At 46.5% G+C, this 142,580-nt stretch overlaps 1 protein-coding gene across 1 annotated transcript; it reads left to right on the top strand.

Moving 5' to 3' along the window:
• The first annotated feature begins 78,073 nt into the window (after window positions 1–78,073).
• Window positions 78,074–142,103, top strand: LOC146009771 (uncharacterized). The gene is made up of 8 exons (XM_083150232.1): window positions 78,074–78,119; window positions 80,257–80,427; window positions 88,778–88,882; window positions 103,694–103,741; window positions 105,752–105,823; window positions 141,139–141,287; window positions 141,385–141,497; window positions 141,674–142,103. The coding sequence occupies exons 1-8, from the start codon at window positions 78,074–78,076 to the stop codon at window positions 141,789–141,791; spliced, it is 822 nt and encodes a 273-aa protein (XP_083006358.1). The 3' UTR covers window positions 141,792–142,103.
• The last annotated feature ends 477 nt before the right edge of the window (window positions 142,104–142,580 follow it).

Below are 142,580 nucleotides of genomic sequence, written 5' to 3'. Positions count from 1 at the left end.
GTGCCTGTCCTTGTGTTTCCCCCCTATATCCCTATAGATTGTAAGCTTGCATCAGGGCCCTCCTACCTCCAAGTCTGTCTGTTGTTACCCAATTTGTTTTATCACTGTCTACTATTGTAAAGTGCAACGGAATCTGCTGCGCTATATAAGACACTGTAATGGAATTTGCTGCGCTATATAAGATACTGTAACGGAATCTGCTGCGCTATATAAGACACTGTCACGGAATCTGCTGCGCTATATAAGAAACTGTAACGGAATCTGCTGCGCTATAAAGGACACTGTAATGGAATCTGCTGCGCTATATAAGAAACTGTAACGGCATCTGCTGCACTATATAAGACACTGTAACGGAATCTGCTGCGCTATATAAGACACTGTCACGGAATCTGCTGCGCTATATAAGACACTGTCACGGAATCTGCTGTGCTATATAAGACACTGTAACGGAATCTGCTGCGCTATATAAGACACTGTAACGGAATATGCTGCGCTATATAAGACGCTGTAACGGAATATGCTGCTCTATATAAGACACTGTAACGGAATCTGCAGCGCTATATAACACACTGTAACGGAATCTGCTGCGCTATATAAGACACTGTAACTGAATCTACTGCGCTATATAAGACGCTGTAACGGAATCTGCTGCGCTATATAAGACGCTGTAACGGAATCTGCTGCGCTATATAAGACACTGTAACGGAATCTGCTGCGCTATATAAGACGCTGTAACGGAATCTGCTGCGCTATATAAGACACTGTAACGGAATCTGCTGCGCTATATAAGACACTGTAACGGAATCTGCTGCGCTATATAAGACACTAACGGAATCTGCTGCGCTATATAAGACGCTGTAACGGAATCTACTGCGCTATATAAGACGCTGTAACAGAACCTGCTGCGCTATATAAGACACTGTAACGGAACCTGCTGCGCTATATAAGACACTGTAACGGAATCTGCTGCGCTATATAAGACACTGTAACGGAATCTGCAGCGCTATATAACACACTGTAACGGAATCTGCTGCGCTATATAAGACACTGTAACTGAATCTACTGCGCTATATAAGACGCTGTAACGGAATCTGCTGCGCTATATAAGACGCTGTAACGGAATCTGCTGCGCTATATAAGACACTGTAACGGAATCTGCTGCGCTATATAAGACGCTGTAACGGAATCTGCTGCGCTATATAAGACACTGTAACGGAATCTGCTGCGCTATATAAGACACTGTAACGGAATCTGCTGCGCTATATAAGACACTAACGGAATCTGCTGCGCTATATAAGACGCTGTAACGGAATCTACTGCGCTATATAAGACGCTGTAACAGAACCTGCTGCGCTATATAAGACACTGTAACGGAACCTGCTGCGCTATATAAGACACTGTAACGGAATCTGCTGCGCTATATAAGACACTGTAACGGAATCTGCTGCGCTATATAAGACACTGTAACGGAATCTGCTGCGCTATATAAGACACTGTTAATAAATAAAATAAATAATAAATAATAAATCCTGTGTCTGAGGTGTTGGTAATGCACAGACATTTGTGATTCTTTGTGCAAACATGTCCAGAAGATACAGTAATCAAATGATCTCCACCTTTCCTGGAAGTTATATATTCTAAGGATATTGGACTCATCCTTTTTAGTATGTAATCTTGATTCGTTATGCACGGGAAGTAAGATGTCTGATTGATATGCAAATCCTAAAGGTATAAGGAAGGATCTGACCATGCCAGTGTGTTTTCTGGCTATAAAAAGCGGGCCTGTGAGCCCTGGTATTTGTACAACTGCCTGACTTCAATGCTGTAACATCTGTTTGCTGTACCTCCTATGATAGGAGAAGAGATCTTTTAAGATCTATTGGCCAATAAACACCTTTCTGCCTCAAGACATCCACTTTCATCTTGCGACCAACAGAATTACGGCAATAATTCTTTTCTCCAGCTGTCCTGGGTACAAGCATCCAGCATCTCCACTCTGCCAGCTACCGAAGCAGAGGTCATGTCCGTGAACAGTGGGGAGCCAACCGACACCAGTCAGGGGTGTGTCAGCAGCGAGTCGACGCATACACTCCAGCAGGTAGTACTCAGGCCCCAGCATTTTGGCCTGAGGAAGTATCTGTGGTACCAGGCGCCACGTAGGGGGAGTCTGGTGGTGGCAGCGATAACCCCGCCCACTGCATAGTGGGCGGAGTCAGTAACAGGCAGTCACTGACGATAACAGGGAATCCCCTATTGGCCAGGTCCCGCGAGACCAGGAACCGCTATCTGTGGACCCGAAGGGCATAGCCAGAGCGTAAGGGCAGGCGTCCGGTCACACTGCCCTTTTTGTGTAGTACAGTATGTGTACTTACAGTGGGCAGTATTAGTCACTATTATGTGTTGTGTATACAGTGTGTGCAGTATTAGCTATTGCTTATTGTGTGTACATTGTGATTCAGGACCGTTAAGGTCAGCATATTGCAGGGCCACACCCCCTCCCCAAATGACATGCACCCTTTAATGAGGCCACACCTCCTTGAGCACCCTCCAGCAAAAACATAAATCAGCACCACTGTGTGGATATAATCACGTTCAAGAGCTTAGCACATTCGTTATATTCTCATGTTATAAATCTGGGTCATCTGTAGCAAAAAATATGATTAAAAAAATGAAGGGGACCCCCAGTTTTTTTGGCCCCGTATTTTTGAAACAGGACTGGTCCAAGAGTCCGGGGCTGGTTTCAGAAATATGGGGGACACCTACGCTTTTTGTCTCCCTGTATTTTTGGAACCAGGTCCGGCTCAATGAGCCCAGGGCTGGTTGTGTTCAGGAGGGGGGACCCCACGCCATTTTATTTTACTAAATACCGCACACTTATCGCATATTATCATAACTAAAAATCTCACATTTTCTTTACTAAAAATCTCACTTTTTCCTTACTAAAAATCGCACTAAATCGCATGCGAATTCCAACTTTGTCTAAAAAAATGCACCCTGTTACATTTGCGAGTTTTTCAAAATAATGTGCAATTTTCTTGCATTCGATTTAGTGCGATTTTAAAACATGAATAAAAATCGCACCCTATTACATATCACCCTAGGTGTTTCACTTTATTTTTCACCGTCCAATATTTAAATACAAATATATCATTTTAAAGAAGTGAAATAAGAGTAGGAGAAAGTTACTTCAGACCTCCACTGCCCTAAGGTGCCCAAACACAGATCTATTTCGTGTACAATCAAATGTCCATCCAATTTCCCTTGAAATTTAGAACACCCCTGATCGTGTCCAAACACACACAGAACTATTGAGTCAACGATCTAAAGGTGCCCATACACAGTGTGATGATCGCACCCATTCCAGTCGTTTTCATTTTTCGTAAAATGAATTATTAATAAAAGTTACTTTTTATTTTCATTTCATATCATATATATCAAGAGTGCCCCACAAAAAGAGTCTTCTTTTTCTCTTCCGTTTTGTTATATTTTATCCTATATCAGACATAATCTAGTCGGGCGCCAAATGACAACCCATCTTTACCCTTAAGGCCCCCATACACGGAGCGATAGCCACATGCGATGCGATGCTCGCTCCCGTGGGTATCACATCGCACAGTACAAGTATGTGCTGCACATACTTTTTGTACTGCCTGCGGATCGCATCGCACTCAAAATGCATGTGTTGCAAAGCTAATTCTCTCTGCACATTTTACATCTGCCCACCTGCAGTGCACATGGTTTTGTCCATTTAAGAAGGAATTTGCCAGAAGGAGTGAACCAGAATAACCCCCAATATGCTCTTATAGGACACAGGGCACAATATGCCCTTGTAGATATAATATACACCCAGCAAAGGGAAAGCGAGACTTGTAAATGAATGGTGGATCGCCGAATATATATGCCTGTATCCAGGGGCAGATTGGTAACAAAATCCGGCCTGGGAAAATCCTCAAGCAGCCCACGGGGGTGGTGGTGATGGTGGTAATGGTAATGACCCAGCTTGGGGGGGGGGTGTGCTAACGCTAATGACCCGGCTCCCGGCTTTTGGGGGTTTGCGGGTGGGGGATTACCCACCACTTACCCGGCTTTGGTGACTCGGTGCCATGCTGCCTGCGGCCACTTACGCCCACCGCCATTCCCCGGTGATGTCTGCCCATAGCAAAATCCCATATGAAATAACACTCCCATCTTAGTAAATTTCCCCCAATTACTTCAGTTACTTCAGATGTGCTTGTGTCGAGGACCTCCACTTCTGCTGATCCTTGTCATACAATGTATAAGGCTCAGATTGAGAGAGTGGTGGATGAAGACTATGATATGCACAGAGTATAAAGTGTAGAGCCCGTTTTTACTTCCCCAGAGTCAGTGGAGAGACATGAGAAGGGCTGGAGCTACTGGGTAGCTGGATGGGCGCTGGCAAGGGGTGTTTTGTGAAGCAGCTACTGATGGGACTGAGTGGGTCCCAAGAAACAAGGAAGAAAAAATAGGGAAAAAAGGTAGCGCTATACCAATGAGGATTTTGTAGATAAAAGTAACAATTTAATGGTACACATACATATAGATTTCATAAAAATATTAAAAACAATGCTCACTGCCCTCTAGGCCACTTATTTCAATGCTTTGGGGGGGGGGGGGATACACTCCTATTGGTGCTGCCAGTTGGTAAGACAAGGGACCAGTCAATATGCAAGGGATTGTGTGCTTCCCGAATCCAATGGTTGTTAGATGGTAGTGTATATTTACCAGTGCAGTTCTTTGGTGGGTTCGTCTGGGTGATCTTTAAATCCTTTTAGGATAGCGTATTAGCTGTGTCATCCCTTTGTTGATGGAACATGAGGAAAAGTCCACTTGGAAAGCTGGAATAGCAAGACAGCAGCCTCTGACGTGTTTCATTGTCATCCAAGGACAGCTTTTTCAAAGGTTTGAAAAAGCTGTCCTTGGATGACAGCGAAACGCATCAATAGCTGCTACACTCACCTGCCCCCAACTGCCACTTCACGCATTTGCACTTCTGCACTTTATCCTGGGATCCAACCAGCCGCCCTCACCAGTGGACCATGTCTTGCTATTCCAGCTTTCCAAGTGGACTTTTCCTCATGTTCCATCAACAAAGGGATGACACAGCTAATACGCTATCCTAAAATGATTTAAAGATCACCCAGAGGAACCCACCAAAGAACTGCACTGGTAAATATACACTACCATCTAACAACCATTGGATTCGGGAAGCACGTAATCCCTTGCATATTGACTGGTCCCTTGTCTTACCAACTGCGGCACCAATAGGAGCGATCCCCCCCCCCAAAGCATTGAAATAAGTGGCCTAGAGGGCAGTGAGCATTGTTTTTAATATTTTTATGAATTTTTTATGTATGTGTACCATTAAATTGTTACTTTTATCTACAAAATCCTCATTGGCATAGCGCTACCTTTTTTCCCTATTTTTTCTTCAGTGGGGAGACATCCCTGATACCAATCACATCGCAGGGTAACTGTCCACTTTTACAATCAAACTGGTTTTGCAGTGTAAATGATTGTCACTTTAAAAAACCTGGAGATATCTTACCAAATCTCTCACTTTCTGATTCTCTCATCCTATTAGATTTCACGATCTGAGTCAGAAAGGTCAGCAGATAGATGAATGTGTTAATTCCGCTAGCTGGTGTCTTAACTGGTATCGAACACGGGATGAGAGAGCAGACACATAAATACTGCTCATATACAGTAAGTGAAGGGTAGCAATGCGTATCTGCTGCTCCACCACATGATTCCAGTTCCCAGTTATGATTGCATTGCAGAGAGATCAGTGACCAACGTCAGGTAAGAGTACGCAGAAGGTAGGTATAGAGTGGATACTAGTGCTCTAATTGCCTATAAAAATTGATTGGCCCTCTGGCTCCAGGGCGGGAGGTCTGACAGTGTGCATCAGCTACCTACTGTAGGATGGTGGTGCACCCAGATGACGTACGTTTCGCCATCTAGGCTTGATCACATGCCCCTATTCTCTGTGGGCCCTGATGGTTCTTTTAAGCATTAAAAATGTAGCTGCTGGAGAGGTCTAAGCTAAATTGGAGTGATACATAAATATACAGTATGTAGGCGCTAGACACTGATACAAAGTTAAGTGCCCCTGTCCCTACCACGTACACAGCCAGAAACGTGAAAGCTCCCAATGTAACACTACAGTAATAGTAAGTAGGAGAGGTTACAGTGTATCTCCCAGCCCTGGCACAGAGTAGCTTGCTATGGACATCTCATATATTTAGCCAGATCTGTCACTCATCCCCTGTGTGTATAACGCTGGGCGGGGTTACAAGAGTGATTGACAGCATTATACACACATAGTTTCTGACCTAGGCCCCCCCACTATACACACCCGCCCCTAGGGATAGACCAGCGTTATACACATCCGCACCCCCTTGAAAAACACCTCCCCCCGCAGAGCCAGGGCTACAGCACCACCCACCATCCACCATTATACACCACAGCCAACAGGTGAGCAGCGGGTCTGCCCGCACCGAACCTCACCCCCCCCCCACGAACGGGTCAGTCCGCACCCCCACGAGCGGGTCTGCATGCTCAACCCCCCATGAGTGGGTCTGCCCGCTCCCCCTTTCCTGGATCAGCGGGTCTGACCGCACAACCCCCCCCCCCCCCCGGATCAGCGGGTCTGCAAGCACATACCCCCACGCCCAGATCAGCGGGTCTGCCCGCACCTCCCGGGATCACCTCCCTAGATCAGCGGGTCAGAACCACCCACCATCCACCATTATACACCACAGCCAACAGGTGAGCGGCGGGACTGCCCGCACCGAACCTCTCCCCCCCACGAACGGGTCAGTCCGCACCCCTGCGAGCGTGTCTGCATGCTCAAATCCCCATGAGTGGGTCTGCCCGCACCCCCTTCCCCGGATCAGCGGGTCTGACCGCACTAACCCCCCCCCCCCCGGATCAGCGGGTCTGCAAGCACAACCCCCCCATGCCCAGATCAGCGGGTCTGCCCGCACCTCCCCGGATCACCTCCGTAGATCAGCGGGTCTGCACCCCCCCATCGGGGGGTCTGCAAGCACTAACCCCCCCGCGAGAGGGTCAGCCCGCACCACCCCTGCTCTCCCTCAAGCGGGTCTGCGCGCACCACCCCCCACCAGCAGCGGGTCTGCCCACACCCCAGTGTGAGCAGGAGGTCTGACTGCACCCCCCTCCCCCGCGAGCAGCGGGTCTGCACCGCCCCAACCCCCGATCAGCGGGTCTCCCCGCACAACCCCCCCATATCATTGGGTCTGCCCGCAACCCCTCCCCCATCGGCGTGTCTGCAGGTCCCAACTCTAGGATCAGCGGCTCTGTCACGCGAGCTGCGGGTCTTCCCGCACATCCCCCCTACGAGCACCGGGTCTGAGCGCACAACCCCCACCCCCCGCCGAGATCACCGGGTCTGCCCCCCCCCCGGATCAGTGGGTCTGCCCGCAAACCCCCCAATCACGAGTGGGTCAGCCCACACCACCCCGGCCCCCCTTGAGCGGGTCTGCCCGCACCGAACCTCTCCCCCCCACGAACGGGTCAGTCCGCACCCCCACGAGCGGGTCTGCATGCTCAACCCCCTATGAGTGGGTCTGCCCGCACCCCCTCCCCGGATCAGGGGGTCTGACCGCACAAACCCCCCCCCCCCCGGATCAGCGGGTCTGCAAGCACAACCCCCCCACGCCCAGATCAGCGGGTCTGCCCGCACCTCGCTGGATCACCTCCCTAGATCAGCGGGTCAGAACCACCCACCATCCACCATTATACACCACAGCCAACAGGTGAGCGGCGGGTCTGCCCGCACCGAACCTCTCCCCCCCACGAACGGGTCAGTCCGCACCCCCGCGAGCGTGTCTGCATGCTCAACCCCCCATGAGTGGGTCTGCCCGCACCCCCTTCCCCGGATCAGCGGGTCTGACCGCACAACCCCCCCCCCCCCGGATCAGCGGGTCTGCAAGCACAACCCCCCCACGCCCAGATCAACGGGTCTGCCCGCACCTCCCCGGATCACCTCCCTAGATCAGCAGGTCTGCACCCCCCCATCGGGGGGTCTGCACACACTAACCCCCCCCGCGAGAGGGTCAGCCCGCACCACCCCAGCTCTCCCTCAAGCGGGTCTGCCCGCACCACCCCCCACCAGCAGCGGGTCTGCCCACACCTCAGTGTGAGCAGGAGGTCTGACTGCACCCCCCTCCCCCACGAGCAGCGGGTCTACACCGCCCCAACCCCCCGATCAGCGGGTCTCCCCGCACAACCCCCCCATATCAATGGGTCTGCCCGCAACCCCTCCCCCATCGGCGTGTCTGCAGGTCCCAACTCCAGGATCAGCGGCTCTGTCACGCGAGCTGCGGGTCTTCCCGCACATCCCTCCTACGAGCACCGGGTCTGAGCGCACAACCCCCACTCCCCGCCGAGATCACCGGGTCTGCCCGCACCCCCCCGGATCAGCGGGTCTGCCCGCAAACCCCCCCATCGTGAGTGGGTCAGCCCACACCACCCCGGCCCTTCTTGAGCGGGTCTGCCCGCACCGAACCTCTCCCCCCCCACGAACGGGTCAGTCCGCACCCCCACGAGCGGGTCTGCATGCTCAACCCCCCATGAGTGGGTCTGCCCGCACCCCCTTCCCCGGATCAGCGGGTCTGACCGCACAAACACCCCCCCCCCGGATCAGCGGGTCTGCAAGCACAACCCCCCCACGCCCAGATCAGCGGGTCTGCCCGCACCTCCCCGGATCACCTCCCTAGATCAGCGGGTCTGCACCCCCCCATCGGGGGGTCTGCAAGCACTAACCCCCCCGCAAGAGGGTCAGCCCGCACCACCCCTGCTCTCCCTCAAGCGGGTCTGCGCGCACCACCCCCCACCAGCAGCGGGTCTGCCCACACCCCAGTGTGAGCAGGAGGTCTGACTGCACCCCCCTCCCCCGCGAGCAGCGGGTCGGCACCGCCCCAACCCCCCGATCAGCGGGTATCCCCGCACAACCCCCCCATATCATTGGGTCTGCCCGCAACCCCTCCCCCATCGGCGTGTCTGCAGGTCCCAACTCCAGGATCAGCGGCTCTGTCACGCGAGCTGCGGGTCTTCCCGCACATCCCCACTTCGGCGCACAACCCCCACCCACCGCCGAGATCACCGGGTCTGCCCGCACCCCCCCCGGATCAGCGGGTCTGCCCGCAAACCCCCCCATCGCGAGTGGGTCAGCCCACACCACCCCGGCCCCCCTTGAGCGGGTCTGCCCGCACCACCTACCCCCGAGCAGGAGGTCTGCACGCACCGCCCCCCCCTAGGATCGGCTGGTCTGCCCGCACCCCCCACCCCCCGCCAGCACCCCAGAGCGAGCAGCGGGTCTACCCGCACAACCCCCCCCACGCCACGAGCAGCGGGTCTGAGCGCACAACCCCCCGCCCAGATCAGCGGGTCTGCCCACACCCCCCCATCAGCGTGTCTGCATCCCCCATCGGCGGGTCTGCACACACCCCACCCCCACGGATCAGCAGGTCTGCACTGTCCCAACTCCAGGATCAGCGGGTATTCCCGCACAACCCCCCCTGAGAGCAGCGGGTCTAACCGCAGAACCCCCTGAGCAACGGGTCGGCCCGAATCCCCCCCGATCAGAAGGTATGCACGCACAGCACCCCCCCTGGATCAGTGTGTCTGAGTGCACCCCCCTCCGCGCGAGCAGCGGGTCTGCCTGCACCTCCCCCCTGGATCAGCGGGTCTGCCTGCAGCCCCCCACCGGAGCCGCAGGTCTGCCAACAACGATGCCCGCCCCCCTTCCCTCCCTCAAGGCAGCGGGTCTGTGAGCATGCCCCCCACCCGCTGCATCAGTGAGGGGGGGGTGCGTACAGACCCGCCGCTCTGGGGGAGGGGGGTGGGCGGGCATACCTGCTGCTCCGGGGGGTGGAGGGTGTGTGGGCAGACCCGATGCTTCGGGGGTGGGGGTGTGTGGGCGTGAGGGTGCGATGAATCACCTAGTATATTATAACTGGTATTACTGACTTGCAGTGGGCATCACGGATCACCCCTGTCCAACACTGGAATAGTGACTTGGTAACTGGTATCTGTGCTGCTGCAGATGAGGACCTCAGCTGTGAGACTGTATTGTGTAGCTGGATACTGCAGTGTGTAGCTAGAGACTGATGTAACTACTGTATACTGTATGTGGGCGGCGACTTCCTTAAGTTAATATTCCTGACGCAACAGAAACTCAAACTGAAACCTGACTCTTCTCTTGTAAACATCTAGTACAGGGGTGGCCTGACTTTTGCAAACTGGGATCTACTTTTTCTACACTTACTTACCAGTGATCTACTGGCCTCTCCACCCTGTGCAAAATATACCCCTCCCAGTGCAATTACACATTAAATACCTCCCAATTTTTCCATGGGAAGAATAGGAACACTCGCGTGGCAAACCCCCGAAAAGGGGTGTGTGGCTAATGCAAATGAGGGTTAGGTATATGCAAATGAGGGCCGCTCCCCCATTTTCGGCCACTGCACCTCTGAATAGATTCTGTGCGCACAGTGTCTATTCTGTCAGATTGGGGGGGACTCGCAACTGCCCCACCCCACAGCGGGGCACTGCTGGCCGCGGGAGGGACGCGGGAACATCCCCAAAAACCGGGATGTTCCCGCATTTAGCGGGACAGTTGGGAGGTATGCACATAACAGTATGTCCCACGGATTGAGCCAAAATTCACATTACAGTGTGCCACACAGAATGAGGCAAAATTCACATTATTCCACATGGAATGTGCCGAAATTCACATTCTTCCACACAGCATAACCCAAATTTTACATTATGCTACACAGAATAAGCCAAAATCCACATTATACCACACAGAATGAAGCAAAGGGGGAGGTTATCCCAGTTATATATATAATGTGCTAAAAACATAAATGATTTTAAGAGTATTCTTTTAGCATACTCTTTTCATGATTTTGGGTTATATCCTGATGATCCTGATGAAGGGTGCGGACCAATATTTAGACCATACAACAAAACAAAATTTCTGCGTTACAGTGGCGCTGCCAACAGTTATCCCTCCAGCTCTCTATACAGTACTTTCCTTTTTTGCACTGCTTGAGGGATGGTGCACTTTTACTTTCTCTGAAACTCAAAATAAAGCAACATAGTGCAAAATAACATTTGTAAAAGGTACAATAATTATTGTTCCTCTGTATGCACTTACATGCAGTTTGGAAATAACAGGTTTGAGATCCTCTTATTAGGACCGCTAGTATTCATATTCCATCAACTCTGGGGAACTCAAAGAGAAAGGACATAGTGCAATTCCATCTTTACAACATTAAAAATGTATTATACAAAAAATTTGATCACCTGTTTCTCATTCTCGTCTCCAGTTACCGGTACCAAGCAAATTGTCATGTTTCGTGAAGCACCAGCTGGAGAGTAACGGAGGCTGGGTGCTTTGATGTAGGGTTGTTGCATTAACGACAGAAGGGAGTAAAGCAATTGAATAAAATAAACCTTATTTAATGAAGATACTGCGGTACAGAAGATGAATAATGACACATTGATGAAACTGTAGTTATTGGTAAATGATAAAGTCAATAATATACAATGCTTATTGAAGAGCTTGGAGATGATTGGTAATTGAATAATTGAACAACTGAAAGGTTGGATGATTGGTTGAAGAATTGGATGATTGAACAAGGATTGGATGGTTGAATAAAGAATTTGATGTTTGGAAGAAGGATTGGATGATTGAATGAAGGATTGGATGATTGGATGATTGGATGAAGGATTGGATGATGAAGTCCAAATGAAGCTGTGCTGAATAGGATCGTAGCTGGAAACCAGGGATGACCACAGAGAATAACCATCAGGAATAAGGAGAAAGATATTACCGGCAAGTCAGTATTTGAAGGGGAAGCTGCGCCGTGATTGGCTGACACTTGACATCACTTGAATGGAGCCGCGCAGCATAGGCTGAAGGATCCTAAAAGATGGCCGCCGCCAGAGGTGGTGACAGCAACCAGCCAGCGGTGATTGTGCGCGGATGCGCTGCAGCCGGCGTGTCCAGCCAGAGGCCTGACCTGACACGGACCCATCATGGCGGCTCATGTCTCACGCCACCCAAACCCTGCATGGCACAGAAGTACACACCCCTGCTGTCACCTGGCAATGACAGCGCAACAGCATGCACACTACCAGAATGAGGATTGGCAGCGGAGGTGAGCGCCAGGGCAGGAGATAACCTGTCAGTGGTCTTAGGGCTAGGCATAGCACAGAGGGAATGGGTAGCAGACATGATGGTCGTGACAGAAATATAACAGTGATTCCAGGACCTGCAGAGGATTGTCACCTTGTCACCCACTCTCAAAGTCGGAATCGCTCTTCTCTTTCTATCAGCAAATTTCTTATATTTTTGTGAAGCTTTGGTCAATGATTTCCTGACTTTCCTCCAATGTTGCGGAGCTGCTGGAGAGTTAATGCTACCGCTGGCACAGATGTTGAAGGTAGCCACTGGAAGTCAGGAACCCTAGGATGGAAGCCATAATTAATAAAGAAAGGAGTAGAAGAAGATGAATGGTACTGGTTGTTATGACCAAATTCGGCCCATGGCAACACCTCGACCCAGTCATCCTGGGAAGAGGAAACATGCAAACATAAAAAAGTCTCTACATCCTGATTGACTCTCTCTGTCTGGCCATTAGATTGCGGATGGTAGGCTGTACTGAAATTGAGTTGAATTTTGAGGACTTTGCATAGTGCTCGCCAGAATTTTGATACGAACTGTACACCTCGATCTGACACGATTTCTTCAGGCAGCCCATGGGTTCTGAAGATCTCTTTGATAAAAAGGTTCGCTAACTACGGAGCTGAAGGCAACCCCTGAAGAGGTATGAAATGAGCCATTTTAGAAAATCGGTCTATGACAACACATATGGTGGTATAACCATCAGATGATGGAAGGTCTGTAATAAAGTCCATTGACAAATGAGTCCAAGGCCCCTGCGGAATGGAAAGTGGCCTCAATGGACCTACTGGAGCTAAATTGGTGGATTTATGTTGGGCACAATGAAGGCAGGACGCAATATATTCCTGGACATCTTTTCTTAAAGCAGGCCACCAGTACCTTCGAGAAAGAGCCTTGCCAAAAGACACCCCCAGTGTGCTGCTGAGATTTGACTTGATACCCCATATTCCTCTAAATGGGACACATCCAAAATTTGGTCGTTTGAAAAAATCCACTGCTGCTTAAAGGGACACAGCCACCTACCATCTTTACAAGTCCTTCTTGGAGAAAACTGGAGTTCCAGCTCTTGGGATATCTGCATGATCCCTAATCCCAGCCTCCTAAAGGACATCACCATCTGAGGGGAGTGATATACCCCCGCCCGTCATAGGGCCTAATTCAGAACTGTGATCCCGATTCTGGCATACAAAAATCTTCCAGACCGACCAGGATGGTAATATAAAAATTACAGCACTTTATTATTATTCTTCTCAGCTAGCACCTGCTATTTCGCTCTCAGTGAGACAATACCTTCAACAAAAGGACTCTCAGTTTAAAAGATATATATATATAGTGTGATTTTATTCATGTGTATGTTTTAATAAATTGTTTATATATTTTTGAGAAACGTCTGATACAATTATTTGGAAGCAGCCAGCGCAGGCACAATTTCTTTTTTACCTTCGAGAAAGGAATTTGTAGATCTTCTGAATCCCTGGATGACCAGAGAACTTGGAGTCATGAGCCCAACGCAGAATTTGCTTCCTTGAGCTAGGTTTAACAAAGGTTTTACCTGGAGGGACTGACACTTGCACAGTTGTTGTGGCAAAAGCAAGAGGATCAATAATTGGACTTCCTTCATAGGATTTAGACAGAGCATCTGCCTTATGATTTTTTGCTCCAGGAGAAAAAGACAATTTAAAATTAAATCTAGAAAAGAACAACGACCACCTGGCTTGCCGAGGATTGAGACACTGAGCATTTTTTAAATAAAGCAAATTTTTATGATCAGTAATGATATTAATAACATGAACTGCACCCTCGATTAGATACCGCCACTCCTCCAAGGCCATTTTGATAGCTAACAGTTCTTGGTTCCCTATAGCGTAGTTCTGTTCAGCCGGGGAGAATTTCTTAGAAAAGAAACCACATAGATTGAAACTGTCCGTCAGTCTTAGTCTGGGAAAGCAGTGTCCGATACATCTATTATACTCTTCCATTATGAAGCATATTGCTGTGATTAATAGTGATAACCGGTCTCATGGTTATTCTCCACCAGTGTGGTTAATAAGCAAGACAATCAATAACTTATAAAACGTAAATCATCTTAATATATACTTAGTGAAAATTATTATTGTGATAATATATAGAAAATAACCCTTGGTCAGATGTGATAAAATGTACTTATAGTGTGACGGGCAATATATAATCAATATTGTGTTTCTATCAAAAACTTATAAAATGTAAATCATCTTAATCTATGCTTAGTGAAGATTATTATCGTGATAATAAACAGAGGATAACCAGTGATGCCAAATTTAATAAAATGTACTTAAAGTGTTACGGGAAATATATAAGTGTTTTTTCGTGTTTAATATAATTAACTAACTTCTTCCAGAAATTTTAGCTGCCAATATTTTAAATTGAATTAGATAATGTCCCACGTCCTAGAACCTTGACGTAGGCGCAGAATTTCGGTTGCAGCTGAACTGAGTCGACCTGGTTCATCGAAGACGATTTTGAAAGTGGAAATAAAACGAGCATAGGCAGCTAGAAGTGGATCTGCCTTTCCCCACAGGGGAGATGCCCAATTGAGAGCAGAGCCGGTAAGGAGGGATATCTCATAGGCTACCTTGGTTCGATCAGTAGGAAAATATGAAGATTGAAGCTCGAAGAGAATTTCACATTGGTTTATAAAGCCTCTACAATTTTTTGGATTGCCATCCAACTTGGTTGGAGTAGGAAGTTGTCAATGAGCAGTGACTCCTGTTGTTGGGGATATGGGTCTAGGCGATGGCGCCGGTGTAGCTGTTGACCCTTGGCGCTTTTGCAAAGTTGTTTGAATTGTATCCAGTCTTTTTGACAGACCTTGGAGGGCATGAAAAACTTGCTCCTGAGCGGCCTCCTGTTGATCCAGGCGAGCCACCAGCTGTTGTACTGGAGCAGCTACTCGCTCCTGACCTGATGCTGGATCCATGGAGTCAGTACAAACTGTCACGTTTCGTGAAGCACCAGCTGGAGTGTAACGGAGGCTGGGTGCTTTGATGTAGGGTCGTTGAATTAACGACAGAAGGGAGTAAAGCAATTGAATAAAATAAACCTTATTTAATGAAGATACTGTGGTACAGAAGATGAATAATGACACATTGATAAAACTGTAGTTATTGGTAAATGATAAAGTCAATAATATACAATGCTTATTGAAGAGCTTGGAGATGATTGGTAATTGAAAAATTGAACAACTGAAAGGTTGGATGATTGAATAAGGATTGGATGATTGAATAAAGAATTGGATGATTGGAAGAAGGATTGGATGATTGAATGAAGGATTGGATGATTGGATGAAGGATTGGATGAACGATTGCATGATGAAGTCCGAATGAAGCTGTGCTGAATAGGATCGTAGCTGCAAACCAGGGATGACCACAGAGAATAACCGTCAGGAATAAGGAGAAAGATATTACCCCTTTGGGGGGTTAACCTTGTCCAGTCCGTATAGGTGGCAGCGGGTTCCGTGATGTTATGGTACAGGGAGTGAGACGATCAGCAGGATACTGTACTGGAAGAAGACTTCACCAGAGGCGCAAGAACTGCAGTGGTAACTACAGACAGCCAGGAAGAGTCAATGATGCGTGCGGGTAGACATCATTGTACTGACTGCCGGTCTTGCCCGGCAAGTCAGTATTTGAAGGGGAAGCTGCGCCATGATTGGCTGACACTTGACATCACTTGAATGGAGCCGCACAGCATAGGCTGAAGGATCCAAAAAGATGGCCACCGCCAGAGGTGGCGACAGCAACCAGCCGACAGTGATTGTGCGCTGATGCGCTGCAGCCGGCGAGTCCAGCCAGAGGCCTGACCTGACACGGACCCATCATGGCGGCTCATGTCTCATGCAACCCAGACCCCGCATGGCACAGATGTACACACCACCGCTGTCACCTGGCGATGACAGCGCGACAGCATGCACACTACCAGCATGAGGATTGGCAGCGGAAGGTGAGCGCCAGGGCAGGAGATAATCTGTCAGTGGTCTTAGGGCTAGGCATAGCACAGAGGGAACGGGTAGCAGACATGGTGGTCGTGACAGAAATATAACAGTGATTCCAGGACCTGCAGAGGATTCATTAATCAGTGCCAAATACAATTTGAACTGTTACCTCACAACTTTCCCACAGCCAGAATCAAGATTGCATATATTATCTCATTGCTTTCCGGATCTGCCCTCAATTGGGAATCACCACTGTGGGAGAAGTCTGATCCTCTCCTAGCAGACTATGACAAGTTTACCCCAGACTTTTCACCATATATTTGGAGCCCATATTGTCATCAACACTGTACCATTCCAGTGCTGCCAGTCTGTTCCACGAATGCCACACCATTACGTGGTCTGCCTGATGCCTACAGAGACTTTACCGATGTATTCTGTGAGCAATCTGCCGATACCCTGCCACCACATCGTGAGTGGGATTGTCCCATTGACTTGCTCCCAGGGAAAACTCCCCCTAAAGGTTGTACCTACCTGCTGTCGATTCCTGAGACTCAAGCCATGTCATCTTATATTCTAGAGAATCTTAAAAAAAGGATTCATTCGGCCTTCTAATTCGCCTGCTGGTTCGGGTTTTTTCTTTGTGAAGAAAAAAAGATGGTGGTCTCCGACCTTGTATTGATTACAGGGGCTTGAATAATATCACAATCAAAAATAGTTATCCACTCCCATTGATCACTGAATTGTTTGATCGTGTCAAAGGCGCCAAAGTCTTCACCAAATTGGACCTCCGTGGGGCGTATAATCTGATACGAATACGCAAAGGAGACAAATGGAAAACTGCATTCAATACAAGAGATGGCCACTATGAGTATTTAGTCATGCCATTTGGACTCTGTAATACGCCTGCTGTGTTTCAACAATTTGTGAATGAAATTTCAGAACAAACTATACAACAAGGGATAAGGTTGAACTAGATGGACGCAAGTCTTTATTCAGCCTCACCTACTATGTAACTATGTAATGACAAGTGAGAAGGGGCCCCCCTGTCTAAAGTGTCCCGGGACCCCCGAAGGCTTAATCCAGACCTGGAGTAAGTATAACCTTAATCAGGCTGCCTGTTACAGACTGGCTTGCAAGGCCAAGGAAACTGCTTATCGCATCACTGTCCTTGGCTAGGCCACTCTGGAAAATAGGAATGACACACCCCCCTTTCCAGAAACACCAGCCGCTACTGCCCCTTCCCATGAACGCCTCTGCCCATCAATCAGACATTCGCTATGTGATCACGGGACCCATACTGCACATGCACAGAATGGGGCCTGCATTTGCTCAATTCTACAACCATTGGGGAAATGCACAGGGGGGCTCATATATATGTGAATCAGCCCCGATATTGGAGTAAGCTGTGTCCACAGCAGTTTACTTCTAGAACCATTCTCTCATAGTTGCTCTAGAGGACACAATTGGAGCATGTTCTTAGGGTTATAACAGTGGTGGTCGATGTAGAAGCTGACGGCCGAATAATCCACAGCCAGTCTACAGATGTTATCCAGAAACAGCACAAGTTGAAGTAAAGATTTGATTGGCCTCAAACTAATATTCATATAATGCTTCTTTATAGACCTGATGCTTTGCCGTAGATTATACAAATCAGTGGTGTAAGTTAGTCAAAGTTGCCCGGAGGCAAGATATACAGTATATTAATCTCCAACCCCTGCAATATGTGTTTTATACACACACACACACACACACACACACACACACACACACACACACACACACACAGAGAGAGAGAGAGAGATTGAGAGAACACATATATATTTCAGTACTCTACAGAAGGGAGATCAATGGCTAATTTAAACGTGCAGGGGAGGAGAGGTGCCCCCTTGAAAGCAGGAGCCCGGCGGCAGATGACTCCATTGCCTCCCAGACTTCTGCCCCTGATACACATTCTGCAAATGTTTCTATTCCACCTATTGGCTTATCCATTACATTCTGCCAGGAAGGGCCATTTCCGCTGCTCATTTTAAACCTCTTGTGTCTTGTGCCCGATTCAGACCTGATCGCTAGGCCGGACATTATGCCCACCAAACCCTATTACAGACTACACATCAGAGGTTGGGCTTCCTGCTGCCACATACTGGTAAATACATCTACCACCACTGACCACTGGGCCAGTTCTCTGAATGTTCGTGACCAAGTGGAATGTTCCTGTAGTCTGGGTAAACCACACAGGAAGAGAGCGCAGGCTGTGCCGTCATATAACCCTCATACACCAGGCAATGTGCTCTGTATATTGTAGTTACTGTACCAGAGGAACGTGGACATTACCCTGCCAGCTAATGACATGGAGAGGCCAGGTAAGAGTCATGTTGTATATTTACCCTATTACATTATATAGGAGAATGCAACGTAGTTATTAGCTCAGAGAAGAGCTCAACGCAAATCCGGCAAATTGTAACATTGGGGCAGATGTATTAAGCCTTAACAAGAGATAAATGCAAGGGTGATAAAGAGAGATAAACGTCCAGCCAATCAGCTCCTTACTGACTTTTTTCAAACACAGCCTGTAACATGGCAGCTAGGATGTGATTGGCTGGACGTTTATCTCTCTTTATCACCCTTGCATTTATCTCTTGTTAAGGCTTAATACATCTGCCCCAATGTTTGTAGTTTACATCTAATAATCACAGATATGAAAATCATAGAACATTGTTGGTCTCTGAGCGAGGGTTTCCCTTTTTCTGAAAACTGTCTGAAAGATTATAATACTAGGTGATTCATCACGCCCTACGGGCGCTCTTCACACCGTCGTAAGGGGTACCTCAAGGAAAGGACCCGAGTGTCCTGAGTGAACCCCAGTCACGGCCGGCGCTGCTCAGATTGACGTATCGGAGCAGGCGACCGGTGGGTCCGTGACATTTGGCGGCAGCGGTGGGATGGAGAATTCATTTTTCTCTTTAAGAACTTAAGTGAGTGTGGGTAGAATTTTGTGAGAAATACCCACATCACCAGAATCAGAACTCAGAGCTTTACTATAGTTTTAAAAGTCACACAGTGGATGCAATTTCTGTTCCCCTCCCTTCTCTTGTTTTTCTTTCCTATCATTTTATTTGACAAGTGTGAGACTCAGGATGGCTGATTACCAGCAGATGAGGAGAGATGACCTGGCGGTCGTGTGTGTGCAGAGGAATATCCCTTGGTCTGGCCAGAGTAGAAAACGTATGATTCAGGCACTAGTGGATGCCGATCGGACTCTAGCTGCTGGAGGAAACCAGTCCATGGACAATCCTACCCCAGGGGCTCAGTCAGCACTGGACAGTACAAACGATGTCGTGCCAGGGTCAGACACTTCTGCTGGACCCAGCAAGTCTACACTGCAGAGCGACCTTCTAGCTGCTAGCAGGCAATTGAAGAATGTGAACCCCGTATTCGCTTTGCAGCTGGTGCAGTTCTGCCAAGGCATTGTCGACAGAGAGGCTGCGGAGCGCAAAGCCACTGTGGACAGAGAGGCTGCGGAGCGCAAAGCCGTACGAGAGGCTGCAGAGCGTCATGCCGAGCGTGAGTACCAGTTGGAACTGGTGAGGCTCAGGGGGCTGATCGCTGTTGGTGAACCAGTGGAGGATGATACAGGGCATCATGATGGCGAACCTTTACGTGAGACTTTATCTGCCGTGGCTACTGAGTTAGCAGGAGATGGGCTTCGTACTGAACTTTTACTGTCTGCGGAAGTAAATAATGTGTTGGATCATGGTGTGGACTCTGTTATCAATCATGGGGAGCCTAACAAGGGACAGAGGTCCCAAATGACCGCTGACGCGAATTTCACCGGACCGCGTCATGCACAGTTCCCTGTCTTGGAAGCAGACAGAGGAAGCCAAGTGAGTGTCAGCTTGGTTGTGAGTAAGGAGCTGGCCCTGGACACTACAGCCGATGCTCAGAGAGCTGACATCTCTGCTAGCACCAGGGAGACTGTAGGATGTGTGGCAGTCAGGGAGACTGCAGAGTACCAATCCCCTACAGCACCAGAAGAGCCCAGTGGGTATATTGACCCAGTGGAGGATGATGATATGTTTACCCTACTGAGCACAGAGGAACTAACGGAAGAATGCCAGCTGCAAGGTATCTCCTGCCACAACCATACTCGTGGGGAGATGATCATGCAGCTCATCCAGGCCAGTTATGATGAGTGCAATGCCTTCAGCCAGTATCGTGCAGCATTTCGTTTCTGGGGTCCATCCGCGTCTCCTTGGGTGCTGCTGAGAGAACTGGGACAATGTTACAAATTTGCGCAGCAGGAGGTCGATGCTTGGAGAAAGCTGGATACCCCATTTTGGGGGGATCAGTGCCGCCGGATAGGTGTGGAGTGGCGTCGCCTAGAACAGCTGTTGCTACCAGCTCTGGAAGCAGAGTTCCAGTTTAAACGGTTGGGAGAAGCAGAATCTGAGGATGTCAGCAGCTTGCTCTCACCAGGGGTGCCCCACCAGGGCAAGGTGCCTCTGCCTACTACAGCAGTCATGGAACCTGTTCCAGAGACCTCACATCACAAGGCCCAGTTTAAACTGCTGGAAGATGTGAGCAGCATGTTCCCTCCCGTTGCTCCAGATTTGTTGCCGGAAGCGGCTGGCTGCATAGTGAAAGTATGCAGGGGAGAGACTATGTCGGAAATAGGAATGGGACTTTCTGACTGTATGCACACAAGTATGTGTGGGACTACTGATGTGGGACTTTTATTAACTCCACACATATCTGTCACTAACCCTTCTGAACCATATGATGCATCTCAGGTAGTATGCAACCATGCTGAACATTGCAATGTTGTTATTTTGTGTGAAGCCCCTGGGATGATCTGTGATAGTGCCGTACCTTCGGTAGAGGTGGAGGATGAGTTAGAGACAGGTATAGTGGGTAATCCTTGCCAGTTTGTGGGGTTAAATGAATGCCCTAATCTAGTTGGGAATGAGACACCCTCACTCACCAGTGGTAGGAGTGCTGCTGGTGATGTCATTAAGGTTGCTGTGCTAGACGTTAACCCTGTTCCTCCAGTGATGTCTGGTTGTGACATGGTGCCCGGGGACGCTAACTGCACAAATGGGACAGATCTGAGTTGGTTGCAGGCAGCGCATGTACCTGCCAATAAGTTACTGGTGACACCATGCTCAGATAACCCCATTCCTGCTCAGAGACAATGGGACCCAGATATAGAGTTTTTGCCACGGTGCAATTGTAAGCCAGCAGGATGGGCCCCATGTGTTGTGGAAGATGCACAGGCTGCCCCATACCTGGGAAGTGGGAAAGATACCCCTGGGTACAGTGAGAGGGTTGTTTCAGGAATAGAGCCAGTGGCTAGTAGGGAAGCTGCTGTGTGCAACCAGAAGGGTGGGAGGGCCCGAGAAGCACAGGTAAACTCAGCTCCATTAACCTCAGGAAAGCTGAGCTGGGATGTTCCCAAGACAGGGGACAAGGACCTGCTGGTATTCCCCCTTGCAGACACGTGCCCCCCTTCACAATTCACACACACAGACACAGAGGGCGAATCTCCTCACAAAAGGATGAGGTGTGAGGTGTTGAGTGAGTGGACCTTCCCCCCAGTGAAGGGGAGGGGGGGTCAGTCAGCTCAGGAGAGGTGCTGGGAAGACATTTTTCAGTCTGTATATAGTGCTGGGAGAATGCCCCACACCTGTGGTATAGTTAAACGTGCCGAGTTACGAGTCCCAGGGGGATGGCCATTTGGGGTGTGGCGGAATGGTCTGGTACTGATCTCAGTGAGTAAGGCCAAACTGCCAGCTGCAGGGGAGAATCCATGCCCAGGAGTTCGACGCACAGCTGTGGTGGGCTGTGTCAATGCCAGCCAGGATGGAAAAGGGGGACACAGCTTCCACTATATCAGTGTGCTCACAGACTATGGGTCAGGTGGTTTCAAGTATAGGGAAATGTTAGTACAGATCCCGCAGAATCAGTGGCAGTCTGTCTCAGCACAGAGACCACTGCTACCTGTCCAGGTGATGTAGTTAATAGCGCACCGATGAGACGGTGACGTGGGTCACCGCCTCTGTGCGCCATTTTAAAAGGGGGAGGTGTAACGATCAGATCAGGTGATCGATCAAATTAACGTATGCCTCCTGTTATGATTATCTGTGCAATCAATGTATGTCTGGTATGTTTGGTAAAATCATGCCGCCTGTGATTATTATGTGGGAGATCAGAACATGTCATGTATTATGTGTGTGGACTATTGGTGACCCAGGGAGTGTAGCCATCTGTGGACTCCTCTGGAGTTAGGATGTAAGATAAGATCTGAGACCCCTCATAAACCAGATTGGGGGGGAGAGCAATAGTGTCCAGCCAACCGGCCAAAGTGGCTCTGGCCCTGCACTAAATGACCTCTTATCACTTGAGGAATGTATAAGATCTACTTCAAAGCAGGGACAAATTCTTTATGGGAAAGATCTAGGGACCTTCACTAGGCTCAGCAAGGGAATGGTTAAAAATCCCAAGGGTGGGAGGGATGAGGGAGGCTGCAGATAAAACCTCTGTACCTTGGGATAGTCAGTGTCACTACCTGGGGGTCTAGCAAAACAGGCTGTAGGCGACGAGAGATTTCTTGTGGAGGATCCCCCCACGTCAGGATCTGTATTTAAGTGTAAGATAGGTTCTGTCTTTTTTCCCTTTTTATCTTTGAAATTGCATTTAAAACTCGTGTGTACTTTTAAAATCACTGTAAAATCTTGTAACTATTTTTGTCTAAAGCTCTGTAGTATTTCTAGGAATAAATAATACATATTCTCAGTCCTGGTTCTGTGTTCTTAAGACTCATTAGCCTCATAAGAGAAAGGCTGGAAAACGTTACCATTGTTATCTTGTATTGTGTGGTCAGGGGCGAGCCAAGCCGCCCCTTGCGCAGTTTCAGGCGCTAAAATCAGGTTTTGGCTGGTGGCAGTGTACCTCAAGGAAAGGACCCGAGTGTCCTGAGTGAACCCCAGTCACGGCCGGCGCTGCTCAGATTGACGTATCGGAGCAGGCGACCGGTGGGTCCGTGACAGGGTATGTGGGCAACACAGCATCAGCGACTCCCCAGTGGTGGATGTTACGGTTCAGGAGAGCAGGAAGCTGGGTAGTGATAGGGGTGTGTGGGCATACGGGGGACTAAAGAGGAGGGTGGGGGACACTGTGCAGCTTCTGCCAGTGGGTGAAGGTCCAGCGTGGCAGCACAGGAGCACAGGACAGTGCCTCTGAGTCAGTGTCTCCTCCTACTGGGTGGGAGTTAGGGTGCATGAGTGCAGGAGGCTGGGTGGTAAAGCATGATAGGGGAATGTGGGCAACACAGGGTGAGCGGGTCCCCACTATCGGAAGTTACGGGGCAGGAGAACAGGAGGCAGGGCAGTGATAGAGGTGTGTGGGCATGAGGGGTAGTAAAGGTTTTTGGCTGTTGCAGAGTATTGGTGCAGATGCCGTCGATGGTTGGCATTGATGGTGATTTTGCACCCTGCCATCGATAGTAGTAACATATTACTTGGATAACCATCGATTGTTGTAGCGGCAAATCGTGGGAGGGGGGGCGCGGCGAATCACGGGAGGGGGGATCGCAGTGGGCTGCAAATCGCGGGAGGGGGTCCGCAGGGGGTGCCATGAATCGCGGGAGAGGGCTTGGGTCCGCAAATCTCGGGAAGGGGGTCGCGAATCACGCGGGGGGGGTGCAAATCGTAGGAGAAGGGGGTCGCGGGGGGTGCCGCAAATCGCGGGAGGTCGCGGGGGTACCGCGAATCGCGGGAGGTGGGGAGTTGCGGGGGCCCGCGAATCGTGGGAGGTCGCAGGGGGCCCTTGACTTGCGGTAGGGGGGACGCGGGGGTCCCGCGAATTGCGGGAGGGGGGGTCACGGGGGCCCACGAATCGCTGGAAGGGGGGGTCGCGGGTGTCTGGGGGGGGTGCTGGCAGAGGGGGGGGGGGTTCGAGAGTAATGGTGGATGGTGGCTGTGGAGAAATGGTGGATGGTGGGCATGTACTGTAGCCCTGGCTGGGCGGGAGGGGAGGTGATGTCAAGGGGGTGGGGTGAGTAGGACACTGGTCTTTTCCTTAGGGGGCGGGTTTGTGTATAACGCTGGGCGGGAACGTTATACACATAGAACACTGGTCTTTTCCCTAGGGGGGCGGGTTTGTGTATACCGCTGGTTGGGAACGTTATATCCACAGGGGATGAGTGACTGATCTGACTAAATATATAAGAGATAAGGCAAGGACATAGTTTGCACTAGATACATTGGTATCTGTATGGCTCACAGACAATGGGCCTAATTCAAACCTGATCGCTGGGCTGTTAATTTGCAGAGCCCTGCGATCAGGTTTACATCCCGCCCATGCAAACCTGCAAATTGCTTAGCACAGCTTGTGAAAATATCATAGGCCAGCGAATACAGTAGCTGCAAATCCATTAGCAATATCGCTTACCATCGGATGATTTTCCCAGTATGTGCAGTCTGTATGTAGCCCAGGACTTACACTCGGCTGCAATAGAATCAGGCTGATAGAGGCAAATGGAAAATTAGGTTATAAATAACTGTGCAGAAGTGGTATGTCTAAAGTCGAGGGAGATCTTTAAAGGTGCCCACACACTTATCCGATTTGGGCCGATTTCGCCACGATGTGCGGTTCCATGCCCATTAAAAATTGGAGTGGGGAGGTCGGATATGCTGTACATTAAATTTATAGGATCGGACCCATCATTGGCAGATTAAACAATTTGGGACTATTTACACTAGAGAAGAGACATTTAAGGGGGGATATGCTCAACATGTATAAATATATCAGGGGAACTGTCACACACCCTTTTTTCTGCTAGACAGGAATCTAGGGCCTGAGGGCACGAGTTTAGATTAGAAGAAAAAAGATTTTGTTCATCTAGAAGAAAAGATTTCTTTACAGTCAGAGCAGTCAAACTCTGGAACTCTCTTCCTGGAGAAGTGGTGTCGGCAGACACTATAAATATGTTTAAAATAAGGTTGGATAAACATTTATTGGTTAAAAACATCCATGGGTACGAATAAGTAACAAAATCTGTCTTTAAAATATCAGAACATACGATACAACAAGGGATAAGCTACTATAAACATAGGTTGAACTAGATGGACGCAAGTCTTTATTCAGCCTCATCTACTATGTAACTTTGTAACATCACTGGTGGACATTGGGGTCTGTGGGGTGGGCAGTGTGGTCCATGCGGAGGGGGCGGGCAGCAGGATCGGAGCAGTGGCTGGGAGCTAGCAGCAGTATTTAGGTGGGGCAGGAAGTGGCTGGTGAATTTGAACAAAATATTTAGTAAAGACTGGCCGGACGCTGATTAAGCAGGAAAAGGTAGACTGCGCTAAAATGACATCATAAAGATGATATAATTGTAATATATATAAAATGTTATAAGTAAAAATTGCACTAAAAATAAGTGATCAGGTGTGCAGAACTAGATATTAAAAAATTGTATTTATTAAAGATTAAAAATGAAAACGATTGTTAGCAAATAACCAGATCGTTATTAAAACAGTGAAAAATAGTCACCCTTATTCCATTTGCCAGTCCACAGTGGTCCATTAGTGGGAAAGTGAAGGGAATTACTGTAGGAGAATTGTAGTCCTCATCCACTGGTGGTATTCGGGCTTTTAAGGAGGTGGCGTGCCTCCAAGGAAATCCTGTGCCACAGAAAAGGTGGGGACAAAGATTGACTTTCCAAGAAAATTGTATTCCAGGAGTTGAAGGAATGTCCTGTTGGTACAAGGTCTCCCTTTATTCCCTTGGGGTGGAGCGGTGGGTCATGGGAAAGGTCTCCAAGCGAAGGTATGGGTAAACAAATGCTTCTGTCTGGTAGTAAAATGAAACACCTGAGCGGACGCTGATTGGCTGAGAGAATTCCCTCGGACACACGGTCCCCGTTGCCCGCCCCCTGCTGCTTCCAGCTTCCTGGGAGTTTTTACATGCAATAAATCGCATGCAATTTATTGCATGTAAAAATGGCACATCAAGTGCCAAACTGTATGCGAGCCTTCCGGGGAGCACAAGGGCATATTGGTCCTACTTGTCCTTAGGACAAGTCAGACTAATGTATGAGGGCCTTAACACTGGGGGAACAGGACTCACCACTGACCTGTGACAGCCCCACCCTGGAACACATAATATAATATCACATGTGGGGGTGGAACAACCAGCAGTTGAAAGTGGAAAGCTGCCTGGATCCTCTGGATAGCACTACACAATGCAGCAGTACCAACAATTCAAATTGTGCCCCCACCCCATAAGCATGTCATATTTTTTCAAAATGGCGGCTGTTAGGCTGTTAAGAGCCACCTCTGGCGGGTCTATGGTACTGCAGCCTGGCATCTATATGTGCAGTCGGTCTCACCTGTCAAAATCAGGCCATTAGCACTCTACCTGTGTGCTTGGCTGTCCAGCTGTGGTTATTAGAGGGCTTGTCCTTTCTGGTTGTTTTCATTGGGAGTTGCTCCTTATATTACCCAGCCTGCCCTAAGCTCTGTGCTGGTTATACTGCTAGAATCTAGTGCTATTGCTGGTCATACCTAATTACTCCTGTATTCTCAGAATGACCTGTTTCTTTGCTGGTACCCATTATTGTGCATATATGGTGCACTCCATCCTGTATGTACCTGTTCTGATAGAGATCCTGTTTGTGTCTCTGTGGATGCACCTGTGTCCCAAATGTATATACGCTGATAGAGCTTCTGTGTGTGATCTTTTGGATTTGCCTACTGTATGTGCCCGTTTGTGCTGAGCTTCAGTGTATACAGTATCTGTGTTTATTCTGGTGTCCCTAATAGTGACTAATCCACTTGCACTTCCTGTCACTTTGCTTGTCCTTAACCAGCACAACTCTGTGGTCTGGTCCTGTTTTTATGTCTTCCTGTATTGTGTTTAATCACTACCAGGGACTGCACCGCTTACACCTCGACCATAGTGGTTCAGTACCCAGCGGTCCCGTGCCAGTTGCATAGTATAATGCGCTAAAGTTCTGTTTGTCTCATGTGTCTGGTTCTTCCACTTGTGTCCATGCCTGACTCCAGTTCTGTACTTACTGTTAAGTCTGTAACTTATTTTATATCAAACCTTCATGAAGGAGGACACAGGAAGTTCAGCATGCTTCTTTACTCATAAACTGCAGGGCAGGAACTACATACATTACAGGTATTCATACGCCAACTTACACACAAGAAATTAAGATCTGTTATATCCTTCCACGGGATACTTACACAGCAATAGGAACTATATACACCACACTCCTCCCAACTTAGATACAAGCAGACAAATTGTAAATGTAGCACTACACAAAGTATATGTTACCCCAGAAGGCTACAAATCAAGCCTTTGGGGTGCCTTACGAACTCTGTCTGGGTAACGATGTTTAAATTCCCTAGAGACTGGCTGTTCCACTGAAGTCACACCAGAAGGTTCAGGGTCAGTTGTTGTCACTAGGGGAACCTCTTGTTCAGGTGACTCCATTCTTGTACCGTCTCTAATAGCAGCCTTGTCTGTGGAAAGACCAGGTGGCATCCTGGTAATTGGTATACCTAATCCACCGAGGAAAGGTGGCTGTAATTGGCAAAGGCTAAGTTAGCAGTAGGCTAGGAGACCACTGTGCGAGTGTAACAGTGCCACCTAGTACCATCTGGTGGCAATCATAACATAGGGGGATGGAGGGAAATGTCCGTACCTGCCGCTGTGCCGATTGTAAATGCTGGTGTGCTAGCATTACTCCTTTGTAGTGTTGACTAGTAGCTTGGGAGGGAAATTGTATAGCTGCAGCTGTACACTCTACATGAGTATTATAACTGCTGTATAGCTGCAGCTGTACACTCTACATGAGTATTATAACTGCTGTACATACAGTATGGAGTCTTCGGTTCTTGTGATTGATAGGAAATAGATCTGTTTCTAGGCAGATTCCTCCCCTTTAGGGGTTGGTAGTTTGCAGTTCTCACGAGAGTTATGGGAGGGAACTTTAGGGGGTTTTATATAGGTAATTTCCATATTCTTTCACTTCCTTTTAGGAGCTCGGAAGGCTGATAAAGTGGTCTGTTGTGTCTAGATCCACTTCTGTTTCTGAATGAGGCTGTGACGTTAGGTGAGGCGGAAGATGTTAGATACCCTCACAGCATTTACGTAGGTTATTTTCTTTCAGCTGGATTGTACCATCGTGGGCTCGCTTCGCTTGCCACAGATTATATTCCCTCTCCAGGGAATATAATGCATGATGGGAAAACTCAAGAAACAGAAGTGGTTCTAGCCGCAGCTGTGTGTGACCGTGGTGTGTCCCTTCTGCATGTGGCTGGGCGTACTGTGGTTTCTTGCAATGTATGCATCCTGCTGTGACTCCATGGCAGCACTAGACAGGGTCCCAGTACCCACCATAGTTGTCTACCCTCCTGCATTCTGCAGGAGACTCCCCGAAATAGCAGCAATCTCACTCTCTCCCTCATTAGTCTAGCAATCTTCCTCATTTCACCTTGCCCACATTACACTGTTGCATCATTGTTACCTCCCCTCCTGCATTCTGCAGGAGACTCCCTGACATAGCAGCAATCTCCCTCTCTCCCTCATTAGTCTAGCAATCTCCCTCATTTCTCCTAGCCCACATTACACTGTTACATTTTTTTGGGAAAAAAGGAATGAGAGATAGATACATTTACATTGAACCATCAGCGCCATTTCCCAGCACTTTACCAAGTATAGTATCTCTTACTAACTGCTTTGGGGCTCATCTACAATTGTGTATAAGTAATTTTAAAAGATTCCTCTCAGATGTAGCAGTACACACCCACGCTTCTAGGTGCCACGTTCACAATCTCTTTTCACAATAGCTCCATATATGGAACTAGACACGCCCTTTAAGTGGAGCATGACATGCCCCCTCAATGGGGCGCTGTGCAAAATTCTACTACCAACTATAATCTCCCTGAAACTAGTTTTCAAAAGTAGGCAAGTATGACCCCCACTGCCCTGGTTAGTGCAGCGCACCCCCTCACCCCAATCTACTTGTACAGATGTCGGCGTGGTTGGGGCATATGCTTGTCAGACCAGCCTTCTCAGCGGGACAGGCAGTGCTTTCTATGATGCAGTCCACCTTTTATCTGCAGTCACACGCATCTATGGTACTCCAAGGGGGTCCATAACCTTCAGTTTGTCGGGCTAATGCCTGGGCGTCAGGCCCAGGGTCATTGCCTGACTAGACTGTTTTTCAGGTGGCGTTTCCTATGCTCACACAGTCACTACTGCCAGTGCCGCATGTTCTGCTCCCAGACGAGGGGGGACGTGGGGCGCCCCGGTGCCTACGGGGGGGGGGGGGGTAGTGGTACCTGCGGCGCTGTGTGATCTGGCGGCAGGGTCCCTGCAGTGATGCGCGCTATCCGGCAGCCAGGCGGCGGCGCGGGAAGAGCCGCTGATGGGTTTGAATACTCGCCGCACGCTGATTGGCTGAATCAGCCAATCATCATGCAGAATGTTTTCAAACCCAGCAGCGCTTCCCGCGCCGCCGCCTGGCTGCCGGATAGCGCGCATCACTGCAGGGACCCCGCCGCCAGATCACACAGCGCCGCAGGTACCCGGCACGGACACCCCTGCAGCCTCCATGCGAGAGGCGAGGGGCTAAGTGCAACCCTCCAGTGGCTGGCGCCCTAGACAAATGCCTAGATTTGCCTAGTGGTGGCGCCGGCCCTGCCTGCCCCCTCTATGCCATTCCCGCCACAGGCCATCGGAAGAGCATCAGTCCACACTGTTGCAGGTGTTCAGGAATGTAATATGTGATGATCCTCAGGTGATAATGGGAATGGATGCTGTGGTTTTGGATGTCTCTAGCTTGGTTATGGCGTCGACAACTGGTGCAGCCTCTGGGGTGGGATGTGTGGCAGCTGTTTTGACGCCCATGTCGGCTACAGATCCGATGGTTGGTCCTTCTTCCAATGGTGAACATGGTGTTTCTGATTCGTCTTCTTCATCTAAGTGTTCTGCCAGCAGCGATCAGTCAGTTACCCACAAGATCCCGTGCAAAAATGGCTAAGCTAAGGGGTTTGCTAAGATTCTAGGTGGTAAAAACCATACAGTTTTTTTTCCGATACGGTCCATTGCGCAAACACAACTGTTACCAGGGGATTGAGAAAAACTTTGAAGTATAAGATCCAAAATTGCAAATTTGTGGTTGTGTGTAAAATAACAGCAGAAATGAAGAAGGTCTATGATGAGGCTTCCACCATTCAATCTTTCGATGCGAGGGTCACTGACCATCGCATCAAAAGAATTCGATAGAAAAAAAATTATATGATCCCTTTTTTGCACATGGGCAACACCTTCTGCCCAGCCAGCAGAAGTACTGCAGCGTGACTGGCTGGGGAGAGCAACCATCGGAGAGAGTCGGAAAACATCGGAATGCCGCCATCAAATGGTAAAAAGACAACAATCGAATAAAAAACATTGATGATGGTGAAACATCATGATGCGATACCCATCCTTATTACTTACTTTCAGCTTACGCACAATGACACCAAGGTAAAATTTTACCGTTAGGCTGCAAGGAAGTGCTGTATAGTCACCAATCAGGCCAAACATCAGTTGGACACCCCAGGCAGGACAGTTTTTACTGGTAGCAAAGGGAATACAGCTGTCAGCTAAGGGTAAATATTTTGAATTTAACGATTCTAAATGTGATAGGGGCGAAATGCCATTTTGTCACTCCCATAGATTGTGTGTTGCAAACCGCCCTGTCGATGGTACGAAGGTCTTTTACCCCATAATCGTGTCAGAGTTTGCAAAATTGCTGTTAAGTTATCAGAATTCTGTAGATGCTAGTGTTTTGCTGGATGGTTTCAGTTTTGGTTTGAAGTTGCCCATTTCAGACTCGGTTTTGCTGGTATTCCGCAGGAACTCGAAGTCCACCATAGATATCTCGCAGGTGGTCAGGCAGAAAGTGGATAGTGAAGTGGAACTGGGTCAGATGTGCAGTTCTTTTCCTGTTACACTGTTGCCCGGCTTGCAGTGCCAGATTAAGCCTTCGGTGGGCCCGGGACACTTTAGACAGGGGGGCCCCCTTGCACTTGTCATTACTGGCCGCAAACTGCATGGGGGAATATTACACTGTCAAAACACAGAGTAAAGGCAGTATAAACTTGGTCAATGGGTAGCTTCAGGGGATATATAGATATATATATATATATATATATATATATATAGATATATCTATATATACCTACCACAGGAAAATCCTGTGTTTGTCCCTCTGCACCTTACACTGTAGGAGACCTCACAGTCCCAGTGCTGCCTCTGATTAAAAACCCTCCCATGAATAGGCTGCTGCTGCTGTTATCCATGGGCCTGAGAAGCATGTAATGAGCTCCACCAATCAGAGCTCAGCACAAACGTCTCAGCCTCTGCCCTCTGGTGCAAAGTGTCATGGGACTTAGTCAACTCCCAGTAATGCACTGCACACTTGGCTCCCAATGCTCAGCACCATTAATCATTGTCACATTGGCAGATAGGTGAAGCTGCAGCACTACCCAACTCCCATGCACAAAACCTTTAGCTTAAAAAAAAAAAAATACATGCCAACTAGAGGGGGGCCCAGGGGATCTGACCCCTTTTGCCCCCATTATAATCCGGCCCTGACGGCTTGTGCATTTCCCCTTTGGGGGCTGTTCCCAAGAAGTTCCTGGGTAAATTCCGTTTGATCCAGCATTTGTCTTACCCTCGCAGTGGATCCATAATGAAGCAATTCTTGACAAATACTGTAGAATGCACTACCAACTTTTCGACGAGGCTCTAGAGCTGGTTCAAGGCTTCGGTGTGGATGCCCTTATGGCAAAATTTGCCATTAAATCCTGGTTAGAAACATAGAAACGTTGGGTGACATTCTATGGAATGAGAGTTGTGTTTTTTGGCGATTTTTACTCCAAAAAACTGCTAATTCGCATTTTTCCGTGAAATCGCATATTTAATGTGATTCGAAAAGGTCCCTAAATCACATATTTTTTGCGATAAGTCATGCGTACTGAAAGTGCGGTAAAAATTCGCACTTTTATCGCATCCAGATGTTTTCCAATAGAAAAGTATACAATTCGCTTATTTAATGGAATGGGATTTTGCAAATCGCACATTTAAGGTGTCTAATAATCGCCATTTTTTCAGACCAGGTTCTGATATGTGAGTTGGCCAGAACCCTGCACAGATCATTGAGATCTGTGCATGGTTCTGCGGTAAAAAATGTGTTTTGTTTAGAAAAAAATTGCGTGGGGTCTCCCCTCCTGAGCATAACCAGCCCCGGGCTCATTGAGCCGGACCTGGTTCCAAAAATACGGGGGACAAAAAGTGTAGGGGTCCCCCGTATTTCTGAAACCAGCCCCGGACTCTTGGACCGGTCCTGGTTCCAAAAATACGGGGGACAAAAAATCTGGGGGTCCCCCGTATTTTGAAACCAGCACCGGGCTCCAACAGCCCGCAGTGTCATGCCACAGCCAGGGGACACTTTTTACATAAGGTCCCCCGGCCGTACCATGAGCACCGTGGCTGGTCAGCCTTGGACGGGGTACCTGGAGGAGTGCGGACCCCCCCCAATAAAGGGGTCCCCCCCCAAGGCTTCACCCGTCCAGGGCTGAAGCCCGGGGCTGTCACCGGCGTCCCTGGCCATTGGACGTCGGCCTGATGGTGTCAAATCTTTCAATCCTAACATTACTTTATACAGGAGAACTACAAGTCCGTGCAGACCTCCCCGCAGACTGGGACTTGTAGTCCACCTGTAAAAAGAATGTTAAAAGAAAACACACACACACAGGAAAGTAAAACTTTATTACACACACACACACACATCTCACTTTTACAACCACATACTCACCGATCCAGGATCCAGCGCTGGTCTCCCTTCTGCTGCAGAGCCGGCTACCCCCGCACTGACAGCGGGGACAACCGGCTGTCTCCGATGCAGCTAACAGCTTCTGTCGCGTTGTCCCAGTGTGACACAGGCTGAGAGCGTCTTCGGCTTATGCATCAATCAGGGCTGAGCTATGCGTCTTCATGGAGACGCATCGCCCAATCACGCTCTCAGCCTGTGTCACGCTGGGACAACGCGACAGAAGCTGTTAGCGTTGCACCCCCCCCGTCGCCGCCCCGCCGAGCACCCCTACCCCGCCGCCCATGCAAACCCCCCCTCAATCCCCCACACCCCTACCCCCCCTCAATCCCCCACAGCCTTACCTATCGCGCTGGTCCTGGCGGCTCCGTTCTTCTGCTGAGGACAACCAGAAAATGGCCGCCCCCATACAGCAGACAGTTTCAGAGAACTGTGTGCTATATGGGGGTGGCCATTTTGTGGTGGTCCTCAGCAGAAGAACGGAGCTGCCGGGACCAGCGCGATAGGTAAGTCTGTGGGGGATTGAGGGGGGGTTTAACTATAGCACCGCAGCCCCCGGCGCCCCCACATGCACAGCGCCCCCCCGCGGTGGCGGGGGCTGCGGTGCTATAGTTACGCCCCTGTATTTATATCCTTCTGGAGATATGGCCTCCAGAACTGAACACAATATTCTAGATGAGGTCGTACCAACGATCTACACAGTGGCATTATTACTTCTTTCTTTCTACTGCTGATACCTCTCCCTATGCAACCAAGCATCTGACTTGCCTTCTTCATTGCTTTGTTACATTGCCTCCCTGCCTTTAAGTCCCCTGAAATGGTGACACCTAGATCCCTCTCTTCCTCAGTAGTTTTCATTAAAGTGCCATTTATACTATATTTGGTGTTGATCTTTGGCCCCAATCATGGGTGGCATGTGGTTTCAAATCTAATTCTCTCTGCACATTTTACATCTGCTCCCCTGCAGTGCACATGGTTTTGTCCAGCTAAGAAGGAATTTGCCTCTAAGAGTGAACTAGAATAAGGCCCATTGTCACACACCGTAATGCAAATTACACATTATGCCACTCACCATAATGCCCATTACACATTATGCCACACACTGTAATGCCCATTACACATTATGCCACACACTCTAATGCCCATTACACATTATGCCACACACTCTAATGCCCATTACACATTGACACACATTGTAATGCCTATTACAGATTAAGCCACACGCTGTAATGCCCATTACACATTGTGCCACACATTTTAATGCCTCTTAAACAATATACCACATACAGATGGAGCCGGCCTCTTCCTTGCAGAGTCTGGTGACTCTATCGCCAGCCCCCGCCAGCGGCCGGCTCTTGCCAGTGGTGCGTGCATGAGACGCTCCAGCATGCCACGTGGCTACGAAGCTTTCTCTGCTGCCTGCCGCCTCCCCCAGTGCCCCCTGCCGCCACGCTGTCCCCCCTATCCCTGCCCGTCTCCCTGAATTACATACAGGCAGGGACCCGCAGTGGCGCCGTCCTGAAACTGGGACATGTGTGCGCATTCACCAGCAGAGACATGCCGGTGATCCCCGGCCAAGAATCAGAGGCTCTCCATCTGTACCATAATGCCCATTACATATTATACCACACTGTAATGCCTATTACACAATATGCCACACACCCTAATGCCTATTACACACTATGCCACACAATATACCCCTTACGCATAATGCCCCCACCGGTGCCCTTTACAATTACTGCCACCAGTGGACACTCTGGGCCAACCTTCACTGCTGCTCCTGGCCACTGGCCATACGTGAGGCGCCGGCTAGCAGGATGCTGCGCATACCCGGGTTCCATTTTTCTGTAGGGAGACATCATGCCAGTGCCTCATTCATCTATTGGGCCCCCCGATGGCCCTGAGCCATTGGAAATGTGGTGCCGGCTCATGATCTTGTGGCCCAACAGCCGCACTGATTGGCTGCTGGGCCAAGAACTCTGATTGGCTCACTCACAAGCCATCAGTGTATTTCAATTGGGAGAGGGCCACTGGAGGCACGGTAGCTGAAGCGCTGTAGTTTCAGGGGGTACACGTATGGTGTCTCTCTTCTGAAGGGTGATACCAAGGTTTGGGCAGCACCACCCGCATCCCGCTAGTTGGCACTTCACTGTCGGTGCTATTAATGTGTTTTTTAAAAAAAAGAAGTGTGGGGGGTGCTGGGCATTAGGGTGTGCACACCTGGCACACTCCATGTGCACGTCTGTGACCACCATCAAGAGGCACCCTTATAAGTGCATCGCAGCACCGCAGGGAACCCCCGCTGTACACTATTAAGTTCTGAAGTTTCACATCACCACAGCTGTCCTGTAACAGCGCTCTCCTTTTATTTATATCACTTGCAGATAAAGCTCTCCAGATAAAACTCTGGGTTCCCTCCTGGAAGGGGGTGATTATTACCCTTCTAATTGGAGCCAATATCATCTTCATTCGCATCATTGCAGCGCTTGGTAAGTGATGTCACAGTGGTGAAGTGTCATTATTGTCTCCTTTATTCTGTATTATGCCCAGCTCAGCCCTGCCACCTGCTGTTGCATTGAGGTAACGCCTTGGATACATTAGCAGAACCACAGGATGTGAATGGCAGATAATTACATCATTCACATCATGTGGAGTTTAATACCAATATATATTATGTTAAGTCACATTCCCAGCGCTAAAAGGACTACCAGATGGAGACAAAAGCCAGAGTGAAAGGATGCTTATGGTCTATGACTATACAATACATTATGTGGTACTATCCACGTCGGCGTGGAGTTGAGAATATATAGTGTAGCGAGCCACCGAGCCCGAAGCGTGGCGAGCGTACGCGTATAACTTCACAGGTATACGCGTCCCCTTGCGGGGCTCGCTGCGCTCGCCACGCTTCAGGCTCGGTGGCTCGCTGCGCTCGCCACACTATATATTCTCAGCTCCAGGCCGATGTGGATAGTAGGGGAATGAAAAGGTCGGAGGACGCGCACCGCCACCCCTCGCGGGCTCGCTGCGCTCGCTACGCTTCGGGTTCACGTCAATAGTGGGGTGACGACGGGGCCATATCTAATGTGAAATGGGTCATATTGGCCCATTTCAGATTTTTTACTATGTGAGATGGACTTTATCAAGTCCATCTTATCTTGTGCCATTATAATGGCACAAGACCGACGCGATGCTCCCGATTTCAATGTTAAAAAATATTTTAACATTGAAGCCTATGGCAAAATCGGGGGCATCGCGCCGGTCGCGTCGGGGCCAATGTTAATGGTCCCGACCGACGCGATGCCCCCGATTTTCCCTTTGCCGGCAAAATGGACCTGATTTCAAAGGAAATCGGGTCCATCGTGCGCATCGTGTACCTTAACTTAAATGTACACGATCCCAACGATTGTGGCCGTGCTAGGAAACAAGTACCCATTATGTTACCCAACAAGAACTACTGTATCAGCAATCATAAAATATCAGATGGGGCGCTTGGTGCGGGTTGGTTTGCCAAGTAGCAGCTACAAAAATATGGGTAGTCACTCCAAAATAACATGAACAAGGAAAATGGCATTATGGTAACTGCGCTGAATAATTGATCAAAGTGTACAGCAATTTAAAATAAACATGCATATGTTAAAAATAGGTATATTAAAAGTACATGGTGTGCAAGGAGCCCCATAATTCAATGCATAGTCACCCACTGCGTCCAGCACATGAAGAGTGCCAGCCCCGGTGGAATTATTCCACATTGGTTCAACTCAGAAGTGGTGGTTCCAATCCCTCTTGATATTCTTATTTAGGATTAATTAGGCGTTCCTTCAGATTAGTGCCGTGAAGTGTGACAGAGGGTCCTCCGGTGTTGATGCCAGAGATGATAAAAAGTGGGAACCTTGGAGTGGACAAGCTGTATAAAGTTCCAGAAACAAAGTGAAGGTGTTCTTCCCAAGTGGCGCCCTAGTAAGAAGAGTACGTCCCTATTTATAAAGGAACGATCCTCTTCTCCGTGTGCGTAAGATAATGTAAAATACCACAATGCTCCTTCTGATGGGAAGGGGATCCTCTTCTCCGTATCGGATAGACCAACCAAATAATAGTGTTTTCCTGGACCACCCGCAGGTAACCAAATTTTCTCCCAGATTATAGATACCGGAAAAAAATGGATATAAATATAATTTTTACCGGTATCTATAATCTGGGAGAAAATTTGGTTACCTGCGGGTGGTCCAGGAAAACACTATTATTTGGTTGGTCTATCCGATACGGAGTAGTAGTAGTAGTACGTTTATTTATAAGGCGCCGCAAAGTGTCTGCAGCGCCGTACATAGCAAACAAAAACAAATGACAAGGTAACGTACAGGGTGTGTTGATAAAATACAGTATAAATAGGGGTATAGCTGGCAGAAATAAAATCAGCATCAGTTCAGAAGTAGGTGTGGAAATTGTCGAGGAGACTGAAGATGAAGCAGAGGAAGAGAAGAACAGGAAAGGAGGACAGGTGAGGTAAAGAGGTAGGGTGAGTACGTGAGGCAGGAGGACCCTACTCATAAGAGTTAACTTACTAAAAATAGGTGGGTGGACGAACGAAAAACAACAGGATAAGTAGGAACGGAGGGGAACGGAGGCAGGATAGGAGGATCAAAAGAGGTTAGGAGGAGGGATAGGCTAGTCGAAAAAAGTGGGTTTTGAGGGAGCGCTTGAAGGAGGTAAGGGAATCAGAAAGCCTGATGGGTGGCAGGAGGTTGCTCCAGTGCAGGGGGGCAGCGCGAGAGAAGTCTTGGACACGGGAGTGGGAGGAGGTGATTAGGTGAGAGGTCAGTCGGCGGTCAGCGATGGAGCGAAGAGGACGGGAGGGAGTGTGGATAGAAGAGAAGAGGATCCCCTTCCCATCAGAAGGAGCATTGTGGTATTTTACATTATCTTACGCACACGGAGAAGAGGATCGTTCCTTTATAAATAGGGACGTACTCTTCTTACTAGGGCGCCACTTGGGAAGAACACCTTCACTTGTTTTTGTATTTTGTCAATATCTGATATTTTAGGGATATCAATTAGGTGTAATTCCCTACAGGCAGCCTAGGCGCACAGAAGGTCTACTCTCATTCACTTTTTCCAGTACAAAGTTCCAGGGCTGGTACGGTTACCGACAGGGGAAACGGATGTTAGGTCGACACAGCTAAGATCGACATACATTTGATCAACTACTAACCTACATTAGGTCAACAGGCCTTAAGTCAAGACCAACAAAAGGTCTAAATGCCTAAGGTCGAAAGGGTCATATGTCTAAGGTGGACAGGGACTGTCAACCTTCCCAATGTCGAACTAATGCATGTGTCGGCCTTAGCCATGTCAACCTTTTTTTGACCAAAGGCACGCTCAGCAATGTATGTCAACCTTCAGTTGGTCGACCTAATGACCCACACACACTGACAGAGTGGCTAGCAATGCCGTCTGGGTGATGATGGCTGGATAACAACTCCAGGATGAAAGGTAACACAACAATCAGGTCAGACTCTAAGGCCCTGCAATACACCTGTGACCATCTGTTTGCCCAAAAGATGCCAACAAATGGTTTCTGCCAACTCCCTCTCATCATTCTTAAAGGATGACCCACCTGGTACAGTGGTGCCACTGACTTCCTGTCACAAAAAGGAAAACATTGCACCTCATTGTCCCCAAAACTACAAATGTAACTGTTATTAGAAGAATTACCCGAGGTGTGACACCAAAATGACGGTGTTATTCTCCGAGGTGTGAAATGATGGCTCCTTCTCAATGATAGGAGCCGGATGCTGCACTGTAACATAATGTGCAACACCTAGCCCCTATCGCGGTGTAGAACCAGGCTCTGCAACCACAGCAGTCTCTGGGGGCAGCTCCTGTACATCTGGAGTAATGGAAATGGGGATTGGGACACAAGTCATGCCCCCTTTTTCGCAGAATGGACCCATCACTGCAGCACCGGGTGTTATACAGGTAACGGTCACCACTGTGTTTATTATAACAAATAAAACATAGTAGTTGTTTTGTAGTTGTAAAGTTTTCTTCATTAAGATTTTTTTCTATTTCAGTTTCTCAAAACCGATCCCTAAGGGGTGAGAATATGGACATAAAGAAGCAGGGCTGTGTAACTACAAGTGAACCACCTGCAGGTTAGCTTATACCTTGAAAACTAGTGTTCCCAACATGCAGAAGGAGTCTCATAAGAGCTTGCCAAAAGTAGGCACCCAAAAGGTGGAGAAGAGACAGAGGAGGAGGTAGATGTCGATATCGCCAGATTCCTAATCATACTCTGAGGAGCTGCAGAAGTGATTAGCGGGAGGGTGATTAGGTGGGAACTACATAATGATGGACAGGGGCGTAACTAGAACTTAAAGGGGCCCCATAGCAAAATTTTGAAAGGCCCCCTCCCCCTCTTCTTGTGCTTTCACATCTACTTCGCCGCACAAAGAAAAAATCATTTGATGGTCGCTCAGAATCAATTGATTCCTTTTGTTACAGCCCCATGCCCACCCTTCATTCCACCCACTATAGAGCAAACCCCCCGGCGAGTGTGAAACTCACCGAAGGCCTCCGCTCTGGGGGTTTGCACATGCGCATATTCGCTCATGTGCAAGCCCCGACCGTCGGGGATGAATTTGGTTCTGAGCAATCCGGTCTGAATCGGACCCTTAGGGGGAGAAAGAGAGAAAGAGGAGTGAGGTGCGACAGAGTGAGGGTGAGTGAGGGGGGAGAAACATGTTGGGGGCTGGGGGGACAGAAGTGGTTGAGACAATCAGGGGTAGGGAAAGTGAGAGAAGTGAGGGGAGCGAGAGAAAGAACGAGAGGAGGTGTCAGAGAGAAAAGGGGAGATCAAAATATAGGAGAGAGGGGGGACATACAGGAAAGAGGGGGGCTGGGGGAAGGAGATGTTTTTTTTAACAGTACCCACAGCACCCACAAGCACCCACCGGCAAAAACATGAGCCGGCGCCCCTGGCTGCCTGCACCCCGTGTACCCTCCATAGTTACGCCATTGATGATGGAGGCAAGTTTTGTGGGCAGGTAAAAATGAAGACCAGGGTTGGCCAGACTTTTGTAACCTGTGAATTCAGGGACGAAAAAGTTGAGGGTCCCCAGGATGGCAACCAGCAATGGGCCTAAGCAGGGTAATGTCACTGCTGGGAAAACTTATTATACAAATTCCCCCGGCTAAATCATTTCCCCCCTGACTGGTCAGAAAGGACTGGGACCCTGGTTGTCACCGAGCTTATTATTTATGTAAAAATTAGAGTATAAACTATTGTTTTATTGTAGAACTACAAGTCCTGGCAATCCTGCCCTGCATGCAAGGACTTGGAGAACCACAAGTCTGAGCATGCTGGGCATTAAAGGGCCTTCTGGTAGTTGTAGTTCTCGAACACTACAGTCATTCATAAATTACTTACCTATGGATTTCAACGTAGGCCCGTCCTCTTCTCCAGTAGAATACCATCAGTACCTGTGGAAGGAAATTATACTTACCGAGGCGTCTGGGGTAGATCGTGTCCTCTTTGGTCCGTAGTATGCATTCTGGGGTTAAAATAACAAAACCCTGACATGGGCCAACTCACGGGAGAAGCCGTATGTGGTGGGGTTTTTTTACATTCCTCCCTGGACTGGGGGATTGGCATGCCCCCAGCCAATCAGGAGCGGGGCTCCAGAGGCCGTAAATAAGGGCACCAAATATAAATGACTACGACATCAGCAAATATGAATGAAGAGAATATGTCAGCTTTGTAAGTTTGCTGTATTCTATATTCGTATTTCCGTGTTATACACAACCTATCCTATTCATACCCATTCGTACGGGGATTGGCCATATATGGCCGTTCATAGTAAATTTCTCCCAGAGTCTCTGGTATTAATTGAATAATTATCTCTAATGGACAAAACCCATGTGCACTGCAGGTGGGGCAGATGTAACATGTGTGGAGCGTTAGATTTGGGGCTCGTTCTTTAGTTTCTGTGCAGGGTAAATACTTTTTACACTGCAATATAGATTTCAGTTTGAACCCCACCCAAATCTAACTCTCTCTCTCTCTCTCTCTCTCTCTCTCTCTCTCTCTCTCTCTCTCTCTCTCTCTCTCTCTCTCTCTTTCTCTCTCTCTCATAATAAGGATGACAATGGATAATGGTGCTTCCCAGAACAATGACAACAAGCGGACCGGGATCCCCCCGTGCAGCAGCGGATCGGATCCCCCCGGGCAGCGGCAGTCCGGGCCGAGCAGAGGCCCCACATGACCTCATCCACCAAGCAGCCCAGCCCCGGCCAGTGGACCACGGGCACAGCGGCAGAAGAGGTCCACCCCACGACCCACTGTGAGGTGAGGAGGATCTGACATGGTCACCAGCAGCGCCAGCCATGGCCCCAGGCTCCCTGGCTCACCCCCCTCGCAGGCCGGTAGGAGAGGAGGCCTCTGCTTTGGAGGACACCGGCATATGCTACCTTCCCTGCAGGCCCTCACCCCCGGCCCCCTGCCTCACCTAGGAGATGAGACCCCCTGCCCCTGGATGCCTCACCAGCAGCTATCAGCAGGGTCGAAAAGACCATCGGGCAGCAGCATGGAACTCAGCACAGGGAGGGCCCAACTCCAGCCCCAGGCCTCACTGACTCTCCCCAGGCCTCACTGACTCTCCCCTCCCCCGCCCCCCCCACCGCAAATGGCGCCGCAAATGGCTGCCTCGGATCTGTGCACTCAGCCACATGTAACCTCTTATCCCCTGTCCCCCCGTGTGATAATTGTACTGTCTTTGCTTTAACTGCAATGTCTCTGCTCATGTGTTACCTTCCAGGCTGCTGCAGCGACCAGTGGCGCCGCTGATGGCTGCCTAGGCGCTGTGCAGCCTGGCGGGTATATGCTCTCTATGTGCCAGTACTGTCCCTGCTTATATTGTAACCTACCTGGCTGCTGAAGCGACCAGTGGCGCCACGGATGGCTGCCTAGGCGCTGTGCAGTTTGGCGGGTATGTGTTCCTTGTGTGATACTGTTCTGTACCTGCTTTTACTGCTACCTACCCGAGCTGGTGCAGCGACCAGTGGCGCCGCAGATGGCTGCCTAGGCGCTGTGCTGCTTGGCGGTATGTGTTCCCCGCATGTAACGTCTCAATGTAATGTATGTAATTCCCCCCCCCCCCCCCCCCCTTCATCCCTGCTGATGCTGTACTGTATATCCACAAAAAATTCCTAGTGTGCGCAAGCACACATGGCCAATAAAGTTGATTCTGATTCTGATTCTGATTAAGCAGTGTAATACTTAGAAGGTGGGATGTGCAGGTTCGGATTTACTCAGATTTACCCAGAACTCAAAATGGGATCTTATTGGCTATCGGCTGTCACATGATTTGGAGTCAAAACATGTGACAGCTGATAGCCAATAAGGTCCCGTTTTGAGTTCCGGGTAAATCCGAGTAAATCCGAACCTGCACATCTCTACTTCGAAGTACATTTAATAAGATGGGGGTTCTATTGAAGATTGGGTGTTGCCCATAGCAACCAGATTCTCCTATCTTCTAAAAGATGTTAAATAAATAAGAAGATGTAACATCCCATCTTCAATAGAACTCCCATTTTAGTAACTCCCATTTTAGTAAATCTACCCCTTAGGGGCTGACTTATCATCTGTATCCTCAAAGCGATAATTGATTGCATTGCATGGAGGAATCAATTATCACATGCAGGGGGATGCAGTCAAAATCCCGACGGTCAAAATACCGACAACCATTGACCGATGGTCAAAATCCCAACAAGGTCAAAATACCGACATTTAAAATCCCGACAAGGTCTAAATACCGACATATAGAATGTAGACAGGTGAAAAAGTCAACATGACTTTCGGTCGACAGGTCGCGAGGTCGACATGGTTTTTTTCACTGTATTTTGACATGATATGTGCCGACAGGTGGTATTTCATGCCCTACCATCCACTAGGGTGTGGTGGGAGTATAAAATAGTGTGCCAAGTGCAGCGAGGCACCGTGCCCGTAGCATTGCGAGCAAAGCGAGGGGCTGCGGTTCACTTCCAACTGTGTCCATGGCGACAGTGTCAACATTCGGGTAAAAAAAACAGTGAAAAAACCCATGTCGACCTTGCGACTTGTCATATTGACTTTTTCATCTGTCTATATTCTATATGTCAGTATTTTGACCTTGTCGGGATATTAAATGTCGGTATTTTGACCTTGTTGGGATTTTGACCTTGTCGGGATTTTAAATGTCGGTATTTTGACAGTCGGTCAATAGCTGTCGGTATTTTGACCGTCGGGATTTCATACCGAATCCCATGCAGGGATGAGCTTGCAAGAAAGCTCTGTCCTGCACTGAGCCCTTTTATTTAAACAAATTTGCCTAGTACACATTTCCCATTATAACTATGGGAAATGTGATCTGGCTACGTTTGTCTGCATTTTAAATGACAAACAAAGAAAAGAAGACTTTTGTCGGGGGCACTTTGAATATTTGACGAAAATATGATAATATTAAAACTTAACTTTTTTATTGTCAATTCCTAATATGAAGTCCTATAGGGCAGTATTCAATGTAAAAATTTGCGGTGTGCAGCAAATCCTGTTTAGGATTCGCTGCACACTCGCTGTGTTCCGGAGGGCTGGCTGCCACTCGCTCTCCCTGTATTCAATGTCGGAGGGGCTCGTTGCCCCTCGCGGCGAATCTTAACCCCATGGATGGTGGAAGGCAGGGAGATTGAAGTCTCCCTGCCTGCCCCAGAACTTTTGTGGAGGGGAGGAGGGCTCCCCAGGAGCCAGGCAGGACAAACTGCCCCCCCCCCCCCCCCCCAGAGCCAGCAGGGGACCGGGTATATTCACTGCTCCCGATCATGCATATGTAATGATCGGGTGCAGTGAATATATTATATCTAATGAGCAGCTCGGCTCCCTGCTCTGTGTAAAAAAAAAAAATATATATATATATTTTCTTTTTTATTAAAATATATATTCATGTGCTATAAGCACATGAATAAAAATAGCATGCCCCTTCACAGAATAAAATTCCTGATTTTTTTACACCAAAATTAAAACAAAAAAACTTTTATTTTAAAAGCTCACATTCCACTTCTCCATGAAAAGATAGAAAATTGCTACATGGAGAGACACAGTGAAAATCACTTAGAAAGACGGCGAGAAGTGCACGTTGAATAGGGTTGTTCGCTTTTTGAGACCAAAATTCTCCGTCCAACGCGAGAAAAGCACAAACTCGTCATAAAATACTGCAAATTTTTCTCATTGAATACTGCCCATAGAGTTGACCAGTAAGGTATTTGTAGTCAGGTCAAGATTTACATTAATTACGCACACAGACAGACAAACATTTATAATCCCAACACACAAAGTAGTCCAATTCAAGTGTGTTGGGATTATAAATGTTTGTCTGTCTGTGTGTGTCATTAATGTAAATCTTGTCCTGGCCACAAATACCTTACTGGTCAACTCTATAGGACTTCATATTAGGAATTGACAATTAAAAGTTAAGCTTTAATATTATCATATTTTGATCAAATATTCTCAGTGCCCCAAACAAGTCTTCTTTTCTTTGTTTATAAATTAAACTGTCTTTCCGATTTTGGGGAGCACCTCTAACCTCGTAACTAGCAAAACTGGCTTAGACATAGGAATTGGAGTTTTATTTGCCTAGTGGAATTTACTCTCCTATACTTTAGACAACTTCCAGTGCAAAATCACACAAAAAAAATACTTTCAGTATACTTTTATCTGCATTCAATTATCGGAACTTTCTCTTTCAGTTTGTCAAAACCATTCTCATAAAAGTGAGATTATGGCGGTACGGAAGCAGCTCTGTATAACAGCCACTGATGCTCCAGCAGGTAAATTTGTGATTATAAAATATATGACATCAGAACTAAGGCCCTTATTCTGATCTGTGCGGATATTCCCGCATTCTTACGGAGCGGTCCGCACGCCACGGTGTTTTGCCGCATGCGGCCATCGTCCGTAGAAACGCCCACGTGTCCTCCGCATTCGGACGGACTCACTCTTTAAGAACAGGGCGTGTTTACGGACGACATACAAACCATGCGTGTGCGGGAGAAACACTCCGATTCGGCACGGTATTACAGAGTATTACAGAGTATGCTCGGGAATACCGCATCCGAACGGGAGCCAAGCGGTGCTACCGCACGTAAGCGGAGGATTTACGCCAAACAACCCACTATGAAGTATCTTCTGCAAGACATCACATGACCCACTTATTCAATTACCTATCCTCATAAAAAACTGCTTATTTGGAATTGGAATCAATTAGATTCCAATATATCCTTACAAGCATGCCTAACACATGCATAGCACACATTAACCCTTACAGCAATTGAAGTGCAATGGTTTCAATTAAAGCACTGACAAGCGTCCTATTAGTGAGTAATGAGTAAAGGAGTAGATTGTTATTGGGTTCAGGTGTTAATGGTTGTAGTCATTAGGCGTACGTTCGCCTACCGCATGAACGAGTGGTGTCCGCAAAGCAATAGTACACTTGTGGACACCGCACATTTCAGCCCTTTTTGCTCGCGTGCATTCGGAGTGGTTTCCGAATGTACGCCCCCCAACATAAGTGTACTCCCCCGTGTCCGCCCATGTTTCCGCCCCGTTTTGCCCACTTTGAAACTACGCCCATGTGTCATTCCGCATGACGCCCATAATACGCCCCTATTTCCCGACTGATTGCGGTGACCAGTTTTGGACGGGCTTTGTCCGAACTGGTACCGAGTCAAGGCGTGGCACATGCGCGTAGCGTTCTCCACGCATGCGCAGACGCCGTAAAGACGCGATCCGTAAGAACGCGGTAAAGTCCGCATCAATCAGAATAAGGGCCTAAATACTGTCCACCCCAGCTGCTTTAAGGGGGGTTGGGCTGCGGGGCTATTGTTACCTGCTGTGTCTGCCCGGGACCTGCAGTCCGGCTCTCCGTCTCCCTGCTCTCCCGGCTCCTTCTGCCATAAAAAATGTGAAACACAGAAAATGGCTGCCCCCATACTGCAGACCATTTTTGAGGATTCTAGAGGAGGCATCCTTAAAAACAGTATGCTGTGTGGGGGCAGCCATTTTCTGTGTCACATTTTTTATTGCAGAAGGAGCAGGGAGATGGAGAGCCGGACCGCAGACTGATTTGCCGGTGGAAGGTCCCGGGGCAGACGCAGCTGCACTATGTGGAGGGGTAAGTGGGTTGGGGCCTTGACCCTTGAGGGGGGGCACAAAAGAATTGTGGCAGGGGGGAGAATTTTTCATAGATACGCCACAATATGCTTACAATCTATATTCCCTACCCAGACATTCTAGGGTTAATTTTGTTGGGAGCAAATTAACCTACCAGTATATTTTTGGAATGTGGGAGGAAACAGGAGTACCCAGAGGAAACCTACGCAAGCACAAAGAGAATATACAAACTCCTCAGAGTTAGGGTCATGGTGGGAATTTAACCCACAGCATCAGTGGGGCCTGAATGATACCGAATTTAGCCCATACCTGCCCTTACTTTTGAAAACTAGTTTTAGGGAGGTTATACTTCAGGGATGCCTACCCTCCCGTAAATTGGGTTCCTGGAAAGGTGGGCAACCCTCCCCGGTACCACCTTACCCCCTTGCATCTCCTCCGTGGCAGCATTATTCACAGCGATTTGCGATTTTCGGTGGAAGGGGCGTAGCTAAAGATGGAAATTGTGCAATTTTAGCCCCACCCACTCCTTGAAGATCTGCAAATTGCGGCATTTGCCGTACTGAGGAAGGGGCTTGATGACTTCTAGCCCCAGAAGTGCTGCTAACAGTCTGGGAGAGGAGACTTAAAAAGTATTCAAATATGTTATACTTGGTAATAGAAGTCATGCTGTACCCAAAGGGTGTGTCTGAGTGACTAAAGGTCCCATACACTACTGTGACTTGTCTGAGCCTCAAGTTGTTTCCGATTTCCCTTGAACCCCGGGACTTGATTTTCTATATTTACATGCGATTTATATAAAGGGCTGTACCACAAGGGCTGTCAGATAGGGTTATACAAAGCAATGCTCATGTCGCAGGTGCTAAAAACCAGCCACAATGCGCACCGACTCCAGGCAGCTGGTCTGATCTCCGAGTCCAACCCGATGCGCACAGAACCACACATAGAGTCGGATGGGATGTCAAACACATGTGATTTTGCCACTTTCATCTAATTTCTCAGCCCGATCCATCGGATACAGATGAAAAGTTGCCAAATCGCACTAGTTTATGGCAGTAATCTTTCTATAAACACATTTGTTTAAGTAGAATATCTGGTGTCATAATTTGGCTAATTCTATAATGGTATGGAAAACCGCGCATCCAATAAATATAGCTAGTGCCTACAAGATGCAGATAGTCCAGTGTTCACAATAAAATAACATTTAATATACCAAAAACATACTTAGGTATAGGGATGGCCATCGGTGCAGACGATTCTGCACCCAGCCATCGATAGTGGCAAACTATTTAATGGATAATCATCGATAGTTTTAGCTATCGATGGTCATCCATTATATTTAACTGAATGGCCTGTGGGCCAATCAGAACTCGGGGGGCAGGACTTCTGGGTGCCGGGGGGTGGAGCTATGCTCTGTGAGCCTGGCACCTTGAGGGGAAAAATAAGGAAACATTGTTTCTCCTTTGTCATCGATGTAGGGAAACTATCTGGTACTCCCACATTGGCAAAAGTATTCGACATCGGCCACAAAAAGTCGATGATTCTAAATCATCGATGGTCGATGGCCATCCCTACTTAGGGATGAACTCACACAAGGGCATATTGCATTTGGAATTGATTGCATAGGCATCACATTAATCATGAATACTGTGCTAAGTGCTAAGAAAAGAAATACAGCAAATATCGAGTTGTAAACAAGAGACCCCGTATTGCAGGCAGCAATGTTAGTATAAATGCCGGAATATATTGTTACTAGTGTTATATAGAAATATCCCGCAACAATAAGCATTTAAGTATAGAAACGACCATATGTGGAGCTAGACACGCCCTTTAAGCAGTGTGACACGCCCTCTTACTGTGATCTCCACAGCCCCTCACTGCTGCTCTGCATACACAGTCACACACCTGAACCATCATTCTCCAAAAGGGCTGTACCCTTCCTTCCTCTAGTGATCAGTTTCCAGACTGTGCATTTGCTTTATAAATTATATAATAGGATTAATGATACTGCACAGTAAATGCGTTGCTCTTATTAATCTGGTACATTATCATGCACTTTCTAATGGTTAATCCAGGGGTAGAGTGGGATGTTAAAACCAGCCCAGTAAATTTGTTGAAACAGCCCTCATGGAGGCGGGGTCTATAAAAGGGGCGGGGCCTGATTCTGAGTTGTACACAGTTGCAGCAATCCTTGTGTCTCTGCATGCAGTTGTGTCTGTGACATTGGGGGTTATTTTGGTTCACTCTTTCTGACAAAACCCTTCTTAGAAGGACAAAACCATGTGCACTGCAGGGGGGCAGATGTAACGTGCAGAGAGAATTAGATTTGGGTGAGTTATTTTGTTTCTGTGCAGGGTAAATACTGGCTGCTTTATTTTGGTACTTATGTAGTATCTGGGCTGCCGATTTCTAAATCGGGTCGGATCGGGAGATCGCATCGCATCGCATGCGACCATGCGATTCGATGCGATGCGATGCGATGACCCGATTTTTCCATAGGAATCAATGTTAAAATGGACTGAGTCCATTTTAACATGGAATTCAATGGGAAAAATGGGTCCTTTTCATACCCCTACTATCCAAGTGGGCATGGAGTTGGATATAAACCTGTGGCGAGCGTAGCGAGCCACCGAGCCCGAAGCGTGGCGAGCGAAGCGAGCCCCGCGAGGGGACGAATACCGTCCCCTCGCGGGGCTCGCTTCGCTCGCCACGCTTCGGGCTCGGTGGCTCGCTACGCTCGCCACAGGTTTATATCCAACTCCATGCCCACTTGGATAGTAGGGGTATGAAAAGGACCCATTTTTCCATAGGAATCATTTTAACATTGATTCCTATGGAAAAATCGGGTCATCGCATCCGATATCGGATGCGATGCGATGCGATGCGATATCGCATCGCATCGCATCTGATTGTATGCCTTAACTTAAGGCATACAATCAAAAAATCGGCAGCCCAGATACTACATAAGTACCTTTATTTTTACACTACAATATAGATAACACTTTGAAGTAAAACCCTACCCAAATCTAATTCTCTCTGCACATGTTACATCTGCCCCACATGCAGTGCACATGGTTTTGTTCTTCTAAGAAGGAATTTGTCAGAGAGTGAACCAAAATAACCCCCTTTATGATAATTCCAATACAATCCCCTTCCCTGGTGTCATGGGCAGACTGGAAAAATTCCAAAGATTTGCAGACCTTACACTCCCACATTAGCGGCTTGACACCTACTACCCCAGAATACACCAACACCAGCATTCTACCTTCTACCCCCTGACATCAGTCTGTCACCCGCTATCCTCTTCTGGCCACAGGCAGCCACATCGATTCATCTGTCTGATGGGGGACTTCCTTCTGGATTTTACTGCCTATCCACCCCTGGGTGAATCAAACCTCTTTGGTGACAGGTCTCACCACCTCTAAGCCAGGGTTGTCTACCCTCCTGGAATGGTTGGAAGGCTCCCGAAAATCGGGTAACCCTCCCATCCCCCTGGAAAGGTGGGCAACCCTCCCGGATACCACCAGACACCCCCCCCCCCCATCTTCCCGGCGGCAGTGTTAAAATTACCACGATTTGTGGACCCAGAAATTGTGGGATTTGCATTACTGGGGTGGGGCTTGATGGCATCTACATCAGGCCCCACCCCATAAGTGCTGCTGACAGTCTCCTCTCCGGGGTTCTCTCGGATAGGAGACTTTAAAAGTAGGCAACCCTGCTCTATGCATGGGCCCCTACAACCATAGGCTCCGATTCCGTGGTTGCTCCGAGAGAACCCCAGAGAGGAAACTGTCAGTTGCACTTCTGGGGCAGGGCCTAATGTAGATGTCATCAAGCCCTGCCCCAGAAATGCAAATCCTGCAATTCCTGGGTCTACAAGGAGGGAGTGGGGCAAAATGGTGCGATTTGCAGATTTAGCCCCACCCAGTGTGATTTGCATATTCATCTCCAACCTTTTACCACAATCCCTGTTGCTGGGGAACCCGAGATTGTTAAACATTGAGGCAGAAGAAGCCGCATTTGCCCTCCACCATGCAGGAAGGACACGGCGGCTCACCCCAGCAAGCCGACGCAACAGATCCCAGTCTATGGGATTGGTATCCATAGACCCATTTCAAATGTATCATCGGAGTCAGGACCATTTTGATATGGGATATATGCCGATGATTAGCCCCCACAACATATATTATATATATTTATTTATATAAAGCACTACTGGCAACATGATATGTAACTGGCACTAAATATGTGCAAGAAAATGATTTATTGGCATTTCAATTCAGTGCCTGAGATAGGACACAAACCTTGTTTCATTGGAATAATTCCCCAAGTGGTTAAACCGTGGTAAATATAAAATACCAGCTTATAGAGATATTTACTGGAGACCTATTTGTGGACCCCCATCATTGGCGGTGTATATAAAGGAATGGCTTATCTCTATATATACATATCCTATCATTATAATTGTCAAAGGTACCTTGTGCTTTATGTGGTTTTATTGTGTTTATTTCTAATCTTCTATTAAATCATTTAAGTCTTCATTGGTTTTAAGGGATGACTCCATCCCTATAAGTAGCTGCTCTGCGATCCACCCCATATCAGCGTCCGGTCATTTGCCTTGACAACACCCTCCAAGGAGCCATATGGTGTAATGTGAATAAGGAGCAATACAGCATGGTGTAATGTGAATAAGGAATGATATGGAGCAGTGTAATGTGAATACAGAGCAATACAGTGTGGTGTAATGTGAATAAGGAATGATATGGAGCAGTGTAATGTGAATACAGAGCAATACAGTGTGGTGTAATGTGAATAAGGGAATCTATTGTGTGACGTAATGTTAATTTTTGATGCTATTCACTGATATAATGTAAGTAACTTGGTACTAGTGTATGGTGTAAATTGAAATATGCATACTATTTTGTGGTCATGCCAGCATGCCCTATTTATGTGTCCCAGTTGCAAGCATAGGGCACCAAAATGAGGATTGCTATGGGTGATGGGTGACGCTGGCTGTTGTTGTGATCTGTGCTGCTGGGTAATGGGTGCTTTGTTGGGAGAGGGGGGTACTAATTCAAAGTGGGAACTAGTGGTGTTGCTAGGGGCATCAAATTAGTAAGGCCCATTTCTGATGTACCAAGGCCCTCATTCTGGTTGACTCGCATTAGTTTGCTGTTTTGAGAGCCATGTAATGCCGATCATCAAATTATTTCTGTAGCGCTCTCTAATCTAAGTCAGTCTCTGGTGACTTAGATTAGCAGCACCCTGCTCTGAGAACAGGGTGATGTCAGCCGCCCGCCTTCGGAAAGGCGCTCTCATGGGGACGCCCAGTATTTTCCTGTTCACCACCTAGTCAACGGCAACCCCGGTGCAAGTGCCTCGGAGACTATGCAAGTCTCCGAAGGCGCCCGCAGAGAAGACCTGCACATGCGCATATTCGGCTTATGCACAGATCTTCAACATCGAACTACCCGTATGAACGTACAAGGGAGTTTACAAATCAGAATGAGGGCCCAAGTTTCAGTAAAGATACAGTATATAATTATTTAATAAACCTCATCTTGTACAGCAATGCAGTAGCGATCTAAGGGCCAGATGTAATGACGTCTGAGTTCCGCGGCCGTGCAGGATCTTTCCAATCTGGCTGGTTGGAATCAAAATCTGGAAATTTTTGCGGGCAAATAACAATTGACCATTTGCTCCAAAACATGGGAAATAATCGAAAATGGCCATTCAGACAAATTGGTTAAATCTATTACTGCAGGTGACTGCTTTTGTCCATTTTCCAACTTTTGGAAGCAAATTGATGTCTGATCCATTCCGAAATTCTTTTGACGGAATGGATCCAACATTCATTATTTAATGCAGCCTAGGAGGCAGCTGGTGGTGGCGGGAGCCAGCGGACAGGACGATGGTCACAGGGTAAGCTGCTGCTGCTCACCCAGGGCCGTCCTCCCTGCCTCCATCCAACATATTTTCATGTCAGATAGAGATTGCCGGAAACATGACCAAAACCTTTCTATTTTGGCTGTGTTTCCGCCAAAAGCGGGTGGATTAGCGGCTATTCCACCAATCCACCTGGTTTTTGGCACGTCGGAACATGCTGACCTGCTGGAAAAACACAGCTAGCACTGAATAGATTGGAACTCCTTCTGACCTATTAATGTCAAACTGGCCTCAATCAATTGAATATATGCCTGTGTCTTGCAGGGTGCGCACTGTGTCCTGAGAACTGGCTGAGGTATAGGGACAACTGTTATTACTATTCAGATGCTACACGGAGGACATGGAAGCAGAGCCAGGAGCAGTGTGAGGTGATGGGAGCCCACCTACTAGTCATAGAGGACCAGGGGCAGCAGGTACGTTCTGCAGTGTATGTTATTACTACTGGTTCATATTACATATCTATGCAGGATTACATCAGTTGTTGTTGATGAATGCTATAACTTTGTTACAGGAGATCATTCACAGAATATTCTCACTGAACCTCGGTGACCTTCATTGGGTCGGGCTTTACAATGTTGGAGATGGATGGAGATGGGTGAATGGTCAGCACTATAACACCAGCCTGTAAGTAATGTTGAGTATGTAGCCAGATGGAGCCTCCCTCATAGACACGGCTAGCCATGGTGAGCCACGACCTAAGGAAGATAGTTGAGAGGGTCTCCATCTGTAGCAGAACTTCTGAGTATGTCAGTTATATTGCGGATCATCATCTAATGATGGATTTAGGGACGGATTCCAATTAGGATGCAATGGGCAGTATTCAGTGCTGCCTGCTCGCTGTCACAGCTCGCAGTGCTGCCTGATCGGTGTCACAGCTCGCAGTGCTGCCTGCTCGCTGTCACAGCTCGCAGTGCTGCCTGATCGGTGTCACAGCTCGCAGGCTCAGTATTCAACTGATCCCCTGCACACGCCGATTCTCCCTCACTCCGTTTTTGGAAGGAGGGGGATTGGGTGTATGCGGCCGTTAAACCAGCGAGACTTGTGGCTAAATGCTTTAGCCATGAGCCTCACTGTTTGGGGGAATCCTCGCCGTCTTCCTGACGCGATTATTCCCCCGGAACATTAATTAGGGTGAGCGGCCGGCGCAGGGGTTATACTGCGAGGATCGCTTTTTTCAGCGGGGATACGTTCATTGGGTCATCAGCAAGTTGTTAGACAGTCGTTAGGTCGACGTATTTAGACAAGAGTCTAGGTCGACATGGGTTGGTCGACAGGGTCATTAGGTCGACATGGGTTAGGTCGACACTCAAAAGGTCGACATGGGTTTTTTTTACTGGTTTTTGAGCCGACATGTGCCGACAGGCGGTATTTCATGCCCTACCATCCACTAGGGCGTGGTGTGAGAATAAAATAGTGTGCCAAGCGCAGCGAGCCATGCGAGGGGATGTGGTGCACTTTAACCTGTGCCGGCATTCGGGTAAAAAAACCAGTGAAAAAACCCATGTCGACCTTTTGACTGTCAACCTAACCCATGTCGACCTAAAGACCCTGTCGACCAACCCATGTCGACCTAGACTCATGTCGACCTAAATATATGTCGACCTAATGACTGTCTAACAACTTGCTGGTGACCAACTTATCCACACCCTTTCAGCGATCCCCGCTATTTAACCCCCTTGCTGGCCACATTGAATACACCCCAATGTCTAGTTGAGTGATTTTTGTCTACTTTTCAATGCCTATGGAGTCGCAGTTGAGGTCAAGAGTCCTGGTAGCAAAACGGTCTGGAAAATGTATTGGGCATTTCCTCGGAGGTGACTAAGCAGATAGACGGAGCTGGTCCTTCGATGGTGTGACCAGTGGTGTTACCTGAAGATACTCAAAGTGGGCTTTGCCGTCCTAGCACGTTTAGATACATGGCTGTACACTGCGAAAGGGCTTGAGTGGCAGATTTTACCTATGGACTACAGGACTGTATCCCCTGCAGGTAAAAAAACACTTCGTGTTGGTGAGCCAACTGCAGTCCGTGACTGTACTGGATTCATTCTGACTGGCTGTGAATTCCTTTTGGACGTCCTACCTGCCAGTCACAGACACACAAGGCAGTCCCATTGGAAGGTGATCCCTCCTTCTGGGACTGACAGTCCTGGCTGCAATAACTACAGAGAGTGCTTTCTTTAGAAAACCGGGATAATGGTATATATGGCTATAGATATATAGGAAACCTCTCCCCCCCCCCCCCCCCCCCCCCCCCCCCGTAAAAATCCTGTGTTTGCCCAGGAGTATTGTCATAAAGCCACAGACAGGAGACTGACATACACTAAAGGTGCCCATACATGGTACAATTATTGTATACAATTAGGACTAGATTGAATCGCATAGGTTTTGCAAGGCAATGATATGCAATACGATGAGATCTAGTACAAAAAGTGTGTGTAGCTGTGCGATGACATGTGTGACAGGAGCGCGCATCTCACCACACCCAGCAATTGTACTGTGTATGGGCACCTTCAGAATCAGACCTTTGGTGGCCATACTTTCAATCTATAATACTGTATCTTTTTTGTTTGTTTGTTTCTACATAGGTTCCATTTGCTGGAGAACAAAAGAGGTTGTGCATTGAGGGATACAATTAAGTATTACAGTGAAGACTGTAATACCACTTACCACAGATTTATATGCCAAAGGAAAACTGTGAAGATCTAATATTTTTATTTGCAGGAAATGTCCTGTATATCGGTGAAGACTAAAGATAAATATTGGTCAGCTGATTGGGAAATATGAAGCTGTAAAATGTGAAAATGGACAGACAAATAAATAACAAGACCAAGCTTTAATATACAATTACTGTGCTTGGAGCTGTCGTCGGGTGTGGTGACATATTATAAGTGCTACAGATTTGAATTTACTAAAATAGGACATAATTAGAGGACTTTTAATGAAAAATGTATAAGCCAAATTAAATCATCCCCCAACAACTGTTCATACAGATTAATGTGGCTACCTGTAGGTTTTTTGCTATTCAATAAAAAATATATATATTAACATACCTTGGCGGCAGCAACGAGCATTTAACACCCCTGTGGCAACGAGCATGTACTCCCCCTTGGCAACAAGCATTTCACTCCGCCTTGGCAACAAATGTTTCACTCCCCATGGCATCGAGCATGAAACCCCCTTGGCATTGAGCATAAAACCCCTAGCAATGATCATGTAGGTAAGCGGCACTTATGAGGCATAATATGTAATGGCTATTATGGCATGTGGTATACTATGTAATGGGCAACATGATGTGTGGCATAATGGTGTGAGGCACAATGTGTAATGGGCATTACTGTGTGTGGCACAATCTGTAATGGGTATTATGGTGTGCCTACTCCTGGCGCAGTGTGTCTAAGGGGTTCCAACGGGTGCAGTGTGTATAAATGGCACTGCTCTGTGGTGTAATGTGAATTTGTACTATTATGTGGGCACTCCCTACATTTTTTAAGCCCCCTTTCGGCGTGCACTATCCCTACTTAATTAATACTCCACCCACATTGCAGCTCCACCCACAATATCCACATTAGGGGCACTAAAATCTATGTTTTCTTATCAAGAAAAAAAAAATAGGCCCTGCACAGACTGGGTAGTTAGTGCGGCAGGGAAGGTGGGCTGTCTGGCAAATGCAGGAGGATTGCCGACCTTCACGGGGGGCCAGGAGGGGGACCCGATTTTCAGGAGCCTCCCGGCAATTCCAGGAGGGTAGGCAAGCAGTTCCAGTAGTTCCCAAACTGTGGGCCGTGGCACCCTGGGGTGCCTTGGGGGACTTGCAGGAGTGCCCTGGGTTATTGGTCCAGGACCAATTCAAGTTTTTTTATGTCCATTATAATAGTCAAATTGAGGACAAACAGAAGTGAATCCTGTCCATTATCACATATCTGACCCTAAGGATGAGATATAAACACAATTTATTTAACTTAATATTTGTTTCTGACTTTCTCAATAAGAAACATTTAGCCTAGGGGTGCCGCGAAAACATTTCTGATGCTTCGGGGTGCCGTGATTAAAAAACTTTGGGAACCCCTGCCCTAGTGTTTGGGCATCATTAAAATGAAAACAATAAATAAAAAAGTGCTAGGAAAAATGAAAATGTGTCATATGCTTTTTAAACCACAAGATGGCACTCAAAAACACACCATGAGTGCTGCACATTTCAAGTGTCCACAATTCTTATATCAAATATGAAAACATATATTAACTATTCTAAAACTATCATTATATATTTTATGTGCATCAAACACCATAGAAATATTTTTTTTATATACAAAATAATTTTTTTGAAAATGTTTTTTTTTTATTTTGTAAGAATTGTAATTATCTCCATAATTGTCATTAAAAAAATCTACCAGCCAAATATGAATTTGCCGAATAGAGAAATTTGGAGATATTTCCAAATTAAACACTTCCTTATGAGTATATACTTCCCTTTGGGTAATTGACGGGTGGTGTCTTTGTTTGAAAAACGATGCCTCTCCCCAACTTTCCCGCACCACGCTCTAGCTACATTTTATAAGTTATTAATAGAACAGAGATCCTCCTCTCAATCTAAATATATAGTGGATTGGGAGTTGGACCTTAAAGGTCTACTGGAAGAAGAAGGAGATTTTTAGGAACACCTTTTCATCCTCCGTTAAAGTTCTGGTACTGGAAACACACTACAAAGTGCTCACACGTTGGTTCCATTGTCCAAGCCTGTTGACCAAAATGTACCCGTGGTTCCCAATACATGTTGGAGATGTAAGAAGGTGGTTGGTACTCCACTTCACATCTGGTGGGAATGCCCTCTCCTCCAGCCGTATTGGTGAAAAGTTGAAGTGGCCAGTTCCATTCTTAACGAGAACCTTTTGTCCCAGCTTCTGACTTCTAAATCTTGGTCTCAATCCTTCTTCTTCGAGAAAAATTTACACCACCACATCCTAAGTGGCTCTAAAGCAATCATTCCTGTTCATTGAAAATAAAATGTGACCCCCTGTATGAAAGAGTGGTGTGCTCGGCTTGACCACCATATGACAATGGATGACCTTATTTAATCTCTGTATGGAAAGCATCAATCCTTCACGGCCATCTGGTTTTCTTGGCTGGCATATAAGGAATCAGATCATTACAGATCTTCTATCTAAGAGACACCTCCTTCTATGCAGCCTCAATTTGACCTGCTTTTTTTTTCTTTACTTTTTCTCAACTCTTTCCTTCCCTTTTAGAATATTCCCACTACCTGTTTCCTTTAAATCCTTCTACTTGCTGCTCTTATGGCCCCCATACATCAGCAATCACAATTAATTGCTTCTCAATGAAGTGGTTTCTTCAATCTATTTGACTTGCCCACACATTACAGATTTGTTTCAGTGATCGGCAGATTTTTCCTGTTAAGGTGCGTACACACGTACAGGTTTTCTGTCTGATCTATCTGGTGGGAACAAAAACCTGGAAATATATGGGAGCAACTGCCAATCAAAAATATTGTTCCTAAGCACTTGAAAACAGACAGTGATCAGTCAGACAAATTGTTTCATCGTTCTGATATAACAAATTTATCAAAGCATTTTTTTTTTTTTCTGTTTTCCTGCATTTGGGTGGAAATTTTTGATTGTCATTTGCTCCCATACATTTCCAGGTTTTTGTTCCTACCAGATAGATCAGACAGAAAATCTGTAAGTGTGTACGCACCTTCAGAATGCCCACACATACAAAAATGAAACTCCAATTAAACCAGATTTTTAAATATATTTAAAAATCTGATGATTCAGCAATCGATTGGCGATTCATTTTTGATTGGGATTGCCAACAGGGGGAGCCCACACATTAAAGAGTAATTGTGACAATCATCTCCAGAATGGAGGATTGTCACAACTAATTGCTGATGTATGGGGCCCATTATCTTCATTTCCACCCACTTCTAGTTCTATGCCTATCTACTAAGTTTTCGTAACATTACCTATGTCCTAATCTTAATAAATTCCGATGTATATCTAGAGAAACCGCATTTATTTGAAGATATTTGATTTTTTGATCGAGTTTGACGCATTCTAGTTAATCTGTAATACTCGTAGACTGATTTTTATTTATTATAGTTCTGCGTTTAACACGATTCTTCCCAATATATTGGTTATTAAACTAATCAAGGCTTCTCAGCAATTTTATGCAATTGGATTTTCTGAACAATAGGACTCAACGAATAAAACTAGGAGGTCTGATTAGGATTAGTACAGGTACCCCCCCCCCCCCCCCCCCAGGGCTGTGTTTTAAGTCCGCTTTTCTTTATTTACTTACGGTTGTTATCCGCAGGCGGATACAAATTTGATAACGAAGTTTGCTGACGATATCACGGTGGTGGGCCTTATTCCGGACAGCGAGGAAAGGGCCTATCGAGATGAGGTGGACAGTTTAGTCGGTACTCTTTACTTAGAAGGGCGCCCGTCGCGGGCATCGCGGGTACATTTATGTGTGCCCGCGACGCGACCGACGCGATGACCGCGATTTCCCATTGAAACCCATGTTAAACATGGAAATCGTGTCGGTCGCGTCGCGGCCGGCCATAAATGTACCCGCGATGCCCGCGACGCGATGCTCCCGATTTCCCATAGGAATCAATGTTAAAAGGCGCGATGGACCCGATTTTACTGTTAAATGGCTCAATGGACCCGATTTGGCCATAGGAATCAATGTTAAATGGGCCACAGAGCCCATTAACCCTTAAATGTCCCCCCCAATTTTTAACGCCACCCCACGATCCACGTCAACCCGAAGCGTGGCAAGCGCAGCGAGCCCGCGAGGGGCGGCGGTACGCGTCCTCCGACCTTTTCATGCCCTACTATCCACTAGGGCGTGGAGTGAGAATAGAATAGTGTGGCGAGCGCAGTGAGCCACCGAGCCCGAAGCGTGGCGAGCGCAGCGAGCCCCGCGAGGGGCCGCGGATACCTTCACAGTTATACGCGTCCCCTCGCGGGCTTCACAGGTGTCCGCGTCGCCACGGACACCTGTGAAGCCCGCGAGGGGACGCGCATAACTGTGAAGGTATCCGCGTCCCCTCGCCACGCTTCGGGCTCGGTGGCTCGCTGCGCTCGCCACACTATTATATTCTCACACCACGCCCTAGTGGATAGTAGGGCATGAAAAGGTCGGAGGACGCGTACCGCCGCCACTCGCGGGCTCGCTGCGCTCGCCACGCTTCGGGTTGGCGTGGATCGTGGGGTGGCGTTAAAAATTTGGGGGGACATTTAAGGGTTAATGGGCTCTGTGGCCCATTTAACATTGATTCCTATGGCCAAATCGGGTGGATTGAGCCATTTAACAGTAAAATCGGGTCCATCGCGCCTTTTAACATTGATTCCTATGGGAAATCGGGAGCATCGCGTCGCGGGCATCGCAGGTACATTTATGGCCGGCCGCGACGCGACCGACACGATTTCCATGTTTAACATTGGTTTCAATGGGAAATCGCGGGCATCGCGTCGGTCGCGTCGCGGCCACACATAAATGTACCCGCGATGCCCGCGACGGGCGCCGTTCTAGGTAAAGAGTACCGGGACATTTAACATTGTTCCCTATGTAAAATCGCGGTAATCGCGTCGGTCGCATCGCATGTCATTATAATGGCATGCGATGTACATGCGATGCCCGCGATGGGCGCCCAGATAGGAAACAAGTACCAAATATAATTATCCTATATTGTAAGATGCGTTTAATAATTTAATATATAGAATGATATTTTCAATCAAAACGGATCAATAAAAAGACAGAGAAATATTTATCACATTTATCAGTCTCTTAGAAGACAAACGTCATATGATCCTGATTAATTTCAGGCCTTTCCAGCGTTAATACAACAAGTTGTTTGCAGAACTCAATCTGTTCAGCAGCTAGAACCGATTGCAACAATTGTAACCGAAACAGATACAAATAATGAAATCAAGAACAGTGTCGCAGTTCTTTTCAAATGTAATGTACTGAAGCAATATCATTTTGCAACACATCACATTTGGCTTTTAAGGTGCATACACACTGTACAATTTTTTTGATCAATTTTTGTAACCAATTTCATTGATTTCTGCCATTCTGAATGAAATTGGTCAAAATATCTTTCAGTGTGAATGCGAGGAAAGATGGATGTTGATGCGCATACCCGCCAGTTGTTCCTTGAGGTTGTTCATCAGCTGTTCATGCAGCTCAAGTACGGATATGGAACATTACGGGAGAGACACAGGGTACATATTTTAGGCTGGGTGGCACAGATCAACGGTGTCATCAGCGGCGCCATCTTGACTTCGCTACTCACATGGCAGCAGTGAAAGGGCTTAACAGGCCATCTCTCCTACAGCACACCACGGGCAGCATGGATGGGTCCAGAGGCTGTCCTTCCCTGGGGCTGGGCCAGCGTGTCAGGGGCCCAGGCTGGAGCTGAGGCTGTTGAAAGAGCCATCATGGGGTGTTTGTGTGTGTGTGGGAGTCAGGGAGGGGCAGGGGGGGAGAGACAGTGAGGCCAGGGGCCACAGTGAGGTCCAATTCCACTGCCCCCCCCCCCCTATCGCAAGAGCCATTACTACCTCGCTTGGGGGTCCTCCAGCTCTCCTGGGGCAGCCTGGAGCAGGAACATTGATGGGGGGGGGGGGCTCCAGCAGGCTGCAGGCCGGGTGTCGCTGCATCCTGCACCAGGGGGCACTCGGCGCTCGCTTCCTCCAACCTCCTCCGCTCAGCTCGCCTCCTCTGCTCACCGCCTCCTCCTCCTCCACCATACTGTTTCGGAGGCCGGCCCCCACCAGAATGAAGAGCAATGTTGCAATTCTTTATCAAATGTGAAGTATTAGATTGCTCTATTGAACTTTGCTAAATCATTTTATTCAACACATCACTTATTCCCCCCGGAGTTAGAGGTAATTATGCCGGACAAGCAGCACTATGAGGGAACTCTACACATAGTACAGTATATCAACATATATAAATAAATTGAGGAGTAGCACGCACTCTATATATAATGGATAAAAAGTGTGACAGTCTGACAGCATTAGCTACTGCTTCTGAACCATGTGCTGAGCAGTGAATGGCCTAGTGAGTGAGCCGCAGTGTAGACGGTCACTGAAAGAATAATTATTGCATTTCTACTGTCAATGGTCTTTGCCAGGGACTGCCTTAGAACAGTGGGCCTTATTCTGGTCGGTGCGGACGGAGCCGAATATGCGGCCAGGACCATGCGTCCTAAACCCCGCCTTTCGTACGGATCGCTCACTCCGTCCGAATGCGGTAAGCCGCTGACCGCACGGAGCACGAGTGGATTTCTCACGGATACACCTCCATCTCTTGGAACCTCCCCCATCATTCGATGGTCGCAGACCATCGAATGCAGGACCGAGTGGTCCGCCAGCTCCCGCAACCTCAGACCACACGGGCATTTCTCCGTGCAAAAGCAGGGATCTGGGCAGGCAGCTGACATTCGGCAATGTCATATGTCCGCCCCCTACACGTGCGTCACGACCGCATTACCATACGTACGCCCAGCGTTTTCATGGGAACGCCCATGAAACGCGGAGTGTAAACATATGGTAATGAGCCCAAACAGCCCTTCACGCCCCTCTCCACCCCCTGTTCGTAGGGTACACATTTCATGCGGAATTTGGACGTGCGTCCCGTTCGCACATGCGCAGACACAAAACATCAGCGGCACGACCGCACGCGGACATTACTGCACCAACCAGAATAAGGGCCAGTGTGTGTTCGAAGGGAACTAACTGTGAATATCTAAATCAAAAACTAGTGAAATAAAAAAAAAAAACCTATAAAATCACATCTAAAATCATAAACCGATTACATACAAAACAAATGCATACAATAATAATGGGATTTTGTGCATAAATATTAATAAGTATTAATATTTTGTGCAATAACTGCCGTCCACCGCTAGATGGTGCTAAAGTGCTAGTTATAAGAGAATTGCATTGTGCAAACAATATACATTTTTCTGTAGCGGAACAAACACAATTTTACCATTGTATCACTAATTTAACCTTCGCTGTAGACATATTAATATTTAGATAATTATTATTAACCCCTTGTGGAATAAAAGTGATACTAACTCAAATAATATAAGTGTTATTCTACAAATAAAGATCTATGTACCTGAAAAGTATATAAAATGCGAACTGTCTCCCTGTTATACCATGTTCTCATTGCCGCCCCTGCAAAAACCTGGGTTTTTCTTGCTGGATTTTTAGCAGGGCACAGAGCATCTCAGTTCACAGACCCCCTTCATACTGCACCTCAGACCCGGGAATTTCCCGTGTCTGCCCCTTTCACACTGCTTCTCCTGTTCTACCTGCCAACAAGTGTGTGGAATCTAAGAGCAGCTTTGATTGGCTGTTGGGAAATTTGTAAAAATTGCTCTGATTGGCTGTTTTAAAAGCAGCTTTTATTGGTTGACTAAAGATGATCTCATTAAATAGGCCTTTTTTCTCCAGCACACTGCATTGATTTTATTATGGCTATTACCCCATTTAATAAAATAATAATAATAATGACAAGACATTTCTGTACATATTTTATTCATATGTACAATAAAGTGCTTTTCACTACAAAACATACTGTTGTGTGTGTACATATAGATAAACAATTTCTATATCAAATATAAAAAAATATATAATATAAAACTTTAGCACTTTTAAATAATGCCTAACATTACATGTGTACAGGCCGACCGAACAGACATGTAAAGAAAATACTATAACCAGCTTAAACAGTTTTACAACTCTTGATAACAGGGGTAGACAAGGCTTTGGGCAGATGCAGGCTACTCGTCACTTTGTGGAGCAGCCGCATACTCAGGGGCACGGCGAGTAGTTGCTGGTTGTGGTGTTCCAGCTGAATACTCAGGGGCCTGGCGAGTAGTTGCTGGTTGTGGTGTTCCAGCTGTATACTCAGGGGCCTGGCGAGGATTTGGTGGAAGGTGTGCTGTTCCAGCTGTATACTCAGGGGCATGAGGAGGAATTGGTGGATGGTGTGTTCCAGCCGGATACTCAGGGGCACGGCGAGTAGTTGCTGGTTGTGGTGTTCCAGCTGAATACTCAGGGGCCTGGCGAGTAGTTGCTGGTTGTGGTGTTCCAGCTGTATACTCAGGGGCCTGGCGAGGATTTGGTGGAGGGTGTGCTGTTCCAGCCGCATACTCAGGGGCATGGGGAGAAATTGGTGGATGGTGTTGTGTTCCAGCCGGATACTCAGGGAAATGATGTGGCTCTGGTGGAGGCTGTGACATACTGTGTGCTGCCATGCTTCCTTGGCCTTGGGGAAAAAAATTGGTTTGCCCTCTGCTATACTCCCTTCACTGGCTACCTGTAAAATGGCGAATTGTTTTCAAGATTGGCTTACTCACTTTCTAGGCCCTACATGACCAGGGCCCAAGGTACCTGCAGCAGCTGCTGATTCCTTACTCTCCTACTTGATTACTACGATCCGTTGAAGAAGGACTACTAACAGTACCCAGAATCTCCCTGAATTCATCTGGGGGTCGAGCTTTCAACTTTGTTGCTCCAACTCTTTGGAACTCTCTTCCTCGCACAGTGCGAGAAGCCCCCACTGTAGAATCCTTTAAAAATAGACTAAAGACGTTCCTATTTACTCAAGCAATTCACTGACATCCACTGTTAAGCTTGTTTTGTATTTTGAGCGGTAAAGATAACGGCAAAGCACTTTGAGTCCTATTGGGAGAAAAGTCCTATATAAATATTATTATTATTATTATTATTATTATTACATTGGGTAACTACCCTCAAATGTATTACGTGATAGCTGGGGCTGTGCATAGCCTTATGTCCTACATAAAAGGCTATTAAGGAACTCCATCTGTGTCTCTCGATTATCGCGATTTATACGCTCATGCATACCAACAATCGCTGAAATGAAAGAGTTCTGTAGCTCACGCTCATTGTCCATAAATCGCTGGAGGCGAGCATCTTCGTGCGCTTGCATAGATTCATCCATTTAATTAAGGTGTTCGAGCATTATGGCGGTCATTGCCTTTGTGGCTTGTTCCATCTTTGTGGCCCGCTTCTTCCGTTGTGGACCATTGTAAACTATGGGAAGAACAAACACAACACATTAGTACAGCAGCCTATAATATTGATATTTCTGCACCTTTCAAAAATACATTGTTGGTGGCCTACACTAAGGTGGTTCCCAAACTGTGCACCTAGGCTCCCTGGGGTGCCTCGGGACACTTGCAGGAGTGCCTCGGGTTGGTCATCCAGGACCAATTCAAATTATTTATGATCAATTATTACTGGACAAAACCAGTGCTAGTGGTTGCCAATCATAAAATGTGTACAATCAGAACCAAATCCTGCCCCATACCACATAACTGACCCTAAGAAGCACATATAAACACAATCTACTTAATTTGATATATTTTGGGGGGGGGCAGAGGAAAAATTCTGATACTCTAGGGTGCCGTGATTAGAAATAGATTGGGAACCCCTGCACTAAGGCCATAAGGACTGCATACCGGGTTCAGGGGGGGATTGTGGCCGACTTCTAATTCAGACCTGTTAGCAATGTTGCTGACAGGCCTGAATCAGATCCCTACTACACACATGCTTGTTGGTGTTAATTCGATAAAAATACATAACTAAAAAAGCAGTGTTGGCCGATACGTGCTTGAGGCCTGTTCCCTCCTGCACACTAGCTACATACTGCAACATTTAAAAAAAAAAAAAAACATAGACTATGTTATATTGGTCTGTGGAAAATTATGAAAAAAACTTACTGTTGCTGCGTAACTGCGGACGTGGACACTCGGTTCAGTGCGTCGCTTCACGGGCTGCACTACCTTCAGCTCAGTGCGCAGTTCGAGACACTGATGGGGACACTGATGGTGGTCGCTGCCCTGCCGGCAGTGATGATGCTTCACCTACTGTGGAATTCTGCGACAGAACTGATATTTCCAGGACTTCATCTTGGACTGAGCAGGAATCCATTTCACTATCTATGGCCTCCAGGTCAATGGGTGATGCTGTAACTGCTGCTGCTGCATTATCTTCGGACACACTTGCTGCACTGGGGTTAGCCAGAGCAGAGTTCCCAAATATGACATTGCACTGGTCATAAAATGGCCAGTCCATACGGGCACCACCAGTCTTCCTCCTATTTAGGTCATGGACCTTAGTGTACTGCTTGCGCAGGGCTTTCAGTTTGTTCACTACCTGTTGCTGGGTTTTGATGATGCCACGGGCAGACAGGATTATAGTGATGTTATATTACACTGTGGAGTCCTTCACAGCCAGCAGCTCCAACACTCTTCATCCCTTCAGTGCGCCATTTCTGCTCTCCTCTGCGCAGCATGTAATGGACGTCACATGTCACCTGATTACATCCCCCAATAAGCTTGTTTTTTGGCATCATGTGTGAAAAACACGGGTCTGTGCCGTTCAGACTGACGTACATCCGTGTATTACCCAGGAAAAACCCTGCAAAAAACCCATGTGTAATTCCCGGGTCATAACACCTGGGAATTTCACAAAGATCCTTTCACACAGAGACGCGACACAGGAAATTACTGCCCGCTCTGGCAAATACCTGGGTTTTTGCGGCAGTGAGAACGTTAATGTTATAATATAAACTAGGATTAACAACAGAGGGAGACAGTTGGCATTTTATATAAGTTTTATTCTTTTCAGGTAAATAGATGTATGTGTGTATATATATATATATATATATATATATATATATATATAAAGTCAATGAGAGGTGGCAATAAAGCCAAAAAACTTCTACTGAAGAAGTCTGAGTGGATTTTTCGCTTAGACACAATCTCGCCCAAGGGGTTGAATGAAAAAATAAACTGAAATAGTCTCATGTAATTATGGCATTCCAGCATTACTAAACATGCTTACTATCTCATGTAATTATGGCATTCCAGCATTACTAAACATGCTTACTATTCTGGTGCTCCTATGTTAATGTGATTTCCTCTGTGCATTATGTTCTGCACATTATTTGAGTGTAATTTTTTACATGGGATTAGACCAGGGGTCTTCAACCTTTAAGACAGTGTTAAAAATTCAATGTAGCCGGAGGGCCACTAAGCTCTACTGTGGTATTTAGCACAGCTCTTAATAGATAGACAGCACAGCCCCCGCATAGATAGTTGGCACAGCTGCCCATACACATAAACCCTGCCCCCCAATATATAGTCAGCACCAGGGTTATTTCTAAACAATTAGGGTCCCAGTGCGAACAGAATAAAAATCCAGCCCCTTATACACAATCTGTAGGGGTGTGGCCTAATTATAAGGGGCGTGGCCTAATTATAAGAGTGTCAATTAGCAGGAAAACAATTACCTGACACCTCACTTTTGCAACCTGCATGACCAGACATTGGTTACTGCAGGAATGGTTGTTGTCCTTCCACGCTTAAGTTGGCTGTCTAAAGGCCGCACAGTGACATCTAAACATGAAGGCCCATTACACCATGATGCCCATTGCACATTATGCCACACACCGTGATGCTCATTGCATATTATGCCACACGCCATGAAGCCCATTGCACATTATGCCTCACACCGTGATGCCTATTGCACCTTGCACTATAAGGCCCCCAATACTCCTGCTTATGCATATGATGCCCTCATAAAATGCCACCAGTAGTGCCCCTCACAAAATGCCACCAGTAGTGTCCCTCACAAAATGGCCTCCATAGTCAGCACCACATTGCACTGCCAGCCCCCCCCCCCCCCATAGTCAGCACCCTCCCCATACACAGGGCCACATTGCACTGACAGCTCCCCCTTCCCCATAGGCAGCACCATCCCCATAGCCGGCACCACATTTCAGAACAGCCACCCCCCCCCACCCCATGTTCAGCACAGCATTGCAAAAGGCAGCCAGCTCACCTCCCCCCCCCATACTCAGCAAAGAAAAAAATTGCAGAGAGCCCACCCACCCCCAGGTCAGCACCGCATTAGCGAGCTGGCTTCACCCTTACCTAAGACACCTGCCTAAATCTTGGTGTCCCTGGCTGAGGTCTCAGTCAGAGGGCTGCTGCTGGCGGCAGCAGCAGCTGGCTTCACTTGAAAGGAGCAGGCAGGGAAGGGTGCGCGGCGTCAGAGGCTGGCGGCAGCGTCAGAGGCTGGCAGCAGTTGTCACTCCCGGCTGTCTTCTCTGAAAGGATGCAAGCAGGACGGGTGAACGGCGCCGCCGTCAGGAAATATACAATGCGCATGTCTGCGCACAGTCCCGTCTGCCCCAGCCACCACATCCCCCTCTGCTGCGTCCCACTGCTAAGGGACTAGCACGGGAAAAAAAATTTTAAGCTTTTTTTTGTTTGTTTTAAACGGCATTAACTGGCGGGCCAGTAAAAACAACTCGGTGAGCCACTCGTGGCCCGCGGGCCATGGGTTGAAGACCCCTGGATTAGACTGTTACACCTAAATGCACAGCCAGATCAGTAGTTGAGCCCGATGTATTTGGGATAGATGCTTCTGCGCAATTTTATTGCTTATGCAGAACATGTATCAACATCCTTTTCACTGAGATTCGGCTGACTGGGGCAAGTGCCAGGTGCTTATGTCCAATAATCCCATTCTTTATGTTTTTTCATGTGCTTTTTGTCTTGTATTGTTTCAGCTCCCGGCCGCCAGCTGCAGAGGATCCACGGGCTATGTCAGCCTGAATGGGAACGCTATAGACTTCCGCTATGTGATACGCAAGCTTGGTGTTGCTTACTAACTACTAGCTAGCGTCTGCGGGTGGAAGTGAAAGGTGACCACTTCCGGGCGCCGGCGCCGTGGAACAAGCAGCGTGTGTTGTGCCGGGAATTGGTGAGTATAAATATGTTTTATTTGGTGTTTGTAGGTTGAGCTGAAGACGGGATTCATCCCCTGAAACGTTCTCAATACACTTGCCTGTTTGCTTACATAACCGTCTCCGGAGTGCCAGTTATTCCCTTTGGGGATTTGGATGTGCTATATATATATATTGAAAAGAAGTCTGGCACTCCAATGCCCACAGGGGATGGCCGTGGTCACAACGTACTCCACTATATAGCAGCAAAAGAGCGTCACTCCAGGGACTATATAGCAGCAAAAGAGCGTCACTCCAGGGACTTAGCAAAACAACAAAACTTGAAAAAAGCCTGTTCAAATCTAAACTGATGCCCAGCTACAAGAGAGGCCCCAACTCCTTTGTCCATTCCCATTCAGGGAAGAAATATAAAATCAAATACACACTTAACTGCACCAGCAAATACGTGTTGTACTTTCTGAGATGCCCCTGCAGTCTTTATTATGTAGGCAAAATCATCTGCCAGTTTAAAGAGCGCATGGCCCAGCACCGCAGTGCCATTAAAAAGGCACTGGAAGGTAAAAAGATAGAGCAACCTGTAGCTACCCACTTTGCTAAACATAAACATACCTTAGCATCATTAAGATACAAAATGATCGATATGGTGCTGGACTATAAACGCGGAGGGGACAGAGCCAATAGACTATTGCGCTTGGAAACTAGCTGGATCCATAAACTAGACACCGTATCACCACGGGGTTGTTCAATTGCTTCCTCTAAACATACATATTGTGAGTTAGGAAGCATCTCATTTACTTAGCAATTACCCTGTTTTCATGATTGAGCTGTTCTTTGAGGTCTTGCGAGACAAGTCTTAACCCTTTTCGTCAGTTAACCATGCATGTACCATACAATGTTACGTTTTAGCCTGGATATCACTAAAACCTGCACTGTTGGTGTGCCTTGAGGACCGTGGTTGGGAAAGCCTGCTCTAGAATATAGTAGACAGGATCTGAATGGTTGCCCATAGCAAAATCATATGTGAAGTACAATACACATCTTAGTAAATGCATTGATCAATTCATGAGCTAAAACCCCACTAATTATTGGATTATATGTGTATTAAGGTGAGTTAGTTTATTAACAAGACCCTATCCAGGAGGGACACAATCAAGCCCAGCCCATTGAAGACAGAGCTAAGCTGATCATTCATAGCTCACCACCAGGGGAAGCGTTATAAGAATGAAGGTTTCGTGCAATGTGCAGCGCAGCATCACTGACAGTAAAAATACTCCCGGCCGGTGGCGACATATTGGACACACTATGGAGTCAGGACTCTTCACTCAGGAGCCGCTGAGCCAGAGAACCACCACCACCTGCCGACGATCAGCCAGTGTTTGGTTATGACTGCAGTCTGCAGTACATTGACTAACCCCTCCCAGACTGGACTCCCAGTAATTCTCTGCGGCCGGCAGACATCCTAGACAGAGAGCGATGTAGGGTGCCTTCCGATGGGGGTGGTACATGCTACACAGTGAGTTTCTTTTTTTCAGAGATTAAAAATGAATGAAGGTATTTTGATGCAAATTCGAAGTTAACAAGCTGTATCAACCAACACGTTGCATCTCAGACGAGACTTTATCAGGGGTTATCTACAAAATTATACATAGACAATAATTATTATTAATCTGTTCTCTTGTCCTCTGTTGTGTTTTAATGTAAATAAATATATATACTGTATATACTCCCTTGTTTGGGTTCCCAGCTGTATGCACTACACCACCACAGTCACTTTACAAGAGTTGGCAGTGGTCAAAACCAATTGATCTCCAGCTCTTTTGAGCTTATACTTTATCCCCTGAAATAAATCGAACAGCGGACAATCCTCTTTTTTTGTCCATTTGGATATTCCTTCATTGTATTGGAGATATACTACAGATAGCATATGGTTGAACCGTTATTTCTTTGCCCCTGAAGAAGTCATGTGAATGACGAAATGCGTTGGGCCTTCTGCTTTGTTCGTATGATGCGTGTCGTCAAATTGCTCAAAAGGACCCTACACTGACACATTATGAAGATGTATATGTGATTCCTGTATACTTCTGGATTGCCCTAATGGCGATTTTTATGTGATTTTCTAACAATTTTATGTATTAAATATTTGTTTTGACTGTATTGACTTGATTCTTAGCGCCCTCTGAAACTTTCTTTTCATTATATATATATATGTATATATATATAGATGCTGGGTGACGGCGGCACTCGTACGAAGAAGGAGACCAGACAACTGGATAGTGACCAACGTTTCAAGGCTGGTGCAGCCTCTTTATCAAGGTGCAGTAAGACAAGGGTAAGAACAAATACCACATACCTTTATTCCATTTCCATTCAGCTCAGCGTCCATTGCCACGCCGCCTCCCGGCACTCAGTCATGACGTCATTGCCCCGTTGTGAAGGGGCGGGCGTTGTAGCCAGCATTTCGGAGCTGGAAAATGATACATATTATTCGTATTTAATTTACAAAGTGCTGATGCCATAATAAAAAGATACAAAATGCTATAGTAATGTTACCAATATAATAGTTACAATACAAATAGATGTGAAGTATATCAATTAAATCCAACATAGAAAAACTGTGAAAAAAATGTGCAAAAAAATTCAACAATCAAATGTGATGAGTGCATATTTCAACCCATATGAAGACATGTGAAAAATTAAATATATTTGCAGGACACTGTTGTGACCCATTTGGCGAGGGACGGCATCATATGTCTAAAACAAACTGGGCAATTTGCCTTATGTCTGAAAGAATGTGCGGTCATGGTCGACACATTGTGTCGACCGCCGTTATGATCTTACCATAAAACCATTATTAATGCCTTTTTAATAGTAAAAATGATGTTGTGCACACAATCAATGGCCCACAACTGGAATAGATGTTAACACTTATTGTTCAATAATGTCAAAAGAGCCTAACATAAGGCATTCAGCAATTTCTGACACAGACAATATGAGCCATGAATTACAGGAAATATGCTAGTCCTGCATGCTCATTGAGCCCTCCGGGGGACAGGGTATTCAGTCTGTGTATCCAACGGCTCTTGGATTGGCACAGCTTGAGCCCTCTGTCATCCCCTCTCTTCAATAGGGGCATCTGCTCAATGATCCGATACCTGAGGGAGTTTAGCGGGTGTCTAGCCTCCGCGAAGTGGCGAGCTACTGGCTGCTCGCTCACCCCGGTGGCTATGGCGTTCTTAATGGCCGAACGGTGGGCAGCTGCCCTCTCTTTGAACATTCTGACAGTTTTGCCGACATAATGTCGGCCGCAGGGACAGCTAATCAGATACACCACATGGTCAGATGTACAAGAGACACGCTGTCTGATCTTAATCGACCGTCCCGAATAGGGATGGTTGAAACTTTCACCTGCTACCATAAATTTACATGTGGTGCACCCACTACATTTATAACACCCGTTTCTAGGAGTCCCTAGAAACGAGGTGGTGGTGTTGACTGGCGAGGTAATATCATTTTTCACCAATAAATCTTTAAGATTACGTGTGTACGCACACATCAGTTTTTTTTTAAGAAATGTATGTAATGCAGGATCCGTGTTCACTATCGGCCAATGCGATTTGGCAATTTTGTTGATGGAGGTACTTAATGGGTTATAGGTATTCACCCATATCATACTTGTGTCACCCTTAGCAACGGGGGAAGGTTGTAATGCCTGATGTCTTGTCATTTTGGTCACTTTTATTTTTGGTTTTAAGAAGATCTTCCTTAGAATACCCCCTGGCGGCGAATTTATCCACCATTTGGGTCAAAGATCTTTTGTCTGTAGCTGTGGGTATCTCCATCTGCTTCCAAAAATGATTCTGACTGCCCCTCTCCTGTGTGACAGTGTGCCCACCCCCCTATGTGACAGTGCCCCTCCCCTTCCTGTGTGACACTGCAGCACTTCCCTCCTGTGTGACCCTGCAGCACACCCCCACCTGTGTGACCCTGCAGGCCCCCTTACTGTGTGACCCTGCTGACCCCCCCCTCCTGTGTGACACTGCAGTTCCCCCTCCTGTGTGACACTGCAGCCTCCCCTTCTGTGTGACCCTGCAGCTCCCCTCCTGTGTGACCCTGCTGCCCCCCATCCTGTGTGACCCCGCTGCCCCCCCCCTCCTGTGTGACACTGCAGCCCCCCCCTCCTGTGTGACACTGCAGCCCCCCTCCTGTGTGACACTGCAGCCCCCATCCTGTGTGACACTGCAGCCCCTCTCCTGTGTGACACTGCAGGCCCCCCTCCTGTGTGACAGTGCTCCAACCTTCTCCTGTGTGGCACCGCGCCACCCCCCTCCTATGTGACTGTATGTGTGTCTTCACCAGTGACTGTGGTCCTTATTCTGATCGGATCGGTGAAACGTGCGTACGGTCCGTCACACCGTGCATTGTCCGTTCGCTCACTGTGAGCGTAAGTCCACCCACAGAACAGCCGCACACGGACGGTCACAGACACCGACAATGGGGAGTGGCATTCACTTGAGCGTACGCCACCGTGCACAGATGGATCTCCCTCTTAGCCACCGAGACCTGGCATACATCAGAGCGTACGCCACAGTGCACGGTAGGATCTCGTCTGTTTTCCCACCGACACCTTCCGTATATCTGAGCGCACACCACAATGGAAAACTCAGCGTGTGTTACCGATCATGAGAGGAATCGTGCGTCCGAGCACGGTGGTGTACCCTTCACATATATGGGCCTGCAAATATTCCCTTTGAAGTATAATTAAGACAATTATTTAATTATTCTAAGTGTTATTTAATAATTGTTTTCTATTACCTCAATTGTCTACCTTATTAAACACCCTAATAAAACAACATTTTAACCCTCATTACATGTATATTTATTATGTTCTAATGTTTCATTTTACTCACTATCTATGTGTCCCCACATTGGATTAACTTTTAAATAAAGTCATGGTGGTGTTTGTGTGTATGTACTAAATTATGCCCATAATTAGTTTGTTCCTAATTTTTAACTTGTATACCTACTCTACTATGTGTGATGTTTGAATGTAACAACAACAAACAATCATGCTTTTACACAATGTGTTATTTAACCATACAACCCACACATTCCGACCACATTCATTCGTTACCCTCCACGTTACATTACATATTTAAGTGACATTACACATCTGTATGTACCTGCCCTTACAAACACTCTAACATATTTTGAAAAAAAACACAACTTCTAAATGTACATAAACTTTTATTTTTAACAAAATAATAATAAAGGGAAAAAAAATAAGGCCCTCCAGCTGCACAAAGAGGATGGTGAGGTAGAGGATGGTCAGCTGATTTTCGGCCAACGTGTAGCCCAACTCATCCTGGTGCTGTTAATTGTATGTGGTGAAGGGAAAAAATGGATTACAATTATGTTATAATATACACAAATGATTAACTGTGAAGGGCAAACAAATGTTTATTCAACATTGAAGATGGGCCTGCTGTGAACATGGTACAAGCTACTATGATGTTTACACACACATACATATGACATAACATCAAATCAGAATCATCTTTATTGGCCAGGTATACTTGCGTATGCTTGGAATTTTTTGTGGTAACAGTGCAGCATCAATCAGGGAACACAAGGGGGTGGGAAGAGAGGCATAAACATACATCACATACATTTCACATATATCTAGAACAGTTCGAGTTAGTATTTAGTATTTGGTACGTTCAATACGGTTTAGTTGGTGGACAGCTATTGGGAAGAAGCCTTTTGTAGTTCTTGTCGTCTTTGCTGGGATGGACCTAAAACGTCTGCCCGACGGAAGGGGTTCAAACAGGTTGTGGCCAGGGTGTAGCTTGTCCGCCAAGATCTTTCCTGCACGCTTATTGACCCTGGCTAGGTATAGTTCTTGGACAGTGGGGAGCTCCGCCCCAATGATCTTTTCTGCCATCCTCACCACTCTTTGCAACCTTCGCCTGTCATTCTCGTTTGCTCCTCCGAACCAGATTGTGATCGAGGAGCAAAGGACAGACTCTACTATGGCAGTGTAGAAGATGAGCAGCAGCTCCTGCGGGGTGTTGAATTTCTTGAGTTGCCTCAGGAAGAACAACCGCTGCTGAGCCTTCTTGACAGTTATAATGATGTTGGGACCCCATTTGAGGTCGCAGGAAATCTTTGTTCCTAGGAATTTGAAGGAGTCGACCCTCGACACTACTCTGTCAGATATTATGAGTGGGTTAATGGCATTTGGTTTCCTTCTGAAGTCCACCACCATCTCCACCGTTTTGAGGGGGTTTAGGTCAAGGTTGTTTCCGCTACACCATTTAGTTAGCCGATCCACCTCCCGTCTGTATGCCAACTCGTTTCCATCCATGATCAGGCCGATAACCGTTGTGTCGTCTGCAAATTTTATAATTTTTACTGACTGTTCTGCTGAGGTGCAGTCGTTTGTGTAGAGGGAGAAGAGCAGGGGGGAGAGGACAAATCCTTGAGGGGCACTGGTGCTAATTGTGCATGTGTTTGAAATGAATGCGCCTGCTTTCACCGCCTGTTTCCTTTCAGTCAGGAAGTCAGTGATCCAGGAGCACTTAAATGATTAAGTTCCTCCTTCTTGGATGAATGTATGCTGCATCACAATTGGGAGGTTTGTGCTGGGGGAATCACCTCAAACCTCAGATTTATCCTGTGCTATTTAAGGCTAATGACATTGTTGAGGCTTAACCACTCCTTACTTTTTAAAATGTACGACATTGCTGTACAAATCATGGGCCTACTGCTATTTTTGAAAAGCATGCATCCGCATGGCCTCACACAGTATTAACAAACCAATATATGAATGTATGTTGCACATCATGCTGGGAAGTGTAGTTACACAACAGCTGGTCCCACATAACTTCAACACCACTACTGTAGGATATGTCATTGGATGTACTGTTATGTCAATTACTAAAGGGGTAAGGTCTGCCCACACTCAAAAAATACACCAAGGGGACCGTTGTTCCTAGAGGAGGACATGCCACAGCTCAGGGTGGCACTGCAGTGATTTGTTGGAACTAATGATGATGTGGGCTACACATATGTGGTGTTGTGATTGTTTATGTGTAGAAATGTGTATGTAAACATTAGGCACATTGTTTACTTACGGCTGCCAGTCCCATCCTGCTCACTGCTGGATGTGGGTTCTGTGCTTGGGGATGGGGACAGGAGCAATGTGGATGGGATTTGGGGTTAAGGTGGTGGGGTGGAGTGGGGATTGGTAAGGGTTGGGGGTGGGTGTTGGGGAGTAGTAGGGGGGTTGGAAATGGGGTAGGGTAGAGGAGTGGGTGGGGGTAGAGGAGTGGGTGGGGCAGAGGAATGGGAGGAGTTAGGGGAGGGAGTGGGGGCTGGGGAGAGGGTAGGGGAGTGGGTGGGGGCTGAGGAGTGGTAGGGGGTAGGGGAGTGGAGGGGGCAGGGGAGTGGAGGGGGGGCAGGGGAGTGGCTGCTGGAAGTGGAGTGGCTGCGAGAGTGGCTGCTGGAAGTGGAGGAGGAGATGGTGTGGGCACAAGCGGGCCCCAAGGTGGTCTCCCCATCATCTTCCTCCTTTCGCTGGGCCTCTTCTCTGGCCCTCATGTGAAAAACTAGATCCCAAACACAAATTAAATCATTACCCATATATACACCCATCTTCACACTACCCATATAGGCCCATCTTCACACTACCCTTATAGGCCCATATACTTTATACCTAATACACATATATACACCCAGATACTCATGCACATATATAAAAACATTCCTTAAAACTTTGCTAACAAATGCATACATATTTGTGAAAATAAAAATACTTACAGCCGCTAATATATCGCCGAATGCCACAGAGGAGCTCCGGCTGTCTCCTTTTCAGGTCCAACCACCTCCGCTCTAACTGTGCCATGGTCTGCCGTACGCCCGTGCGGGCGTAGATTCTGCGCCGGGCAGCATTATATGCCCGGCGCTTTTCAATGTTGGTGACATAGGGGCCCCTGGGCCCCAGGCACTGGTCCATGACCTGAACAAGCGCCAGCAGCTCCTGCTTCCTAAATGGGGCAGCTATAGTGGAAGTCATATTGGCAATGGCGCAGCAAATAATTCCAGGTACATATATAAGTTTTGCTGGTCACTGATTGGTCAAAAGCATTGTTTTTTGTTGTTAACTTTATTAATCCATCTAAGATGAACAGTATGTATGCGAATGAAAAGATTTGCTGACCTTTCCGATATGCACGCACAAACATACGGTATGCATTAAATGTAGGGAGACGCGTACTGTATATACAGTATGCGAAAATGTTTCCACGCAACTATGTGTTAATACATATCTACGCTGATAATAACGTACATAGAACATGTTGCTCTGTGAATAATTATTACACATAAGAAATGTAAGGAAAGCATTGTGACGTTTGTATGTGTTTTTTTTGTTGGTTAATAAATAAACCATACAAGTACTCCAGCAGAGACCACCCGAAAATACATACTCATCAGTGGAATAACATGTGAACACATTTAGCCATGTAGCACAGAATGGTCAACAATCTGTGTATGTTCATGTACAGGTGAATGCTCAGGTGCGTTGTTACCGCGTAATTTACGCCGGATTTTCGGCGGGAATTAGCTACAACATTGGGGAGAAAAAAACCTTGTGAAAGGCGGGATTCTAGCGTATAAATATCAGCCAGATGAAGAGCATTTTTGCTGCAAACATGTCAGACTCTGATGATTCCGCAGCTGAGGACGCCCTATTGAGAGCCAAACTTCAATCTATGACCGACGAATTGTTCAGGAGGGAACAGGAGCGGAGAAAGAGGAACCAAGAGAGGAGCAGCCCAGCAGAACAAGGGGCACCCTCTCAAGCAGACCCTGTCCCAACTGCACAGCCTCAAGAAGGGCCCAGCAACCAGCCAGAACAAGAGGTTGCATCTCTGCAAACATGTGAGACCCAGCAGCTGCATGGTGAGGTGACTGGGCACACCAGCAAACGCCGTGCATCATCTAAGAAGAGTGCTGGGCAGGATACCAGCAGCAAAAAGAAAAACCCTGCATTTCAAGAGGCTGAATTGAGAATTTGAATACCTCGAGCACGCGAATGGATTGAATTAGTTCCCAGGAGGCTGCTTCCCACTGCAAAGATTAAGATTTGGGAGACAATCACAGAGGAAGTCAATAAGGTGGCACCAGTGGAGAGGGATTTGGCGGCGGTGAAGAAAAGGCAAGTGTGTTTCTCCCCCTGATAATCAAATATGTGTGTACATATGTTACATGTATGTTTTGAGGATAATAGAAAGGTGTGTTTGTAGATAGTGTTCCACTTCAATGACACATGTGAACACAACCATGTCTAATAACCCACATTTATATATGAAACTTGCACCATTGGTGTGATGTGAGGTTATGGGCACAGTTCTGCTCATGTGAAGTATGTGATGGGACAACAACAAGTTGTTTTAAAAGACTTGTTGAAACATGTGCCATATGAAGCAAATGAAATAAGGATGTCCAAACTGTGCACATTTAGCTGTTGAGAAACTACACGTCCCATAGTTAAATTACTCCCTAATAGCAACACTGCAAGCTATGGTGGGATGTGTATTTTCACAACAGGTGGAGGAGCATACTTTGGCCATGCCTGCTGTCATTTCATCATAGTGAGATATGTATGTGCATTTAGCAGCCTAATGAGTGATATGAGACACTGTAATGCTTCATAATGGTGACATAAATGTGTGTGTGGCAAACGTAGGCAGAAAAATAACATATTAGCCACACTAGTAAATGTAAAGTACTAATGCTGTGAAGTAGCAGAGTGGTGGACATATGTCCTGATTATACTTTGTATTTATTATTTGTAGGTGGACAGATTTTAAAAGTGGGCTGAAGAGGAAGATGAGTGACCGGTATGCTCACAGCATGTCCACTGGGAGGGGGCCTATGCCATCCAATTTGGAGTATACCCCCCTGGAGCTCGAGGCATTGGATGTTGTGGATGTGGTAGAGGTCGGGGGGGTATCCAATATGGATAGTGAGCTCCCGGTGGAGGTGTTTGCTGCTGAGCTCGCAGGTAAATTAAGAGTCATGCATTGATTGTGGTAACCAGGGGTTAAAGTGAGGCGGAACGGGGCGGAACTGCGTTCCGTCAGTTCCATATTGGAGGCGGAACGGTTCCGCCTCTGTCCGGTCACCTTGCCCCGCTGTGGCAGTGTCCCTGCCTGCAACTTTGCTATAAGAGTCTGCCGGGCAAAGCGATGTAAACCAGGCTGTCTTTCTTATCTATCCCCACCGGCGACTCTGCAGCATGGCGCGGCTATTTAAAATGACGCGCCAGGCTCACATCCCGGCAGCCAATCAGGCAGCTCGTGACTCTTGAGCCAATCAGAGCTGCTTGATTGGCTGCTGCGCCGTAAGCCAGGCCCGGCGCGTCATTTTAAATAGCCGCACCGTGCTGCAGTGCAGAGTCGCGGATGGGGATAGACAAGAAAGTCAGCACTTATGTGGCACCCCAGATGGGACAGTGTACGCTGGGTTGCTAGGCAACCGCAGCGCAAGTGAAAACCCCGCGTCCAGGACCTAAGAGGAGGAGGTACCTGAGAGGGTCGGAGGTCCCGGGAACGGAGGAAGCTGCTGCGCGTGTGAGGAGAGGAAGCTGCAGCGCATGTGAGGAGAGGGAGCGGCAGCGCGTGTGACCGGAGGGCTGATCAGACCGGAGAGAAGAGGAGCCAGGCTGACAGGAGATGGGAGAGAGATGCCGCATCGGCCTGACAGTGACCGGCTGAAGCCGCAGGAGTGACAGAGCCCGGCGCGAGAGGAGAGAAGAGGAGCCATAGCTACCCGGGGAGCAGCAGCGCGCCGTAGCGGGACCGGAGAGAGCCTCTGAGTGTGGCAACGCTGCAGTAGCAGCGCCCACACTAGTGTGCCCTCCGCCGCCGAAGAGCAGCAGCATCGTGACGGGCAGGAGCCTGCAACTGTCTCCGGCTACCAGGTACTGTCCACCACTGTGCCCAGGCAACCCCGCTGCATCACCATCCGGGCAAACCCTGCCATGCCCACCAATCCTGGGTATCCCACTCTGCCCAAAATACTTGGTAGCCAGTGAGTCCATTTGGCCTGTACTACAGCCCCCTGACGACCGGCGTGGGAGTAGTGTGGCTGTCCGTTCATTACCCCCTTGTTCCCTGTGTAAAGATTTCCCTAATCTGTTTAATGAGGCTCTTTTCCACCATTTGCAGTGGTTAACTGGTCAGATGGCCCTGAATATGCAGATATAACAACAAGAAAGTGAGGTGTGAAGCTCCCACAGGCTTTTTAACACAGTTACAGGAGATAAAATAAGCAACAGATCACAGGTCTAATGGCATTTAGAATAATTGTGATTGCATTTCTTCCTGCTGCATAAAAAAGTTCCATCACTTTGCTTATATAGGGTTTACATCGCTCTGCCCGGCTGTCTCTTTTATAGCAAAGCTGCAGGCACAGACAGACACAGCAGCAATGGCGGGCTGGGCCAGGGGCAGGGTGCCATCTGCCCACCAGGCCACTACAATACTGCATAAGTAGGGCCACCGCAGCCTGTCACCTTCATGGTGTCTGCTGCACAGTGTGTGTCAGGCTCTGACAGGCAGCAAGCATGATAAAGGGGGCTGCTGCTGGCATGCTGTGTGCGCTATCTATGAGTACAGTAGCATGTTACCACTGGCACTGAGCAAGAAAACCCTAGCAATGAGCATGTAGGTAAGCAGCACTTACTGTATGTGGCATAATATGGAAGGGTCATTACCGTGTGTGGCATATTGTGGGGGAATATGTTGTGTGACATAATGTATAATGGGCATTACGGTGTGCATAATCCCCTGTCCCACAAAGCCATGCCCTAAAATTTTGTGGCGCGCCTACGGCGCGCACTTTCACATTAATGGGCCTGTTAGATTCTTTTGCACTTTGGGGCATAATTTGCATTAAGGGTGGCGTTATGTGGCCCGCATTATTGTTTCCATGTCTATGTGAGATAGGTCATACATTTTGAGCTCGCAGGGGGGCGCCAAATACCCTAGCACCCGCCCTGGTTGTGACATATGGGGGGGGGGGGGGGGAGATGGCGGGGAAGAGAGTTCCACCACCTCACCAGGACCACTTTAAGCACTGGTGGTAACAGACATTGTTTGTGTATGTGATGGTGACATTGTTTTGTCTTTTTACCATAGGTGAGCCGGCGAGTCCTGAAGTACCGGCACCATCTTCTTCTTCAGGCCCACCAGTCCAGCAGCCTCCTCCAAAAGGACACCCCCAACCACAACAGACAATGGATAACATGGGGACACAGCTGCTGGAGAGGATCCTGCAGCAAGGGGGGGAGGATGCGGCCGTCAAGAGCGGTATGTGGCATTAATTGGAGAGTGGAAGGCTGGCAACACAAAACAGTCTGAGGAGTCCACCCGCCAGAATGACATTCTGGCGGCTGGCATGCAAAACATTGCAGACTAACTCAGCCGCCATAATGACATTCTGGCTGAGCTTCTCCCCACCACCAGGTCGCTCATGGGGGGCCAAGCAGCCACCTCATCTGCTGTCCCACCCCAAGCTGCACCACCACCTTTACTGTCTGCCGAGCATCCTGTGCCCACTGGCCGAAGAAGGCGCAAGGCCGCTGCCCCCAAGGAACCATCAAGCAAGGGGAAAAGAGGGCGGAAGTAATGCCACCTTATTGACTTTCTCTGTGATTGGACCCCAAATCTTTGCATTTGCAGTGGGGTTCCCTCACCCCCAGCGAACTGTGTAAAAAACTTGCTGGAGCGCTCTGGGGTGTCCGTGCGGCAGTGGTACCTGCGGCGCCGTCATGTGTATAAAGCTGGCTGCGGCCGGCGGGGTCCCTGCAGTGAATAGAAAATAACTAGCACTATGCGCCCGGCGGCGCGGGAAGCGCTAGTTATTTTCTATTCACTGCAGGGACCCCGCCAGCCGCAGCCAGCTTTATACACATGACAGTGCCGCAGGTACCACTGCCGCACGGACACCCCTGACCGCTCCTGCACTGCAGGGATGCCGGGGCCACAAGTTTTTTCCACCCCACCCCCCCGCACCGGGGCGCCCCCACCCCGACTTGCCTGGGGCGCTCCGGCCCTGGCAATATGCATGTTCTGTGCTAGTTATTGCAGATTCTTTGTGTGTGTGTGTGTGTGAGAATAACACTGACTGATCAACCTTCTCCTCTTCCCACCAACCTGGATCTGTACATGCCTGCATGATGAAATTATTAGAATTATTTTTGTACTGGAATTTGGGCTGTTCTGTGGTATCCCCCCAAGGGCCTCGAGGTCAAACCTGTCTGATTAGCTAAAGCTTTGTTGATTGTTCTCAGCTCTCTCTGGGATATGAGTGTGAGGAAAGTGTTTCTGGTCGTTCCTGTTCCTGTATAGGCCCTATGGCCCTGATTCTGGTTCGCAGCTTACTGAATCCCAGAGGGCACTCCCTGCCGCTCCCCCCTGCAGTCGTATCCCCTCACAACCATATGAGGGGATTTGTTACGAGGATACATCCCCTTGCATGTCCCGCTGGTGGAGAAATCACTCAATGGTCGCAGACTATCGAATGATTTCTTCAGGCTACGCAAATATAAGTCAGTGGAGACCGACTTATATTTGTGGCCATTCCTCTGAAGACAAGGCGGGTGGCTGACGTCATGCCCGTCCAAATGGATCAAAATAACCCCCTATATCCTGAGTGAGGGCCCTGAGAACTGATACATCATTTAATGGTATTACTTAAAAAAAATGTTATGAGCCATCAAACCTCAAAAATACACTTTTTCAAAACGGCTTCCACAATTTTGGCCCCTATTCTGATTGAGTCGGATGGCTCCGTGTGCGGTCAGACTGCCAATTTTTGGTATTTGCGCATGTGCAGAGGCGTATCTGCGTATGTGCGAACGCCTCGCACGTCCGAACACGGCCTGAGGTCCGTGCAGAAAACGATCGGTCGGATCCATCCGAGCAGGGGGTGGAGAGGGGCGTGAAGGACTGTTTGGGCTCATTACCATATGCGCACGCCACACGTTTCATGGGTGTTCCCATGAAAATGCTGGGCGTACGTATGGTAATGGGGCCGTGATGCACGTGTAGGGGGCGGACATCTGACATAGCCGGATGCCAGCTGGCCGCCCATATCCCTGCTTTCATATGGAGAAATGTCCGAGTGGCCTGGAGCACTCGGTGCTGCCTGACCGCTCGGTACATCCCTTCGATGGTCGGCAACCATCGGCGGATGGGGAGGTTCCCACAGGAGGCGTTCACATGAAACATCTGTTGGCGTCTTACCGCATTTGGATGGTGTGAGCGATCCGTACGGTAGGCGGGGCTAAGAACACTCGGTTCCTGTCCGAAATACGCATCCGTCCGAATCAACTAGAATAAGGGCCATTGTGCAGCTTATTCTTACTCGCCCTCTTGGGTGCTAAATTCCTTTCAGTGAGCAGCTTATTCCCTATCACCCTCTATTGGAAGCTTAACATTTGTGATTTCAGCATTGTGCTGCAGTGAATGCAGGTGATTGTGTTCGGGATTGCTGATTATATTATTGTAACTCACATTTAATGTGCATGTATGTCAGGGTTGTAAAGTCTCCTCTCTGGGACAAGCCCGAAGAGAAGACTTTCAGCAGCACTTCCGGTGGTGGGGCCTGAAGTAGATGTCATCGAGCTCTGCCCCTGTACTGCAAATCCCGCAATTTGGGGGACTTCGAGGAGGGGGTGGAGCTAAATCATGTGATTTGCTTTTTTTTTAATCCAGGAGGGTTGCCCACCATTCCGGGCGGCCAGGAGGGGGACCCTATTTTTTGGAGCCTCCCAGCCATTTCAGGAGGGTAGGCAACCCTGATGTATGTGTCACTACTGACAGGTGACCATATGTAACCTAATGACTTTGAAGCTGTGACCCTTTAATTCCAGCGCAATAAAATGTATTTCCCATCCTAATGCGTGTTGATTTCTTGGGGTTTGTTTCCTTGGTTGTGGATTGATAGATTTACACTGTCTAGACAGTCAGTAGGTCGACAGTAGGGTCAAAAGGTTGACATGATCATAAGGTCGACAGTCAAAAGGTCGACCTTCAAAAGGTCGACATGGTTTTTTTAAAAAAATGTTGGTGTCAACATTGACACCTGTTGACATAGATCCTCAATTAGTGTAACATTTACCCTGCTATGGCTTGCTGCACTTGCCATGCTCAGGGCTCGGTGCCTGGCTATGCGGGGCACACTATTTTATTCTCCCTCTATGCCGACATGGATGGTAAAGTATGAAAACATTAAAAAATTTTTGTGTACAAATCATGTCGACCTTTTCATCATGTTGACCTTTTCAGACAGTCGACCTTTTACATGTCAAACTTTTCAATGTTGACCATTTGACCTTGTCGACCTACTGCATGTCAACCTTTTGCTGTGTACCTACTAACGATCTATCTAGACACTGTAGATCTATCATCCGGATACAGTTTCCTTGGGGTTTCCCCGTCCTTCTGCCTGAAATGTCTAGGTAGCACCCGGAGGCGGCTGACACTGACATTGTAGATGAGCCAGCATGGCCTACATCCCACCACTGGCCTACATCCCACCATGGCCTACATCGCACCATGGCCTACATCCCACCATGGCCTACATCCCACCATGGCCTACATCCCACCATGGCCTACATCCCACCACTGGCCTACATCCCACCATGGCCTACATCGCACCATGGCCTACATCCCACCATGGCCTACATCCCACCATGGCCTACATCCCACCATGGCCTACATCCCACCATGGCCTACATCCCACCATAGCCTACATCCCACCACTGGCCTACATCCCACCATGGCCTACATCCCACCACTGGTCTACATCGCACCATGGCCTACATCCCACCATGGCCTACATCCCACCACTGGTCTACATCGCACCATGGCCTACATCCCACCATGGCCTACATCCCACCATGGCCTACATCCCACCATGGCCTACATCCCACCACTGGCCTACATCCCACCATGGCCTACATCCCACCATGGCCTACATCCCACCATGGCCTACATCCCACCACTGGCTCTACAGTTATAAGCTAGCACTCTATAGAACAAAGCTTTTACAGCTGCCCCTTCTGCCGAAATTCACCTCCTCCCTCCTGGCTCTTTGGATTCCCTGCTGTTGTGTCGGGACCCCTTGTCAGGGCCGCCAATAGGGGGGTTCTCTGGGTACAGCTGTACCTGGCCCCGGCCTCTGGAAGGGCCCCGGCAGCTCATTTTGCCCAATGCAGCTCCCCCTGACAGTCTGAACAAAGCAGGTCCCGGAGCGCAGGCTTATTCAACCCCGGACGCCATCAGCCAATTAAAATGCTGCACTGGCTTTTGAGCCAATCAGAACTCACAGGCAGCCAATCAGAGCGGCTGCCAGTACGCGAGCTATGATTGGCTCACCAGCCAATGCTGCAATTTAATTGGCCGCCGGCATCCTTAATTGAATAAGCCTGTGCTCTGGGCTGCAGCTCAGTGGAAGAGGAGATGGGGGAACAGGAGCCGCGTAACGGTAAATCAAGTGAGGAGGGGGGGGGGTCCTGGACTGGAAATTAGTCCTGGGACCCAAAATTCCTGATGGCGGGCCTGCCCCTTGTGCACTTCCTGGAAGAAGCCACGCGTGGGGAGGGGGCACAGGGGAGTGGAACTGCTCACTGGCAGGCTGATGGGAAGGGGAGGGAGAGAGATAGACAGGAGGAAGGGGATCCCCACCACCAGCACATCTGGCTGCTGCGGGCCAGAGAAGAAAGGGCGATGAGGAGTAAAGTCAGATATCACTGGTGTCCTCCAGTCACACCAGTCCCTCCCCCCCCCCCCCCCACTTGAGTAAGTATAACCTTTATCAGGCTGCCTGTTGCAGACTAGCTTTTAGGGCCAAGGAAACTGCTTATCGCATCACTGTACTTGGCTTGGCCACTCTGGTAAATAGGAATGACACCCCCCCCCCATTTCCAGATACGCCAGCCACCCCTCCCCGCAAATTAGTCTGCCCCTCAATCAGACATTCGCTATGTGATCACGGGACCCATACCGCACATGCTCAGGATGGGTTCTGCGTTGGCGCAGTTTCACAACCATTGGGGAAACGTACAGGGGGGCGCATATATATGTGAATCAGCCCCTATATCGGTATTATGGGAAGTTCAAGAGAAATCATCAGCCGATATCATTGATACTGCATGTCGTCCACTGTGTACCCAGCAGACAAGTAGTTCTGGAGGAAACTGTCCATAGCAAGTTTACTAGAACCATTCTCTTATAGTTGCTCTAGGGGACACAACATCAGTTGGAGCATGTTCTTCGGGTTATAGCCGTGATAAGCCCTCCTATAGTTTTTGTAGTACCTGTATGTCCATATACCAAACCTAAGGATATAAGACCGGCTGGATTCAGAATCAGTAACGTGCATCATGCTTAGCTATTGCCATAAGAGCAAAGGTGACTGATTATGGAATCCAAATACCAGAGAACTAGTGTAGAAGGTTTCTAAGTGTCTAGGACCACCCCCCTTCCCAACGGCCAAGGAATGTCTGCATTTTATGGGACTCTCCCCTGAGTTTCTGCCCACAAATGCCCACAGGGTGTCAATCACCCTGCGGGCAGCCTGCGATGGTCTCGTCGGACCATTAGCTCGCGCATGTGTACTGCGGGTCGTATGCATGTGCAGTCATTCAATAATCACCAGGGCTACGAAAACGCACCTCTGTGATTAAATCTGAATCAGGCCCTGAGACATTATGCCCACCAAACCCTATTACAGATTACACATCAGAGGTTGGTTTCCTGCAGCTAATGCACTGATACATCTACCACCACTGACCACTGGGCCGGTTCTCTGAATGTCTGTGACCACGTGCAATGTTCCTGTAGTCTGGGTAAACCACACAGGAAGAGAGCACAGGCTGTGCCGTCATATAACCCTCATACACCAGGCAGTGTGCACTCTATATAGTTACTGTACCAGAGGAACGTGGACAATACCCTGCCAGCTAACAACATGGAGAGGCCAGGTAAGAGTCATGTTCATAGGCGAATCTAAGGGGTGGTCCGGGGGTGTAGTTGGGGGATGGGGCTTTCCAACGAGCCCAGCCCCGTGTCTCTAGCCCCCTGAGGATTGAAGATACTGCCAGGCAAAGCTGGAACGTTTTCCCTATAGGATAACATGGGACCCGCTAATTCCGACCCCCACCCAGTTCAACGACTGCCCGTTCCCCCTTCGGCATCACTGAAGCTCGAGGTTGATCTCATTCGAACCTAAATCTCTGGGCCTTCAATCTGATACCAGGCTGGATCCATATGGGTTCATTGGTTCCAGGGATATTGAGGTTAAACCATTTTTTTACATTTCTTACATGTAATTTCATGACTGTTTTATGTTCTTTGAGGGCAGATTTCTCTGGAACCAAACAGCCCAGTTTCATGGGACCAAAATCATTTGAAGCCAACTCAAAAGTTCTTCAATATGATACTGGTCTCATGTAAATGGGTCAGTTGGTTCCGAAGATATAGCTGGTTGGTTAAAGGGGGGTAGGGAGAGGGGAGTGGTTGTTTCTCCCCCTCACACCAGAAAATGCAGGGACTAGGCTGGTGTATAAGGGGTCAGCCTGGGAATGTCCCTGCATGAACCTGGGACCATATTCCCGGGTAAATCCCTGCATTTTCTGTTGTGAAAGGGGTATTATTTCAAACAGCCGTGACCTGCAGTGCTCTGAATACAGCCGGACAGCCCCCTGCTTTCTGCCCAGCTGTCAATGACTGTCACCCCTGCAGCTTCTGCTCCAATTCTTCTCCCCGCTTTCACCTCAGCCCCCCTCCCCCCCCTTTAATCATGTGGTACCGGCGCCCGGCGTGCTCTCCCGACGTCACTCACAACAACAGCGCACACATTATTTCAAATGTCCACTCGGCTAGAGGGGACACCAGGAGGGGAGTGGGAGCGTGCTCTGTGCTGCGCTCTGCTCCTCTCCCCATAGAAGCAGCTGCACCGCTCTCCATCTCTCCCTGCAGCAGAGTCGAAGGCTCATATAAAAATTTACAGTAAGTGGCACTTTTGGGGGCATTGCTTAAGGGACGCTACAAGTGGCGGTATGTGTGGGCATTACGCATAATGTGTAGCTTAATGTGTAAGGGACATTACGGTGTGCAGCATCATGTGTAAGGAGCATTATGTGTGCAGCATCATGTGTAAAGGACATTATGTGTGCAGCATCATGTGTAAGGGACATTATGTGTAAGGGACATTATGTGTGCGGCATCATGTGTAATGGGTACTATGGTGCGCGGCATCATGTGTAATGGGTACTATGGTGTGCGGCATCATGTGTTTTGGGTACTATGGTGTGCGGCATCATGTTTAATGGGTACTATGGTGTGCGGTAACATGTGTAATGGGTACTATGGTGCGCTGCATCATGTGTAATGGGTACTATGGTGTGCGGCATCATGTGAAATGGGTACCATGGTGTGTGGCATCATGTGTAATGGGTACTATGGTGTGCGGCATCATGTGTAATGGGTACCATGGTGTGTGGCATCATGTGTAATGGGTACTTTGGTGTGCGGCATCATGTGTAATGGGTACTTTGGTGTGCAGCATCATGTGTAATGGGTACTATGGTGCCATCAAGCAAGAACCCCCTAGCAATGAGCACGTAGGTAAGCAGCACTTATGTGGCAAATATGTAATGGGCATTACGGTTTGTTATATAGTATGTAATGGGCATCATGATGTGTGGCACAATGTGTAATGGGCATTATGGTGTGTGGTCTTATATGTAATTAGCATTACAGCGTGTGGCTTTATGTGTAATGGGTATTACGGAGTTTGCTAAAATGTGTAATGGGCATTACTGTGTATGGTCTTAAGTGTAATACCACACCCCTTTTTGTGATGCCACGCCTCCTTCCCATGAGGCCATGCCCCCTTTTTGCCACACCCCCTACGCCGCGCAAAGGTCCCCCTGCTATTATGTCTAGATCTGGGACCACCCATTACCATAATTCTAGATTCGCCTATGTGGGTAGATACAAACCGACATAGAGGTAGGAGGGCCCTGCTCGCAAGTTTACAATCTATAGGGATAATAGGAGGGATACAGTCCCAGCAGATTACAAGACAGTCCTGATGGGATGCAGTTAGATATATGAAATCTACGGGAGGTTGTGTGGGGAGGGTCTGGAATATGATAAGCTTGCCTGAAGAGGTGAGTTTTCTGGGAACGCTTGAAAGTTTGGAGGCTAGCGGAGAGTCTTAGTGTGTGCGGAAGGGCATTCCATAGGGTGGGTGCTGCCTGATAAAAATACTGCAGGTGTAGGTGGGAGGGAGTAATGAGTGTGTATGAGAGATGCAGATCTTGTGCAGAGCAGAGAGGTCGGGTGGGGAATGAAATATTTCAGAGTATTTTTTTTATTTACATTTTTTTTAAAATAGGACATTGTTACGAAACAAACAAAACATAACCCAAAAGTACTGAAACAGGTGGTACAGGGTGGCATAATAAAAAGGAGGTCACATATTGGGCGTGTTTCACTCCCCCTTTACTGGGCTGCGAATTCGCAGCTTGATCGATTATGAAATGATTCCACATGAGCACGGTACGCAGTGCACATGATTGAGCCGTCCGTTTTGAGCAAAGGCTTCATTGTAACAGCGCTCTCCTTTTATTTATATCTCTTGCAGATAAAGCTCTCCTGATAAAACCCTGGCTGCCCTCCTGGAAGGGGGTGATTATTACCCTTCTAATTGGAGCCAATATCATCTTCATTCGCATCATTGCAGTGCTTGGTAAGTGATGTCACAGGTGTGATGTGTCAGCTTCTGGTTGTCGCCTTTATTCTGTATTATACTCAGCTCAGCTCTGCCACCTGCTGTTGCATTGAGGTAACTCCTGGGATACATTAGCAGAACCCCATGATGTGAATGGCAGATATGTATTCACATCATGTGGAGTTTAATACCAATATATATTATGCAATCTCAAATTCTGTAGCAAATTAAGTCACATGCCGGCCATAAAAGGACTACCAGATGGAGACAAAAGCCAGAGTGAAAGGATGCTTATGGTCTATGACTATACAATACATTATGTTACCCAACAAGAAGCTTGCAGGTTACTGAGTCCTTTACCTTTACTGCCCCACTGCCGCCGTTTCCCCTCGCATGAGCCCGCAGTAGGAGAAATCATTCGATGATCCCGACCATCGAATGACTTCCCCTGCCTTCACAAATATAAGCCAGTGGAGACCGATTTATATTTGCGGGAAGCGGCACGAAGACAGGGCAGGAGGCTGACGCATACTTGCCTACCCTCCCGGAATGGCCGGGAGGGTCCCGCAAATCGGGTCCCCCTCCCGGTCCCCCGGGAAGGGGGGCAAGTCTCCCGCATTTCCCTACAGCCCCGGCTCCCCCTCTCCCCGCGGTCTAAAAACTATGACTTTCACTGGTCCGCGGGGAGGGGGCGGGGCTAAATGACACAATTTTGCATAATTTTTAGCCCCTGCCCCCACCCACGGACCCGCAAATTGAGGCATCAGCCCGTCATGGGGGCGGGGCTTGATGACATCACCCGTGCCCCGCCCCCAAAACGAAGCCTCTACCCACCCCCTTTCACTCCTCTCTGGGCTTCCCCCGGAAAGGAGTATGCCAAAGTTGGCAAGTATGGGCTGACGTCATGCAATGTCAACCGTCCGCCCCGGCACACCTCGTCCCACCCGTAATCCCATGGGAACCCAAAGTTTTCATGGGGATGCCAATGAAACGCTGGGTGTTCCCATGGGCCCCCAGCCCGCACCGCTCTGTGAATGGCTCGGCAACATTGCAAATTGTCGTGCCCATTTTAGAAATGCACATGCGCATACCCCAACCTTCGAGGCAAGGGCTGATTTCAGTTCACTGCCAGCGAATCAGAATCAGACCCTTAACCTTAATTGGAAAGGTGGTAATCATTGAAGAAATGCTGTATGCCTGCGCAGGGAGGACAGTGAGGGCATCGGTGGAGCTGCCCAGTCGCTAGGAGAGCGCTGGGTACGCTCACAAAAATGATTAAAACGGGGGTCTCTGCACTAGGCCATGCCCCTTTACTCGAGGCCCCATTCACTCTTTCCTCAGCCCCGCCCTTTTTTTTGGACCGCCCACGGCAGGACCTGATTTGATGATCTGCAATGTGGGGAGGTACGAATCACTGTGCTGGGTAGTGGTATCTATGTAAGAACCAGGTAGATATATAAAAAATGTGCAAGCAGGTAAAACGCACTCCCGCACCCTCCCCTGCGCCGAGCAAATCCCCTCACTAGCATGCGAGCAGATGTGTTCGCTTACACATCGGCTCGCATGCGGATGCAAAGAGGGGAAATTATTTGATGGTTGCTCACTTCTCATTTCTTCAGTCTTCACTCTGAAAAGTAATTATACACTAAAGCCAGCCATACATCTACAGATCAATTGTCAGATTGGGCTGATTGGAACAAAAACCTGGTAATGGATGAGAGCAGATGACAGTTGACTATTTGCTTTGAAATGCTGGAAAACTGCCAAAAACTGTCACTCAACCATTACCAGGTTTTTGTTCCAACCAGCCCAATCTGACAATCGATCTGTAGATGTATGGCCAGCTTTACTTTCCAGATTACTTTTAAATTGCGCTAATGATGCAGCCTATATCACAACTTCGATAAGAGTACAATAAAATGCTCCAAACACAATCTAAACAGCATCATAAGGATACAAATAGATAATGCTGCTTCCCAGAACAATGACAACAAATGCAAATGAAAGCAGTGTAATTCTTATACCGCTTTTCCACTGACTTAAAAATCCCGGGTTTTTGCACGTGAACGTGCACCTGTTTGTTATCATTGTCAGTGGAAGTGGTGACAAGGTAAAAATCCCAGGTCTAGTGACCCGGGATTTTTACCTGGGATTCGAGCAGGGTTTGTAGTGGATAAAACCCAGGTAATGAGCTGTTGAAATGGCTCTTACCCAGGTTATTTGACCCGGGCGGGGGAGGCTGGCCATTGTGCAGGTACCTCCCACTGCCTGCTCGTTGCTGAGCACCTCCCCAAGTGCCTGCCCGTCGCTGACCCCGCTGGTGCCCGCCCATCACTGACCCCTGCCATCACTGCCCCCATGCTGCCCTGTTTTCCCTGTGGAAAAGGAGGCACCCCAGGAAAAAATGGGAAAACAGGGCAATGGAATCGGGGACATGGGATGGAGCTCCACCCAATTCCTGGGTGTGTGATCCAGGATTTTGGTGGAAAACAGTATTAGAGGTAAATTTAATAAGATGGGGGTTTTAATTGATATATTAACCAATCAGGTTCTCTCTATTATCTTCTAGAAGGTGCTAAATAAATAAGTAGAATCTGATTGGTTGCCCAGAGTAACATGCCATCTTCAATAGAACTCCCATATTAGTAGATTTACCCCTTAGGGCAGTGATTTTCAACCTTTTGACCTTGCGGAACACTAAATACGATTTTAATATTGCCACAGGGCAAAAGACATTGGCTCCCACAGTAAAAAAAACAAACCTATTGGCCTCCATATATAAAAACAATCACACTGGTCCCCACAGGTAACAAAAATAAAATACATTGGCCCATCACATGAAAAGAAGAGACCAGTAAATAACAGTTGAACTGGTGGTGGCTGTAAACTGGTTCCGGCATCTCTATATCTGGAGGCACACGTGAGAACAGCTCAAGGCACACTAGTGTGACACCGCACGGTGGTTGAAAAACACTGCCTTAGGGACTTATCATCATCATCCGTATCCTGAATGTTATAATTGATTGCATTGCATGCAGGGATAAGCTTGCAAAAAAGCTCTGTCCCTGTGATGCCAGGTCGCAGCCATGAGCTGTGTATGCACCACAATCATGGCTGCCACCGCTGCCCGCACCACTCTCCCCATCTCGCCAAACACTTTACTGCACCAGGAGTCGAAGGAACGGCAGGGAGCCCTGATGACTGTCAGCCCTCGCTGGAGCACCGATCAGCGGACCTGGGGAAGGTGAGTCCATCAGACACACATAGCTGATCACACTGGCCATCAGACACACATAGCTTATCACACTGGCCATCAGACACACATAGCTGATCCCACTGGCCATCAGACACATGTATCTGATCCCACTGGCCATCAGACACACATATCTGATTACACTGGCCATCAGACACATATATCTGATCCCACTGGCCATCAGACACACATATCTGATCACACTGGCCATCAGACACACATAGCTGATCAAACTGGCCATCAGACACACATATCTGATCACACTGGCCATCAGACACACATATCTGATCACACTGGCCATCAGACACACATATCTGATCACACTGGCCATCAGACACACATATCTGATCACACTGGCCATCAGACACACATAGCTGATCACACTGGCCATCAGACACACTTAGCTGATCACACTGGCCATCAGACACACATATCTGATCACACTGGCCATCAGACACACATATCTGATCACACTGGCCATCAGACACACATATCTGATCACACTGGCCATCAGACACACATATCTGATCACACTGGCCATCAGACACACATATCTGATCACACTGGCCATCAGACACACATATCTGATCACACTGGCCATCAGACACACATATCTGATCACACTGGCCATCAGACACACACATATCTGATCACACTGGCCATCAGACACACATATCTGATCACACTGGCCATCAGACACACACATATCTGATTACACTGGCCATCAGACACACAAAGCTGATCACACTGGCCATCAGACACACATATCTGATTACACTGGCCATCAGACACACATAGCTGATCACACTGGCCATCAGACACACATAGCTGATCACACTGGCCATCAGACAGACATAGTTGATCACACTGGCCATCAGACAGACATAGCTGATCACACTGACCATCAGACACACATAGCTGATCACACTGGCCATCAGACACACATATCTGATCACACTGGCCATCAGACACACATAGCTGATCACACTGGCCATCAGACACATACAGTATAGCTGATCACACTGGCCATCAGACACACACTGGCCATCAGACACACATATCTGATTACACTGGCCATCAGACAAACATATCTGATCACACTGGCCATCAGACACACATAGCTGATCACACTGGCCATCAGACACACATAGCTGATCACACTGGCCATCAGACACACATAGCTGATCACACTGGCCATCAGACACATATAGCTGATCACACTGGCCATCAGACACATATAGCTGATCACACTGGCCATCAGACACACATATCTGATCACACTGGCCATCAGACACACATAGCTGATCACACTGGCCATCAGACACATACAGTATAGCTGATCACACTGGCCATCAGACACACACTGGCCATCAGACACACATATCTGATTACACTGGCCATCAGACAAACATATCTGATCACACTGGCCATCAGACACACATAGCTGATCACACTGGCCATCAGACACACATAGCTGATCACACTGGCCATCAGACACACATATCTGATCACACTGGCCATCAGACACACATAGCTGATCACACTGGCCATCAGACACACATATCTGATCACACTGGCCATCAGACACACATATCTGATCACACTGGCCATCAGACACACATAGCTGATCACACTGGCCATCAGACACACATATCTGATCACACTGGCCATCAGGCACACACATATCTGATTACACTGGCCATCAGACACACAAAGCTGATCACACTGGCCATCAGACACACATATCTGATTACACTGGCCATCAGACACACATAGCTGATCACACTGGCCATCAGACACACATAGCTGATCCCACTGGCCATCAGACACATATATCTGATCCCACTGGCCATCAGACACACATATCTGATCACACTGGCCATCAGACACACAAAGCTGATCACACTGGCCATCAGACACACATAGCTGATCACACTGGCCATCAGACACACATAGCTGATCACACTGGCCATCAGACACACATATCTGATCACACTGGCCATCAGACACACATAGCTGATCACACTGGCCATCAGACACACATATCTGATTACACTAGCCATCAGACACACATATCTGATCACACTGGCCATCAGACACACATAGCTGATCACACTGGCCATCAGACACACATATCTGATCACACTGGCCATCAGACACACATATCTGATCACACTGGCCATCAGACACACATAGCTGATCACACTGGCCATCAGACACACATAGCTGATCACACTGGCCATCAGACACACATATCTGATCACACTGGCCATCAAACACACATATCTGATTACACTGGCCATCAGACACACAAAGCTGATCACACTGGCCATCAGACACACATATCTGATTACACTGGCCATCAGACACACATAGCTGATCACACTGGCCATCAGACACACATAGCTGATCCCACTGGCCATCAGACACATATATCTGATCCCACTGGCCATCAGACACACCGCTGCCCGCACCACTCTCCCCATCTCGCCAAACATTTTACTGCACCAGGAGTCGAAGGAACGGCAGGGAGCCCTGATGACTGTCAGCCCTCGCTGGAGCACCGATCAGTGGACCTGGGGAAGGTGAGTCCATCAGACACACATAGCTGATCACACTGGCCATCAGACACACATAGCTTATCACACTGGCCATCAGACACACATAGCTGATCCCAATTGCCATCAGACACATATATCTGATCCCACTGGCCATCAGACACACATATCTGATTACACTGGCCATCAGACACATATATCTGATCCCACTGGCCATCAGACACACATATCTGATTACACTGGCCATCAGACACACATAGCTGATCACACTGGCCATCAGACACACATATCTGATTACACTGGCCATCAGACACACATAGCTGATCACACTGACCATCAGACACACATATCTGATCACACTGGCCATCAGACACACATAGCTGATCACACTGGCCATCAGACACACATATCTGATTACACTAGCCATCAGACACACATATCTGATCACACTGGCCATCAGACACACATATCTGATCACACTGGCCATCAGACACACACATATCTGATCACACTGGCCATCAGACACACATATCTGATCACACTGGCCATCAGACACACACATATCTGATTACACTGGCCATCAGACACACAAAGCTGATAACACTGGCCATCAGACACACATATCTGATCACACTGGCCATCAGACACACATAGCTGATCACACTGGCCATCAGACACACATAGCTGATCACACTGGCCATCAGACAGACATAGTTGATCACACTGGCCATCAGACAGACATAGCTGATCACACTGGCCATCAGACACACATAGCTGATCACACTGGCCATCAGACACACATATCTGATCACACTGGCCATCAGACACACACATATCTCATCACACTGGCCATCAGACACACATATCTGATCACACTGGCCATCAGACACACATATCTGATCACACTGGCCATCAGGCACACACATATCTGATTACACTGGCCATCAGACACACAAAGCTGATCACACTGGCCATCAGACACACATATCTGATTACACTGGCCATCAGACACACATAGCTGATCACACTGGCCATCAGACACACATAGCTGATCCCACTGGCCATCAGACACATATATCTGATCCCACTGGCCATCAGACACACATATCTGATCACACTGGCCATCAGACACACAAAGCTGATCACACTGGCCATCAGACACACATAGCTGATCACACTGGCCATCAGACACACATAGCTGATCACACTGGCCATCAGACACACATAGCTAATCACACTGGCCATCAGACACACATAGCTAATCACACTGGCCATCAGACACACATAGCTGATCACACTGGCCATCAGACACACATATCTGATTACACTAGCCATCAGACACACATATCTGATCACACTGGCCATCAGACACACATAGCTGATCACACTGGCCATCAGACACACATATCTGATCACACTGGCCATCAGACACACATATCTGATCACACTGGCCATCAGACACACATAGCTGATCACACTGGCCATCAGACACACATATCTGATCACACTGGCCATCAGACACACACATATCTGATTACACTGGCCATCAGACACACAAAGCTGATCACACTGGCCATCAGACACACATATCTGATTACACTGGCCATCAGACACACATAGGTGATCACACTGGCCATCAGACACACATAGCTGATCCCACTGGCCATCAGACACATATATCTGATCCCACTGGCCATCAGACACACCGCTGCCCGCACCACTCTCCCCATCTCGCCAAACACTTTACTGCACCAGGAGTCGAAGGAACGGCAGGGAGCCCTGATGACTGTCAGCCCTCGCTGGAGCACCGATCAGCGGACCTGGGGAAGGTGAGTCCATCAGACACACATAGCTGATCACACTGGCCATCAGACACACATAGCTTATCACACTGGCCATCAGACACACATAGCTGATCCCACTGGCCATCAGACACATATATCTGATCCCACTGGCCATCAGACACACATATCTGATTACACTGGCCATCAGACACATATATCTGATCCCACTGGCCATCAGACACACATATCTGATCACACTGGCCATCAGACACACATAGCTGATCACACTGGCCATCAGACACACATATCTGATTACACTGGCCATCAGACACACATATCTGATCACACTGGCCATCAGACACACATATCTGATCACACTGGCCATCAGACACACATAGCTGATCACACTGGCTATCAGACACACATATCTGATCACACTGGCCATCAGACACACATATCTGATCACACTGGCTATCAGACACACATATCTGATCACACTGGCCATCAGACACACATATCTGATCACACTGGCCATCAGACACACATATCTGATTACACTAGCCATCAGACACACATATCTGATCACACTAGCCATCAGACACACATATCTGATCACACTGGCCATCAGACACACACATATCTGATCACACTGGCCATCAGACACACATATCTGATCACACTGGCCATCAGACACACACATATCTGATTACACTGGCCATCAGACACACAAAGCTGATAACACTGGCCATCAGACACACATATCTGATTACACTGGCCATCAGACACACATAGCTGATCACACTGGCCATCAGACACACATAGCTGATCACACTGGCCATCAGACAGACATAGTTGATCACACTGGCCATCAGACAGACATAGCTGATCACACTGGCCATCAGACACACATAGCTGATCACACTGGCCATCAGACACACATATCTGATCACACTGGCCATCAGACACACACATATCTCATCACACTGGCCATCAGACACACATATCTGATCACACTGGCCATCAGACACACATAGCTGATCACACTGGCCATCAGACACATATAGCTGAGCACAATGGCCATCAGACACACATTTCTGATCACACTGGCCATCAGACACACTGGCCATCAGATACACATATCTGATTACACTGGCCATCAGACACACATATCTGATCACACTGGCCATCAGACACACATATCTGATTACACTGGCCATCAGACACACATAGCTGATCACACTGGCCATCAGACACACATAGCTGATCACACTGGCCATCAGACACACATAGCTGATCACACTGGCCATCAGACACACATAGCTGATCACACTGGCCATCAGACACACATACTGTATCTGATTACACTGGCCATCAGACACACATAGATAAGATAAGAATACTTTATTGTTATTGACAATACATAAAAACAATGCACCGTCAACAAAACTTAAACACAAAAACCTACACAAAGGAAAAACATTTAGGGCAATTCCCGTGTCACTTTACACCATTTAGCATACGAACAGCAGTGGGAAAGAAACTATTTGTCATACGCTTTGTACGTGCCAAAATACTGCGATAATGTTTTTGCGATGGCAAAACTTCAAAAGCCTTGTATTCTGGATGGCTAGGATCTGCTAAAATACAATTTGCCTTCTTTAGCAATCTGTTTTTATATAAGTCATGGGCGCATGGTAAAGACACCCCTATAATTCTACCTGCAATTTTAATCACACGATCTAACGCGGTCCTCTCAGCCACGGTGCAGCTCCCGAACCAAACTATGATTCCATAAGTTAAGACACTCTCCACAATGCCTCTATAGAATCTAGTTAGTGTGTTAATGTCGGAGCATACAGCTTTAAGTTTTCTCAAAAAGAAAAGCCGTTGCTGAGCTTTCTTAATCACCGTGGTAGAGTTTAGAGACCACGTAAGATCATTTGAAATGAGTAGCCCCAAAAATTTAAAAACCTGCACCTCCTCAATAGGCTTAGTCTCAATAAAAATGGGAAGTATTGGCCTACCACAGCCTCGCCTAAAATCTATTTTCATCTCCTTGGTCTTATTTGTGTTAAGGTGCAGACAATTTTGCCTACTCCATTCAAACAGTCTGCAAACCTCAGACCTATACGCTACCTCGTCGTCATTTGTTATCAGGCCAACCACAGCGGTGTCGTCCGCAAACTTCACCATCTGCACGGATTCTGAGGTTGACACGCAATCATGCGTGAACAAAGAATATAACAACGGGCTCAGGACACAGCCCTGTGGTACGCCTGTACTAACCATGACCTCGCCGGAGATATGATTTCCGAGCTTCACTACCTGTGGTCTATTCACTAAAAATTGTAGGATCCAATTACACAGATACCCATTTAACCCCAAATTAAAAAGTTTGGAAACCAACGAAGTAGGAATAATGGTATTAAAAGCAGAACTAAAATCCACAAATAAAATTCTAACATAGGAGTCCTTCTTTTCAAGATGGCCCAACGTTTGGTGCAGAACCAGCAGAATCGCATCATCCGTAGACCTATTTTCTCTATAGGCAAACTGGAATGGGTCAAAATTTGCAGCAAAATGAGACTTAATGTGTCCCAAAACCAAGCGCTCAAAGCATTTCATCACCAATGATGTTAAGGCGATGGGACGATAGTCATCCAGACCCTTCGGGGGATTTTTCTTTGGTATTGGGATAATCGTCATAGCCTTGAGACATTTCGGGACAACACAAGTCTGTAACGAACAATTAAACAGCAATGTAAAGATCCATGCCAGCTGCTCGCTACACCCTCTAAGGACCTTCCCTGGTATCCCATCCGGGCCAGCTGCCTTCCCCAGGGCAACACCCTGCAGGCACTTCCTAACTTCCAGCTGGTCTAGGACAATTTGTACTTCATCTGGTCTATTTATGATCATGCTTGCAGTGGACATGTTATTTTTATCAAATCTAGTATAAAAATCATTTAGATCTTCCACCAGAATTCTATTTGCGTCTAGGGGCTCTGTTTTTTTCGGTTTATAGTTAGTAATCTCCTGCAACCCCTGCCACATATCTTTAGAATCGTGGCATTCTCTGAATCTGGCTTCCATCCTACCCGAAAATTCTCTTAGCCTGCCTGATCCCTATCCTTAAATTGGTCCTAGCTGATTTATAAGCCTCACTATCACCCATTTTAAAGGCGTTATCTCTAATTTTTATTAGTGAGCGTATCGTAGAATTCCACCAGGGCTTGTTATTGGCAAAAGTTCTAATCCTGCGTTTAACCGTGATGCTCTCTATGCTACAATTTATGTAGCCCAGAACCATAGTTGCTAGTAGATCCACATCAATATCCTCGCCTATCGTGGACTCCCTAATAAACAACTCCCAATCAGTAAAGGTTAGAGTATCCTGTAACCTTTCTATTGCATTTTCCGGCCATATAGTAACATCTTTCCTACTTGGCCTGACTCGTTTAATAGTGGTTTATACTTAGGTAACATAAATAGGGAAACATGATCTGATCTTCCAATATGTGGGCAAACAACGGCCTCGTATGCATGCTCCACATTCGTATAAACTTGGTCCAAGATATTCCCGCCCCTTGTTGGGACAAAGACATTCTTGGAAAATTTCCTAAGCACTGATTTTAAATCACACTGGTTAATGTCGCCAGCAACAATAAAAACAGCATCCACATATTTAGCCTGCATATCGGCCAGGGTCTCATATAGGGTGCCAAGTGCACATGCTACACCTGCCTGAGGACATATATAAACGGCCATAATTATTACCACAGAAAATTCCCTAGGCAGATAATAAGGTCTACATTTGACCATTAAATATTCCACATCCACCGAACAATAGGATCCAATAGCAACAGAGTCTGAGCACCATTTTTTGTTAACATAGATGCAAACACCCCCTCCCTTACTTTTCCCCGACTCGCGGGTTCGATCAGCCCTAAACAATGCTCTGTCCATAAAGTCCAGTGCCGTATCGGGAATATTATTTTTTAACCATGTCTCGGTAAAAATTGTAATAGAGCAGTTCCTCAGGTGTGACTTGCTAGCCACCTCCATTTCAATGTCATCCAATTTACTTGGCAGTGATTGAACATTTGCCATAAACAGGCTAGGCAGGGGGGATCTTAGTGGGCACAACTGAAGTCTACATCTCACTCCAGACCTCTTTCCACGCTTCTGCCGCCTCTTTCTCCGTGGGCATCGCTTCCAGCAACCAGCAAGATTTACAACCCTGCAGAGTTCCCTATATTGCTGGTCAGCAGATTTCCCATGCCGTTTATATCTGCCACCATGCCTCCATCCATTTCCCCAACCCTTCTGTGCCTGCTCCTGCCTTTGCTGTCCTCCACCTCTGCTGCATGATGCAGGTAATACAGGTGCTTCCAGGGGCTCTGTGGACATAGTGGTGGCAGAGGGCTCATGCACCCCACTCCCAACAGCAGCGAGCGCATCACCCCGCTCACCAAGCCGCCCTCCAATCACCTGCTCGCCGGCGTCTCCGGCCGAATTCGCAGGGGGAGCGCGTCCAGCGGAGGGAGCACATCCACTCGCTCCAGCCTCCCCTGCTCGTCCCCGCTGCGCGGCTCCGACCTCCCAGACTCGTCCCCGCCACTCAGCACCGCTGCTTCTCAGCTCCAGCAGCGCCTCTCGCGGGTACACGATCCGGGCAGTCCCACAGCCAATCCACGATAGCAGAAGCAGCCAGACAACCAGGCCAGGTAGGCTGCACAAATATTGCAGTTTTTTGGGCTCAAGTTTGGGCTCAGGTTTGGGCTTAGGTCTGGATATTGCCCTAAACGCTCCATATGCACAGGAGCTTGTAGCCGCTGTGTGTGCACGCGCCGCCATCATAGCTGATCACACTGGCCATCAGACACACATAAGTTATCACACTGGCCATCAGACAGACATAGCTGATCACACTGGCCATCAGACACACATAAGTTATCACACTGGCCATCAGACAGACATAGCTGATCACACTGGCCATCAGACACATACAGTATAGCTGATCACACTGGCCATCAGACACACATATCTGATTACACTGGACATCAGACAAACATATCTGATCACACTGGCCATCAGGCACACATAGCTGATCACACTGGCCATCAGACACACATAGCTGATCACACTGGCCATCAGACACACATAGCTGATCACACTGGCCATCAGACACACATAGCTGATCACACTGGCCATCAGACACACATAGCTGATCACACTGTCCATCAAACACACATAGCTGATCACACTGTCCATCAGACACACATATCTGATCACACTGGCCATCAGACACACATAGCTGATCACACTGGCCATCAGACACACATAGCTGATCACACTGGCCATCAGACACACATAGCTGATCACACTGGCCATCAGACACACATAGCTGATCACACTGGCCATCACACACACATAGCTGATCACACTGGCCATCAGACACACATAGCTGATCACACTGGCCATCAGACACACATAGCTGATCACACTGTCCATCAAACACACATAGCTGATCACACTGGCCATCAAACACACATAGCTGATCACACTGTCCATCAGACACACATATCTGATCACACTGGCCATCAGACACACAAAGCTGATCACACTGGCCATCAGACACACATAGCTGATCACACTGGCCATCAGACACACATAGCTGATCACACTGGCCATCAGACACACAAAGCTGATCACACTGGCCATCAGACACACATAGCTGATCACACTGGCCATCAGACACACATAGCTGATCACACTGGCCATCAGACACACATAGCTGATCACACTGGCCATCAGACACACATAGCTGATCACACTGGCCATCAGACACACATAGCTGATCACACTGGCCATCAGACACACATAGCTGATCACACTGGCCATCAGACACACATATCTGATCACACTGGCCATCAGACACACATAGCTGATCACACTGGCCCCAGCCTCAGCCTGTACCTAGGGTCAGAGAAATGAGACTTGCAGTGAGCCCTTTTATTTTAGTAAATCTGCCTAGTACACCTAGGTCAGGCATGTCAAAACTCAGGCACTCCAGATGTTGTGAAACTCCATGTCCCATCATGCCTTGACACAGTTTTGCTACTAGGGAATGCTGAAACTATTGCAAGGCATGCTGGGATGTGTAGTTTCACAACAGCAGGAGGGCCAGAGTTTGGACATGCCTGACCTAGGGCCTAAGTCAGAACTGAGCGAACAAGCCAGCACCACCCACTGTCCCGCATCCCCTCTCTAGCATATGAGGGGATGTGTACTAGAACACATTCCCTCATATGAGGCCGAAGGGGGGAGAAATCATTTGATGATCAATGGTCAATCGAATGATTCTTCTCCTCTTTGGAAATAAAAGTCACCCTAAACTAACTTTTATTTCTGCTGCTGAATGTGGGGCGGGGGCTGACGTCATCCACGTGCCCCAAGGAGGCGACGCCACGCCTGCATCCCCAGGGGAAAGCCCAGTGTTGTCATGGGAATGCCCAAAAACTATGGGTGTTCCCCTCATGCCTCCCTCTGCCTTTGCAAATGCCAGAGGAGAGTGTGAAACTCACCGAAGGCATTAGATGGTCATTCATCGATGGTGAATGACCATGTGTAAGTGTACACCTCCAGTCCAATGCAAATGCTGTGAGGGTTGTACGTACGCCAAGATGGTGTTTGCCTGCTCTCTAGACAGCGAATATATGCTGCCTAGCAAGCATGTCTGAATCAGGCCCATAGTACCTAATCACTGTAATTTTTCAAACATGTGGGAAGCGCAGACGGTGCAATGGTTAGCATTGCTGAATCACAGCACTGAGATCATGGGTTCCATTCCCACCATGGCCCTAACTGTGTGGAGTTTGTATATTCTCCCCGTGCTTGCGTGGGTTTCCTCCGGGTACTCCGGGTTCCTCCCACAATCCAAAAATATACTGGCTGGTCAATCGACTCCTAATAAAATTAACCCTAGAATGTGTCTGCGAGTGTGTGTGTGTGTGTGTCTGCGAGTGTGTGTATGTGTTCTCTTTCTCCAAGCTACTGTATGATAAATATCCTCCAAGTAGAGACCTATATACTGTAACAGAATAATTATGCCTAATGTGAAAAACAGAGAATACATAACTGTGGCTGTGGCTGTGGCTTTGTGGATGGCTGTGGCTTTGTGGATTTGCTGTTGTCTGCATTCAATTATTACAACTTTATTTCTCTCTTACAGTTTATCAAAACCATTCTTTCCAGCAGCTCTGTGTAACAGCCACTGCAGGTAAATTTGGAATTATAAAAATGATGACATCAGATACTGGCCATTATTCTGGTTCACTCGCAAAGGCAAATTCCTTCTCAAATGGATGAAACCATGTGCACTGCAGGTGGGGCAGATGTAACATATGCAGAGAGAATTAAATTTGGGTGGGCTTTTACTTCAAAGTAAGATCTATATTGCAGTGTAAAAATAAAGCAGTCAGTATTTACCCTGCACAGAATGTTAGTATGTTAGTATCAATCAACCAGTACATCACTTGTGGAACTGCAGGGGTAATCTACAATCTGGAGTGCCCCTGTGGGAAACATTACATTGGCAAGACACGGAGGCCCCTGAAAAAGAGACCGTCAGAGCACCTTCTCAGTATCAGAAACACGAACAGAGACCAACGACAAATGAAGGCTCTCACACCTGTTGCAAAACATTTTTTTAAATATCACTGCCCGTCACTCGCTCCCGGCGCCGGCTCCTGCTGAGAATGAAAAGTGACACTTAGAAAATGGCTGCCCCCGTATTGCAGACAGTTTTGGCAGCCATTTTCTAAGAGTCACTTTTCATTATCAGCAGGAGCCGGCGCCGGGAGCGAGTGACGGGACAGTGACGCAGATGCGGCCGGGCAGCAGCGCAGCGGTGACTGAGGGAGACAGTGACCGGCAGGTATGAGAATGGGGGGGGGGGGGGGGGGGGGGGCGCCGAAAAAATTTGGCGGGGGGGCGCAAAATATATAGTTACGCCACTGCACTGGCCCCAGCCTCAGCCTGTACCTAGGGGCAGAGAAATGAGATTCGCAGTGAGCCCTTTTATTTTAGTAAATCTGCCTAGTACACCTAGGGTAGGCATGTCAAAACTCAGGCACTCCAGATGTTGTGAAACTACAAGTCCCATCATGCCTTTACACAGTTTTGCTATTAGGGAATGCTAAAACTATTGCAAGGCATGCTGGGATGTGTAGTTTCACAACAGCTGGAGGGCCAGAGTTTGGACATGCCTGACCTAGGGCCTAAGTCAGACCTGAGCGAACAAGCAAGCACCACCCACCGTCCCACATCCCCTCTCTAGCATATGAGGGGATGTGTACTAGAACACATTCCCTCATATGAGGCCGAAGGGGGGAGAAATCTTTTGATGATCGATGGTCAATCGAATGATTCTTCTCCTCTTTGGAAATAAAAGTCACCCTAAAATAACTTTTATTTCTGCTGCTGAATGTGGGGCGGGGGCTGACGTCATGTGACATCATCCACGTGCCCCAACCAGGCGACGCCATGCCTGCGTCCCCAGGGGAAAGCCCAGTGTTGTCATGGGAATGCCCATAAAACTATGGGCGTTTCTCTGATGCCTCCCTCTGCCCATGCGATGCCAGAAGAGAGTGGGAAACTCACCGAAGGCGTTAGCACAGGGGTCTGCACATGTGAATACCCCCCACCATCGAAAATGGGTCAGAATCGGAGGAAATATCATTCGATGGTGAATGACCATTGAATGTTTTTCCTTCCTGTGGCCGCATGCAAATAGTTGTGTAACTGTACACATCCAGTCCAATGCAAATGCTGTGGGGGGGAGGGGGGGGGGTGTATGCCGAGATGGTGTTTGCCTGCTCTCTAGATAGCGAATATATGCTACCTAGGCTTCATGGGTTCAATTCCCACCATGGCCCTAACTGTGCAAAGTTTGTATATTCTCCCCGTGCTTGCGTGGGTTTCTTCCGGGTACTCCGGTTTCCTTTCACAATCCAAAAATATACTGATAGGTTAATTGACTCCTAATAAAATTAACCCTAGAATGTGTCTGCGAGTGTGTGTGTGTGTGTTCTCTTTCTCCAAGCTACAGTACTGTATGATAAATATCCTCCAAGGAAAGACCTATATACTGTAACAGAATAATTAGGCCTAATGTGAAAAACAGAGAATACATAGCTGTGGCTGTGGCTGTGGCTTTGTGGATGGCTGTGGCTGTGTGGATTTGCTGTTGTCTGCATTCAATTATTACAACTTTATTTCTCTCTTACAGTTTATCAAAACCGTTCTTTCCAGAGTGAGATTATGGAGATACAGAAGCAGCTCTGTGTAACAGCCACTGCAGGTAAATTTGGAATGATACTGGCGCTTATTCATTCGCAAAGGCAAATTCCTTCTCAAATGGACAAAACCATGTGCACTGCAGGTGGGGCAGATGTAACATGTGCAGAGAGAATTAGATTTGGGTGGGGGTTTTACTTCAAAGTAAGATCTATATTGCAGTGTAAAAATAAAGCAGTCAGTATTTACCCTGCACAGAATGTTAGTATGTTAGTATCAATCAACCAGTACATCACTTGTGGAACTGCAGGGGTAATCTACAATCTGGAGGGCCCCTGTGGGAAACATTACATTGGCAAGACATGGAGGCCAAAAAGAAAAATACGTGGGGCGCTCAAAGGTAAACAAGAATAGGAATTTTATTAAAAACACATACACACAAAAAAATCACAATACATAAGTATATATAAAAAAAACTCTAAAATCAATGAGTACCACTATACCACAATTGTAAGCACTGATTGGATGTGCACAAAACAGCGTGGACTCTCTTCCCTTTTCAATTAGAGAAGGATGGTATATCCTTGATTAGTCCGATTATTATTGGGGTTAGTATCCACTTTTATTTGAACCATATGGATTTAAAAGTAAATGGCCAGTGTGCACACTTAGCAGTCCATAGCAGTAGCGCTAGCTTTTTGTAAAAATATCGATACAGGTCGAGTATCCCGTATCCGAATATCCGTTATCCGAATTATTCCGAAATACGGACATTCCAGAAAGTGAAATTTTTTTTTTTTTTTGCTAAAAACTCACTGGGGACATATGTAACAGCATCACTGGGGACATGATATGTAACTGGCACTATATATGTGCAAGACAATGATTGCTTGGCATTCAAATTCAGTGCTGAGATAGTACACACATTTTGTTTCACGTTTTGAAACCTTGTTTTTTGAACAATTAAAATATGTTTGTGTGTATTTTATGTGGTAATAAAATATATTTGTGTGTATATTATGTGTTTATACAGCATAAATGCAAGATACTTCAAAATACATCATTGAAATATTAAAATATTCCGAAATACGGAATAATCCGTTATCCAAAATTCTCCTGGTCCCGAGCATTTTGGATACGGGATACTCAACCTGTATTGAGTAAGTGATGACAAGGACTTCTGTTATATATTATATAAGAACAGTGTCCGTCCTGTTATCACAATTATTGGGCTCTTACCCCTCCGTGGCGCTGGGCAGTGATGGAAAGCTAACGGCAGTCTGGTGCATGTAGCAGCGCTTGCTGCCTCCGTCTCTCTCAGCTGACCTGTTGTTTGGTCGGATCAGCCGGCTGAATGAACCCGACAGGAGCCGCCTCTTCGTTGTTGCCTTCTTTTGCTGGAGTTCCCGCACAGCGCTCTGCCACAGCGTCTGTGTTGCTTGGGGGGAATCTGCGGCTTTGGCGTGGAGGCAATTCCGGCTCTTTACGTGTAGCAGGTGTCGGGGAGACGGGAGAGCGGCACTTCAGAACTTCAGAACGCGTTTCGCCGCACACTGGGCGGCTTTCTCAACAAGGTATGGAGTTCATTCTCCCTAGCCAGCTATAAATGCTGGTCTGCTTAATTTACACAGGTGTTTCAGGTTAATTAGTCACCTCCTTGATTTTCGTCAGTCAGACAGTTTTGTCTATCCCATTTAAAGTGTTCAAGTATATTCTTTATGTGCATGTGATTTTTCTTTTATATGCTTACAATTTTATTGGTACCAGTTCATATTATATGCTCCATAAGTAACCATTCCGCATATTTAAATTCTATATTTGTGTGGGTCACACTTATTTTTAATATTTAATAATTATTAAACATACAAAATCAATTAATCAATCTCTATTTGCTATATCGGACAGATTCACAGTATCTAGATAAACCAGACACATTTTTAGATATACAAAATTTTTATTAATATTAATAATAAAAACGAAATAATAAAAACTAGACAAAATAAAATGAAAAAAAAAACAATAAAAAGAAAAAGAAAAAGGAAAAAAGTGCGGTACTTGTGAGTTATCCGGACGCCCGATTTCTAAATCGGGTCGGATCGGGCACATCGCATCGCATCGCATGCGACCATCGGATGCGATGCGATGCGATGCGATGCGATGACCCGATTTTTCCATAGGAATCAATGTTAAAATGGACTGAGTCCATTTTAACATGGAATTCAATGTGAAAAAGGGGTCCTTTTCATACCCCTACTATCCAAGTGGGCATGGAGTTGGATATAAACCTGTGGCGAGCGTAGCGAGCCACCGAGCCCGAAGCGTGGCGAGCGTAGCGAGCCCCGCGAGGGGACACGGAATACCGTCCCCTCGCGGGGCTCGCTTCGCTCGCCACGCTTCGGGCTCGGTGGCTCGCTACGCTCGCCACAGGTTTATATCCAACTCCATGCCCACTTGGATAGTAGGGGTATGAAAAGGACCCCTTTTTCCATAGGAATCATTTTAACATTGATTCCTATGGAAAAATCGGGTCATCGCATCCGATGGTCGCATGCGATGCGATGCGATATCGCATCGCATCGCATCTGATTGTATGCCTTAACTTAAGGCATACAATCAAAAAATCGGGCGTCCAGATAACTCACAAGTACCAAAAGTGCAAATAGACAGTCAATATAGACACCATTTCTAAATTTATGTTTATACATGATATTTGCTGGTTCCATTGCCTACTACTTGACTGTCCATCATACAGTTCATCCATTATTCATTATTTGTTTGACCTCACTACAGGAACAAATATTACCATTATGCATATCTGATGTTCTATCAGGATCGTTTTATTATACAAAAAAATTTATATGAACAGTGGCATACTTGAATTCCAGTTTTTGGTGAGGGGACCCAAAATATCCTTAACATATATCATACTATATTTGTATCCTTTCAATAGATAGAGCAAATTGATGGAGCAAATACCTATATATACACACAGATATTTTAAATTAAATAAGAAGAAGAAGGAGAATGCATGTTCAATTACATGTATATGACAAAGAAAAAAAGAGAGAAGAAGAAGAAGAAGGAAAAGGGAAGTACAACATTGTTGTTATAAGGTTTTATGGACAATGATAATTGTGCTATCGAAAACGAGCATTTTGACAAGGGTTAACACAGATCTTTTTAGTTGACCTTCATATATTACCGAATGCAGATAGACGATACTTTTGTACCATCAACTGCATTCATAATGTAACTAATGTATCATACATAATTTGTGATTATTAGTTAACTGTAGTTTGCAGGAGAAAAGGATGGTTAATACACCAATAGAGGAATGAAGCGGGGGGGAGGGGGGGGAAAGGGGGGGGGGGGTTTGTTGTTTTTGAGAGGCGAAAAAGAATGGAGCGGGTTATGAGTGATCTTCTGTAAATACATTAATTGGGAAATTGACACATTTGAGAACACCCTCCATACAATCCATCTAGAGATCACTAGATGAACTCAAGGTCAATGTTCTCATTCAATTCTCGAAAAATATAGAAAATGACCTGTGATGGCGCTATGCTGCCTATGGACTGTTGAGACCCCCAGTTATCACCCAATAACTGAAAACACAATACAATACACAACAATTGGGGATTTCCAACCACAGGCGCAAGATGAATTTGTAGTCTTATGGGTCCTCCTGAATTCTCCTTGGCAATATCTCGACCATATAGGGGAAATTTAGAAGGAAAAGTCGTGGTTACTACTGCCCATAATATAGTTCTACTATAGTGAGCACATGAGAAAGAAATGGACAGACACCTAAGTGTCTGTGTGGGGCGCCTGTATGGGCGGTTAGGCCTGCAGCAATCAAATAAAGGGATTGTCAGTCCCTGCAAATAATACAAGAACAAGAGGGGAGTAGATTGCGCAGATTGATGACAGAACTACAAAAATTGAATAAAAATAACAATATTAGTTTAATAAAACATACATTTATAAATATGGTGCAATTGCATGGGGAAAGGGTTAAAAATGTAAAAATAGGGATATTGGAAAAGCTGCGTCCATTGCTGGAATAAATCACCTTACTCTCAGGTTGTTGAAGAGGGAGATTGAGGATGTTTTGTAAGTCCTCCTTGACACTGGGACATATGATCCTTTGTACAGAGTGTCCTCCAAATGGGAACAATGATGGTAAAAGTCCTCTAGATGGATTCTCTGTATGTCTGGGGTCTGTCAGAGACCAAGGGTGAGTACCTTAGAAAGGTGGCGTCCCTTCAAAATGTGGGTACTCCAATTGGAGATAGGTAGATAGGTGTCCCGGTCTTATTCTCCTCTAATGAAAAAGTACAAATTTTTCCTTTTTCCTTCTTGTTTTAGGCAAGGTGGTGTGGAAATAGGCAGCAGGATGGCAAGGGTAGGTGGGTGGCTGGGTAGCCTGGCCAACGCGTTTCACTGCTTAGGAGCAGCTTTTTCAAGGTGGTTTAAACAGGCTGGGGGCAGGGGTATATATACCCATATTGATTAATAAAACATGTGCACATGTGCAAACAATAATAAACAATTCACAAGTAAAAAACGGTCATACACAAACCTTTTTATGAGCAGGAGACAGATTCTTTCTAAATGGAATATAATACCTTAGAAAACGAGTGGTGCTTGGCCGCAAAATTATCCATTTAGTGTTATAATTCATGTGTATCCAGCCGGCGTCTTCCGACTTCCGGCTGTCCACTTCCGGGTTTTGCAGTGGAACGCAGGTGAGACGCATAGCGCCGTCTCATACTGCGCTGTGTAACACAAAAAATGTCTTAGTACACAGACTGTTCGTTTTGAAACGGACTGGCAAAGATTATATCATACTCTTTATAGAGAAATGCGGCTAGATGCTGGGGTTGAATATGTACTAACGGGGTTATAATAGGTACGGCTGGAAAATACTTCCCCGATATTAGAAAGGAAAGGGGCAGATCGTATGGAACGCAGGTGGGACGCACAGCGCCGACCCATACTGCGCTATATGACACAGAAATATCTTTATGCACACAGTAGTTAATTAAAAACAGGTTAACAAAAATTACCATGTAATTAATACAGAGAATTGCAGCTGGATACTTGTGTTGATTATATACTAAGAAAGTTATGGTGGGTGCGACTAAAAAACACTTCCCCGATATTTGGAAGAAAAAGGCAGATCCTAGGGAGTACCTAGATACACACAATTTGACACATACATATGTGTGCCACTGAAAAAAACGAAAGTAAATAACCATATGGAGTTCATATAGCTGTTTTTTAATGTTAATGATTGATAATGATATATTTTATATAAAGCATTAGAATTGTTGTTTCTTTAGCAATAGCTGGCAGACATAGATATTATTGCTAGCAGCCAGCATTTATTATTTAAACCATTAAAGTCAATATATACGGACATAAGTACAAATACAAATGAAGTATGTCATAAGGATACATATTTTGGCAGAAAAAGGGGGCTTGTTAGAGCCATACTGATTTTATCATAATGGAAATACACAAAACAATACAAGAGTGGTCATACAAATATTTGTATATATCTTAGTTTTTCGTTCACAATATATATGGCAGACAAGAGAATATGTTAAACTTTTTATTTATTATATTATATTAAATTATATACATATATTGTGTTTTATATATACATATGTAGTATATATGTTGTATTGATTATATAATTCATATTCTATTAATTATAGTATTATATGTACTGTGTTATTATTAAATATATTGTGAACAAACACATATGTTCAATTGATTAATGGTGTGTTGCTATACTGTGCTTAATACATTATTAGATGAACCAACAAATTTTGTATAATGAAAGAGCGAATCCACAAGAAGAAATAGCAAAAAATGTAGCTGGAACATCCAGAATACTTCTTGTCTACTGAGCCTTTTAAATCTATCACCGCCTCGAGCAGTTTCTGGTACCGATTCCAAGCCCACAAGGCTTAGTCCTCTAGGGTCTCCTGCATGTGCTTCAGCAAAGTGTCGAGGTACACTGTGTGTCAAAAGTTTTTTACAGATGTTACGGCGGTGCTCTAAAAAGCGAATTTTGATGGTCCGAGTGGTTCGGCCTACATAGCCAAGGCCACAAGGGCACTGTAGAAAGTAAATTGTATATTTGGTATTACAATTAATAAAGGAATTAATTTTGTAAACTTTGCCTTCTTTATTTGTTATTTCATAATTAGATTTTTTAGGGATATGGTCACATGTGATACAGCGGTTACCTCCACACTTGAAAAAGCCATTAGGCTTTTCTCTTAGCCAGGTGTTAGGAAGAGTTTCTTTGGTTGGGTTTGGAATCGGTCTCAAGAAACTGGGAGCTAGCATGTTTTTTAGAGTTCTGTTTTTTTTGAAAATATGGCGGGGATTTTGTGGTAACAGGTCAACTAATAACGGGTCTTGCTTAAGAATATTAAAGTTTTTGTCTATGATATTTCGAATTTTATTAGAATGAGTATTAAATGTTGAAATAAACATAATTTGTTTTTGCTTTGAATCAGAATTCGTATCATTTCGATTTTTGTTTTGATATGTCAGAAGATCTTTTCTATTGAGGGATGTAACATCACAAAGGGCCTGTTCAACGAGGTCCTTTGGATAACCTCTTTGTAGAAAAGACTCCTTCATAACCTCAGCTTGTCGGTCAAAGGTGCTGGTGCTAGAGCAGTTTCTGTAGAGTCTTAAAAACTGGCCCTTTGGAATGCCCTTTTTCCAGGGCGGATAGTGGGCACTGCTATAATGCAAATATGAATTTGTTCCAACTTCTTTTGTGAAGTTAGAAGTGGTGATTTTGTCACCTTCTGCTTCAAGGGTCACGTCCAGGAAGGAAATCCGCTTTGAATCTAAGTGATGTGTAAAAGTTAAATTATAAGTGTTAGTGTTAAGATGTGAAACAAAGGAAAGTGCTGTGGAAGGGGTCCCATCCCAAATAATAAAAAGATCATCAATATAACGACCATAGAGTACCAGGTTCGCCCCGTAGGGACTGTCCCAAATAAGATGTTGTTCTACCTCCCCCATGTAGAGGTTGGCGTAACTAGGGGCGAACCTGGTCCCCATGGCCGTTCCCATCACCTGTAAGTAAAAGGTGTCCTGGAACAAAAAATAATTGTGCTCTAAAATGTAACTGATAGAATCTGTGAGGAAGCGTTGGTGTCTGTCAGAATTAACTGTAAAAAGACACCATCCACTTTTTACAGTTAATTCAAAATATAGAATGGAAAACTTCTTATCTATTTCTCACCCTAGATGTTGCGAGTCTTTACTCAAACATCCCCCACAATCTTGGCAAAAATGTTATAGCTAGAAGACTTTTGCTTGATGGGGACCTGGGGGACAGACACCAACGCTTCCTCACAGATTCTATCAGTTACATTTTAGAGCACAATTATTTTTTGTTCCAGGACACCTTTTACTTACAGGTGATGGGAACGGCCATGGGGACCAGGTTCGCCCCTAGTTACGCCAACCTCTACATGGGGGAGGTAGAACAACATCTTATTTGGGACAGTCCCTACGGGGCGAACCTGGTACTCTATGGTCGTTATATTGATGATCTTTTTATTATTTGGGATGGGACCCCTTCCACAGCACTTTCCTTTGTTTCACATCTTAACACTAACACTTATAATTTAACTTTTACACATCACTTAGATTCAAAGCGGATTTCCTTCCTGGACGTGACCCTTGAAGCAGAAGGTGACAAAATCACCACTTCTAACTTCACAAAAGAAGTTGGAACAAATTCATATTTGCATTATAGCAGTGCCCACTATCCGCCCTGGAAAAAGGGCATTCCAAAGGGCCAGTTTTTAAGACTCTACAGAAACTGCTCTAGCACCAGCACCTTTGACCGACAAGCTGAGGTTATGAAGGAGTCTTTTCTACAAAGAGGTTATCCAAAGGACCTCGTTGAACAGGCCCTTTGTGATGTTACATCCCTCAATAGAAAAGATCTTCTGACATATCAAAACAAAAATCGAAATGATACGAATTCTGATTCAAAGCAAAAACAAATTATGTTTATTTCAACATTTAATACTCATTCTAATAAAATTCGAAATATCATAGACAAAAACTTTAATATTCTTAAGCAAGACCCGTTATTAGTTGACCTGTTACCACAAAATCCCCGCCATATTTTCAAAAAAAACAGAACTCTAAAAAACATGCTAGCTCCCAGTTTCTTGAGACCGATTCCAAACCCAACCAAAGAAACTCTTCCTAACACCTGGCTAAGAGAAAAGCCTAATGGCTTTTTCAAGTGTGGAGGTAACCGCTGTATCACATGTGACCATATCCCTAAAAAATCTAATTATGAAATAACAAATAAAGAAGGCAAAGTTTACAAAATTAATTCCTTTATTAATTGTAATACCAAATATACAATTTACTTTCTACAGTGCCCTTGTGGCCTTGGCTATGTAGGCCGAACCACTCGGACCATCAAAATTCGCTTTTTAGAGCACCGCCGTAACATCTGTAAAAAACTTTTGACACACAGTGTACCTCGACACTTTGCTGAAGCACATGCAGGAGACCCTAGAGGACTAAGCCTTGTGGGCTTGGAATCGGTACCAGAAACTGCTCGAGGCGGTGATAGATTTAAAAGGCTCAGTAGACAAGAAGTATTCTGGATGTTCCAGCTACACACAATTCATCCTGAGGGCCTTAATGAGGCCGTGGAGCTCAATTCGGTACTCTAGCTCTTAAGTACTACCAAAATATACCTACCACCGTTTCTTCCCCTCCAGTTTTTTCTACTTTCCCACCTTTTTTATTAGATAAAAAAATTTTTGACAGACCCAAATGTGGAATATCATTATATATATATATATATATTATATATATATATATATTTTTTTTTCATTATTATTATTATTATTTTTCACATTTTTTCATTTTTTGCTATTTCTTCTTGTGGATTCGCTCTTTCATTATACAAAATTTGTTGGTTCATCTAATAATGTATTAAGCACAGTATAGCAACACACCATTAATCAATTGAACATATGTGTTTGTTCACAATATATTTAATAATAACACAGTACATATAATACTATAATTAATAGAATATGAATTATATAATCAATACAACATATATACTACATATGTATATATAAAACACAATATATGTATATAATTTAATATAATATAATAAATAAAAAGTTTAACATATTCTCTTGTCTGCCATATATATTGTGAACGAAAAACTAAGATATATACAAATATTTGTATGACCACTCTTGTATTGTTTTGTGTATTTCCATTATGATAAAATCAGTATGGCTCTAACAAGCCCCCTTTTTCTGCCAAAATATGTATCCTTATGACATACTTCATTTGTATTTGTACTTATGTCCGTATATATTGACTTTAATGGTTTAAATAATAAATGCTGGCTGCTAGCAATAATATCTATGTCTGCCAGCTATTGCTAAAGAAACAACAATTCTAATGCTTTATATAAAATATATCATTATCAATCATTAACATTAAAAAACAGCTATATGAACTCCATATGGTTATTTACTTTCGTTTTTTTCAGTGGCACACATATGTATGTGTCAAATTGTGTGTATCTAGGTACTCCCTAGGATCTGCCTTTTTCTTCCAAATATCGGGGAAGTGTTTTTTAGTCGCACCCACCATAACTTTCTTAGTATATAATCAACACAAGTATCCAGCTGCAATTCTCTGTATTAATTACATGGTAATTTTTGTTAACCTGTTTTTAATTAACTACTGTGTGCATAAAGATATTTCTGTGTCATATAGCGCAGTATGGGTCGGCGCTGTGCGTCCCACCTGCGTTCCATACGATCTGCCCCTTTCCTTTCTAATATCGGGGAAGTATTTTCCAGCCGTACCTATTATAACCCCGTTAGTACATATTCAACCCCAGCATCTAGCCGCATTTCTCTATAAAGAGTATGATATAATCTTTGCCAGTCCGTTTCAAAACGAACAGTCTGTGTACTAAGACATTTTTTGTGTTACACAGCGCAGTATGAGACGGCGCTATGCGTCTCACCTGCGTTCCACTGCAAAACCCGGAAGTGGACAGCCGGAAGTCGGAAGACGCCGGCTGGATACACATGAATTATAACACTAAATGGATAATTTTGCGGCCAAGCACCACTCGTTTTCTAAGGTATTATATTCCATTTAGAAAGAATCTGTCTCCTGCTCATAAAAAGGTTTGTGTATGACCGTTTTTTACTTGTGAATTGTTTATTATTGTTTGCACATGTGCACATGTTTTATTAATCAATATGGGTATATATACCCCTGCCCCCAGCCTGTTTAAACCACCTTGAAAAAGCTGCTCCTAAGCAGTGAAACGCGTTGGCCAGGCTACCCAGCCACCCACCTACCCTTGCCATCCTGCTGCCTATTTCCACACCACCTTGCCTAAAACAAGAAGGAAAAAGGAAAAATTTGTACTTTTTCATTAGAGGAGAATAAGACCGGGACACCTATCTACCTATCTCCAATTGGAGTACCCACATTTTGAAGGGACGCCACCTTTCTAAGGTACTCACCCTTGGTCTCTGACAGACCCCAGACATACAGAGAATCCATCTAGAGGACTTTTACCATCATTGTTCCCATTTGGAGGACACTCTGTACAAAGGATCATATGTCCCAGTGTCAAGGAGGACTTACAAAACATCCTCAATCTCCCTCTTCAACAACCTGAGAGTAAGGTGATTTATTCCAGCAATGGACGCAGCTTTTCCAATATCCCTATTTTTACATTTTTAACCCTTTCCCCATGCAATTGCACCATATTTATAAATGTATGTTTTATTAAACTAATATTGTTATTTTTATTCAATTTTTGTAGTTCTGTCATCAATCTGCGCAATCTACTCCCCTCTTGTTCTTGTATAGTGAGCACATAGAGTGTTTTTAATAAACAAAAGAAGCGTACCGTACTTACAGTAGGCAGGGCAGCGTAAATGCACGTAGCGGTTTCTTTATTCTTCTTTTCCTCCTTCTTTATTTTCTTCCTTTTTCCTGTTTTTCTTTCTTTCTGCGGACCAACTCTCCCAAAATACTCCTCAGTTGTGGTTAAAAGTGATGAATATTATAGGAAAAAATATACGATATGTATGGTTAGTGTTTTGTTCGCGGTGTAGCAAAAATAAAGAGGAGCACCCAGTGATCAGATGAAATGGAGTAGTGGTGATTGGATCGTACCTTACTCACCAAAGTAAAGGTAAGGTACACACATAAAGGTTTCTTTGTCTTGGAGAAGTTCTAATAAACCCAAGAAATGATGGCGTACCCCAACTCACGTCAATGGAGATTTCTTTACACACGTAGCGTGTTCTTTATATGGGGGGGGGCTTGACTTTGGCCAGGAGACAACAATTTTCCTCTCCCAGTGATGTAGTGCAAAATAGAAACAATATAATAAAAAGATGTGTTAGATCCAATTTTGTGGGTCTCTATATCATATAGAGGAACACCCAGTGATCAAATGAAATGGAATGGTGGTGATAGGATCGTACCTTACTCACCAAGATTAAGGTAAGGTACACATATAAAGGTTTCTTTCACTTGGAGGAGTTTTATTTCATCTAGAGGCCCAAGAAATGATGGCGTACCCCAACTCACGTAAATGGAGATTTCTTTACACACGTAGCGTGTTCTTTATATGGGGGGGCTTGACCTTGGCCAGAAGACAACAATTTTCCTCTCCAAGTGATGTAGTGCAAAACGAAAACAATATAATAAAAAGATGTGTTAGATCTAATTGTGTGGGTCTCTATGTCATAAAGGCATAGAGATTTCTTCTATTAGGGGGTGTTTAATTTACTATAACCAGAAGGTACTCATATCGTACCGTAACTCACACGTGACAGTGCAGTTAAACGCTTGTAAAGGTATCTTTATCTGGAGGTAAAATTTCTCCACAGTGATACTTCTTCTATTAAGAGGTATAGGGAAGGAGGTCTCAACAGGAGATTATATTGGCATACCCAAACTCACAGTCATACGGCGTTTTCACCACATATAACGGTTTCTTTTTTAATCCTGGGTCTGGGGGATCTTAGTGGTCGATATAGGTAGTTCCAAACGAATGGTTCCAGAAAGGAGATAGTCTCTTCAGAAAATTTATTTTATTTATAAAAAACAATAACAAAAAATATCCTTCATCCCAACAATGAAAGGATCCCAATGATTATCCAAGAGGACTTCCACAATAAGTCCCAAAATTTACAAAAGACGTATAAAAATACAAAACACGGTAAAAAAAATCCTTACATTTTTTTTTTAAAATACATACAAAGTCCAGAGTAAAGGTGTCCAAGGGAAAATGATGGCTGCTCACCTTCCACAGAAATCTGTCAACGCGTTTCGGTGTCTACACACCTTTTTCAAGACACCTTTTTCAAGACAAAATTTTAAGGATTTTTTTTACCGTGTTTTGTATTTTTATACGTCTTTTGTAAATTTTGGGACTTATTGTGGAAGTCCTCTTGGATAATCATTGGGATCCTTTCATTGTTGGGATGAAGGATATTTTTTGCTATTGTTTTTTATAAATAAAATACATTTTCTGAAGAGACTATCTCCTTTCTGGAACCATTCGTTTGGAACTACCTATATCGACCACTAAGATCCCCCAGACCCAGGATTAAAAAAGAAACCGTTATATGTGGTGAAAACGCCGTATGACTGTGAGTTTGGGTACGCCAATATGATCTCCTGTTGAGACCTCCTTCCCTATACCTCTTAATAGAAGAAGTATCACTGTGGAGAAATTTCACCTCCAGATAAAGATACCTTTACAAGCGTTTAACTGCACTGTCACGTGTGAGTTACGGTACGATATGAGTACCTTCTGGTTATAGTAAATTAAACACCCCCTAATAGAAGAAATCTCTATGCCTTTATGACATAGAGACCCACACAATTAGATCTAACACATCTTTTTATTATATTGTTTTCGTTTTGCACTACATCACTTGGAGAGGAAAATTGTTGTCTTCTGGCCAAGGTCAAGCCCCCCCATATAAAGAACACGCTACGTGTGTAAAGAAATCTCCATTTACGTGAGTTGGGGTACGCCATCATTTCTTGGGCCTCTAGATGAAATAAAACTCCTCCAAGTGAAAGAAACCTTTATATGTGTACCTTACCTTAATCTTGGTGAGTAAGGTACGATCCTATCACCACCATTCCATTTCATTTGATCACTGGGTGTTCCTCTATATGATATAGAGACCCACAAAATTGGATCTAACACATCTTTTTATTATATTGTTTCTATTTTGCACTACATCACTGGGAGAGGAAAATTGTTGTCTCCTGGCCAAAGTCAAGCCCCCCCCCATATAAAGAACACGCTACGTGTGTAAAGAAATCTCCATTGACGTGAGTTGGGGTACGCCATCATTTCTTGGGTTTATTAGAACTTCTCCAAGACAAAGAAACCTTTATGTGTGTACCTTACCTTTACTTTGGTGAGTAAGGTACGATCCAATCACCACTACTCCATTTCATCTGATCACTGGGTGCTCCTCTTTATTTTTGCTACACCGCGAACAAAACACTAACCATACATATCGTATATTTTCCCCTATAATATTCATCACTTTTAACCACAACTGAGGAGTATTTTGGGAGAGTTGGTCCGCAGAAAGAAAGAAAAACAGGAAAAAGGAAGAAAATAAAGAAGGAGGAAAAGAAGAATAAAGAAACCGCTACGTGCATTTACGCTGCCCTGCCTACTGTAAGTAGGGTACGCTTCTTTTGTTTATTAAAAACACTCTATGTGCTCACTATAGTAGAACTATATTATGGGCAGTAGTAACCACGACTTTTCCTTCTAAATTTCCCCTATATGGTCGAGATATTGCCAAGGAGAATTCAGGAGGACCCATAAGACTACAAATTCATCTTGCGCCTGTGGTTGGAAATCCCCAATTGTAATGTTCTCATTCAGACCTTGAGGTTTTAGAGACTGCAACTTCAGAATCCATGCTGCTTCCTGTTTGCAGAGGGTTCTGAAACGATCCCCTCCCCGACATGTTGTTTTAATTTGCTCAAGTCCAATCACAAGCATTCCGTCAGGATTGCTGTTGTGTGCTTCCAGATAGTGTCTAGGGACACTGTGATTCATGCATTTATTCAAAATATTTCGCCTATGTTCAGTTACTCTATTTTTAAGTTGACGTGTGGTTCGTCCCACGTAATACATATGGCACGGACAAATTAACAAGTAGATCACATAACTTGTAGCACAGTTAATGAAGGACTCTATTTCAAAGGATTTCCCTGAGACCGCCGCCTCAACTGACTGTCTTTTGTTACTTACATGTTCACATGTTATGCATCTTGTATGGTTGCATCTGAAGAAGCCCCGTACCTCTGGACCTATCAAAGTTCTTTGTGTAGAACTTCTTCCTTTTTGAGCATGTTCCTTGAGCATGCTCGGGGCGAGGATATTTTTGAGGTTGCGTGCCTTTTTGAAAATTATAGGGGGTTTTATCTCAAGATTTGATTTTAATATTGGGTCAGTGCTGAGGAGTTTGTAATTCCTTTTAATGATGGAGGTAATTTTGCCAGCTGCTACATTATGTGTTGACACAAAAAAAGGAGTTTTTTTGTCATATCTATTTTGCTTAATTTTGTTTTTATTTTTATTTTTGTTTTCCTCTTTATTTACATTTCTAGAGAGCATTTCTTCCCTATTTAAGCTCTCAGAATATTTAGAGGCTTCATCTAATACTTCTTGTGGATATCCTCGATTTTTAAATTCCCCCAATAGGGATTCAGCCTGTTCTTTGAACTGTGTGTTGGAGGTGCAGTTCCTCCGTATCCTGTGCAGCTGGCTCTTTGGTACATTTTTTAGCCAGCTTTTCTTATGGTTACTTGAATACGGGATAAAACTGCACACGTCCACAGGTTTTTTATAGCTAGCAACCGTCACTACACCCTCCACCACCTCCACCAAAATATCAAGAAAATGAATTTGTGTTGGATGGTGCGTGCAAGTGAAGGATAAACCAAAATTATTAGTGTTCAAATAAGAAACGAATTCTGTGATAGATGAAGTGTCTCCGTGCCAAATAAAGAACAGGTCATCGATATAGCGACCATACAGGACCAGGTTCGACGCATAGCTTCCCTCCCAGATGTATTGATGTTCAAACGCTCCCATATATAAATTTGCGAAGCTAGGCGCGAACCTGGTCCCCATCGCCGTACCGAGGACCTGTAGATAGTGACAGTGATCAAACAAAAAATAATTGTGAGTGAGAATAAATCTAATTGCATCTAATATAAAGATACGCCTCTCCCCTGAAATGTCACCATCTAACATAAGGTATCTCGAGACTGCCTCCACACCTTTTTGGTGGGGGATGTTGGTGTAAAGTGCCTGAACATCACAGGTCACAAAATGATATCCGGGTTCCCATTGTAGGCCTTCTACCATCTGGATAAATCCAGTGGTATCCCGTATGTGTGATTTCAGGGAAGAGGCGTGTGACTGCAAAAAACTATCTACAAATTGTGATAAATTAGAAGTGAGTCCCTCAATCCCTGAAATTATAGGTCGCCCAGGTGGATCATGCAGTGTTTTGTGAATTTTTGGGAGGTGATAAAAAATAGGGGTGACTGGGTGGGATGGGTACAAAAAATCAAATTCATTTCGGTTGATGGTACTTTTTTCTAATGCTCCCTGTAGGAGATCTAACAGTTCTGATTTAAATTTGGGGGTGGGATCACTTGAGAGGACTTTATAGAACGCCTCATCTGAAAGCTGGCGTTTTGCCTCCTTTACATACTCCTCATAGTCCTGAACCACAACTCCCCCACCCTTGTCTGCCGGCTTTATGACAAGGGTGGGGTCGCTTGATAATTTCCTCAAAGCTTTTCTCTCATTTGTTCCTAAATTAAATTGGCATGGGTGTGTTCTAGATTCACATAAAGTTTTAAACTCTTCCAGAGTTGTCTGGTAAAAGGTGTCTATAGCACTTGATTTGTATTGTATGGGAAAAAATTGTGATTTTTTCTTGAAAATCTTTCTGTTAACATTATAAATTTGGGTCTCTTGCATAATGTCTGTACGGATATTATCGGTGTTCTCTAATAGTAGATCATTCAACATCTGTACCCCTATCTCATCTGAGTCATCCAATTCTATTTCTCCTTCATTATTTTAATTATTTTTGTTCATGGCAAAGTACCGAGTTCGGCACAGTGCCCTAACAAATCTGTTCAATTCGATAAAAAGCTCAAAATAATTGGGTGCTGATGTCGGGGCAAATTTCATTCCCTTGGAGAGGACCTTTAGTTCGGTATCTGAAAGTTGTTTCGAGGAAAGATTGAATACTCCTAGGGGTTCTATTGGAACCTCTGGGTTTTGTTGTGGTTTCCTCTTTCCTCCCCGTTTCCCTCTTGCTCTATATCTCTTGCTCTTTTTGGTGTTTTTGTGAGGGTTTCGTACCGATTTGGATGTTGGTACTGGCTGTATTGGGCATCTGGAGGTCTTTCTGCCCTCCTCTCTCTCTCTAAAAAATGTTTTGGCCGATTCGGCTCATTATATTGCTTATATCTGTTTGGACTCTCTCTCATTTCTTTTATATGTTACTCGTCTCCAGTTAGGGGGGTCTCATCTTGATTTCTCCTTGGGAAGTCAGTGGATACATCCCTATGGTTATTACCACGGGAATGTTGCCTCCTATTTCTAGAGGGTAGCCGGGATCTATATCGCTCTTGCGCCATCTCACGTTTGTCTCTAGTGTTCCTATTTGGGGTCCGTTGGAATCCTCCCTCTCTTCTTTTTTTATTATAATCTCTAACTTGATTAGTACTGTAATCATTTAGGTCTCTATTAAATTTCCTCTCCTTCCTTGCCACAAGACATGGAGGCCCCTGAAAAAGAGACCGTCAGAACACCTTCTCAGTATCAGAAACGCGAAGGGAGACCAACGACAAATGAAGGCTCTCACACCTGTTGCAAAACATTTTTTTAAATATCATCAAGGGAGTCCCAACGATCTGAAAGCGTATGGTATGGTCCAACATGTAATGGGCATATCCCAGATGCGATTGGGACAGAGAACTCCTCCAACAGGAAACACGACTAATATTCCTGATGGGAACTATGTCTCCCAGAGGCCTTAATGAAGAAAATAACTATACTGTCTTCCTATAAGAAATTCCGCACCACCATGTCTTCCTATGAAACTAATCATTCAAATATTTTCCCTCCTACCCACGCTATAATGACCACTTAGATCTTTCAGCAGGATTGGGATAGTTACCTACAGTAATAATCCGCATGATTCATCTCTCGATACATTTTTATACCATCTTCTCATAAGGCTGTGCACCATTATAATATTACTCTTGGCTGCCTATTTACCTAAGGGAGAATATAAGAAAACTTTCATGTCCTAAAAAAATGACGATTATTTTCATATCTTTATCCTGGCTTAAAACTTTGAACAGGGGACAGGGCAGCCTGTTATAAAAAGACCTTTAAATACATTTACTCACTCACCTTTATGATAATATCTGAGCTACACCTATTGTATTCACACTCATCTCACACCCAAAACGATGACACTACACTGGCCACATCACATCAATCACAATAACATCACCAACCCCTTGCTACTACAGTATCTCGATGTCACCATTCTTGACAGCTACACTAACCCAGAGAGGGTCCTCTTCTCACTTTGTTAGTTCACTTGTTTTATAATTTGTTTTCATATGTTACACCTGCACTTTTGTCTTCCCATATCCAAGCAGCTACATGAACCAGTCTTTTTCTTTCAGAAGTGACACTTCACAATCATGTATATGTATTTTTATTCTCCTTCATAGGTCCTCTTCACTTATTTATCTGTACACTTTAATTAATCTCACCTATAATTACATGGAAGGTTTCTGCCCAACATGCTTACCGAACGCACCTCCTAATTAGTATCACATGAATATGGATGAGGAGGATAGGTACTTAAGTAGCTTCTGGATGCCCACCGGGTTGGTCCTGACGAAGCTCTTGCGAAGTGTGCGCCGACCTCACACTCAGTGTGCACACCCCTGTACCCCCTCCCCACTTACAAATGCATTTTGATCTGTTATAGTGTAACTGTGTGTTCCCGGGTTTCCACAGCACACGGAACCCGCTTATCAAGAGTGTGGTGTCTGCCATGTGTCACCCCACTCCAGCAGTAATCAGCAACCTGCATTATTGAGGCTGTGCATTGGCACATACCTCATACATCCTCCAGCAGGAGGGGATAGTGGCTGTAGTCTGGAGGGGTCACAGCGGTAAACCATCAGGCATGTGACGGGAATACGACCCACACCTAGCGTGAATTGTTTACACTGCATACCCTGACTGATTTCTCAGCCACCCCCGACCCCCAATAACTGCTCAATGGGGTGTACTATATTCTAAGCCCATTCATACTGCATAGTAGGTTAATTACTAATAGGGCTCAGCCACTGCCAGCTAAAGATTGGTGAATTGTTAATAAATTGAATCCCAGCAGCCCCCCTCCTCCACAGAGGTAAGAGCAGCCACTGGATAGTAGCCTTTTGTATCTGGTCCTAACCTGCCCTGTGGTCAGTGGTTTATGTAACAAGTGTATAGGTAATGTTTGTTTACATCAAGTTTCCTCTGTCGGAGTCTTCTATCCACAGTCACTTCCTTCTTCAAAAGAAATGAAACTTCTTAAAAGACTCTGCTAACAGGTTTGCTGTATGTATGTATATTACTATATATATATATATATATATATATATATATATATCTATCTCCTATATATTTGGCTACATCTGTCACTCAAAGTGGGTGTCTGTGTCTATAACGCTCTGTTCCTGGACTTTCCTCTTAATGTGTGATTGCCTTCATCTGTGTTGAAGCACCTTTCTGAGAAATTAACCTGTTTAAAACAGGTGATGGCAATCATACATTAAGGGGAAGTCTAGAAACAGAGCATTGTGTCCCTCCTGGAGAGGGTCATGTTGGGAGGTATGTGACAGAGAACCAGCCCAGTGAGCCCACAGACAGTGCCAGACACCCACTGCCTTCCCATGTTGCCCAGCACTGCTACTCCACAGCCACCAGGTGAGTGCCCCCCTCCCGCGATTTGCGGCAAAACCTCCCCCCCCGCGCGCCCCCCCCTCCCGCGATTCGCGGCAAAAACACCCGCTCCCCCGCGACCCCCCCTACTGCGATTCGCAACAAAAACACCCCCGCGACCCCCCCTCCCGCGATTCGCTGCAAAAAGAACCCCCCCACGACCCCTCCCGCAATTCGCGGCATAACCACCACCCCGCGACCCCCCCCTCCCGCGAATCGCGGCAAACCCTCCCCAGTGACCCCCCCCCCCCGATTCGCGGAAACCCCCCCCCCCGCGACCTCCCTCCCGCGATTCGCGTCAAAAAGAACCCCCCGCGACCCCCCCCTTGCACGATTGGCGGCACCCCCCCTGCGACCCCCCTCCCGAGATTCGCGGCACCCCCCCCTGCAATTCGCAGCAGCCCCAGGATTAAATGGCACATGCAAAACACTGACATGGCTATGGTCGACAATGAAAAAGGTTGACATGAGTTTTTGAAGATTTATTTTTAATTTTTTAAATTTTTTCATATTCATTGTCATGTGTCGACATGGACACCAATGAAGTGCCACACTTATGTCAACATTTACATGTGTTGACCTTTCTGTGCTGAATTTTTCTTGTGGCGATTCGCGTCACACCCCCCCGCAACCCCCCCTCCCGCGATTCGCGGCACCCCCCGTGACCCCCCACCTCCCGCAATTCGCGGCAACCCCCCACCGGAACCCCTGTGAACCCCACCCTCCCGCGATTCGCGGCACCCACCCCCGCGACCCCCCCTCCCGCAATTCGCGGCACCCCCCCCCCGTGATTCGCGGCAGCTCCAGAATTAAATTGCACATGGAAAACACTGACATGGCTATGGTCGACAATGAAAAAGGTTAAAAGGTTGACATGAGTTTTTGCAGTTTTTTTGTCATTTTTTGAATATTTTCATATTCATTCTCATGTGTCGACATGGACACCAATGAAGTGCCACACTTATGTCAACATTTACATGTGTTGACCTTTCTGTGTTGATTTTTTTCTTGTGGCGATTCGCGTCACACCCCCCGCAACCCCCCCTCCGGCGATTCGCGGCACCCCCCCGCGACCCCCCCTCCGCAATTCGCGGCAACCCCCCACCGGAACCCCCATGAACCCCGCTCTCCCGCAAATCGCGCCACCCCCCGCGATTCGCGGCAGCCCCAGGATTAAATGGCACATGGAAAACACTGACATGGCTATGGTCGACAATGAAAAAGGTTGACATGAGTTTTTGAAGGTTTTTTTTTCATTTTTTTAATATTTTCATATTCATTCTCATGTGTCGACATGGACACCAATGAAGTGCCACACTTATGTCAACATTTACATGTGTTGACCTTTCTGTGTTGATTTTTTCTTGTGGAGATTTGCGTCACACCCCCCCACCCCCCCCCCCCCCCACAACCCCCACTCCCGCGATTCACGGCACACACACACACACACCTCCCCCGCGATTCTCGGCACCCCACCCCGTGACCCCCCCTCCCGTGATTCACGGCACACCCCCGCGACCCCCCCTCCCATGATTCGCCGCAACCCCCGCCCCGTAACCCCCCCTCCCGTGATTCGCGGCACCCAGCCCCGCGACCCCCCCTCCCGCGATTCGCGGCACCCCCCCGCGATTCGCGGCAGCTCCAGAATTAAATTGCACATGGAAAACACTGACATGGCTATGGTCGACAATGAAAAAGGTTGACATGAGTTTTTGAAGTTTTTTTTTTTTCATTTTTTGAATGTTTTCATATTCATTCTCATGTGTCGACATGGACACCAATGAAGTGCCACACTTATGTCAACATTTACATGTGTTGACCTTTCTGTGTTGATTTTTTCTTGTGGCGATTCGCGTCACACCCCCCCGCAACCCCCACTCCTGCGATTCACGGCACACACACACCCCCCGCGATTCTCGGCACCCCACCCCGTGACCCCCCCTCCCGCGATTTGCGGCAACCCACCCCGCGACCCCCCTCCCGCGATTCTCTGCAATCCCTCCCCTCCCGCGATTCGCAGCATCCACCCCCCCACAACCCCCCCTCCTGCAATTCGCGGCACCCCCCGCGACCCCCCCTCCTGCAATTCGCGGCACCCTCCGCGACCCCCCCTCCCGCGATTCGCGGACACCTAAGTTGCAATACAGGGCATCTTTCATACAATTCTAACCATATTTCTCATATACAAACGTTCACAAATTAAGGGGGCGCAGCCCCTTACGACGGTGTGAAGAGCGCCCGTAGGGCGCGATGAATCACCTAGTATATATATATACACAGTAGATGGATGAGCGGCACTCTCGGGTTTTTCAATAAAGAATTGACACTTCTTAGGTGCAAATTTCTAGGTTTCGGTTTAATTCAATAAACCTTCATCACCTTCATGAAGGATTATTGAAATAAACCGAAACGTACAAATTTGCACCTAAGAAGTGTCATTTCTTTATTGAAAAACCCGAGAGTGCCGCTCATCCATCTACTGTATTATTATCTGCAAAGAGAAGGCACCGGGTAAAGTTACATCGTATGAGGGAAGAAGTGCCCGGCCGTCCAAGAAGATATACTGTATATATATATATACTAGGTGATTCATCGCGCCCTACGGGCGCTCTTCACACCGTCGTAAGGGGCTGCGCCCCCTTAATTTGTGAAAGATGGTTAGAATTGTATGTAAGATGCCTGTATTGCAACTTGAGTTATAGGTGAAATGTGTTAAATAGAGAGCATATGATTTGAAAGGGGGGTGTATTGTTTTGTTTAATTAAAAAGCGGTTACAGAGTAAGATGTACATTGATAGTGTGGATGGTACAGTGACATTTGTGGGGGGGCTGTGTGTGCATGTTGTTTAGGTGTGTGTGCGTGCAATAGTATAGTAGAGTGTTTTTGGGTCAGCGGCTCCCCACTGGCGGAGGTCACGACACAGGAAAACAGGAGGCTGGGAAGTGATAGGGGTGTGTGGACATAAGGGGGACTAAAGAGGAGGGTGGGAGATACTGTGCAGCTTCTGCCAGTGGGTGAGGGTCCAGTGTGGCAGTACAGGAGTACAGGATGGTGGCCCTGAGTCAGTGTCTCCTCCTACTGGGTGGGAGTTAGGGTACATGAGAGCAGGAGGCTGGGCTATGAGGCATGATAGGGGCATGTGGCCAAAACAGCGTCAGCGACTCCCCAGTGGTGGAAGTTACGGTTCAGGAGAGCAGGAAGCTGGGTAGTGATAGGGGTGTGTGAGTATACGGGGGACTAAAGAGGGGCTTAGGGGTGCCGTGAATTGTGGGAGGGGCGTGGGGGGTGCCGTGAATCAAGGGAGGGAGGGGGCGCAGGTGTCCGCGAATCGCGGGAGAGGGTCCGCAAAGCGTGGGAGGGGGCGTGAATTGCGGGAGGGGGGGTTGCGAATTGAGGGAGGGGGGGGTGTGCGGGGGGCGACGTGAATCGTGGGAGGGGGCGTGAATCGTGGGGGGGTGTGCGGGGGGTCCGTGAATTGCGGGAGGGGGGGGGGGGCACGGGGCGCGATGAATCACCTAGTTGGTTATATATTCTTGTAGAAGGATGGTAGGATGTTGCTGTCATTCAGAATGCATTTACATAAACAGTAATAGTAGCAGTAAAAGATCTGACTTAAAACACCTACAGTAAAACAGAACAGGTGTTATATATTATACAAAGAATTGGTTGATGATGTGTAGGTTGACGCGCACATAGTTGTCACTGTAAAAAAATTGCTACAAGAAAAAATCAACACAGAAAGGTCAACACATGTAAATGTTGACATAAGTGTGGCACTTCATTGGTGTCCATGTCGACACATGAGAATGAATATGAAAACATTAAAAAAAGAAGGGAGGAGGTGAGGTGTGTCCGCGAATCATGGGAGGAGGGGTCGTGGGTGGATGCAATGAATTGCGGGAGGGGGGTTCGCGTGGGGGGGGTGGGTGCCGCGAATCGTGGGAGGGGGGGGACGCGGGGGGTTGCAGTGAATCGTGGGAGGGTGGTTCGCAGGGGTGGGGGGTTGCCGTAATGACAGGGGGGGGGGATCGCGGTAGGGGGGGTCGCGGGGGTGGGGGGTACCGCGAGGAAGGGGGGGCCTTGGGGGTTGGCACAAATCGTGGGAGGCGGGGTGCCACGAATCGCAGGAGGGGGTGTATCACGGGGTGGGGCCGCAAATCGCGGGAGTCGCAGCAAATTGGGGGGGGGGTGTGCTGTGCGGGAGGGGGGTCGCCGGGGGGTGCCGCGAATCGCCACAAGAAAAAATCAACACAGAAAGGTCAACACATGTAAATGTTGACATAAGTGTGGCACTTCATTGGTGTCCATGTCGACACATGAGAATGAATATGAAAACATTAAAAAAAGAAAAATAAATCTTCAAAAACTCATGTCAACCTTTTTCATTGTCGACCATAGCCATGTCAGTGTTTCAGTGTTTTGCATGTGCCATTTCATCGTGGGGTTGCCGTGAATGGGGGGGGGGGGGGGGGGAGGGGGGAGGGAGGGACACATTGCTCTGTTTCTGGACTTTCTTCTTAATTTATGGATTACCATCACCTGTGCTTAAACACCTTTCTTATCAATTACGATGTTTAAAACAGGTGATGACAATCATAAATTAAGATGGAAGTCCACAAACAGAGCATTCTGTCCCTCCTGGAGAGGGTCATGTTGGGAGGTATGGAGGTGTGGGGCGCTCACCTGGTGTGTCTGGTGAGTAGCTGTGTCTTTGCTGTGTAACATGGAGAGGCAGAGGGTGTCTGGCACTGTCTGTGGGCTCACTGGGCTGGTTAACTGTCATGTGAGTCAGTCATGTGAGTCAGAGGCTCCACCCAGCGTTACAGCTTCAGACACACTTTGAGTGACAGATGTAGCCAAATATATAAGATATATATATATATATATATATATATATATAGGTGTAGATAGGCACTCACAGTGAGAGTCAGTCCAAATGTGCCTAGGTGCACAAAACTCCTGGGGGACCCAGGTTGAATACAGCAGCAGCAACTCCTGGCACCCCCCTAACCCTGCCCATCTCCCTGAAGCGGAGACGGGCAGGGTCCCACTGCCTAGCCGCCGAGAGACTGGGGCGCATGTGCGTGTGAGACGCATGTGCATCCCAGTCTGATGGAGTCCCTTTTGCCAGAGGGGACGTTCTGGCGAGAGCTGAGCAAAGAAGAGAGTGTCCATCTTTATATCATAGAGGCAAAACCACTGTGGCAAAGGTAGAAAATACACTTAGCAAAAATATTAATATTAATTAAGGAGGTAATTCAGATGCCATAATCCGCAAATTCGTCATTTGAGCCATTATTGAATGACTGCACATTTGTACTGTATGCACTGCGCATGTGCAATGAGTGAATAGCGACAGTGTATGTGTATGGATCGTAATTGCAGTGTATTCACAGTATGAATGACAAGAAGCCGGTGTTTGGGGGTGGTAACCATATGTTTTCTGGGAGTGGTTTGAAGACACTGGCGCGCCCCAGCATTTCTGTGGAGGGTCTGTGACATCAGCGATGATCACTTCTAGCCTGTCTCAGTCACATAATAAGGGAAGGATCAGAGTCACTTACATCTGCACAGATGGCAAAAACATTAGTGATCCATCCGCAAATCAATGGCAAATTAACACGAGGAGTCAGTCTGATCGGCGGCTCTCTCCTCACAGGTTTCTGACAATAGCTATCAGCTCTGAATTAGTCCCTAAAATTGGTGATTTCTGGCTTGTTCTAAAAAATCTCGCCCTATTACATGTGTGATTTTTGGCTGAGAATTGCGCGTGACATGTGCGATATGGTAGGATTTTTTATGTTACTAAAAGAAACCAGCACCCTACAGTATTACATTTTTCCCATAGTCTATTCATGACAATTTCGACACACCCTTTTTGACCTAGGGTATCACTATATAGTCTATTATACATACAGATGTGTCCCTGCTGGAGAGGGTCAAGTTGGGAGGTACAAATGCGTCCTTTTCAGTGGCGGTTTTTACCTATGGACTGCAGGGCTGCAGCCCCCCCCAGGTAAAATCCGCCACTGTAATGAAGCCAGATGCAGTCTGTGATACTGCATTGGCTTCACTGTGACTGACAGTGACTTCCTATTGGACGTCCTACCTGCCAGCAGTGGTGCAAGTAGAAAAAAATGACTCAGTGGTACTGTGCCGGAATGGGCGTTGTCAGGGGCGTGGTCATATGACACTAGGGGAGTGGCTGGAATATTGCACGCCGAAAGCACACGGCCAAAATTTACACAGTAATGCTTGTTATGCGTCACACACCAAATACATATTACCCCTGCCATAATGCCCGTTACACATTATGCCCCACACCATAATGCTCATTGCACCGCACAACTGATGCCCATTACCAATATGCCCCCACAGTGCCACACATATGCCCCCAGTGCCAGGTGGCAAGTCCCGCTCAGGAAGGTGCGGGGTGGCTCAGGGGGACTCGGAAGTGATCTGGAGTTTGGGCGTCTGAGTTCCCGTGAGCCACACGAACCTTCCCGAGCGTGGCCTGCCAGCTGGTCACTGCTACAGTGCGAATGGCGACAGGGAGCTGGCATAAGATTGCATGAGGGTGGAGGTCAGGGGGGGGGGGGGCAACAGGGGGGAGGGGTGCAACAGGAGGGGGAAGTCGGGACTGGCTGCTGCCCTTGAGTGTTGCTGGGGCAGGACAAACCTGTCCTGGTAGGTTTGTCCTGCCCCAGCAAATCCCACCACTCAAGGGGTTAATTAAACAGAAAGTAATAATATTTAACCCCTTCCCGACATTTGACGTACATTTACGTCATGGCCGGGATGTACTTCCCGACACATGGCATAAATGTACGTCATGACTTTAAACTGTCACTGCGTCTCGAGACGCAGTGACAGAGGGACGATGTCTGCTGTCCCTGACAGCAGACATGTCCCTGCATGCCCAGGGGGGGCTGCGATGTCGCCCCCCCGTCGGCGATCGCTGTGATTGGCTGTTCAGTGTGAACAGCCAATTACAGCGTTTTCCTGTGTTACCAGCGAATCAGACGCTCGGTAACACAGGTGTCAATCACCGCCGGGCGTCAGGGGGCATGAGGGGGTCATCGGTGACGATGACACCTCACCCCACCCTCACCCCACCTGCCCCCAAGGCTGTGATTGGTCCGTGGGACCCACGGACCAATCACAGCCAAGGCGCGACATTTAAACTAACGGTGACTGCGCTGCAGACGCCATTCCGGTCTGGAATAGCGTGCAGAACGGTCACCGTGCCTGTCTGCCGTGAATACCGACCTGATCCTTGCTAATACTTACCTGATCCTTGCAAATACCTTACCTGATCACTTGATCACTGCTTGTAGCGTGCTGGACGCTTCCTGGATCTGACTTCCTGAGACTTCCTGCTGCTGCTGCAGTGTGATAGAGAGATAGAGAGATAGAGAGAGAGAGATAGAGAGAGATAGAGAGATAGTGACAGAGAGAGCTATATTTTGTGTCTGCTACCCCCCCTTTTTGGGGGTGCAGGGGTTTTTTATATATAAATAACTGTCGCTGCTGCTGCAGTGTCATAGTACTTCTAGTACTGGCCCCCGTATTGTACCAGGGCAGCATTTTCCTGATGAAATCCCCTCCACTGGAAAAAAGGGCAGGACACAAAAAAGGTGCAAAGTTTGCTATAAAAAGGGAATAAGAAAGCAAACTATTTTCCAGTGTGACACTTGCCCCGACAAACCCGGCCTATGTATAAAGGAGTGTTTTAAAATATACCACACATCTATGGAATATTAGGTTCATAATTTCACCGTGCTTCGGGGGTCTTGCTAATGCCACATAGCACCCACCATTCATTCCACCAGAATCTGAGCCGCAAAATCCAAAAATCACTCCTTCCCTTCTGAGTCCTGCCATGCACCCAACTGGTATTTTTTGGTCACATGTGAGGCATTGCCGTAGTTGGGAGATATTGGGGCACAGATTTTGGGGTGCTTTTTCTCCTTCATTCCTTGTGAAAATGAAAAATTTTGAGCCAGAACTGCATTTTTGTGTAAAAAAATGTAATTTTTCATGTTCACTGCCCAGTTTTATCAAAATTGGTGAAACCCCTGGGGGTTTGAAATGTACACTATACCCCTAGATGAATTCCCTGAGGGGTGTAGTTTGCAAAATGGGGTCACTTGTGGGGGGGTTCCACTGTATTGGTGCTTTGGGGGTCTTGCTAATGCGACATAGCACCCACCATCATTCCACCAGAATTTGTGCTGCAAACTCCAAATATCACTCCTTCCCTTCTGAGTCCTGCCACTTTTTGGTCACACATGAGGCATTGCCGTACTCGGGAGAAATTGGGGCACAGATTTTGGGGTGCTTTGTCTCCTTCATTCCTTCTGAAAATGAAAAATTTTGAGCCAGAACTGCATTTTTGTGTAAAAAAATGTAATTTTTCATTTTCACTGCCCACTTGTATCAAAATTGGTGAAACCCCTGGGGGTTTGAAATGTACACTATACCCCTAGATGAATTCCCTGAGGGGTGTACTTCGCAAAATGGGGTGACTTGTGGGGGGGTTCCACTGTATTGGTGCAACATAGCACCCACCATTCATTCCACCAAAATCTGTGCTGCAAAATCCAAAAATCACTCCTTCCCTTCTGAGTCCTGCCATGCACCCAACTGGTATTTTTTGTTCACATGTGAGGCATTGCCGTACTCTGGAGAAATTGGGGCACAGATTTTGGGGTGCTTTTTCGGTACTTATGTAGTATCTGGGCTGCCGATTTCTAAATCGGGTCGGATCGGGAGATCGCATCGCATCGCATGCGACCATGCGATTCGATGCGATGCGATGCGATGCGATGACCCGATTTTTCCATAGGAATCAATGTTAAAATGGACTGAGTCCATTTTAACATGGAATTCAATGGGAAAAATGGGTCCTTTTCATACCCCTACTATCCAAGTGGGCATGGAGTTGGATATAAACCTGTGGCGAGCGTAGCGAGCCACCGAGCCCGAAGCGTGGCGAGCGAAGCGAGCCCCGCGAGGGGACGAATACCGTCCCCTCGCGGGGCTCGCTTCGCTCGCCACGCTTCGGGCTCGGTGGCTCGCTACGCTCGCCACAGGTTTATATCCAACTCCATGCCCACTTGGATAGTAGGGGTATGAAAAGGACCCATTTTTCCATAGGAATCATTTTAACATTGATTCCTATGGAAAAATCGGGTCATCGCATCCGATATCGGATGCGATATCGGATGCGATGCGATGCGATATCGCATCGCATCGCATCTGATTGTATGCCTTAACTTAAGGCATACAATCAAAAAATCGGCAGCCCAGATACTACATAAGTACCGCTTTTTCTCCTTCATACCTTCTGAAAATGAAAAATTTTGAGCCAGAACTGCATTTTTGTGTAAAAAAATGTAATTTTTCATGTTCACTGCCCACTTGTATCAAAATTGGTGAAACCCCTGGGGGTTTGAAATGTACACTATACCCCTAGATGAATTCCCTGAGGGGTGTAGTTTGCAAAATGGGGTCACTTGTGGGGGGGTTCCACCAGTGTTCCCTCTAAGCTGTGCGCATGTGCGCGCGCACACAACTCAACGAGCATGCGCACAGACATTACAACAGAGCGCACAAAGCAGTAGTGGTCCCTTTTTGCAGTTGTGGACTCAATTCATGTGTGTTTCACCCATTAACTACACTATGTGCTGTGTTTTGAATGTTTAAATGTTTAATATCATTTTGAAGTAAAGTTAACACAAATGCTGAACGTCATTTTCCAGTTATATATAAGTGCCGCACAAAATTTTTAATTTCCTTCCAAAGTTGCACAGCCAAAATCTTTTGCCGCACACAGCCTTCGTAAAATTAGAGGGAACATTGGGTTCCACTGTATTGGTGCAACATAGCACCCACCATTCATTCCACCAAAATCTGTGCTGCAAAATCCAAAAATCACTCCTTCCCTTCTGAGTCCTGCCATGCACCCAACTGGTATTTTTTGTTCACATGTGAGGCATTGCCGTACTCGGGAGAAATTGGGGCACAGATTTTGGGGTGCTTTTTCTCCTTCATACCTTCTGAAAATGAAAAATTTTGAGCCAGAACTGCATTTTTGTGTAAAAAAATGTAATTTTTCATGTTCACTGCCCACTTGTATCAAAATTGGTGAAACCCCTGGGGGTTTGAAATGTACACTATACCCCTAGATGAATTCCCTGAGGGGTGTAGTTTGCAAAATGGGGTCACTTGTGGGGGGGTTCCACTGTATTGGTGCTTTGGGGGTCTTGCTAATGCGACATAGCACCCACCAAAATTCCACCAGAATCTGAGCTGCAAAATCCAAAAATCACTCCTTCCCTTCTGAGTCCTGCCATGCACCCAACTGGTATTTTTTGGTCACATGTGAGGCATTGCCGTACTCGGGAGAAATTGGGGCACAGATTTTGGGGTGCTTTTTCTCCTTCATACCTTCTGAAAATGAAAAATTTTGAGCCAGAACTGCATTTTTGTGTAAAAAAATGTAATTTTTCATGTTCACTGCCCACTTGTATCAAAATTGGTGAAACCCCTGGGGGTTTGAAATGTACACTATACCCCTAGATGAATTCCCTGAGGGGTGTAGTTTGCAAAATGGGGTCACTTGTGGGGGGGTTCCACTGTATTGGTGCTTTGGGGGTCTTGCTAATGCGACATAGCACCCACCAAAATTCCACCAGAATCTGAGCTGCAAAATCCAAAAATCACTCCTTCCCTTCTGAGTCCTGCCATGCACCCAACTGGTATTTTTTGGTCACATGTGAGGCATTGCCGTACTCGGGAGAAATTGGGGCACAGATTTTGGGGTGCTTTTTCTCCTTCATACCTTCTGAAAATGAAAAATTTTGAGCCAGAACTGCATTTTTGTGTAAAAAAATGTAATTTTTCATGTTCACTGCCCACTTGTATCAAAATTGGTGAAACCCCTGGGGGTTTGAAATGTACACTATACCCCTAGATGAATTCCCTGAGGGGTGTAGTTTGCAAAATGGGGTCACTTGTGGGGGGGTTCCACTGTATTGGTGCTTTGGGGGTCTTGCTAATGCGACATAGCACCCACCAAAATTCCACCAGAATCTGAGCTGCAAAATCCAAAAATCACTCCTTCCCTTCTGAGTCCTGCCATGCACCCAACTGGTATTTTTTGGTCACATGTGAGGCATTGCCGTACTCGGGAGAAATTGGGGCACAGATTTTGGGGTGCTTTTTCTCCTTCATACCTTCTGAAAATGAAAAATTTTGAGCCAGAACTGCATTTTTGTGTAAAAAAATGTAATTTTTCATTTTCACTGCCCACTTGTATCAAAATTGGTGAAACCCCTGGGGGTTTGTAATGTACACTATACCCCTAGATGAATTCCCTGAGGGGTGTACTTTGCAAAATGGGGTGACTTGTGGGGGGGTTCCACTGTATTGGTGCAACATAGCACCCATAATTCATTCCACCAAAATCTGTGCTGCAAAATCCAAAAATCACTCCTTCCCTTCTGAGTCCTGCCATGCACCCAACTGGTATTTTTTGTTCACATGTGAGGCATTGCCGTACTCGGGAGAAATTGGGGCACAGATTTTGGGGTGCTTTTTCTCCTTCATACCTTCTGAAAATGAAAAATTTTGAGCCAGAACTGCATTTTTGTGTAAAAAAATGTAATTTTTCATGTTCACTGCCCACTTGTATCAAAATTGGTGAAACCCCTGGGGGTTTGAAATGTACACTATACCCCTAGATGAATACCCTGAGGGGTGTAGTTTGCAAAATGGGGTCACTTGTGGGGGGGTTCCACTGTATTGGTGCTTTGGGGGTCTTGCTAATGCGACATAGCACCCACCAAAATTCCACCAGAATCTGAGCTGCAAAATCCAAAAATCACTCCTTCCCTTCTGAGTCCTGCCATGCACCCAACTGGTATTTTTTGGTCACATGTGAGGCATTGCCGTACTCGGGAGAAATTGGGGCACAGATTTTGGGGTGCTTTTTCTCCTTCATACCTTCTAAAAATGAAAAATTTTGAGCCAGAACTGCATTTTTGTGTAAAAAAATGTAATTTTTCATTTTCACTGCCCACTTGTATCAAAATTGGTGAAACCCCTGGGGGTTTGAAATGTACACTATACCCCTAGATGAATTCCCTGAGGGGTGTACTTTGCAAAATGGGGTGACTTGTGGGGGGGTTCCACTGTATTGGTGCAACATAGCACCCACCATTCATTCCACCAAAATCTGTGCTGCAAAATCCAAAAATCACTCCTTCCCTTCTGAGTCCTGCCATGCACCCAACTGGTATTGTTTGTTCACATGTGAGGCATTGCCGTACTCGGGAGAAATTGGGGCACAGATTTTGGGGTGCTTTTTCTCCTTCATACCTTCTGAAAATGAAAAATTTTGAGCCAGAACTGCATTTTTGTGTAAAAAAATGTAATTTTTCATTTTCACTGCCCACTTGTATCAAAATTGGTGAAACCCCTGGGGGTTTGAAATGTACACTATACCCCTAGATGAATTCCCTGAGGGGTGTAGTTTGCAAAATGGGGTCACTTGTGGGGGGGGTTCCACTGTATTGGTGCTTTGGGGGTCTTGCTAATGCGACATAGCACCCACCAAAATTCCACCAGAATCTGAGCTGCAAAATCCAAAAATCACTCCTTCCCTTCTGAGTCCTGCCATGCACCCAACTGGTATTTTTTGGTCACATGTGAGGCATTGCGGTACTCGGGAGAAATTGGGGCACAGATTTTGGGGTGCTTTGTCTCCTTCATTCCTTGTGAAAATGACAAATTTGGAGCCAGAACTGCATTTTTGTGTAAAAAAATTAATTTTTCATTTTCACTGCCCAGTTGTACCACAATTGGTGAAACCCCTGGGGGTTTAAAATGTACACTATACCCCTAGATGAATTCCCTGAGGGGTGTAGTTTGCAAAATGGGGTCACTTGTGGGGGGGTTCCTAACTTTTAGCATCTTATGGTGCCTAGAAACCTACATGGTGCCTAAAAAATAATCTCATAAAAAGGAGGCTCCAAAATCAAGTAGGTGCTCCTTCTATTATGAAGCCTGTGGTTTGGTCAACGTGCACACTAGGGCCACATATAGGATATTTATGAAAACAAAAGAATTGGGGGAATCAATTTTTAGTCACATTTCTCTAGTAAAATGTACTGTGTTCCTTAGAAAAATGTATTAAAATTGCAAATCTGCAAAAAAAATGAAATTTTGAAATTTCACCTACACTTTGTTTTAATTCCTGTGAAACACCTAAAGGGTTAACAAACTTCCAAAATGCTGTTTTGAATACTGTGAGGGGTGCAGTTTTTGAAATGGCATCATTTATGGGGGTGTCTCACATACAAGTCCCTCAAAGTCACATCAGAACTGAACTGGTCCCTAAAAAAATCAGTGTTTGAAATTTTCTTGAAAATTTGAGAATTTGCTATTCATATTGTAAGCCTCCTAGTGTCCAAAAAAATTAAAAGGAAGTTGAAATAATGATGGCAACATAAAGTAGACATATGGTCTATGTTAGTTATTAACTATTTTGAGTGGTATGATTATTTGTCTCACAAGCAGAAAATTTAACATTTTGCAAATCGCTAAATTTTCCATTTTTTCACGACATTTTGGTATTTTTCACAAAAAAACACAGACTGTATCGACCCAAATTTACCACTAATTTGAAGTACAATGTGTCACGAAAAAACAATCTCAAAATCACTGGGATAAGTAAAAGCAAAAAAAAGTTATCCCCACTTAAGTGAGACATGTCAGATTTGAAAAAAATGGCTCTGTCAGGAACGCAAAAACTAGCTCTGTCAGGAAGGGGTTAAAACATATGAAATTCCGTGGAGTTAATATAATTCTAGAAATAGATCACTAAAAATGCATACAGAGCACATTACCACTGGATATATAGAGATGCTAAAATAGTAAATCTGGTACCAAGTAAGAGACAGGATTAGTAGTGGCAGAGTAAATGGTGTAAGTAACACAGCTTCACATAGATGGGCGGAGGATAGACCTGGGTGATCATGCAGTTCTGTAGCTGCCTAGGAACAACCTCTGGATATTGGTAGTGATACTTTTGGGATATGGCACACAAAAATCTTTATCCAGTGGTACAAATGTGCAGATAATGGCTCAACGCATTTCCCTGGGGTCATGCTCCCAGCTTCATCAGGAGCAGATCTGCAGCACAGTTCAAAATTCAAACAAGGGAGCCACAGCTACTGCAACCAACTGTCATTCCAAACTGACTTACTGGCAGTTGTTGTGACTCCCCTAATTGGATTTTGAACTGTGCTGCAGCCCCTGCTCTTGAGCCGCCACTGCACCCCACCCAAATATAATAAGGAAATGACTATGAATAAATGGGTAGGAATGTCCCTGTCACATCCACCATGGCGTTTGCCCAAGATCCCTGTACTGTGCCCAGTCCTGGACCCTCTAGGTGCACTAGAAACCATGGCGCTCACCTCTGCTATCTCTCTGACTCCACTGGGGTACATGCGGCCGTGTTGTCATCGCGTGGTGACACTGTGCTCCAGCTCCATGCAGGACATGAGTAGCATATCGCCATGTGTGTTTGTGCCTGGTCTGTGTCTGTGTAAAGGCCGGTGCTTGTGCAGCTGCATACAATCAGGGCTTCCCAGCCTCTCCTGCACGGCTACGCCTCCCTCTCTGATTGCCTGACCAATCCCAGCACAGCTCACCTGGTAAGTACTGGCTGCTCAGGCTAGTCCAGCAGTCAGTACAATGATGTTGATCCCGTAGCATCATTGCTCCTACCTGGCTCTGTAGTACTCACTACAATCCTGAGCTTCCGCTCTCACCTGGCTCTGTAGTTCCCACTACAATCCTGATCTTCCCCAGAGAAGATCCTGCTGGCCGTTTACTGCATCAAGTACCACCGGACTCTGCTTACCGCCTATGTGGACAGCGAGGTCAGATCCTCAAAGGGGTCTCACCTTGCTATACTCCCGACGGTCACTTCCAAAGGTTACCTCTGGAAGCAGCCATGACCATATACTGCAAGGATTCCTCTTCTCCAGTTATCTTAATTTATTATCTTCCAATCCTCCAATCTTCAAATCCTCATCCAATCCGCAACCAATCATCCAATCTTCAAATCCTCATCCAATCCTCCAATCCGCAACCAATCATCCAATCTTCAAATCATCATCCAATCTTCTAACCTTCATCCAATCATCCAATCTGCAATACACTCTTCATTCGTTCTTCAAGTCATCCAATCCTCAATTCCTTCTGCAACCCTTAATTACTACTCCGGTTTATATTCTATTCCACTCTTCAATTATATTGCAATATTCTTCAAGGACCAAGCTTCATCATCAATTATAATAACTTACTGGACAATTGACTTTATATTTGCATACTTGCCATATACCGTTTTTATCATCATTATCACAGTCTGCAATATCTTCATTAAATTCATTATATTTTATCCTCCTTGTTTCACTCCCTTCTGTCGTGGATGCAACCACCATAAGTTAAGCACCCAGCCTCCGTTACTCTCCAGCTGGTGCTTCTAAGAGCGTGACAGTCTTATTTGCACCTATTCTTGGATGGTAGTCGCACATCAGTTAATTTACAAAGGGAAAACTACTGTATGTCAGATTTTGCTCATTTACGAATGAAAATCACTGCTGAAAACACAAATAGGAACCAGTAGACCATCGGCCAAACTCGGCAGGACTTTTCCATAGGCACACGACCACCTTTTTGCCATTTGTGGTTGCAGAAGCCTGTACAGATCAGTGAGCTCTTTTAACCGGTCCTGGTTCCAAAAATACAAGGGAAACAGGCACCAAGCTCTTGGACCAGAGATTTAATATTGGGTTTGGCTGTGGAACTAAAAGTCTCAGCAAGCCTCCCCATGCAGATACTTGAAGAACCACAAGTAGGGGGATGGGGCTACAGTGATTATTCAAAGTGAATCAAGTCATCAAGGTTTATTTACATAGCAACCAATCAGATTATATCTATATTCTCCTATTAGCTGCTTAATAAATAAGTAGAATCTGACTAGTTGCTATGGGCAACATCCCATGTTCAACAGAACTCCCATCTTAGTAAATAAACCCCATTGTTAAGCCTACTTGTGGGGGGCAGAGCATAATGCAAATTAACCCAGTAAAGCTGTAGAATAATAATAAGACAACATTACAAAGACAATTGTGTCTTACAGGGTGCGCACTGTGTCCTAGTAACTGGCTGCTGTATGGGGACAACTGTTATTACTATTCAGATGCTACACTGAGGACATGGAATCAGAGCCAGGAGCAGTGTGAGGTGATGGGAGCCCACCTACTAGTCATAGAGGACCAGGGACAGCAGGTGAGTGGTCTGTGCTCTACTTTGAGGGCTCAGTAATAATCATATATATATTATTTTCATTATTAATCAATCACCGTGTTGTATTACTGTGTTCTAGGTATTTATAAGACACAATCTCACAAAACAGACTGGGGACATGATTTGGATTGGACTATACCAGGCTGGAGATGGGTGGAGATGGGTGACCGGCCGGCACTATAACACCAGCCTGTAAGTGACGCCGATGTTATACGCAGCCATTGTTCTAGCAATAGCCTGTAATCCGGGACAATGTACATTAACATCAGCTTCTGTCAGTTCAGTTACCAATATATAATGGTTTATTCTTATAACCTCCATACATTCTAATGTGAATTTATTTTGGTCTTTTTGTGTTTCTTACACAGGTTCCATCTGGAGGATAATGTAGGGAGCTGTGCATTAATAGACAGATATAGTTATCATACTGGTGTGTGTAATTTTACATACAAATTCATATGTCAGAAGATAGCTGTGATAGTGTGACATTGCTGCAATAGGAGAATACTGTATGCTGATGGATCATTTATGGCTAAAGATAAATATCTGACATCTGATGTATGTTCCAAATAGGGCTAAAGATAAAACAACAACAACTGCGCATTAAACACATTTTGCTTGCAAACCTCATCTGCACAACATGTGTCTCACTGATCCGAGACCTCAGACAAGTCATATAAAAAAAATCAATTCAATAGCATACAACATTGGGCTGCTGTGAATCGGGCCCAAAAAAAGGTCAGGGCCATGGAAGGTGTAGGCGGGGAATCAGGTGGAAGGGTGTGGCCTAGCCCTGGGAGGGGGTGTGTGCCCATAGCTCCCCAAACAGCTAGGCAGCCCCCAGCTCCCCTCAGTGCACTGATAGAGGCTGTGCCCGGCTCCACCCTCCCAGCATACAGGATCCTGTATTGGGATAACGGGATGGTGTCCAATTAGCGGAACAGTTGGGAGGTATGCAGTTGTTCTTAAATTGTTTTCCAAAACAACATACAAATACATACAGTATCCTCCGCGAAGGGAGAGACGTGATGGCAGCGTGCGTTATGTGCACTGATACAGCTTCTTACCCATGTACTATCTGATTGTAAGCTTGCGAGCAGGGCCCTCATACCTTTGTCTGTAAATACCCAGTTTGTTGTATCACTGTCTCCTAATGTAATGTACAATGGAATATGCTGTGTTATATAAGAAACTAATAATAAATAAATAAGATGGAGCTCCATTGTGCACGGCACTGTAAGGTTAGTGGCACTGAACCTTCCGGCACCTGCAGTT

The sequence above is a fragment of the Crinia signifera genome, chromosome 6 (assembly GCF_055691185.1).
Source record: "Crinia signifera chromosome 6, ASM5569118v1, whole genome shotgun sequence".
NCBI classification, from domain to species: domain Eukaryota; kingdom Metazoa; phylum Chordata; class Amphibia; order Anura; family Myobatrachidae; genus Crinia; species Crinia signifera.
The sequence above is the reverse complement of the archived record's forward strand: the minus strand, read 5'-3'. Positions and strand labels throughout refer to the sequence as shown.

Excerpts from the sequence above, each read along its gene's own strand:
- LOC146009771 (XM_083150232.1), top strand. The coding sequence starts at position 78,074 with ATGGATAGTGAGCTCCCGGTGGAGGTGTTTGCTGCTGAGCTCGCAG. Across the intron at positions 103,742-105,751 it reads CTGTGTAACAGCCACTGCAG|TTTATCAAAACCGTTCTTTC; the intron begins GTAAATTTGGAA and ends TCTCTCTTACAG. Across the intron at positions 105,824-141,138 it reads CTGTGTAACAGCCACTGCAG|GGTGCGCACTGTGTCCTAGT; the intron begins GTAAATTTGGAA and ends TGTGTCTTACAG.